Here is a 120,135-nt window from a genome sequence, read left to right on the forward strand (position 1 = left end):
CATAACATGACACAGTATAATGGGCAAAGGGACCAGCAGCAACCTAGAGAAAACAGAGCTATGCAGGAAGCCTGCTGTAACATAGGTGTAAGAGTTCCTTGGAGTAGCCTACACGTTCTAAGCAGCTCAGTTTGGGACCTAGACATCAAGTTCAGGGATGATCTTTCTCCTGACAAGCCTTTACAGTGTCCTTTTGACCACTCAGTACAGGTTGCAGACTGGTACCCCATACAGATTTCACCTAGATTTAGGAAAAAAGACAGTAGCCAAGAGGTGAGAGGTACTACATCTAACGGGCGATGTATGTATGGATAACCTTTTGGCCAGGCTTTGTCCTTGTGCACATGTGGAACTCAGCCTGTGCCTAATTCCATCTTCACTTAACCTGAGTCAATGGTTTAGCACTACTACAAGAAAAATGGTACCATATGGCCCCTCTCGACTTCAGCAAGCAGCAGTTGCATGAGCCAGAGGGAGAATCTGGCTATCGCATTCCCTGACAGCACGCCACAGCTCAGGGATGAGCTGCAGCTTTACTGCCTTACAGCCACACCGTATCTCCAGGATAAGTGCTACATGCTGCCTACAGTAGGAAACAACCATGCCCTGTCGTCAAGAGTTATGGTAAAGCTAAAATTAACAACAAACACATGGCACAGATGAATCCCTCCCTGCCTCTGCAGTTCCGTTCATGCTGCAGGGCTGGGAAGAGGGTGGGTGAAATTTACCTTCGGGTGCTGCAAAGTCCCATTTTCTCTATTCTCACAGAGAAAGACCATCTCCACAAACATCCACAACAAATTTGCTATAATTTCGGCTTACTCCAGATGTGGGGAATGAAAACCTACAGCCATGAATCAGGAAGAACAAAGAAACTGAACTGCAGACAACTGTGAAAGTAGGACTGCGGAGGGGCTGCGCTAGCTGTCTGGGAGCCGCAGACCACTGGAGGCATTCCTGCAACCTCTCACACCTGGGCAGGTTTTACACAGGATGTTGTTACTAGCTTTGATAACTATTCTGCTAAGAAGCTGGGTAAACAGGGAAGCATCAAAGGTGCCTTGAGCCGGCCAGCCGCACTGTGCTGCAGCACTACCTGCCTGAGCTGACGGTGGCTACTGTGCAGACATCCTAGGCTGTGGCAGCTCCGGATACCGTGAGGTGACTTCAGCAGAGAAAAATGCTCACTTCTTTCCAACAAACACAGGAGGAGGGATGTTCCAATGCACACGTCATCCCCCAGTCAGAGCCTGATAGAAAAAACAAGGCACCTACACAGGACATGGGCAGAGGCTGTTCGCAGCAGGCAGGGAGGAGCTGGGAACCCTCTGCACCCCAGCCCTTGTCACAACCAGGAGCTCTCACCAAAGAGCTTGAAGTTGTCACCTAGCCTAGCAAATTTTTCAAGGTTTGATTACCCAACATGAAATCTGACACATGCAAGTTAAAAAATATACTCTGGACACACTCAGCAGCAACATAATTGCATGAAGAGTTGGGCTTCGCCTTTTTGGGATAGGTATGAGGGATGCACCCACTGGGTAAGCTACCTGACCTGGGGAAACTTTCCCCACACAGAAGATCAGAAGAGATCACAGCTTGATTTAAAGTTGAAAGTGACAAACTGAGACAAGTGGGAAATGCTCAGGTAAACATTTTGAACTCCCTCCCCAGGCACAGCCTGTCCACAGCTGAAGCCCCAACACCTCGTGGCCGGGAGGGACCTGGTCCCGGCCAGCAGCACAGCCCTGGCTTGCAGGTACCCACACATGGGGCTGGAGCAGGTTAAACTAGGTGGGGAGGTGGGCCACAACACCACCTAATACAAGTCCCAGCTTAAGCAAAACAGGAGCAGAAAGCTCCTTGCCGTCACTATTAACCCTTATTGACATTGTCCCCAGCCTAGTTTTCCTCCTCACAGAACTATCATAAAAATGTCATCAGTAAAATCCTCAGGCTGAGATACCTACATGCCAACTTGACAAGATCTCTATCACTTCTGTGCCCTCATGCTGCAGGAGGCCTTACTCAATTTACACGTTTGGTGCACAGAACTTACTTAGAAAATGGAAATTAGAAAATGGAAATTAGACATGAATTTCTGTTCAGTTAAAATGCAATGAAGCTCACATTCACTGAAAAGTTTTGTAGAAGCAAACTATGTTCAAGTTTCAGCTCCTGGAAAGAATACCTTCGCTCTGCCTGTTACTTAACAAGGCTGCGGCTTGCACAGAACAAAGCTGGTGGGAGAGGTCAAAGTCAGGAAAGGAGCTGCTGGGACCAGTTCCAGGCACAGCACTGCTGATCAGGAGCTGAGCTTTACCTGCCTGAAGGAATCTGTGCTGCCAGCAGGTCAGCAGGGCTTGGCATCTGCCTATTCCAGCCTGCTTAAATACATCGGCTGTTCTGTTTGGCTGGAAACTTTCCAAGGTTTCAGATGTAGAGTGAGGTGATGGGTGCGAGTTTGAAAAGACAGAAGGCTGTAGAAATGACTCTGGCAACACCCTCCCTGACTCTGTATTTTAGCAGCTATAAACTCAGCAAATCTCTGTGCTAGTAAATTAAACCCTGGCAGCTCCAGGTCAGCATCACAGAGCGGGTAATGTCATGGGAGCCAGTATCAGCTCTGATTAGCAGCTGCTGGAAACTGGAAGGCTTTTGTTACTGTTAAAGTAGATCCACCCAATCACGCAGTGAAAGCCTGAAGCTAGTACAGCAAATGCTTATTGCTTCATACAGTATGTGAAATTACTGCTCTGAACCATGAAATTACTGACACTATCTGCACAGAGTTCATCCTGCCTTGGCCACAGCCGGCGTGCCTCTGCATAACTTTCTTTTGTGCAGATATCTAACTCTGCCATGGAGCCTCGTGACGGCACAAGGCATATCACAGGGCTATTGTTCTCCACAGTGTTTTACTTACACTGACACTTGGTTTACAAATATTCATTCATTTCTCTGCTTCTTGATTTAGTGCATGGCAGTTCCAGGATGATTTACACTTCTCACTTGGCATTTATAGAAGGATCTTTTGCTACTGAGGCAACGAACTGGAAGACCAAATAGTTCTTGTGGGCTGCTCTATGGTCTGCACTGCTTTGGGTTGTTTTTTTTTTCTGATTCAGAGCTCAGCTGACTGCTCAAGCTTCATGCCCAAGTTGACAACCACAACTAGAAGCACAAGGGGACTTGCAAATAATTTCAACTGCATTACTGTCAAAATAAGAAAAAAGAAAAAGAAAATCCTGCTTCTAAAAGCACCTTGCTGTTATAGGAATTATCAAAGCAAAAGATGTACAGCTGTGGGTGAAGCAGAGCACCAGTGGAAATGACTGACTCTTGGAGGGGAAGTACATCAATAAGTATGTCAATAAAACCTCTTCCACATCCTACTCACCCTCCACTGCCGAACACGCATCCTATCACAGCTACATTTACATGGTGTATGTGGGTGCCGTGCCACACCTAGCTCCAGCTGCTCACCAACACCCCATGACAAGGCATTACTGTCCCTTCAGATCCACCAGCAAAGCAGGCTGGGTCTGCTCCCAGCCATCCTATTTCACCCCAAAGGGCCCAGGTCATCAAGGCCTTTCAGCTTAAAATGCTTACCTTGGCTCTTTTCACCTGACACATAGTGCAGCGTGAACACACAATTCAGACCGCTTGAGGAGTGGCAATTTCCAGCACAGTGGTAGCAGCAATCGGATGAAAACAGGGTGAGGCCAGCAAAAACCCAAGCTTGTATGACTGCTGGCAGGGAAGGACACACCACCGCATCCAGGGGCTGCCTCTGGCCAGGCAAAACCAACAGAAAGGCAAAGAAGTCATGCATACAGTGGGAACAACTTAGGCTCCTGAAGACCCTAGTTTCAGCCCATAAACATCTAATCCAAAAGTTCCAAAGCAACACCCAAAGCTCCCTGGTGATCCTGAGCATATTTCTTCTTGGAAAGGTGGTTCATGCGAAGCTGGGGGCGTTCAGCAAATCATTTACCTTCTGAGTCTTGGCTCCTTTATACAGGAAAGGGGAGCCACTGACACCCATGCAGTCTTCAAAGAAAAGAGTTAAGCCTTCTGAGATAACACTGGAGAGATAATCAATTAAATACTTGAGCTCCAAAGAATCTGTACAGCCAAGTTACAGTGACACTGAAAGCACCAGCAGTGCAGCCCAAATACGCTGAATTACCCAGCATGTCAGATCTGGAAACATCAGCTGCATGCAGGTCAAGCTGGAGAAACAATTCACTGCATTCTCCTGGCATCGCCTGTATGAGTCATTGCTAATATATGGCAGAAAAAGGTCATATATTACAGCTGTCTTCCTTGACATATTTAAAATGGGTTCATGATTAAATAGGGAGACTAGTCAAAAAGTTTCCAGGTGCACTTTTCTATTTTCTTAGATAATGGTCTATTTCCAGATTGAGCATGACTTTCTGGAAAAGGCATGACATTATATAACCACACTGGGTTATAAAGTCAACAGCTCCTTCCATGAGCACTACCCCCGCGTTATGCACTGACATCAAGCCCCTACTTGTACCACCTGCCCCGCTAAGGTGCCACAGTCCTTGGTGTCACCTTCCAACATGGAGGTTCTTTATCATTTCCAGAAGTATAAACAGGTTTGCTTGAATAAAAAGCATACACATAGGTAAGTATGATACAACACTTTAAAGAGAGCTATTCACTCAAGGAAAGCTGGAAATCACCTAAAAACCTCAGTGACCTTAAAAAAAAAAAAAAAAGTAACAAACTGATTGGAGGTTTAAATCACTGCAAGCAAAGTGACTCAAGGATGCTTTCAAAACATGGTGGGGAGGGTGGAACATACCTTCCTGTAAGGGCATCCAAGGACAACAATTTCAGAAAGTCATTTGCTGTAGGCTTCTCACACCTCCAGCTCATGAAGCATTTTAATTCTAAAATAACTATTCTGGCAAGCCCCATTTTCCCTGCCATGGCTGTAGTGAAAAGCCTAGTCCTTCACCAGGCAGTCAGGCCCAGGGAGGAGCTCAACACAAGGACAAACAGTGGAGCTCCTCTTCCAGCAGGACAGGAAGACTCTCAGACCATAAGAAATGCCTGTCCTGATCTAGCAAGACAAAACCCTGAAGACAGCTGGTCAAATACAGCACTGGCAACATGTAAACAGGATATTCTAATTTTGCTTTCTTCACCTCCCTATCCGCTGGGAAACAGTAACACTAAATGCTATACACACAGGCTCATTTCCTTCCTATGGATCCAACTGGAAAAGAAAAAAATAATCAGAAAATGACCATATCACCAACATCCACAGCAAGATGAGCGAGTCTTCTACAAACCTGGCCTGTCCCACTCGTTCGGCTGCTCTCCAACGCAGACCAAAGGCAGACAAGTAGCATTAACTTTTTGTGCCAGTCTCCTGGTTGCAATGATTCTTACCCGAAGACAACTCTGAGCTTTGCACAACCACGCTAGAACATGAGCTCAATTTCCAACATCAGTGACTTGCTCTCCAAGGCCAGACAGCACTGTTCAGACCCTTAGGAGTGAGCAAATTGCACTTCACTCAATAGCAACCTTTCCCCTGAAATGGGCAGTGTCGGTGCAGTAGATGAGGCCATGCTCCAGTAAGGGAATAAAACCAGCTTTACAGCTCAGTACCATATAAAAAAGAAGCTACACAATGTAAAGTACTGATGGTTAACTTTGTATTGGCATGATTACTGCTAGGTCAGGTATCAACTGTCTGGACTGCTTTGACTTTTTGCTGGATCAGGTATTGCCTGTTCTGGATCAGGTAACAGTCTGCTCTCCAGCAGCTGGCATGAACTTCAGGGTACGTGGTCTGTCTGGCTAATTCAACAGAAATGCGAACACACACGATCTACGTCCAGTTTAGCACTGCTAAATGATTCAGGAATGCACAAATATCACACTCAGTAATATCGCTCTTCCCCTGCTTTGTCCCTCACTGTCTCACTCATCTTGATGCAAAATGGGAGCAAAGTGGATATAAAAGGGCAGAAAATGGGAAGGAAGAACAGAGACGGTTTTCCCAGATGAAAAGAGCAGGGAAGTGGACATGGTTATAGCATTCAAGTAAATGCACACCTTGGTCTGTTTTCACCATCTGTTCTGTACCATCCCCCAGCTAGTGACAAACCGTCACCCAGAACTGCAAGATTGCAGGCCTAGAAACTCGCTTGGTTTTGCCACCACCCAACTTTTATGTTCGCATGGACAGACTGATGGGAGAAGTGCCTGGGCTCCTCTGCAAAAACTGGGCACAGAGGAAAAGAAGTACAAGCCACTGACCGTGTTATCTTAAAAAGGACGTGACAAAAGACAAACTCCAACTACAACATGGTTTTGGCATAACCTGCCCTTTTCACCACCTGCCCACTGCACCTGCAGCCAGAGCCTGGCCCACCATGTCTGCAGAGAAACCTGCAACTACTTACCGAAGTGCTAAGCTGCTTCTATTAAAGAACACATGTCCTGCAACAGCAGTTTGGCACAGAGACAGCTGATGTCAAAGTCTATTTGTTTGAGGGATGAGAGGAATTACCTTCAGAAAGGATCCTTGTGCAGGGCACTGGTGACCCAGTGCCTAGCGAGCACTGCCTTCACACAGCAGATGTGGGCAGCTGCCAGCCAGCCCTCGATGCTGGAGACCTGACCACACGTCACGGCAGGCCTGTTCCAAAACGAGCACTGAGCGCTCCCCCCACACTTACCCTACATCCTTTTATTAAGCCAAATTTTAGAATGAGGACTCCATTTCTCATGAAGCAGGATGTCAGGCATAACCAAGGCAAAGCAGTGAGCAAGGTGTGAGATTTCTCGACCATTCCCAACACACAGCAGAGCACCCCACTGCCCAGACAGCTCTCCTTTAGTGAGCAGTACATCAGCTCCACCGATAGCCACCAGATAGGAAAGAAGTTGTGGCTTCATTTGTAGCAACGCTTACAGAATCGCTACTAAAGAGCAGTGGAGCAAACACCTTTCAGGCAATTATTCATTAAAACTACTTAGAGAAAGCAAAAAATGCAAAAGCAAGGAAAGGATGAGCAGACAGGAAATACTGAAGGGCTAGAAAGGCAATTTTCCACTTTGTTAGTTTCAGTAGAAATCTCCAAATAAATGTGATCTTACAGAATTTATCAAACCTCCCCTCTCTGTTTTTGAAAGGTTACACAAAGTGGTGAAATGTTAGTTAACTATGTCTTAGAGGACAACAGAAATGTGTAATCCTCTCATAATTAAAACAATAATAAAGTCACCACTTAACTGATATGAGAAGGCTCTATTCATAGCAGCTAAAAGGAACATTCATTCCTCTTTACATCATCCCTTCAGTGTTATGTCTTGATAAAATTGTCAACAGCAGGTGAAATCACTAAAAATTGGAACCTGTGAAAAAGTTTCCTATCTGGTTTTAATTAAAATACTCAGCAAAACACAGAGGAGCAATAGAGAGTGGTAAGCCGTCTGCTTCAGCTGAGCTGTCTGTTCATCGTTACAGAGCAGGTGGAATTCCCATTGGTGCCGAGCACTTCCCTGCTATTAGAGCAGTGGTTCACATTAGTATCATGACAAAAAGAATAAAAGATAATTCACAGCTGATTATGATCAACACAGTAATTGTTGGCAGCCTTTTAAGTTGCAGAAGGGTCCACCTAAGAAGCAGGCACTATAAGCACTGCCGCTCAGACTGGCTGAGACCAGGCCAGTCATTCAGGACCAGCGCGATACTTGTCACTTGCTAAACACTGCAGCACAAACTAATGCAACTGTTCCCTTAATTTCAGGTAAGTCCTTTTGAAATCTTTCCTTTCACTGTAGCCACTAAGAAATACATTTGTAAACGTCCCCTTAAAAAATCCACAAAACTTTTTGAAAACTAGTAAAAAAATTAGCGTATTTGGTTTGGTTTTCTTATTGATTACTAGAGCCTTTGTTTCCAGATGAATCCAGCCTCTTCTGCGATTATATCCATACAAATAAGGGTAGCTTTTACTAAATCAATGAAGAGTCTCTCTACTGGGCTGTCTTTGTAAGGTTAAGAGCAAACAACAGTCATTGCTAAGCTGGTGCCTACACGTTCCCTGCTTCTCATACTGGTGCTTTTGAGAGATGGATTTTATTATTTTGGGAGAAGAGTTATTTGTCCAATGTACAGAAGTGATCATTGTTCAACCTCCATTAAGCAGATTCTGTTTCAATCTAGTATCATTGACAAAACATCTCATTTGTTGTCTACAGTAGCCAAGAAGAGATGTCTCCTCAAACCAAGCAAGAAAAACTATGCGATCAGTACAACTGGCTGTTCCCAATTGATTTTCATCTGATAGCTTTGATCCCTACGTTTCCTTACACCAACTGACACGCTGCAAAGATGCGCGGTGTGACATAACTGAGCAACTTACACCTTACCTGCCTCCCCCCTGCCCCCAAAACGAAAAAGCTATGTTCCTCTGTAGTACTAGTTTTAAATCTCAACCCTTTACTTGCTGAAACATAATACCCAAGCATCTACTAACAGAAGGACCTTCAGCTCAGACCTGAAATACTGGGTGTCTCCCAACCAATGATTTCTCTAGCAACTTCCTTCCCAGTACAATACTGAGAGCACTATTTGCTATTATTTCTAAATGACTTGACCCAAGAGCCCTTTGAGAAGAAAAAACTTGAAATGTTACTCCTGTTTAGAATTAAGCACATGGACTGTTCTCTGTTCACATCTACACTCCTGCCATCACAGAACAGCCTTATCTCACCTTTCCTCCCCCTGCAGGCAAGGAAGTCAGTTCCCTGGTGCTGAGATGCAGGATATAAACCAAACATTGGACTGTTGGGTACAAAACAGTCACGCTCGTGACTGTAACTACCATTGGTTAAGAACACTAAAAGTTCCCTGAATGCACACGCTTGTGAGCTGCTGTCACAGTGGGTACTCCCAGAGTGACTGTCCCTCTGAAAAGCTTTCCCCCAGCCCCAGTTCTACAGTTTTTCCTCTGGTTTCAAATACCATAGCAAAATTCACAGCAACCTTGAAGAACCAGAGCAGCTACCTCCTAGCCACAGCCTTTGGCCCATACAAGCCTTTTTGCAGGTTCAAAAGGGACAGAAGTTAAGGCAGGGTCAGCTTCCATGCAAAGGATCAGAAGAGAGTAGGGAAGTGCCATGACCATCAGGATCAGCTGGTGCATATTCTCACCCAGCTGCACAGGCTGGAAGCCCCCAGTGTGACACACAGCACTGCTGGGGAACAGAGAGGCTGGGCCCATGACTTCCCTGCTCTGCCCTGACCCACAGCAACAGTCTTCAGCAGCTCCTCAGCTCTTCTCCCCACCTGCAGAGCAGGGCTCGAAGTTCCCTGCACAGGCACACTGTGCGGACTGACCTAGTTGGAAATGAAAAGCCTTTAAGCCAAAACACTCATTATTCATGGGGTACTTTGTCCAAAAACTGAAAGAAACTCTGCTTCCCCCCAGACCTCGTGATGCACCCTTTCTCTGACCTCGCAATAATGTACCTCTAGGCTTCCCAATTCTGCCAGTCTTTAACCAAGAAAAACACCCAGCAATTTCAAAGGAAGCTCTGCTTGTGAAGGACTCCAAGACTTGGCCTAAGCTCAGGAGCTAGTTTTTTTTTTTTTCCCCCTTTCTCTTTCGCAAGCTACGGAAATAAATTGGACCCAAGCAAGGCAGGGTGGCCAGCTAGAGCGAGGCCACCACAGCATCCAGATGGGCCCAAGGTGCTCCTTCCCCCCGGTGTCATCCCCAGCAGGCAGGCGGGCAGAGCCCCTGCGAGGCAAGAGCAGCAGAGTGTGAGAGCAGCCTCACACGCTTGGCACCCCAGGAAGCTGCCTTGCAAGTCTGCACTTGGAGTATCTTCAAAGTATTTTCTTTGTGAGCAAATGCAAATTAGCCTCTGGGGATCACCTCTTTCTGGGCTGGTTCTTCACCAGCCTGAATTCCTCCCAGGTGTAGAGCACAGGCTGAGGAAATGTTTTCCTGAAGAAGTAATGTCTGTTTGCTCTTATACCCCATGTAAGGCTGTTACAGCCAAACCCAAACTACCTCTTCTCTTTTCTCCTATACCAAATAGGTCAGGGAGGTAGCAGGTGTTTGTGCATTTTGGTTGTTGTTTTTTGTTTCAAAACACCACCACCACAGCACAGTCTGGCACTCCCAGGTCCTTCCAGCCCACAACACAGTGGCTCTGTGAAGCTGTAGGGCTATGTAGGACCTGGTCAGTGAATTACCACATCACCACCCTGCCAGAAACTGCAGCAAGGGGCAAACCTTGCTTTGTGCATGACGGCTGCACAGGGCAGGTACAACTCTGAGCCCCAACAAGCACCAAACTTGCCAAGGATTTGATTTTTCTCCTCTCAATGGAGCAGTGACCCGTGTTGAAGATGTTGCTTGTTCTGGCGCCAGGAAGCCTTGTGCCACCCTTGTAGGCCTAGTGCAGGAATGCTCCTCCTCTAAGCTCAAATACAAAAATAACCATTGGAGAATCTCCTTCCAGGCCACACAAAGAGCAGAGCTTCTCTCAAACTGGTAGTGAAACAGTATTTGAATCCACACCTGATAGCCTCCAAAACATCAGAAAAAAAAACTAAGCATCAGTGAGCAGGACCACTATTTTGCTGCAAAAAAATGCAACCAAAGGAAAAGGGCACTAGTACCTGGAGCCCTAGCAGTTCATTTGCAGCTCACGCAGCATCAGGTTGCTTCACATGACCACCTGCAAGCCAGAGACCAGTGTCTCCCATGTCCATACACCCCATCAGCCATGCCCATGGCTATTCTGCTCTGTGCAACCTCTCCAGTGAAATGTGAAATCTGTTTTTCCATTGAACATTTAATTTTTCACCTTTTCATAGTGTTCCAGTGTTATTTCAGACTTCACATTTAGCACTGCTTACAAGAAATTCCTATCTAACACCAGTCTGTCCACAGTCAAACTACAACTCCCCTCGAGTACAACTGAAAAACCCCCCAATGTTTCGTAGACCAACTGCCAAAACACAGAACTGGTAAAAGGATTTAAAAAAAAAAAAAAAAAAAAAAAAAGGAAAAAGAGGATGGCTGGGCATAATAAAAACACACAAAAACACTAGGTGTGACATTCTGCTAGCAGTATGATGGTGTCCTGGCCATTAGGACAAAGTTACCCAGCTCCAAGTATTTGTTCAACAATACTTTAAATAAGCACTTCTGAGAAACTGTGCAACAAAAGGCCACACAAAGTCACCGCAGCAGCTGACAGAGGACAAACAGGGACAGCAGGGTAAGAGGACGCTCAGAGCCCCCACTCTTACGAGCGAGCAGGACTCGCTCTCCGCATCCTAGCCCCTACGTGCAGCTCAGCAGCACCATCTTACCCTGTCCGTGTGGGTTTGCCCTTGTTACGTAACAGCACTAGGAAAAACCAGGCGTCTCACGTATTTTTCAAAGTTAAGTCACTAAGGTCTGCACTGCCCCAGTGTTTTTTCACTGGAGCAAACAGATCACAATGGGAACCACTGCTGACTTACAGGGCTGCACCACAGAGGCTCACCCCGCTCTGGCCAGGAACAGGTAAACCAAGCCAACACACTTTCTAAGAATACCAGCTACTGACCTACACTTCAGAAAATTACATGCTTATTTCTCAAACCAGCTCAAAATCTGGACTCCAATACACTTGAATGTTGCGCAGCTCTGTTTTCTATTGAGTGTTTAGATCTGGGAAACATGGCTTTGATTAAAAATGGGCAACCCACCAATTACAGAGAATTTTCACATAACTGCTTGGCAAAAGAAGAGCTGCAGCAGCATTAGCCATTCATTAAAACTTGTCCTTTGCCTCTGAGGACTTAGGTGTTTCCCCCCAACTATCCCCAGATATTGGGATGCTGAGGGTTAATAGCATAGCAACTGCCACAGCGTGGAGAGAAACGCTGAGACCCAAGATTTTACCACTTACAGCTCTTTCTGCTTCCTGGTATAATCAGCAGTTCTGTAAGTCTCAGCTGATGTTGGGCTCCAATACTTTTTGCTGCCTTTTTCATTATTTTTTAAACATAAATACCGTTCTCTTGGAATTAATTTAACCCTGGAGAGGTGGGAAGAGTGACAGGTGAGTCAGTCCACAGGGACAGAATGGGCAGGGCAGCAGCACGCGGCTGCCTTAGCACGCCTCCTTTGAGTCAAGGAAACCACGGGTGAATGACAAAGTCTATTCACTATCACCCTGCTCAGAACCATGCCCCCCGTGATTATTTTCCAATCATTCAACATCTGGCCCAAACAAATGAATCTGAGCAGGAATTTCACACCAGGAACAAAGACACCAGAAAACAAAGATCCAGCACATGCATGATGCCAGGGAAACAGGATCAGGCCACAGCAGCAGAGACCTGTCCACTGCCTCAATTCAATCAGGCCAGCACTTGATTATAGTAAAATAAAATAAAAAATAAAATCACAATTCTCCCCAATAAAACCCCTATTTAATAAAGGTTTCCCACCAATCGCACCCTGTACATGTACAAAGTTTTGCAAAGGCCACGCAGAGATTCTGCACTCAAAATTTAACCTCGAATTAGCAGAGTTTAATTTGGGACATCCACAAACAGTCGCCTGGCCCTGTGTTTCAATCCAACACCACACCATCCTGACCCCACCGGGGACCTGCATTCAGAACTGGCCTTACCCAAAGCCCTGCAGACTGGAACCACTAGTACAGAGGTAACATTTGAGTGGACATTGCAGCAGAACCAGTGATCTGCTAGTCCTGGAGCTTTACTCGTGGGAACCCAGCTCCATGCAAAACATGTGCTTTGGGACAAGGCTGCCGCACAGGAGAAAGGTTTATGCAATGACCGCCAGAACGCAATGGTATTTCCCATGCCTGGGAGAGGCCACAGGGTCTCCGTGGACCACAAGAAATATGATCCAAGCGAGCCGGAGCAATGCAAAAGCATCTCAATCTGCACAACTGTCAAACTGAATTTAGGAATGGCTTCTCTTTTCTCTTTATTTTAACTTTGAATTTTTTTAATTTTTTCAAGTGGCCACATTAAAAGGCAGAAAACATCTTGTTTTCACTTTCCAGAAGTTGTGGTGTTGTAAGTGAAACTGTTCACCAATTAAACAAATGTTTGGATAGCCAGGAAACCATCTGAGAAGCCCCAGCAGTTCTTCCACAATAGCTGTCTACTTTTCACAAAAACTATAAATACGTTCTGAACAGAAACGCATCTTGTTTGGCCAAATTCTTAGAAAAGCAATGGTGTAAACCCAGGCCTGACCTTCAGTAACCCATTAAATGCCTTGCTATTGTTCACTGCACCCATTCCCTAGCTATTCTGTGATATGTGGTATTAATATTCTTTACATTTGAACACTACCTTCCCTGCCCTTCTCCCAGTATCTGTAAATACGTGTACTAACCCTCACAACAAACTGATGCTTCTGAGTGTTGCTGTCTGCAGTTAAAGGCGTTAGAACTAATCATCTCCCCCAGATATAGTCACAGCTATTTGTGTTGTTATTCCAACCAGGTCATATCCCTCTCCAAAGTCATTTGACTTCTCATCCCTGTAGTTTACTTATCTTCAGTACCAATTTCTCAAGTCAGTTCTTGCAGCCACCTTCACTCCAAATTTACTTTTCTTATGAAGTTAGAGCTCTGGGTGACCTCTCCAGGTTTGGGACTGGGGAATTACCTCTGCTTTTGCTGTGTGTGAAGCAACAACTTTGTGCTCAGAGGATCCTGAGGAGTTCTGTCACATGTGCACAGGAATTTCCTAAGCTGTGTACCTCAATAACCAAGCAGAACAGTCACACAGTGCCTTGCACCCCATCTCCCCCAGGACTTGGAGCTGATGTGGTTATGGTAGAAGAGGCTCAGGCTCCTGTGCAACCAGACCCCTTCTTCCAAGCCATGAGCTAGCTGCCACTGCTTGCCCCCTTCTCAGGGTTGAGAGGGTCAGGGATCACAGCCACACCAGGCAAGACAACAGCTAACCTGCACTTGTCAGAGCATGTGCACCATTGCAACCTGAGCTACACAGAGCTTTAAACACAACCATCTACAAGCTGTTGTACAAAACCTGCTGAGGGGAACTCTTCCAGGATCTCAGATTTGGAAATAGGTGCCACTAGCAATAAATCCTTGCCCCATTTGAGCCTTGCAGTGAAAGCCCCTACATGTTTTTTATGCACAGTAGTTCTCAGCTGAGCATTAAATGAGTGTTTGGGCTCGGCTGTGCTGTTTTGCTTTTTTTTCCCCTTAATGAGTCATAGGCCTTTTCTTAAAAGTTTGCTGGAATACATAAACGTGACATTAGGGATTTAGTAAAACCGCTCCAAGAAGCGAGGAATGAAGTTTCAGATGATGTGAAACTCTCCAGCTGGAAGAGATACACGGCACGCTTGGCCGTTTTGCTGTGCTCCTCTGTCTCACTGCGCAGCAACAAGGCCACACTGATAGGAAGTTAAAACAAACACGGTGAGGTTAATAGAAAGAGATAACGCACACCAGACTGGAAATATCCACTCTGATGTAGCAAGTGGGACAAAATCCACATCCAGAGATGAGATCCACACAGGCAAAGTGAAAAATCACAAAAATCCAACCAAAACCAGATGTTTATTGAATGATTATTAGCACGGCTGCTAATTTTAAGAACTACAGGCTGGTCCTGCTCCCAGATAAGGCAACAGGAATCCTACTGCCAGCCTTTGGAGCCATCACACCCTGGAAGAAGTCACTGAGCTGTGCCACATCCCAGCCCCAGGTACCACGGTCCTGTCAGGACTCGAACCTTGCAGGCTGTTGAACACAGTCCTCCAATATGAGCCTTTTTAAGCTCATAATAAAGCTTGCTGACACCATGCACATTCCTGTATTTCTTTCCTTTTTGCTGCTTCAGTTGTGCTTTACGTCATACATTCCCACCCCTGCCAGAGAAGAGGCACTTTGTGCAGGATGGGCATAAATCAAGCACCACATTGTGCTCCCAGCAACGCCCAGTTTCTCCAGCCACAAATTAAGAAGCGATTTTGGACACAGCTAATGCTGACAGCAGAAGTGCTCCACCTTGGCACGCTGCAAGACAAAACGTGTACTTCGAGGCACTGCAGGAGCAGCTGCACCCCCTCTCCAACCAGCAGCATGGGGGACAACAGAACAGGGTCCCACAGGATGCCAGCACCTTCACGCCGGTAGGAACAACCGCCCCAGTGCCTGGCTGGCAGCCAGCCCTCCCCTCACAGCACCAAAGGACACCGCAGATCACACCCTCTGCGAGTGCCTGAGCTCAGTCCAAAACAAAGGATATGCCCCCAGTGCTGCAGGGCTCTGCGCCCTGCCAAGGAAAACCTCAGACCACAACTCTGCCAGGACACCACGAAGCACTGCCCCGTGGTAGCTGTGATAGGCAGGAGGAAAAGCCCCCTTCCATTTTTGTAAATAATTTTTGGTTTTAGTAAAACTAAACTTTCTGGATTACTGCTGCTGATTTATTTTCTTTCCATTGCTGAACCACCCTTTTAAACATCTGAAAATGACTTTGCCAGACTTTTAGGTTTTAATCGTTTGAGTATTTGGAAAATTCACTTGCTTTGAAAGCCTTCTAAACATCCAACATGGCTACAACAGAGACATTTATGCCCTAGTTCATTAACCATGGATATTAACGATGCCCAAACAATGCCCAAGATAACAGACTGGTACCTCTGCTGCTGCCACCAAGTCAGCAGCAGGAGCACACAAGCACAACAGACATCCTCAAGGCCCACTTCAGAATTTCCTCTCCAGTGGAAAATTTCTCTCTGGTTGTATCACTTTTATGTTTAAAAGCATCAGCTTCACCTTACTACAGCTAGCTGTTTCTCCAAATTAGGGTCATTTTCCTATTCTCCAAAATACAATTTAGTTGATTCTGTGGCCACTCCTAATTCACCCACCATGGTGTACAAATCTCCAGTGCATGATTTGACACCAAACCAGGACACCCACACACACAATTCTTTGTAGAGGGTCAGGTACAGAGGCTAAGTAAACAACTGCCAATACCAGACAGGATTATTTTGACTTGGAATCCTTCTTCGGACATTTCCTTAACCCCTCTAAGAAGGCACACCTGACCATTTTGGGGGGCAGAACACAATATGGGATGACAAGGGTGTTAAAAGCCTGTTGTTACTTCTGGGAATTTGAGTGCCTCTTACTTGAGGAATGCAATAGGAACATCAGAGCTTGTGACAGAGCCCTAAAACCAGGCAGATATAACAATTCGTCGCTGCTTTGCACAGCAGCCCCATGGCTCTACAGTCACCAGCAGGGCAGCGGGCTCCAAACCAAAGCAAACTGGAACATGGGCTCCAATCAGCTCTTACCTTTCTATATCCTCTCTATCTCCTTTCTGTGAGGATATCGACTCTTCGCAACACGTGAGAAGTTTCTTCTTTGCATACATTTCAAACCTAAACAATCTCCTTTACTTCGGATCCAGAAAACTGTGTGTATTGCCCTGTGGCTCAAAACGAACCAGCTGTGATGTCCAGAGAGGTACGCAAACACGCATATTTCCTAAAGCATACGGTGACAGGGAAGGGTGACCATTAAGCCACACCATGGCAGCATATACACCTGCACAAATTCTACATGGTGCATCCAAACCTCTCAACGCAGAACTTATCTGTGGCAGTCCTAACAGAAGATGTGGCAGTTCTTCCAAGTCACCATCATCCCCTGCACCCAGTGCATTGATAACACCGACTAAATCAAAGATGAAAAGCACAAACAACGAAAACAAGCAAAAAACAAATAAGCCACCTTATTCAGAGTCACATTTTCTGCTACTGAAGGCAAGGAAGCATCATCCCAGCTCATTATGCATGCTTCCGTGCAAGGTATAGACACTCATCCTGCCACATATGGTTATTGGTACCCATGTTACAGACATTTAGTACATAAAACTGTACTGCCTGGTATCTTGGTGCAGGGCGAGCAACAGGAAGGGGACTCCTGGCAGTTTTGAGTCTCCAGGATGCTACTAATTTATAGGTACCTCAGCATCTCTCACTGCAGCTCTTCTTTCACCTTCCCCAGTGAAACATCTCTCCCCTCCAGCGGGGTATGAACTTGCTGTATCCTGCCTATCAAATGTGAAACACAAGAGGTGAGGTGGCAGTGACGGGGTGGGAAGCATCTGATGTGTAGCAGAGATTGAGAAAGGCACCTTCACACAGGGCACTGCGCAGAGGTGCAGACACCACTCATCTCTCTAGACTGCACAGAGAGAAGACAACTCACTCTCCCCACACCTACATAGTTTCACTGTACTTTTTCATCTTGTTTTTAGCCCCACATGGTAAGACAATTACTAAATTATTTCTTGCATGGGATCCCACCACACTGACCAATGTAAGCAGACAGCCCTCATTAGGTGATGGCTGCAGCACAGCAGGGGCTGCTAGGAACAAGCATCTGCTGCCTGTGCCCCTCTGTTGGCTCTCTTTCCATTTCTGACAACCCCAGCAGAGCCACAGGACAGAGATCTTGTCTGAAAACAATATCCCCATCAGTGTGACAGGGTGACATTTCCCTGCCCAGCAGATGACAAGTCACAGGTTTACAGTCAGTCCCAAAAGAATTGCTCTGACTTGGATGGGTACACCAGAATTCAGTTTTTGCCTTAAACTTTCTTTTTCAACACCTAGACATCAGCCTGGAGGTTTCTGCAAAGTAAATAGAATTTAAGCCAGCGCCTGAGCTGCTGACGTTCTAACACCCACGGACGTCCTGTTGACACCTCAGAATGCACATTCAATTTTAAACATCCCCAAAACACAGCTTTGGCAGTTTACCTCATTGCATACAAAGCCCATCTGAGAACAGTTATGGAATTGAGTGAAATTACTTTTTTATTGCTTCTGTTCTCAGCGTCTGCCAGTGAACTGAGCACACTTACTAAACCATCAGTACCTTGAGAGGGGATGGACAGGGGGTCTCCGAGGGTTTAGGATGAAGCAGTTTGGGAAGAGGTAGCTGTACCTGCTTCCCCTGCAACACGAGCACAAAAGCTCACAGTTCTACCAACTGTGGGCTGCTGCCAAAGAAACAGCCTCAGCCTCCCCATGCCCTTTGTCTTCACCCTTGGGTCAGCTCCAGCCATCTCATTCACCCCATCACAGCGGTGAATCTGGAGCAGCTCATGGATCCAGCCCAAAACAACCCTTCCTATCTCCTTCCTTTTTTGTAGGCTTTCTTTTCTCTGAGCTCAATGAGCACATGTGGCTGCAACATGCTGGTGGGAGCACTTGGAAGTGGCAGGGTGCTACTTCTCAGCTGTGCAACTGGGAGCAGGGCAGGCGCAAGGCACTTTTTGCAGCATTGCTGCTTTTGGTCAGACTAAACCAATTGTGTAATGAAGGTTTCCTTCTCTCTACAAATGCACTGAAGCCTGCCGGAAGGAAGAGCGGGATGGAGAAGGTGAGGCAGCAAAGCTCCCAGCACAGCACTGCTCAGAGCCAACTGCTAGCCCCCAGATCTGCTAGGACACACCACCCAGTTCCTCTCCAATGCTCAGATGCTGTATGTGCCCTGATCACAGGAGGACTTCAGCAGGTCCCCAAGGACAAAGCCAGCCCAACAGGGGTGCTCTGTCTGGGCAGTGTTACTGAAGGCCACTGGTTCTTGTCCCTTCTCTCTGGGTTCTTCTACTAACACTCCTGTGTTCTCACTTGGGGCAGACACCTGATCTCTAGTCACCTTGCCCATCTCATTCCGGAAGAGGGCAAGAGCAACGGCAGCAACAGCAGCTTCATCTTGTATTTATCTGCCCCAGACTACAGGCTCCTTCTGAAACGGAGCAGTAAGGTTTGGGAGAGCAGCCAGGACTGCCAGCACAAGCATGGTTAGGGGAACACCCAGACTGACCCACAAACAGAACGAATGCAGGGTACAGTTATTCTTCCTCCACACAGGACTGGTTAGTCACTTGACCTCGGATTCAAAATAACTCGCTGTCCAAATTTTGGAAGTTGTATTTGGACACAAGACAGAACGCAGTGGTCTGCAAACAGCACTGTGTGGAGTAGCCCTCACTTTGAATGGACAAAGTAAGAATCGCTGTATTCTTTCCTGGGGGCAGGGGGGTGCAGAGAACACAGTAAAATTACATCAGTGTCACCACGTGAACATTTATTCACCAGGCAGTTGAGCTCATCTAATTAAGGAGTATTAAACCATCTGCTCTGTTGACTATTGACTTAACATTTCTGTTCTCCATGGGCATCACAGGGCACTGCAATTGCTTTCAGAATGTGTCAGACACGAGTATGTGTGATGCTAGAAATGAATGCATTTCTGCTTGCTTCTTTTTACTAGCATTAAGAACCTCTCAGAAAAGTCAACCTAAATAACCTGCTCCTGTATGTGTCAATAAGCAGGCTTCTCCTCATGCGGGTCTTTCTCCTTGTCTCTGTCCCATCAGCCTGCAGTTGTACCAGACCAAACCTACATGCTCACCCAGCCAAAGCTTAGCATTCACTGATGATCTGGAACCAGAAATGCAGGATCAAGACCACTAAGAATTATGACCTACCCTTGATGACTTAGAGAAGTCAGCCCTTTTACAGTGCTCCAGTTTTCTGAATTTCATCTACTTCTAGGGTGCAAGCTATGGCAGCGACTCTTTCAGCTGCTACAACAAATACCTGCGGGGCTGCTGGTACATACGTTCCCCAGACATAAAGGCATAAGCTTACTGCCAATCCGACACGGGACACATCTGCCAAGGCTTATGGCATGCTGCAACATGTTGCGAGAGAATATACATGCAAGTAGTGACACTCACAACAGGTAAGTCCTTATAAATAAGAAAAACCCACCCGCACCACAGATTCCCGAGGCTGCTCCTGGAGCCCCTGATCACACCCAGCTTCCCTAGCCACTGGAAAAACCTCTCAGAGGGTCAGGACAGCTGTAAGGTATGTTTCTTACTCAAAATACCTTTTTGTTCTGTCTCTCACTGCACACCACTGATATTTTGAAAGTAACATTTCTTGGTGTTAGCACATAAATTAACCCCCCTCCACCCCCATGCAGCTTCTGAACATACTCATGAATGACCTGTTACTGACCCCAGTTATTGACCCCAGCTGGTGATGGGCCTGCCAGCACCTGAAGCCCCACACCAGGTGCAGCAGACAACCATCAGCTTTCATCTTGAGCCCTGCACAGGATGGAGGCATAGCGAGGCTGCCGCAGTAAGCTGGCACTGTATTCAGCCTCCTTTGTCCAGGCAAAAGAGCTTGTAAAAACAATACCACTGCAGTTCACAGAAAGGCTTTCCTAGTAGGAGAGGGCACCACTCGCTCAGCTACCTCAAGCGATCCGTCCAGGTCTGTCTCGCTACAAGCACACAAAGCCATGTAACTCCTCCATCCCACACAGAGCACACTCATGCTACACTGAAAGCAGCCTGAAACTTCAGTGTTGAAATCACAGACCAGAGGTAACATGTCCATCTCAAACAACACCTGTGTCACCCAGGGATCACACTATCAGCGCCCAGCCAGCACACAAAGACTGAGGTACCCGTCCCCTCAGAGGCTGTGGACTCGGCAGCTCCCGCACACAGGGCCACTGCTGGGAGCTGACAGACCCCAAGCCCCTCATCTTCCTGGGCCTTGTTCTCCCTCCTCTGACAGGAGCTACTCCCCCCAAAGCCCTCAGCCCCAGTTCAAGCTGCTCCCAAGGGCTGCCCAGGTCCAGCTGCCCTACCCAGCCACCACCTGGTTCGTCCCATCCCCAGAGCCTCTGAGGAACAGGGCAGTATTTGTGCGCTCCGGGATTATCTTTCAAAGGCCTTTTGGCCTTTTTCACCCAGTACAAAATAAAAGACACGGGAACTTCGACATGATTACAAAGCATATTCACATGTTTCAAGAAGTTGCTTTTGTTCTATGAAGAAGCACTGAAGATACCCAGATGACTACCAAAAAGCTGACACAACATCACCAAGGATGGACAGGTCTCTGCTCCCCCAGCCTCCCCTCACATGCCAGGGATGACACCAACCCCTACCAGACTCGTACACAGCACAGACCTGCAAGGCCTCACGGGCTAGAAACAATGCTGGGGATCCCACAAGCATTCTGAACTAGGACAACGTAACTGAATGAGGCACTAAAACTGCTTCACCAGCCAGGCTCATTGTCTCTAACAATTTAAACATTGCAGATGGCCTGAAAGTATGATTAAATACCACAGCCTCAGTGAGGCTGAACTTTATTGATGAAGGCAAATGAGCAAACCAGCATGAACCCCAACAGCTTCTGTAACACCACAGACAAGTCTCCTATCTGCATCTGGAAGGGGGAGAGTCACAAAGCCTAACAAACTGCGCAAGAAATAGAAGATAAAATGCCAGGTATGAGGCAAGGTACAAACACTTTTGACACCAGTTAGAGAGACAAAACCTGTGGCAAGCCACCTTTCTCTTGCTATGACCAGAGACTTCAGTGAGTAACTGGCCCAGAGCAGTTCTGGGCATCACACACCTTCCCCAGAGCTAAAACCACCCAGCTCCGGGCAGGCCCTACACACCATCACCTTCCAGCCCCTCGCCGCCTCCAGGCCCCACACCCTGCCTCCCCGAGCAGGTCACTCACCGAAGTACTCCTTCTTCATGTGCATCTCCAGCTCCTTCTCCAGCTCCAGCGTCAGCGCCTCCAGCCTCCTCTCTGCCTGGCTGGGGCCGCTCTCCCGGCTCGGCGTCACCTGGTAGGGGAGCTTGAACTTGGGAGCCGAGGCCGAGCCTTTGGTGGGGCTGTAGGCGTAGGGGGACGCGGCGTCGGGGCCGCCACCGCCAGCCGGGTGCTGCTGGTCGTGGCGCGGCGGGGACTGGGCATGGATCTTGTGGTAGCCGTCGGGCAGCTCAGGCACCACGCAGTCCTCCTGCAGGCCGGGCCCCAGCAGCGAGGAGCGGGGCGAGGGCAGCTGCAGCTCGGGGTAGGCGCTCATGGAGCCGCGGGAGCTCCGCGAGCTCTGGCTGGAGATGCTGGAGCGGGGGCTGACCACGGCAGCGCCCTGCACGCCGCGGCCCTCGGGGGGCCCGCAGAGGCTGGAGCGGGGGCTGGCCACGGCCAGGCTGGCGGCAGCGGCCCCGTCCAGCTCGGCGCCGCCCGGCGGGCCGTACCTGGAGTCCGAGTAGCTGGAACGGGGGCTGGTGGGGCACGAGTACTGGCTGGCGGTGCTGGAGCGGGGGCTGGCGTGGCGCTGGTCGTAGCCCATGCTGATGCCGCTGGTGCGGTTGCTGCTGGGCTTGCTGCCGCCGCCGTCGTAGCTGGTGAGGCTGGCGCGGGGGCTGGAGTGCTTGCTGGTGTCGCTGGCCGTGCTGGCGTAGCTGGAGCGGGGGCTTAGCGCCGCGCCGTCATACTGCACCAGGCTGCCGCGGGGGCTGCCGTACTTGTCCTGCCCGGGCACCACGAGGCTGGAGCGGGGGCTCGAGAACTTCTCGTAGGGCAGCGAGCACCCCGCGCCGCCCAGGCTGGAGCGGGGGCTGGAGAACTTGCCGTGCTCGGCGCCGGGGCCCGGCGAGGCGGCGGCTGCGGCAGGAGCAAGGCTGGCCCGGGGGCTGGCGGCTCCGTACTTGCCGTCGGGGCCCCCGGCCGCCCTCCCGCCGCCCTTGGCCACGTAGCCGCCGTCGTAGGCGCTGCCGGCGGCGTAGCGGTAGCCCTCGGCCGAGTAGCGCTTGCCCTTGTCGGGGAAGCCGCTGTAGCAGGGCAGCGCCACCTCGGAGCGGGTGCACAGCCCCTCCTCGCAGCACGGTGGCCCGGCGGCCGGCGGCGGCTCGGCGCGGCCGTTGGCGGCGCGGAGCGGGGCGGCGGGCGGGTAGGCTTTGCCGCAGGGGGCGGCGGGGAAGGGGAAGGCTTCGGCGGGCGGCGGCGGCGCGGCGGTGCCGTTCATCTTGCGGCCCCGCTGCTCCGCCGGCATGTGGGCGGCCAGCACCCGCTTGGTCTCCTCCAGGTCCGGGGGGAGCGGCGGGTCCCGGCGGCCGCCCCGGCCGTACGGTGCCTCCAGGCAGGGCTCGTAGAGGGACAGGTCTTCTAGGAGCTTAGTGGCCTTCAGTGCCATGTCCTCCTCGTACTTCTCCATGCTCGGCCGGAGCCCGGCGAAACTCTCTGCGAAGGCGCAGTCCAGAGCGGAAAAATATTAAAGAATAAATAAAATAACAAAACAAACAAACAAAAAAAAAGTAAAAACCCGCCCCCAAAAGAAAGCCTCTCGGCGGGGCACAGCCGGGGGGACGCGGCTCCTTCCCCGGCGGGCGGCCCGGGCTGCGAGCAGGCTGGGCGGCGATCACCTCGGCGGCATCCCGGCTCCGCGCGGCTCGGTGCGGCCGGGCTGCCCGGCGGCAGGCAGCGAGCGGAGGCGAGGAGCCCCTGTGTCACTTTCCAGCCTTAAATAAGTTGCTGGGTCCAGTCAATGGCGCGCTGCGCGGAGGAATTTGCGCTCGGCGGCTCCCTGCCCCCGCCGCCCCCGGCCGGCCGCCCCGCGGCGGGGCTGCGGCTCCAGCCCGCACCCCCGGGCGGGGGCGAAGGCGGCGGCCGGTCCGTGAGGGGCTTCGTGGGGCGGCCGGCGGGGCGCGGGGCGCGGCGAGGCAGGGACTCCTTTGTGTGGGGCAGGAATGCGAGGAAGGAGACTGGGCGCTGCGTCCCGCTGGAATGTAGTTAATGCCGGAGCCAAACAATGATTTGCACCGAGTCAGGCGGGGAGAGGGCGGCCGCGGGGCCGGCGGCTTCCCCTCAGCACGGCTCGCTCCCGAGCGCCGCTGCCCGGGGCTGTCACCGCCACGGGGCTCGGCCGAGGGGAGTCCCCGGCCCTGAGGGGGGGGGGATCTCGGTGCCGGGCGGGGGCGGCCGCGGCCCCGTTTCCCGCTCTCGGCCCTGACTGGAACTTTCGGCCGGGGCGCGCCCCCCGCGGGCAGGGGCTGAGGCGCGGCTGCTGCGAGCGGTTCCCACCTGTGCCGGAGCCCCGGTACCTGAGGGCTATTTGTACTTATTGGCTTCGTTTTTAAATACGTAAATAAATAAATGCAACACCGAGACGCGATGAACGCGCCGTGGCCCAAAGCAATCTGTGAATTGACATGCGCTTGAAAAAAGCGTGCTGCTGTTTGTGCAACATTGCAAAAGCTTTATCTGTTGATCCTGTAACAAACACTGCGCTGCTTGGCATTTACGTTGTATACACACAGCAGTCTGTCAGAAAACACCACCGAGCAGGCTGCTGAGCTGAGACCTCCGATGTGAAACAGTTAATTTTTTATAAGTACAACTCCTTGACGAGCTTCAGCATTGATCTCAGAAACACTGACACAGCTAGAGCAATAGGTACCTGAGCGGTTTCAATGCAATGAGAGAAATATGTTGCAAGTTTGTGCTGCAGGTGCTCTGTCCCTGCCAAGAACATTTTATCCTGTTATCATACCTAATTAAACATTAAAAGCAACTGTGTATTTGAAAATGTCCCCAGCTTTGGAGTGCAATCTGTTTGCATGTGTGGGATGGCAGGCAAAAAAAATCAAAAAAATATCTAACAAATCATCTAAATGTGTAAAACCAGCCCTGAAAAGCAAACCTGTTAGACATGGAAGAGGCTGTTCACTGTTGATGTGAACATATGTGTACAGATGCAACCCATCTTGGGAGTCAACCACTTTCCTGCTACATTTTCACATCTCCAGCGGTCTCATTACACTTTCTGCTGGTGTCACCATGTGCTTCCAGGTTACTTCCCAGAAGTTATGTCTCACCTCTGGTCTGCAGGTGCGCGATGGCTGAAAGCACCTCTTGCTGCAGCACATCCCGGCATGTACCGCCGGGGTTCCAAACAATACAGCACGGGCCCTGGGCGATAGCAGCAGAAGCCTCCCGGTGAAGGTGCCATGGCGCTGACCTGTATCACAGCAGCATTTCAGTTCTCCACCCCATTCAAGCCTTGTGCTTTCTGGTGAAGCTGTTGGCAAAGACACTGATGATGCTGTGGGCTGTGCAGTGTGGGCACGTACCCACCAAGAACAGAGGCTCCTTCTGCAGCATGTAGAGAAATCCCAATTAACTTGAGTGCTGAGCCAGGGACCCTTGCACAAAGTTCACTAAGGGCAGTGGGCATCTCATAGGCTGCTGCCTTCAAGCATGTGGGTGCTGAGCTCTTCTGCTTCTGGTTCCTGGGGCCTTTGCTAGGATGATCCATCTTCTGACTGGCTCTGGATTACTCACTGACAGTTTTTATTAGGTTGTCTTCTTGTGAATCTAGGAGAGGCTCGTGGACAACCTGGAAACTTAAGCCATCATAGCACCTATACAGAAAAGCTAATTTATTGTACTTCAAGTTTTTTTTGTTTTTTTTTTAACTTCTCAATGGTAGGTAACTCTATTATTAATGCAACAGGGTGTGTAGGGCATATCCTGAGGGGCTCTGCCTGTGTGCTCGCACAAGGAAGGATTTTGAGCAGGTTTTTAGGAGCCAAACATTGGGAACTGCAGAGCTGATGCTGTGTGAAGTCAGAAGCATAAGCTCAAGTGGAGGAGCTTGTTGTCCTCCTATAGCTCTATCTTCTGAGCCACAAATCAGCCCTTGTTCTGCCTTCAGCACAGTCTGATGCTGCTGCTGCCAGCAGGTTGCAAGTTCCTACAGTAAGCCTCTTGGTATGTAAGTAGTTAAAGCACGTGCTTTCTTTAGTATGAACTCATGGGAAAAACATAGTGGGGACTGAGAGAGTCTGGGGAATCTACGGAAATAGCCCTTTTTAATAAGCAATTTGGATCAAACGATAAAAATCACTTATGTTTACTGTTGAAAGCTTATGCTCAATACGTAAATCCTCAAAGCAAGGCCCAGTCAAGTCTGTTGCAGCCCTGGGCCAGAGTATTCCTGCACAGTGTTCCTGTCTCAGCCCTACAGCAGGGGCAATACTACAGACCCTCTCTTCTCCAGTAAATCGTACTCCTGTCATACACATAATGAACATAACATTTATCCACACTATAGCCACAGATGTAGCCCACATGGGTGAAATAAATATGTTTGCAGTGGTACATAACACACTCGAGTGCTGCTGCATTTCTCATAGAGGACCATATGTGCCGAGCTGTGCAAACAAGAAGTGTAGAGTTTAAACTGCTGTCACTATAATAAGTACCCCCATCATTCTCCTTACTATTATATAAAAGAAAAACCAAAGTACTACGCAATTACAGCTTGACAGTCCTGACATGTTTTTCTCCCCAATTTATTTTAAGTAAATTTGCTTACTATTAACAATCAGATGTAAATATATATATATTGCAAAAAGACTCATGCAACTAACAACATGAGCTATCCCAGAGTATTATAAAAGATGAACTCCATTTCTTAATTTGTTGTGGTAATCCTTGTGTCTGATTTTAAGTTATACCAGTAAAACAGATATTAAGGAAAGCCAGCTGCTTCTGTTAAATAAACTCCTTTGTTTAAGACTTAAAGGGAGCAAAAAAGCCAGGTGGAGTTATTGATCTGTGAATATCATCTGGCTGGGCCTCACAGGCAGTACACTTCTGTTTCTTCTAATTGCCAGTGCCTTCAAGAAACGCCGGCCAAACCAACAGGCAGGGAAAATTAATGGTCTGCTGGGGATTTTGTCTCCCTGAGTTGCAAACAGTTTATTACCAACAAAGCAGAGAATCTGTAGATATAGGAATTCACTGGTAAAACTTTGGGCCTATTGAAGACAATGGAAAAAATTCCACTGTTGCAGCATATCTTGTAACATATCTTTACTGTGACAATGTAGGAAGGATTTTGTTGTCTGACTCATCAATTTAACAAATTGAAGCTGCTATGCAGATTTGCATGTTGATTTGGGTGCTACCTGAGTTTTTGCAAATTCCCTCCTTCTCTCCCATAGTGAAAAAACAATGAAATCATACTCTGAAATCCACAAGGTAAGAAAGACTTACAATTACGCAGGTTACTGTTCGGTCTCAAGTTTTGAAATTGACTGGTTTCTTGGTGAAGTACGTAATGATTATTCTTTTCCTTTTTTTCTGTTCTGAGCCTGATTAAAAAGAAATACTTGTGAAGCTCATACAAAAATTACATTCAGTAATGTATTTATTCTGAGAGAAGGGAGTGAAGATTTTGTTTTCTTTGAAGTTGTAGTTGTGTTTTATATTGCTTTGTTTTGTTTGGGTCTTATATGTTAATTTGTATAGGGATAACTCGAAGTATAAGCAAGCTTGTTGGAATATGAAGTTTGGATGTTAATATACATTAATATTTGGGTGAATTGATTGCAAATAATGTTAATTAAGATTATTTAATTAACATTATTAACATTAAATAATGTTAATTAAGCAGTAGACTGCATAAATATTTTTACGCTCTGTCAGGATATGAATGAGAACATCAAAAAAACTTCATTGTTTTATTTTTAGGACAGTCACTGTACCTTATTATTATTATTTTTTTAATACTCATTCACAGATCACAGTTTTTGAAAATTGGAAGTACTGAATGTGTTTTAGAGCACCATCTTCTGGTAGACAGAACACAGTGTATTTGAATGGCTACCTGTGACTGCTAGACCCAACTATTTAAAGTATTTTTCACTAACACTACTCTGCAGGCTTATGGGTCATTTCTCACTCTAAATCTGCAATAAAACACTATTTAACATTTTTTACATTCTTCGTATTCATTGCAAATGCAGCTATTCACCATGCTGCACAAATATGACTTGGGACAGACCCTGTAAAATTCCAGTCACAACAGCCGCTTTGTGAACGTGCTATGTTAGACAGACAACATATGTCTAAACACTTAAGATTAATACACCATTTATGTATCTTATTTCTTTTATAGCTTCATCTTCCACTTCTCTTACTTATGTCTGCTTTTGGCATTCCTGGCCACAGCAGTTTATTCGCTCATAGCTGGGAGACTGCACACAGCCTTAGTCATACTTCCCTTGCAATCAGAAGACATAATCACTGTATATTCAAACACAATCTATTAGCTTAATAGCAGCTATTACATATGCATAAATACATAATTTAGTTGGCCAGTACAGTTAACAGTGCACCCACTTAATATGTTTAAGGAGTTCTTAGTTATGTAGATTCTTATTTCAGACTTGAAAATATAAAAAACAGACTTCACAGACCTAAAATTTATCTTGTGCTAAAAACAAAGTCCTGACAACAATACTGCAAACCATCATCCAGGAAAATAAATAAATAAATAAATATAAACAAAACAAACAAAAACCAGACTGCATTAACGCATTTAGTAAAGAAACAGGAGGACTGCATGAGGGGCAGACTGCTATACATGTCCCTCTGTTCTGCGCTGATGAAAAATACCAGGCTAACTGTATGTGCCTTTTTATACCACACCAAGAAACACAGAAGGCTATGAGCATTGACCTCCTGACCTGACAATACAAGGCACTCCAGCTATGGTGAAAGGGGACATTGAACATTTTCAACATTTGCTGAGAATACCAATTACGTTTACCTTGCATGATATTTTTTCTGTATAAGACGGTACAGAATAACACTTGTTAACTGAAAATAATAAACGTATTTGCAAGAACTAAGGAGCTGTTCCATAAGCAATGGAACTAACGAAGGCTGGTCTCATACAGGTCTGTATTCTGCATTCTTTGCATTCTCCAGCTTGTAACCTTTTCTCCAAATCCCCAATAATAATGCAGTACTGTCACCCCCCTTTGGCCTGTAGAGCTCAACCACTGCAACAGTCTCCAGAACTTACCTGAGCCCTAAGCCGTTACATGCAATACCTTCAGGTTCCTCCCATCATATTTACCTACATTCCTCAACAGACTTGTCAGTGTTCTTCTATCATTGGCACTCCTCTACAACACCTTTAATGCTCTTCCACGTCCACCTACATACAGCCTTCTCCCTGTCCCCTTGATAATATCCATAGCTCCTGGCAGCTTCCCAGGCTTCTAGTTAAGTATCTCAGCTGCCCTCTTCCCAGCACACTCCTGCTAACTCCAATCACTACTTAGATGGACAAAATGCAGCAGGTGTAAGTGCTGCACCTAAAGGCTAAGTGTTACCACAGAAGCACTTTTGTGGGTCTCTATGTCTAGAGCCACTTACTTGTAGAATTGCAGTAGCTTTGAGATCACTGATGGAGTTGCTTACTGTTTACAAGTAGCTTTGTATTTTGTTGGAGAGGACTGGTGGGGGAATTCCTTAAGTTTCTTTTCTTTAGGAAATCATACAGAAAATTTCTCATCTTTTTCATGTGAATGAAGCTGTAGGCTGATGACAGAGATAATGACAGGTATCTAAAACAGTAATTTCTTACTGTTAATATAAACAGTTATCACGCTATATCTAGGAGTACATTTATTTACTTGATCCCATACCTCCCTTATAGAAGAATCAAGGGTTCCAGATCACAGTATTAAATTACCTCTTCCCAATCCCTTTACCTGTAGGTATATACTCTGTAGGTATATAATCTTTTTGTTTAAGATGCTAACTCAGAAATAGTATCAAGCAAGCAGCAAATAGATGTCTGACTTGTGTAAGATTTGTTTATTACTTTCATCCTAGCTTCTGCTTTCCTCTAAGTTCAATATTTTAGATGCACACAATTGAAGACTTGTCCTTACAGCTGCAAAGAGAATAAATAAAACATCTCTATTTAAAGGGAAAGAAACAGAACAGGTGGGGGATTTATTTTCCTTAATTCAGTGTATGTTCAGTTTTCTAATCCAAATTTAGAGTTTTGGGACAGTGGAGAAAAAGCCTGAAGCAGTCAGTATTAGTGGTATATACTAACTCAATGCAGGCCTATTTTATCTTCTGGGATCTAATAAATGGCTAGCAAGAGGTCTTTGTTGTAAAGGTCACAACCTGAAATGGCACATCAATCTGCTTGCCAGTTGCCAGTCTATAGGCCAGGAAAGCATGAACATCTCTATTTTTTTTCCATGTAACTACTTACTACCCAGACTAAAGCAGTACAATCTCTTATCTTAAACATATCAACATGTAATTGCTTATATACCTAAATTCTATACTACCTTTCATGCTGCAAGCCAAATGATGATGCCTATTTTAAATTTCTCTGTGATTCTCTAAAACTTAACCTAATCATTGTCCTGCAATGGTACCCCCCATCCAATACACAAGCATCCCAAATACTTTAATTATCTGAATATTGTCAAATTATGCTGTAACAGTAGTAACTTAAGGAATACAAGCCAGTGAGACTGAATAAAACCCCTCACACCTTTATTTTTCACCCCCACATCTGTTGGTCTCATTGTAGAAATCTGCTTCATTTCAGATCATGTAACACTAAACTTCTAAGTCACAAACACACTCGAGTCAAACTAATGCGATAATTACCAGTATTATAGCTTTTGCTGTTAAATTAAACAAAAAGAGTTTGAAAACTAAACTACTGTATACAGATCTGTGCAAGCAAGGAAATTTCTCGGGTAGTGAGATAAGATCACATTCTTAAACATACTATACGTGCCAATAGCTTAGATAGAGCTTTGCCGTGTCATAATGAGAATCTCATCCTATTACATATATAACACGTCATCTGACAATTTAATAAAGCTTTTTTTTTTTATTTTTAGTAGAGCTTAAAAGTGAAAATGTCAGCCTTAATTATTGTAAAATGTCATCAGACATTAAATTCTAGTGCTTTGTTTACAGTGAGAACTATAAAATCTTCCCATTACAATGTTGTGAATTGTTTCTCTAACTCCTCTTATTTACGTCTTTACCTCTCAGTCTTCACTGATGCTGGCCAAGAAGAACTTACTCAAAAAGATTTAGTTTCATAGTAGAGTATTGTGTGTCCAAACAAGCCATTGCATATGACTATTACTACCTAAAAAAGAGATAAAACATTAATTGCATTATAGAATCATAGTTTTGTATCACATTGACAATCTAACACTAAAGAAAACCTGGCCTTTTACCAGATGGAATCAGATGCAGGAACCAAAACTTAGAAAAGGTGCTGGTTTTGGTTTTTACATTCTCTTTCTATATGGTTAGCATTGTTTAAAATTTGTCCAGTTTGCAAACTGCAACAGAATAAATCTTGTCTGCTCAATTTCTCCACTCTGTGAGGCTATCACTTATTTAGGAATAGAAGCAGTTCTGGTTCATTAACGCAAAGTTGAAACATGATTTCAGTGCAGTGACAGAAATGACAGATTAATGCATTCTACGAATCAACACTGATAGTACTGAGAGCTACCGAAGTAATTAAACAAATGCAGTAGGCTTTGAGATACTGTTCCTAAACATTGCACTTTTGCCCTAAGCACAAAATGTAATATACAAAAGACCAGTGCTTTTCTCTTTTTGAAGGCATGAGGTGCTGAAAGCATGTGTGTGGTGGTGCAAATGTTCCAACTGAAGAGGCCAATAATTGATTGTCCAAGAAAAAAAAACATTCACAAAAGTTTTATTAAAAAAATTCCCCTTTCACCTCAAACAAGTGAAGCTTAAGTTCTGTACTACTAGGTTATGTTTAGAAAAATGAAAATAGTACAGTAATTTTGAAGGCTATACATTGTAAAATCCCATAAATCAGCATAAACTCGGACTGTGCAAGCAAATATAGCAAGTATTTCAGATGTCATTTATTTGGTCCATCAGATGTACAGTATAGTAGTAGTATCTGAGTTTACAAAACATCAAATATAAATAACCTGAAACTGTAACAATACACAAAAAAATTGCTTCTTACATTGACATACCAGGCAGTACGAGCTGAAAAATTGGAGTAAATTAACAGTTTTACAGTAATGTACATAGTGCCGGTTGAAGTTTAAGAACACTGTTAAAACATGGCACTAATTTGCTTTAGTGAATTTGCTCCTTGTTCAGGATGTGAAAGATGTTTAGGACTGGACTAAAAATACCTTTCTTCAAGCAAAAATAAAAAATTTAGTTACTTAAATCTGGTCATCAAATGATGACCCTCTACTAAAACGGAGTACGATTTTTGTCCTATTGAATTATACCTAAAAGGTATTTACACAAAAATAACATGCTTTTTTCATGATTGTTTAAGCAAATACTTATCTGCAAGTATTTATAAACTATGTTTCTACTACATTTAATATATGGAATTCAACGTGGAAAAACTTCTAAAAGAGTCTATTGAGATGACAGCTTTATCATCAAGAGAAACAGACAACAAATTATTCAAGCCAATTGTTTGGTATTCCCTTGGAACGAAAACCTTAGAATTAGTCTAGTTCTGGACATTTTTCACATCCCAAAATAATATGCTGTTACTGCATTACATTATCTGAATCATTTTGTCAAAGGGCATTTGCATGTTCAGTCTAACGCTATAATTTCATCTTGCTCCTCTGCCTGCTCCATACGCACTCTCTTTGTACTGATGCACTCTTTGTCTTCTAATTTTCTCTTGCGGCTTTTATCTTCCATATCATCAACATTGCTTGAATGGCCTTCATCTTCAGAATCGATAATCAACAGATCATCTTGATCTGGAGCTGCAAAATACATGTTTTTAATTCCAACGGGTACTGTAAGGATCACCTGCCCTCAAACCAAACTGCATAGAAGATACATCTAAGACAACACATACATCTTGAAGCATTCTCTATCCGTACTTTCTCATTTAATTGCAAGAATATTTTAAATTTCTCTGACAACAGTCTAAAACAGGCTTTTCACACTGTCATTCCCTCTTCATTATAGGTATGGAAAATATTGCAGTAACTCAAAAGTATTCCCATATTTTGGGAGAATTCTTACATTAGCTAACACTAGTGCATTAGCACATTTTTTTTTTTTGCATGTACAGAATAGAAGAGTTGCGTGCTACCTGCAGAAGTCCTTGAGAAAAGAATCCTTAAAAACACAGTAAGCACATTTAATCTCTCCTGAAACAAGTAAGAAGCAAGTGGAAATGACTACATACTTCTATATGTATCTTAAATAGGACCATATGACAGGCAAACGAACATCATCCAAAAGCTTAAGACAGAATTACCGATATTTAACTTTATCTGTCACAACAATAAAACAGTACCATGTTTCCAGTACATTAGCTTTCACTGCTTAGATATCCTGTATTTAAGTTAAGCTATTTTGGGTATATTCAAAAGAACAGCCTATATTAAGAAAATGATGGTAGTTCCTCCTGGGTAGCAAATAGCCTACTGTTTTTGTATGTTTGTTTTTTTTGCCATCTCTTGCTCAAGAGGCAAAAAATAATAATTTTGTAAGCAAATTAATAAAGGTGTCTTCTTAAAATAACAAAATAAAACATGATCAAAGATATCCACAAAGTAACTTTTAATCTGTTGGGAGAAAACAATGAATTTGGTTGATTCTTCTCTATCAAGCAATAGGGTGCCCATCAGATAGAATGGGTCTAACTTTTTAAGTGACTTTTTAAAGTCACTATGCAAATGGTGTATGTTAAGCTGATCACCCCCCAGGTACCTGCAACTTAAATAATATAATTTCAAGGTCTTTTTAACAACCTTTGCATTTTTTTTAACCATTTACTATTATACATATACACAGAGGCAACTTATGTCTTTCTTTTCATGTTAGTCAAGTTAGTCATAAAAGTATTTTAATTAGACAGCCCTACTGACAGATTATTTTGTTTTATTTAAGATTGTTTATTGTGATTTACCTGTTGATGTTGAGGGTTGCGCTCCATCATCGCTACCATTGGTAATATTCTTAGATGTTGGTTCTGATGGTTTAGGGCCAACGTTTTCAGGGGTGTCACCAACAACTTCAAATTCTACGTCTTTTTCTAGGTCTTCGCTGCAGAAAAATCCATATGCTTTATAAACAGCCAGGTGAAAATAAAAACATATTTTTTCACAAACAAAATATGTCATTCAAATTACTAGAGCACTCTGCAATTACGAAAAAGTAAGAAAAATGCATTTTTTAAAAAAGGAAAAGCTGTACACCCCTCTATAATTTGTGCTTTGTCTATTCACAAACACTGTTCCACCCAGTGTTGTGCCTTAAAAATCTTAGGAAAAAATATTATTACCTACGCTTACTTTTCTTCAGTAATTTCACATTTCTATTCTCACTGAAATTACAAGGTGTTAATTTCCTGTATATATTTCTATATATATATATATATCCTATATTTCCATTTATATTACCTTTTTTTTTGTATACATACATCAATTATTAACTTCTCTTTGCATTGCCATACCTGAACACAGGTAGTCTGGCAGATGATCTACTACTCCAGCAGGTTTTTGGTTTTCAACAGTACTTTCTCACTTGTTAGCTGTTCCACAAGTAAATCTAGCTTTGCACTGTATTTTGATGTTGCCTAATGACCAAATTATTCAGATAAACTCTTAGCAATGACTGTTGTAATAAAATAACTATATCGATTCATTAAAAAATTCCTCTTTAACCTCTATATTTTAGCAACCTGATCTTTTAGCTGTATTTGCTAATTTAAAATTCTTAATTGGAAATTCCCTATGGAACCTTTCTACATATATACACAATAAAAAAAAAAATTCAGAATCATTACCTGTGAAGCACGTTGATTAACAGTGTATAATCCTGGAGGAAATCATCTGCTTGTAGTCGAGTGCCATTTCTAATTCCAAAGTCTGATAATTTCCTATGGTTATTTGCTAGAAAAACAGTGAAATACTGTGGTGTATAGAGCTATTTATATAAAGATTTTCTTTCATGTTAAGAAATGAGTACTACTCATGTCTAAAAAGCCTCAGTATTCATACCTTCTGTTTCTCCTTCTTCCGAAGAGATAAGGATAGTTCCTTTTCCATCATCTATTTGTACATCTGGTGCTACCATAGCAAATTTTTCTTTCACTATCTGAAAGGATGAATACAATTATTTAATCCATATCTGACTTGATAATACTCATAAAATAAATAACTTTGAATTATGCTGATTTTCCTATCCTGGCCCATGTTCAGGCATCTGCTAAAGCTGATACTTCTCATTCTCATTTAAAAAAATCTTTTTGCTGTCTGAAACCTGAAGATCTAGTCACAAAAAAGAATGTCTATGACACCTGTGGTCTCACCTTTGCAGGTTCAGATGATAGTCTGAAACTTCTTTTTTAAATACTTATATCATAAATTGACAGAATTACAAATCAGTTGTTACTACAGAACTGTAACATAGCTACTGAACTATTCAACTCAAACACATTTTTTTTCCTGTTAGTTATGAATAGGCTTTTAAAAGACCAAAAAATACAAAATACAAACATTCTTTCACATACATGAACACATATAAACAAGAAGCATACTGGTTAATCTAGCTTTTCTTGTAGATGAGAGAAATGCACGGAGCAGAGAAAATATTATTAGCTTACATTCAGTCAACATATATGGAACAAAAACCTAACTTCAGTACCATACAACATTAGTATCAAAACAAAAGCTGTAGCTAAGATTTAAAGTTTTACCTTGTCCTGGAGTGTTAACACAGTAACTTTGTGTACATTAAGTTTCACAGTCACTTCTGGCTTACTTGCACATACATAACAGTTAGGATTTGGTGGATCCAAAGCACAAGGAACCAATAGCTTCTTTTTGGGATTTGGCTGCTTGTTCAGGAAAATCTTGAAGACAGACAAGAATGAAACAAGTTATTCCATAAGTAACAGCACTCATAAAACCTGTTTTCTTACGGATTTGTTCTCTTAGTCTCATAGGTTGTCCTGTTCTCTAATCCTCTTTGACACGCCTGGTAAACAGGAGAAAGGAAGTATTACAGCTAGTCCACAATGACACCTGTGCTGACTGACTACCTACTGCCAAACAGATCTGTAACATCAGATATGTTTCAAGTGATGTCAGTCTGGTTGTCTCTCCAATCAAACAGCCAATTTTCATGAAATCAGAAGGAACTTAATGATCCTTGAGACTTCTGCTTTTCTATCTATTGCAGCTGAAGGTTCCTAGCACGTTCAGAATGTACTGAAGTAGCAATGAGTGATAGAGTCAAACTACACACTAGTAAAAGCAGGTTAAACATAACTTGAATAAATAGTGAGTAACAAGAAAGTAAAAGTATCATATTCCCACTTACCGTTCTACACTGATCTATTTTTCCTGATAAAATCTTCAAACCCTCCAGCACTATCAGACCAGCTATTACTGCATTAGTAGTAGCTATAGCTGGGATAATATTTCCTGCCATTGCTGCAAAATAAGCAAGAGTATGCAGATTTTTAACAGCAAATGAAAACTAGAAATTGAGATTATTATTTAAATAAAAACAATGTTATATTTTATTCTTACACTTAATATCAAATCTGCTCTTCATATTCATACTGAAAACATGCATCCTGAGGTTGGCAGCGGAAGTGACAAAATCCATTGCCGAAGGGTCATCCTGACAAGAAGTTAACATAAAAAGTATTTACAAATCAAATTACACATTGGGAAAAGTTTGCAACACATGGTACCAAAAACTACTACCTTAAAATCAAATATATATTTTTAAAAGATCCATACAATATTCCATTTCAAAGTTTATGTACTTCCTCTTTCAAACAGTATTTTTAGACAGAGCAGTAATACTTCAAACATGTATTTTAAAATTGTATTTAGTATTTTAATTTAATATATTATTTAGTATATTATTATTAATAAAATGCCTTGTATGTTCGAAATAATGTCTAAATACAAAACCTTACAAGGTTTTATGCTTGGTTTCAAAAGCTTTTTTTAAGAAAGTTTTTTTTTTTTTTTTAATAAATGTTGTAATATAATTTTACTATTTTGTCAACACCCTGTAGTTACGCACTGCTTTTTCCTTATGCCATTGACAACTGACTACAGGAAGATCACGGTCATGGTACTAAGGGAGACTTGATTTGCTTCGTTTTTCTCCAGCAAAACTTGTACTCAGAGCTAATGACTTCCAACTCAGCAGAACTCTAGCAACAAACGACTTTGTAAGAGCAAGTTTTAGAGGTAGCTAGAGCAAATGAAAAATGAACTGGCATTATTAAAATATTTTCAAAATGAAAATATTGCAACTGCTTCTGAATTTGTATGCTTTTTGAGGTTGGTGAAATGTTATTTTACATCACAATACTTAATACTCAAAGGAATACAATGCATATAAAGTATGTATATGCTTACTTATGGAGTTTACTTATGGAAAGTATTTTCAGCGATGTGTCAGCCATTTTTGTTCTTAGTAGTACTGTTCTGGAATTAAACTTAAGGAGTCCAACATTTGTTGCATGTATGTAGAATATAACTGTTTCTTATGAATTTGGTAAACTAACCTTATCCCATATAAGCTCTGCTCCATCGCCTTTCTCAGCCAGGTGAAGTCTCAGGGTTTCAACACTCTTTGAAAATAAGTGTGCATAGCTCTTGACATCGAGAACCTGCTGATCTTTCAAAACCGAGGAGGATTCATTTTGTTGGTCAGATATGTTTTTCTCTTCAAGAAAAGGAAAAAAAATAGTAAGATAAGGAATATTTAGAAATTCGACTAACGTTCTCCCAAAGAGCTAATGATTTGCTAATTCAGAAAAAAATAATTATTTTCTAAGTGAAGAATGGTGTTCTTAAACTACAGTTGCGCCAAGGTTAAAAAAAAAATCCACATTTTCTACTGTAACTAATAGCAATACTGTATCATATTAATAGATGTGCACAAGTTATAGCAAATGTGAATTTTCACCAGAAGTCAACTTTTAGACATAAATTCATCAGTGCGTGAGAGATAAAGTCTCTGGTATTTAAGTTTGTGAAATGCAAATTTTCTATGACTGATATCAAGTATCTGAAATAATTCAAAAACAATTTTTAGGAAAAAAAATCTATGTTGTGAAAAACTAAAAATCTCTAGGAGTCATAAAGAAGTAATATGCTAAGTATCAGTACTCAACTGTGACAGGGAGAAAATGTATGTCACCGCGATGCATTAAGAAACAGAATGTGTGACTTACAAATAGACACCATGAGGAGGAACAATTACCTTGATTTTGTACTTCAGCCCAGTCCAGAGGCACTGGAGGCTTTCTTTTCCTCCACAGCTTATCCATGGTCAGCAAATATCTAATGTCATCTTTGAAAAGCTAGAAAATATTAAAAAACATAAAATGTAAGAGGGAAAAAAGGTATTTTATTTTTACACCTTCACTGACACTGAATAATCAGCACTAGATTTCAGTTTTTGCTCTTCTCCTTGAAAATATTTTCAACCAAATATATAAAATCACATATTTTGTATTTTCAACCGCGCAGGAAAAAAACAAACACAGATATGAAAAACTTATTATTCCGTTTTCTAACATTTACTGCAGAAAGCAGACAGTTCTCATTAATTTGGGGGGGGGGGGGGGGGGGGATTACTACCTATCAACATGACATTCTATACTAGTTTCCTCTAATTATCATTTTTAGCAACTATTTAGAAGGAAAACTCCTAAAACAGTTTGTATTTTGTTATACCAGCATCTGATTATATACACAGCATGAATGATCGCTTTCTGGTCCTCAGACTGGTTCTGATTATGCCTACTAAAACTCCTACAGAATTCAACAGTTTACCTTCTCACATTAAAAGTAATTTGAATGATTTTTTTCCCCATACAACGTGGACAAGCCGTTGAAGTTGTCCACACAGACACAGATGGAATGCCATAAAACAACAAGACCAACACAACAGCAAAACTGGTGGAAGTCAACATAGTTGCATGACTGATGGCTAGTATTAAGTGTTCAAACTGGATTTTGACTTGACTTTAAAGCACCTCATACACTTCAAATAAAGACATTTATTGGGGGTAAAAAAGATACCTTAGTAAAAAGCTTAACTGGATCGTATCCAGTTGATTTAGCCCACTCCTTAGTTGAAACACGTTTAATCTCACCATCTTCATTGGATGCTCGTGCTCTGGCTTCTGCTTCTGCTGGCTCCCCTATTAATAAGGTATTAATAAAATAAATTATTAAAAAAAGAAAATCACATCCAAACATTTCCCTTAGTCAATAACCAAAATTATTCAGGGTCTATAAAATGGCATTAATCTGCACCAAAAACTACTTAGTATTTCATTGCCTAGTCTATTCTGTATTGTGAAGCTTTCTGCTACTTTTAATGCTTAGCCATCATCTTTATTATTCTGAGTGAGTTTGCTAATCGTGTCCGTTGAACAGTACTGGTTCTATCCCCAGTCTTAGAGACTTGTCTAATCAAGACTTATCTCTATCATTTACGTAGTTTATCCACTTCAGGATCTTATCCTTTTTTGCCCATGACATCTTAGCTCCTTTAGGTTCCTCATAGAAGAGTGCCCCCTGCAGATTCAAAACAGAGTAAACCAGATACACTTGTCCACAGATCTGCCAATGCCTCCCAAGCTTTGCCAGTTTGACCAGGGAGTGATAGTATCTTCCTGGCAGAAGGCCACAGCCTGTCTCAGCTTTGTACCCACCACAACTGACGCAGCTTCCCAGGCGGGGTTAACAGTTGTACTTGATGATCTTAGAGGTCTCTTCCAACTTAAATGATTCTATGCTTGTAATCAGCATTATAGCAACTGACAATTTGCTCGCTACAGATACAAGGCCTCTCGATAATATGCTCCCTACAGCTCAAACCTTCCTGATATCCTTCTTCAAGTAAGCAGCATTACGTCTGCTACCTTCATGTACTCCAGCAGTTGTTGATTAAAGTGAGTTTATATGCCACTATCTTAAGAGTTAGCTATTCATTCAGGACTTCATGTAGGAACAACCTGTTAGGTGAATGCTATCCGATAAACAGAAAATGTGAAGAATCCGAGGCAGATCTGAGCTCCTTCTCCCAAATCCACCACTCAAAAGGATCCAAAAGAAGAAGCTGCAAAGATGTTTACTCACCTTTACAGTAACTACAGTTACTGTCCATACAAAAAAATAAGGAATAGCTACAAAAACATCACTTGAAATGGGCATAATTCCTATGCAGATAAATGTGGAAGTGTTTCAAACTAGGAGAATTCTAACATGATCTCTCTGTTTTCAGTTTGGCAATTCCTCAGTTATGAGTGGAAAATGCAGAGTGACTACAAATATCACTCCGTTTTCAATCCTTGGTTCAGAAGGCAAGCCTCCCAGCTGCAGGGAAGGAATTACTCCATCAAAACCAAATATACTGCAAAAAAACGCTGCTCTGTGACGATCAGTAATACTTAATTTTCACATCAAATTCACTTTTAACTTCTTTGTGCACATGGAGAAGACAGCTTGCTCCAGAGGGAACAGGAATCTCTGAATATATATAAGTGCATTCATCTAAATCATTTATCACACACCTGGATGTATTAACTGGCATTTCATGACTACCAAGCATAATGACTGTGTTCCTCGCAGCTGCTCTACCCACACTCTCTCTGAAGAGAGCTAGTGCATGACAGTGACCTATCTAAGGTTGTATTAAAAGGTTTTGACAACAGCTGAAGTAATCACTTCATTAATGTTTTAGGCTGCCCACGAGGACTACAGTTCTGACTGCTGAAAACTATTAAAACACTGGCATTCTGAGAAGGCTTTTTTTTTTTGCACACTGGCCACACAAAGACCTCTGGTATACACAGTGCATTGAGTTAACTAAAAAAAACAAAACACCTTGAGCCTGCTTCAAGCTTTTAAGAAATGGTAGTATGAGGAAACTAAAGTATGTGTGGTGCACACAAATATCTGTGCTGTAAACACAACCTAAATTCATGTTGTCCATGGGCACTGTAAGTGGAATCCTCCTAGAAGAAAGTGGGGTTGAAATGTAACTTTACGAAATGGACAGAAGCGAGTAAATATGTGACATAAAACATTTTAGTAACAGGCTAAATTACCAGTTTATATCACACTTACAGGCAGCTTCAGGATCAGCTCTGTCAGGAGAGACTTCTTGATCAGCATCCTCTTCTCCAAACAACTGGCTATATTATAATTAAGAACAACAATAAGACACTAGATTTTCATCATGTCTGTTTAAAGACTGAAATATTTGCTATCTGACATTTACCCACTCTAGAATTCTTGCTATCAGAAAGCCACTTCATACATTGCTTTTTCAATTGTTGGAATTCATCACATGCAGACTTAACACTGACAATGCCAAAAGTCCAATATAAAAATTAATACAGCAAAACAGATCTATTTAACTAATTCAACAGTTCATCTCTTTCCATGATCCCTGCAACCTTTATCTCTGTTAATACAACTGTTACACTGAAAAACGTAACTTCCATACAAAAGCAAAGGATAAAGCATCCTCAGGATACACTGCTCTGACAAACTTTTCTGTCAGATTTTATGTGAGATCACAACAACCGCTGAGTACTAACTGACATGCTATCTTTATATTAAAAACAACAACAACAACAACAACAAAGAACTGGAGGTTTTCGCTATAATCCACATTAATTTTCAAATGAAGTGTGTCTTTTTTATTTCTTAATCTGTAGGTTTAGAAACTTACAAAAAGAGAGTGAGTCACAGTACCTATTTAAAAAAATAGAATAAAAAAGACAACTTACTTAAACAAATACTTGGCCCACACAATGCAATGGATAGGTTCCGATGGCGTATTTCGGATTGTGCAGCCTGGAAAAGTCTTCTGAGTTGGTTTAGGATGACATTCATAACATTCTGTCACTCCCTGGTGAAAAGTGAAATATTTACTTGTCACACTGCAAAGGCTACTGATAGTATATGCTATTATCAGATGAACTGTAACTTTATCTCAGAACACCCAACACCCTGTTGTCTAAAATAGCCAATGATTTAAACTTAGTGACAAGAGTAACATGGAACCTAACCTTCTTAATAACTGTTACTTGTCCAAGGTAGCCTGCAGTGCCACTCTCTATCAGAGGAACATCAGCAGCCAGGCACATCCTGTTCACATGGTTGCGGGCAGCTGCAAAGCAAGAGGTTTTAAAGAAAAAAAATGAATAATTAGAAAAAAAAGTTTGACTTCACCAAACACAAACTAGCCTCCTATGCAGACATTGACCCTGAATCTGCATTATTTTGCTATAGAGCACTATACCTTTTTTACAAAGCCAATTTTCCAATTAAAACAAAATATATTGACACTATTAAACATGGCAAACAACTGAATAAAGTTATATATGTATACACAACACACATCAGTTCCCATAAAGCAGTGACATAGCAGCCAATGTTTACTTACAAAGCACCTGTAAAAGCACTTACTACACTTTCAAGTTTCTAGTGAAGAACAAAAATATTAGTCAAACTACAGCTGGCTTAAGAGAATGGATGTTATTTAATTGACACTGCTCAAGTACTTATAGTATAACATGTTAAAGTTCTGTTCCTGTGAACAAGCAACAGTATTCTTATCTCCAATACAAAATCATAGTGAAAACTTCACCTCTGTTATCCAGAGCATTCATAACCAACGTAAACTGGCGGAAGAACTCTACGTTATAGTCAGGGCTACAGAAAAGAAAAACAATATGGCACATCAAAGTTGTTGGTTATTACGCCACAACAGAAACTACACATATGGAAAAGGCAGTATAAATTATACATACTATAAATTTACTGCTAGCCTTCAACAACCCCCTTTGTCTTCTGCCCATTCTAAAGCTGTGTAAATGCATGAATTTCATTCCACTGAAAGGAAGCTTTTCCAATTATTATTACTATGTCCAATGGAACAGGAAGACAATGGAAAAAGTGTTTATGCTGCTCTGACCTAATGAGTAAATTGGCTGAGCTCTGATCACTGACCTTAAAAACACCATCAGCTGAGGGTAAAATGCACATACTATAATTATCACAGCTCATCAGATTGTTCATAATTCATTATAGTTATATTTTATATATAATTTAATTATATCATAATTCAATTGGTTGTGATTGTGCCTCCATACCCTTAGGAGCCAAGATGAGAGAGTTTAAAATCTTGACACTTTAGTACCCTGACACTGTGTTTTTCTGACTTAAATAAGGCAATGGCAAAGATGACGGAGTAGCAAGGAAATAGGATTAAAGGTTCTACAGTTCCAGGAGAAGGATGCAACGAGCCAATGCTTCAGTGGCTAACAGCAGTATCAGAGCTAAAACCTCAATATTACAGAACATTACTTTTTTTGTTTTTTCCTTAAAAAGGGACAAATATGCATTTAAATGTGGGAAATACGGCTAATGCAAATCTACATGATCTCATACTTTACTAATTTGTTATGGAACACAAAGACTAGATTCTAACAGTTTAGGGGATAATAATATCATATGAGTGATATAAATATTACTTGGTTATCTATATACACACAAAGGACCTTTTTTTTCTTAAATCATGGACTCAACATTCACATTTCTTTTAACCTAATTATTGCTCATTAGGACATCCTTACAGTGTAGAAATTTATGTAGTAAATGTTGGTAATAATGTGCAAATTACATACAAGCAAACAGCTACAAATATCAGAGCTTAAGAAAACTCATGCAAAATTCACTCCTCCTACTCAGGTGCATGGTAGCCTCTTATTTACAGCAATTTCTTCTTATTGCAGAAGCTTTGTAAAGTATCTTAAGGCACATCATTGCAGCATTGAAATAACAGTACTTGAAAGTCAAGACGTGTAATTAGAGCTTAAAAAACAAACATACTTCATGATGCTATCATGGTAAGCTATAATATTAGCTTCTGGAGAAAACTGTAACACGCTTTCCTTGGCAACCTAGGAATAAAAACAAAACAAAACAAAAACACCACTTATTATTTCTTCCATCTTTCTAAAGAGACGCAATACCTGTTGAGTATTGAGTAAATTGACTACCTTACAGATTTTAATACTTTTAAATGCAATGTTATAGACAGCCATGAGCAACCAACTAAAACTTACCTCTTAACAGCATAAGCAAAATTGACATGTTTCTAACAATGTCAATAAAAATAACACTGAATAAGTTAAGACTTGAGCTTTGACTCTTTCCTCACCTGTGATTTCGATCTTCCAACATGCTTCTTTTGAAACAAAAACTGCCTGTTGAGATTGCTGACATCAATAGTATCCAAATCAATCTATAAACACAGAAAAGGCGGCCATTTCACTTTGACAGATATAAAAGGAACAAAATTAATAATAGATTTTGAAGCAAACATGATAGGATCTATAAAGTTTATGCATTAGGTCCTTTTCAGACCTGCATACAGTTATTACATCTGCACTACAGCAACTATAAAGGCACAATGATCAATTATTCATTTGCAAGAATCCATTCATTTTAAATAATTATTAACAATGGGATCATCTCAAAAATTAAGAGCTTTATGACAACAAACTTTCTTCAGAAAGAGTCCTTAGTATACGGCACACAAAATTTTGAGATACGCAGGCTATTTAATAGAAAGTCAATAAGTGACTCCCCTATTTACTGTTGGATGAAGATTGTAGTGATAATTCATCAGGAGCACAGCGTACACACTCAGGAAATACTTCAGGATTCAGTCAGGCCCCACATGGGACTAGTCACCATGAACAGAGCACTACACCGTGCTTCCCCAGGGTCCGGGAAAGGCTACCCAGCACCCTAATTAGCACTTCTCCTTCGTGTTTGAACACGGCTTTGAGCAACTCTTTGAAAGAGTAAACTGAGAGCTGCACTGTCATCTAATTCATATACTGCGGGGCAAGCTTTTATGATTGGACACCGGGACCCACTGCTTAAGTGCATATTAAAAAATTATGAAGTTCACTTAAAAAAAAAATAATCCAGTCATGCAATCAAGATGTTTAAAAAACAGACACAATTCATGAAGCACAACCTGAAAGTACGCCATGACCTTAATTCCCCTAAGAGCCATGTTTCTATTCATTAATATACTCACGTGAACATCCTAATTGCAAACATCTTTGCCCCCCCACCACAAGAATTAAGATTTATTCATTTCTTTGTTGCCACTATTTTTCCTTTATACTCATGCTACTCTTCTCATGCCCCTAACATTTTTAAATAGCAGGGGGGAGGGAGACAATCCCTGAGCCTCAGCAGCATTTCCCCAGCTCCCTTGGCAATGCCGACACCCTCAGCGCCGTGACACCTTCAGCTCTGTGGTGTACAGAGAGCCAGAGCGTGCAGCGGAGGTGTAAGCACGACCTGCTGAGGGGCTTCTCATTGGCTTTTCGTTTTAGGCACCAAACTCAAGTAATGAAAAAAGGTATGCACACACTTCTCATTAAGGACCCTCTACAGCAAGATCCAACTTCCAAGATTAAACTTCCTGCTGTCTGAAGGAAGTACTTTTAATTTAAGGATTAAAAACTAATGTATTAAGCTGCAATAGCCAAAGAGTTTTATTTTAAAAATACATAAAAGCACCTGTGGATACCTAGCGAACAGAACATACACACTTTCAGAAATGCTTTATGAGGTACAGGGTGTTTATTACCTATAGGATCTCCATAACCAACTGCATCTCCTAACTAAAACAATATTTGCCTGAAAACACACTTCTACCACCTTTCCTTTCTTGTAAGGCACAGTCAGAACACTTGCACAGTCCAAAGCCATGAAGTTCGGGAACTTGAAGTGAAACTGATTAAGTGCATAATTCTGTTAAAACATCCGCTCCCCAGAAAGCCTTTATTTAGCACTTTAACTGGAGAAGATAACAAGTCACTTAAGCTACAGCTGAAAACTGATCTCGAGCAATACTGCCAAGACCAAGAAAGCAAAGGAAGTTCTTCTCCAAGACAATACTTGAGACCACCACACACAACCAAAACTACAATTTAGCTAAGAATGATCAGAATCTGACAGTTCTTGCATTAAAACAACTTTGAACTTTTGTAACTCCCCTTTCTTAAGTTAGAAGGAAAATACCTCAGAATTTCAGAGGAATACATAATTGTGTTCTCAATTTAGACTTGGATTTTGACTAATTTAATTTTGTTCTTGATTCATGAGAAGAAAGACACTGTGATTCAACAAAGTGTACTTAATAATGTTACATGTTTCTGGTGTTCAAAATTGTATTAGTTTTAGTATTAATGTTATGTTAAAAAAAAAAAAAACTTTCAGTTTACTTACAAAAAAAAAAGCATTTTCACAGTTTTTGAGTTTATTGGTCTGTAAAAATCAAGGAAAATTCCCAGCAATACCATGAATGCTGACAAAAGCAATTTCTTCTACTGATATCAATTTTCCTCTGCACACAATTCTATTTTTGCTCTCACCTTGTCTTTTGCCCATCCACTCCACGTTATCAAAACGTTACTCTCTTGCATAAAACACTGCCAGTAATATTTTTAAATTAAGATGGCCCTGATCCAACATATACTTAACTTAATGGAATCCAACCAAGTCAGACTTGAAAGACAACCCCAAAAAATCAAACTAAAATAAGGGAAACAATAAGCATGCCCCCAATGAGATTTATGCTTAATGACTAACTGGAAAATCAGGAGATACTAAACTCTATTTCAGTGGACTGCAGGAGCACACAAATGACACAGTAAGGGGCGTTAAGTAAGGAGGGGAAAAAAACTGCAGAAACCGCAGGCTTCTGCTCTCCTTCATAGGTTTTGTCCACTCATATGTTAAGATTTGATAGGCTTTCACTGGTGGATTCAAATCAAAGGGCAGTGAGGAATTACACTTTAGCATATCATATAAAGCTTAAACAAAAAGAGATTTCAGTGGAAAGGCCTGAGTTATATGGTAACAGTGCAAAACTGTAGCTGGACTCCTCTGCCTGCTGATACAGTTCTAGAGAAAAGCTGTTTCTAATGAGCGCTGCTCAACAAGTCTTAATGCAGAAACAAACTTCTTACAACCTGCCACTAAAGTGGCTCCTGGCAAAGCGCTGGAAAGTAAAAACGTATTCGACCAAACAGGATTGTGCTCAATTTGTCCTCCCCTGACTTCATAACATGAAGTCACGAAAACGCTTTTCATGACTGCAATAAGGGGCTGGTAAGGAGGTCATTTCGTTGCCATCCCCTCGGCTCTGTCCTTCCTACCCCCGCAGATTACCATCGGGAAGCAAAAGCGAAAGCAGCAGCAGCCCGCGGGCAGCTCTCACGGCGGGTTCCCGGGGCTGACAGCTTTACGGTCGGCTCCCCAAAACGCAGCCCCCCCTTGGCGCCTGCCGCCGCCAGGCCGTTACCCCCGGCACCAGCAGGGGCCGCGCTGAGGAGAGCCGAGCCCCAGCCCGGGGGGTGCCCGCGGGGACAGGGGGGCGCCCGCAGGCCGCGGCCCTTTGTGCCGGGCCCGGCCCCCGGCGGCGCTGGCGGGCCGCGGCAGTTTGAAAGCACGCCGACAATGCGGCGGGGCCCGCGCCCCCCTCCCGCCCCTCGCGCCACACGGCGGCCCCGCGCCTCCCGCCCCTCACCACCCCCCCGGCCCGCACCACGTCGATGTTGCCGAAGCCGGTGAGCACCAGGTCCTTGAGCAGCTCGCAGCCGATGCCCCCGGCTCCCACCACCAAGAGCCGCGCCTGGGCCACGGCCTCGGCCAGCTCGCGGCCCAGCGGGCCGGCCACCGGCGCGGACATGGCGGCGGGGGAACGGCGGCGGCGACGGGCGGGCTCGGCTCGGCGCGGCGGGGCTCGGCGCGGCTCTCCTCAGCCGGGCCGCACTCCGCACAGCGAGCCCGGCGCGCACCAGAGCGCCTCCCGCCCGGCCCCGCAGCGCCCCCCGGCGGCGGGAGGGCCCCGGCCCGCCCCCACGGGCGGCAGCGGGCGCCGCAGCTCGGGCGGGGCTGGGCGGGAAGCGCGGGTTCGAGACCCGCTCCCGCCGCTCGGGGCAGCGCCGCGGGGAGGCAAAGTTTGTGTGCGGGCAGCTCCCCCAGCCCTCTCAGGCACCTGCCACGGCGGGAAAAGCACACGCCTGGCACCCACGGGGAGCTCAGGCACTTTCTAGAACTATAACGTAACAGTTTTTAACCTAAGTTAACCAACTCACCTCTGAATGCTGACATGGTAAGCTACGAGTCATCTCTAGAAATGCAGTTTTGCAAAACATTTCATTATTTTAACTCCCTCCCCCTCTTACTTTCTTAAGACTTCAGTAGATTAATTTATGCTGTGGCATTCAGCCTGTACAAAAAGCTTTAAGGACACTTACTTAAATTACTCCTCCATTAAGTCAATTAAAATACTGCAATTTAGCTTAAACCAACAGGGAGTTCACAGAAGAATTTAGACTGTTAACTAAAGCAGTGTGATCAGCTTGCAAGCACTACAACGGCAGTAACACAGCAGGTGCTGTACCATTCTGTACCCACAAGAACAGAAGTGCTAACAGAAGTTTTCACTTTCTCCATCCCAAGTAACTGTCAGAGCTCATCTAGCTCTGCAAATGTAATATCCTTCAGCGGAAAAACATACAGAAAAGCTTCATCACAGGACGACCGTAGTTACACCAAGGCCCTCTCAGCCACTGCCCACTGAGTTTCCAATCTGTCATCAATACAAATAAAGCAGATTTGTTTTTTAAATACTTAGATTAAGCTTCTCATTGCTGCTAGTTTCTAAAAACTGGATCCCATTAGAATGATCAATGCAAAGTATAACAACAGAGTGCAGTTAGGCAACCTTTCTCCTTTACATTCTTCCTGTGTTTAAAAGTTTCCATGTTTAAAAGTGTAACTAGAATCCTGAAACAACCTCTACACTTCTATTTGCACACGTAAACAAAGTAAGCAAGTTTTCTGTTGCCACATTTTAGAGGCACCTTGACTTGTAGGTTATTCTAGAAAATAAGCACCATGACATCAAATCAATTTCACTTTACACCACATTTGAGGAAAACGCTGTTGCATAATTACGTACTTTCAGCTGCAGAAAAAAAAAAAAAAAAAAAGAATAAAAGAGACTTTCCATCTCCGCAAAGAAACAATTTATTTAAATAATTTCTGATCAGGGTCTTCTTGTACAAAAAGAAATTCTTCAAGAGGGGTTTGATGATTTAGTGGCCAACAGCTTTTCTCACATGTATAAACTATAACAGTCCCAAATTCCACTGACAGATCTAAAAACAAAACAATAAAGGGATGTCATGTATTAGAAAAATTACTTAGAGGCTATTGGATATTACCGTAGTTCAATCTCCCAAACAAAAAGTATTTTCTCATATTCAGTCTCCTACAGACATGGCATTTTTTAATTTAAAAGATTTTTATCAAGATCTTAGCAAGCTGGCTGAGAATTTTCAAGGAGCTTCTTACATGTCTGCAATTTGACAATATTTATTATTTTCCAAGGCTTCATTTAAAAGGTAGCAATTACTCCCAAAGTCATGGAATTATCTATATTGTTGTTATGACAATTCACTGGGGAGGAAATGAAGCTGAAATCCATGAATCCCCATAAACCAGAGTTACATCATTTGCTTAATGGAACCTATAATGGAAACATGTATAATCCATATGGACATATCTAGCTGTTTGTAACCTGTATAATCCTATGACCACTGTAGTTGGGCTTGTCAGCGCCTATAGCTAGCAAGAAACGATCCAAGTTACAGTTCACTGAACTTTACCAACAAGGTGACTGTTTCCAATATTCATTTAGCTAAGTCAAAAGCCAATAACCTGAATTGCTCTGGAGCATGCTGACCAGTGCCGGCATAAGTTGAAATTCAAATATTCTTTTGCTTCCGCAGTTACTGCAGGCTGGAATACCTTCGTTAAAGTTGGCTGGAGGACAAGTTATGAATAAAGGCTGACCACCCCAGGAGTATCTTAAGAGAAGAAAGGAAAAAAAGAAACATTTATTTTTTTACCTAGATTTCATAGGAAAATACACAAACATTATTAGGAGCCAGAATCATTGCTTAAGCTTCAGATGAGTCATTCAACAAAAATTAAAGATGTAAAGTTGGACCTTCAAAGGAAACACCTGGAAAGTCTTAACAAAAGAGCTGGATTTAAAGGAGACAAATGCTTTAAATTGACACCTCCAAAATACACTGTACCTGACTCAATTAAACAAACTAGAGCTCAACAGGGATCCGGAAGCCCAGGAAAAATGGGGTTTGAACATTTGTGTCGGGCACCTATTGCATATATTCACAATGACCTTGAAGGGAAAAGGAAGGGCTACGTAAAGTCTGTAACTAGCGATACTCATAGGGGTCACTGGATGCAGAGTTTTGGAAAAATGGAAAACTCAGAGAGCTTAATACTGCAAAGTGATAGATCCAGTGGAAAAAAAAAAAAAAAAAGTTGTCTGAAAACATTACTTGCATTCTCTATCAGTAATTTTTCTGTATAGTCTTTGACAGTTAATTAATGGAAGTTTCTAATATTTCTCATGTGCATAACCAGCCCTTCAGACTTTACCTCCTCATCAAAATGGTACCAGTTAATTCCACCTGGTTCTGGAAACCTGATAAACAAAGGTCGTGTCACTAAACTGAGACAGCTTGACCAGATGGGTTGCAGCAGACTCTCTGGAATAAAGTTGTTAAAGACAAATACTTTGTATGATCCATGAAAATTACTGTTATTATCTCATACTACAAATAAGTTGATTTGAACTCTGATATTCACATTTTATTTTTCATTCACAATTCCTCTTTTTGGAAAGAAGTTTTTCTGAGGCTTAATCTGCTTTTGTTCTAGGAAAGTAATCTCTTTACAAGAAATGAAGTCTACACAGTCACGAGGGGTAATCGTAAGCTGCAAATGAACTCAGGCTTTAAAATGAGGAATTTCTTACTTCAGTAACATTGCAGAGACTGAGACATAAGACATAAGCAGTAACAATTAGAAAACTTTAGAGGAGAGAGCCTTGGAAGTATATCACAGCACACCACTGTGCATTACACTTCCACCTCAGAACTTTCTCTTGAAAACCTCTACACCTGGATTTCAGTAAGTCTTTAAAGACAGCATGGGTCTGCTCTCATCAGGTCTTAAGTTGAAGAAGGTCTCCTACAGACAGATCTGGGGGCTCTGATTATGCTTTGCCTCTCATCCACTTAATACTTTGTCCTGAAAGTCCAACCAGGGACTGAAGTCTTACCACTCAGGCACGGTAATAGCACTCTCAGCAAATTTTTCAATTAAGAAAAATAAATAAATATTTCCAGTCAAATAATTTATTTTGATTTACTAACAGTCCATATCTATGCTCTATATCTCCCTGTTACAAGCAGCTGATCAACGTACCTTAAAATCTGTTCATGACAGACAGATATTTTTTTCATAAATTTATGGAACATGTGGTCCCCACTTTTGACTTCACTCTTCTCATATTTTTCTTTATCACCTTCAGCTGCAAAACTGTGAGAACAATAAATGAAACAAAAAATCCAATGCAGTACAACATGCATGCTTCAAATAAGCAGTGGTTACTATACATTCACGTTAAAATAAATACACTAAAAAAATATACATATTAAATTACAGGCAGTTACTTTCTCAGCTTGCAGCTGAACATCCTGCTTCTAGTTCTTTGGCATCTCTTACTGAATGTTTCAAACCACTACATCTAATTCAATTCTACCAGATACCCACTTAAACCTAAAAAAATAATTCCTTTAGTAACTGCTCAGCAGTTGTCTAGTTTTCTTAATTATAAATTTAAAAGGAGTGTAATTTAAGCATAATCAAAGTTCTATGATTCCATCAACATTAAAAAAAAATAATCAACAGAACACAACAACTAAAACCCATTCTATGCATACTCTGCAATTGACAGTAGCTTTAGTTATCAAAAAATTCAGCATTGTTGACAATTCAGGGAAAGTCACTGTAGACATTAATACAATTAAAAAAGGATGGTCTGGATATTAAGTTAAAATTGAAAATATTTTCAGTAGCTACATCCAAAAACTGTTTTTCAAACTTCTTCATCAAAAACTCCATGAGTCTACCTGATACCATCATCCCAGTCTCTAGTTAAAATTCTCAAGTAGCTAAGCTCTTAAAAATGCAACTGGAATAAGAAAAGCTTTAGCCTTCGCTTTCAGCATGAAATTCAAACCTGCGCGCACCTTTCTGACATCAAATGCTCCAAATCAACACCCTCTCTCTGCTGATACTCCTTCCATAGCTCATCTGCATGATCTGTATCAAGGAAACCAGCATAGTCTTCCTCATCCACAACACTAATGTAATAGGGATGGAACACAGGAGCTGAAGTGGCTGTTACCATATCCTCCCTGACTGGAAGATCCATATCCAGGGAACCTGACACATCTGTAGCTTCAGACAGGCAAAGCTGTTCGAACTGGGATGCACACTCCGCTTCTCTGGATGAGGAGCTGCTCGTCACTTCTTTTAAGCCAAGCAGCTGAAGGGCACATGCAGGAGATTCTGCTCCATCACAGACTCCCCAGTCATCTGCCTCATCACACCAGTCCTTCGCAGAAAAGTTAGATTCTTGTTTCTGGGTAGGGGGAAGAAAAAAAAGAAGAGAAACACTTTCAACAGCTACCTAATACACTCCAAATACAGATTTACTAATGTAACAGATAAGAGAGGTAAAACCTTACCCTAATGCTTAGTATTTTTTGCCCATTACCCCCAGAATACCAGGTACCAGCATACCCATCATGCTTCTCACAGCAGCACACTTATGGCAAAAAAAAAACAAAACAAAAAAAAAAAAAACTAGAGAAATGGGGCAAGAGTTAATTCATGTTTTGCATGGGCTTGCATTGCCATATCTAGATTGTTGGCACAACTGACAGTAGCTGGTTTGGAAATATTTAACTGAACCAGTTACTGCACCACAGCAAGCTCAAAGAATAGATACAGATGAAACCTAAAGCAGCACAGTCCTTTAAAGTACAGTTGAAAAACAGTGTTTAGGTAGATTCAGTCATTATGATATTAAATATCAATTTTAACCATATAACTGGATTGCAACCTCCACTTTAAAACTACTCTAACATAAATCACAAGTAAAAAATCAATCTTGTCGTACGCAGCATATAGTGCTCGCTGTACCAAGGAGCCTGTGACTGTGATGACTTCTCCATGTGACTCAAAACCAGCACGTGGCACAATTTCTACTGGGCAGCTATGGCTGCTTAAACAAGCACACATAGATATGAAGCTCACCCGACTTAACTACTTTTTTATTTGAAATCCTCCTGTACTTCATACAAGCAGACAAGAAAGTGGCTTGCTGGTTGTACCTGCTTTAAACTGCAACCTCGTGCCTCCTTTTCCTGAGTCTGCAAGCACTGGGAGCGCAGCACTTTCCAGCTTCAGCGTGGCACATGGAAAGAAAAGAGAAGGGCGTTGAAGCAGCAGAGCCGCTGACCAGGGGGGTGTTTCCGAGCCGCCAGCACAGCGCATCCCGCTCCCTCCTCACCTGCGGGGCTGCCCCCAGCAGCCCGTGCCGGGGCAGGCGAAGACGTTGGCGAGGCGGTGGCAGGGCAGGCCCCGCAGCGGGCAGTACACCTGCACCAGGTGCGCCAGGGCAGCACCGCACGCCCCACAGCGGGGCTCGGCCGGGCGCAGGGCAGGCAGCGCGTCCTGCAAGCCAACACCGCACGCACCGTTGGAGGACGCCCGCGGGGGCTCCGCCGGAGCCGCGGCCGTGCCGCCCCACAGCTCCGGCTCGGGGCAGAGCCCTCCCTCCCCACCTCCCTCCCTCCCCGGCCGTACCGCGGAGCCGCCCAGCTTGTTGGTGGCCCAGGCCGGGGCCTCCCGGCACGGCCCGGCCATGGGGGCGTCGCGAAGCCCCAGCAGCACGGGACGCCTCTCCTCCGCCATGGCACCGCAGCGCAGCCCCGCGCTGAGGGGAGCTCCCACACGCATGCGCGGGCCCGGCGGGAGGGGACGGGAGGGGGCGCGCGCTGCTTGCGGCCGCCATCTCAAGCCGCTGGGGTGGGTTCCTGTCAGGGGATCCTGTCAATGGGCGCTCAGCTCCGATGAGAGGGCGGTGAGCCCTCGGAAGGAGGGATAAAGGGCCCAAAGTCACACCGCCCTTGCAGCCCCCAGAATCAGGTCCAGCAAAGAAAGCTGAAAAATCCAGGCTGGGGGACTTTAAGTAAAAAACAGGGCTCGTTTGTGGCTTTTTGAGTGGCACATAACCACAGCATATACACAGTAGTGCTGAAGAACAGCCAGTCTTGTACTAGATTACATGCACTTTTTTACACCCACATCCAAACAGGCCATTTGTTTTAGTATAAAGGAAATCCTCCTTCAGATAGACATTACATGAGCTAAAATTACCTGAGGTAATATCAAGCAATTACAACATTTTGAAGTTACACAGACGCTTTTACTCAATCATAAACAAATTTGCAATATAATTATTTTTTTACTCAATCACAAGCAGACATTAGCAACATAATTTACTTCAGGCTTTTAAAGTTTTTAAATACCTTGACTACTTTAAATCAAAATTTTATAAAACACACCTATTATGTATTCCCTACCTGTTTCTGGGTTCTGGCACTGCTTCCATATCCCAAGCACTGGTTTATTTATAATGTGGAGTTAAATCTGTGGGGAAAGAAACAGGAAGATTTATGTTAGTCTTAGTCTAAATAAGGACATAGGCATGTGTGCAAAACTGCTGTGAAGCTTACTGCCCTGATAGCCAAGATGCTGTAACGATTAGTCCTTACTATGGCAAAAGAAAATAATTTTTTAAAATCAGACAAGGCCTTGTTTCAGCTGAATAAAAAAGTAATTCAAGGAAAAGGTACTCAAGTGTCAGGTTTAGGCTACTGTAACTAATCCTTTATATATTTTATGTATCAGCAAACACTGCTGTCACAACTAGGTAATCTCTACAGAAATGGTTTGTGTTATTACAGGTTAATCCTAAGAAACCTTGTAACCACCCCTAACCAACCTTTTCCTGAAATCGCTGCTGCGCAGCGCAACCTTTTGGGTGAGTTATCTTAATCCACTTCAGTGCCAGACCAGATAGCTCTGCTCTGCTGCTTCACATGCTCAGTTTTAAAGGGTGTCACATGCCCTTTATTATTCCCCTGCTTTGGGGCAGTAGGATCGAGGTAACCAGCCTGCTCTCACACAGACGCTGTGTAGCCATGGGCAGCACTGCTGCCAACAGACCTCATGCAAATGGATAAGAGAGCCCTTATAAGCTGCTGCTTTACCATATTACATGTACATTTGTACCCTGAACTCAGCAGTTGGTGTCTGTGTGCAGACCGTCCACGCTCTGCAGCTTTGCCTCCTAAGCAAAGTACCAAATTCAGACTTGGGCAGCCTGAAACCAAAGGCTACCTTGCTGCACAGAGTAGCTTGGGCTGCCATCTCACTCACTGGACAGCTGAGAAATGACAAATTTACAAAAATTAGAGAAGTCTCTGTCATTTTCCCAGCCTGCTCCTCTATTGCATACAGCACTTTGTGCATAAGACAGCCAACCATGCAGCTAGGCAGGCCTCAGGCAGTGCAGACTGGAGAGGGAGGTATCCCAAGGCCAAACCCATCAGTCCCACGCTGTCCTGACTGCTCCTGGGAAGAAAGAGCCCTCACAGTTCCCAGTTTGCACTTTCAGAAAAATTATTTGTTTAGACCTCCTAGTGGCTTTCACAATACCATTTTTGAATTAGCCTTTATAAGTTAGGTGAAAGAAAAGGAAGTTCCAAAAAATCAAAAGTAACATTTATTAAGAACAATTTACAAAACAGGAAAGCAGGTAGAGATTTTGTCTTCCTGTGTGAGATGCCTAGGCCATACACTCCACAGCTGTTTTCTGGTGGATGCTCTGCTCCTTACAAGCTATTTCCACATAAAGAAAGTGGAAAGAGGCTGTATGAATGACAACTAAAGACACTTCTGAAAGAAGAGTGGAATGAACATACAACATATTATGACACTTAAGACATATTCAGTATACATAATTTATAATGGATTTCAATATATTTGCCAATTTTCCCCTCTCATTCCCCCTTCCCACAGGAGTATTATTCAGTTTTGATATCCACTGAGTAGATAGCATTGGCTCAGTCTGCAAGATTGCATTTATTTATTTATTTATTTATTTATTTATTTATTTTTTCCCTGCTTACTTCATTAGTGATTTATTAGTGATTTTTAGTCCCACAACCATTCTACATTTCCCTTGAATCTCTCCTTTCACTGTGATCATGACAACAAATTACATACTAGTGAGTTAGTAAGTGATTATTAAACTCTACATTCTGACAAACTAATGTTTGACTTTACTTCAGGTTTTAAAAGGAAGCTGTATCCTCTGCAACTCTTATAAATCTGTGTGTTTTCTTCTTCTGTCACTCATTATTTGTTCTGTAAGCTGCATCCAAAACTCGATTTTACGTTCTTTCAATTTCTTCGCTGCCTTTTGTATTAGGTCTATTTCCAGATATCGTTCATCCAGATCATATTGAGGCCAATGTACCAAGCCTTCTCCATTGGGATTTCTGAAAACAATATAATGAGAAGTTAACTTTCCAGTTGCCTATCTATTGTGCTCAGACTTCTCAGGCTGAGATCATTTCAGAAAACTAACAGGAGCTCAGATTATGTAATTCTAGTACCAGAATAGTTGGATATTTTTATCAAAATGTTCATAATTGGCATAGCCAACATTAATATTTCCCATTACTTTGGGACCTAAACCTCCACTGCTCGTGGATTTTTATTTTGTTTTGTTTGATTTGCAGGTTCTTTAAAAGTTTTTTTTTTCATGCAGTCATTAAGAATAGAAATTATTTGCTTCAATACTTAAATTCCACCAAATGTACAGGAACTACCAGACAAATATTGCCATTATGTTTCAGGCTGCACAGACAAAACTTGAGCTGTAATTAGTGTTTTGATTCTCACCCATTTCTAGCAAAGTTAGTCCAATATTTCATAACAGTTCTGCTAAGTTTTGCTTCTTCTTCTGTAGCATTCCCTGCAAGTGAGAGATGAAATAGCAACATTAAAAAAAATAATAAAAAATATTAGTTAAATCAATTCCAATAGACTGTAATCAGTTCTGTAGCAGGGGGTGAGGAGGCTGGACTAGATGATCTTTAAGGGTCCCTTCCAACTCAAACCACTCAATGATTTTACTCTTTACTCTGGGCTGTGGGAGTTTTACATGAGCAGAGCTCTAGGACAGAACAGCAGATGAATGACTTCATTAGAAGTAACTACTACTGAAGACAGAAAATGCTTATTTTGATTCCAATATTTCTAAAATATATTATATTCTGAAAGGTAAGTACAATTAATAACAATGATGTTTTAGAAATAATTATTTAGCAAGCATGGATACATCACCAGCTAAGAATGGCTTTCCAAAGACAAAGGCAATCTCATCTGTATGATCTGCTTTTACAAACTCCGGTACAACACCTGCTGCTGAGCTTGGTCGATGCTGGAATTCATAAAAGTAGACAGGGTTGCCAGCATCTAGTAGAAAATAAAATTAAAGAGAAGAGTGCTAGTGTTGAAAATGCCTGTCATCAAAGATGATAAATTTTCACCACAAGCTATTTTGATAAAATGAAAACACTATCAGTTCTTTTGATACTGAAGTGTGATACACACTGTCCACATATACATCCAAGGATGTAATTCTACATTTCTTCTAATCGATGCTGAATTAGAGACTCACCTCTGTGGTGTCTAGCCACTTCAATGGCTGAAAAAACAAACAAAGAATCTGCTATTGAATCAAGAAGGCCATCTCGCACCTGAGCACGGTTCTCTGCAGCCCCTATGTATTCATTGTATACTAGATCAACAACGTCAGAAGTAGCACCCTGAAATGAATAATAAATATACTTTTTATAATGACTATGAATATTAAAAGGAGTAACAGCATTAACTGGGCATGCTACCTGCATGTCTATGGCTAAACCCCAAACGTTACCTTCTTTCAGAGAAAATCCCCAACTGTGCCAGAGTGCATCTCCAAGTTCAGAATTGGGAGTTACACCATTACCAGGTATAGATGTTCTTAGGGGAAAGAGGCTTGCAAGATCACAAAGGATGCCTTCAAGCATCTTTAGATAGATATTAGTCAGTGATGCTGATAGATAATGGTAGTCTGTTCTCCCTTCTATGGAAATAACTCTCTTAAGAGAAAAGAAATCCAGAAGGATTTCATAAAATTCATTTATTGCTGCAGATGGCCATCATTTACTCCCTTTCAGAACAAGCCCGTGCTCTGCCTTTGCAAGTTCATGATACAAATCTGTGGCTCTGAATGACCTATTGCAAGTACTGTCTATGTTTATCAAGTCCTTAATTCTTACTTACTAATCTGCAATTTTCTATATTTAGTAGCTTCAGGAGAGCTCAAACAAGCCAGAAAACTGAGAACTTTGCAAATTACAGGGAAGGAAAACCTCAGGTGCCTAAATGTAGGTCTCAGTGCAAATTTAAACATCTCAGGGTATCCTTTCTAGTCTCCATCTGCTGCTTCATAAAGGCCCGTATGTTCTACAGGTCTTGAGTCATACCTGCCAGTACCATACATAGCTTAGATAACCCAGGGTATCCAGAATGTCACAAGAGACCTATGCTTAGCTAACTGCATTACTTCTGGATTTCCACAGAACTCCTTTTAAAAAAGATGGGGTGTTTAGGATGGAAATTTAGAACATTTTCTGTGTTTATCAGTCACTAGCAACAACAGGAATACACCATCTGTGCTGTCTGTTTGGGAATTATTGTCCCAAGTTAGGAAGCTGTCAAAAAGAACAGTCTACTTTTAAATATATCCCTCCAGCAGTATTAATATAGAACCAGCCCAGTGAAGAAGGAGCACTGAGTTATTCTGGAAATGGTCTCTTACCTTAAACGATAATGCTAACATGCTCTGTAACACTTGACGTGCAACATCTTTCTCCAGACCTTCTGTAACATCAGGAAATTTCATCATCTGCATGACAAAGAAGCTATATGTTTATTAGGAAATCTTATATTAACAAAATTATATATGAATAAAACCATTATGTGTCTCTTACTGTAGGAAGTACCCATCCAAATTCACAATTATTTACTCCTATTATATATGGGACTGCATTGATCACTTTTTCAGATAGTAATTGCCTGGGACTCTTAGGAAAAAATACGCCATCCAGAGATGCACTGATGAACATGGGAGGCTGGAGAAAAACAAACAAACAAACAAAAGCTTCAATAGTACATTATTTTTTTCTTCTAGAAAAAAATCTTAACATTTTTACTATAGATGCAAAGCAAAAGAAATTAAGTGCCAAGTGAAAATATAAGAAGTAATAGTATTCAAGCTCTCTCTTAATTTTCCTCATCAGATTTTCTGCACCAGACAGAAAATTTGTGAAGATTAGCATTGTATTTTGAATATCCATGAAGTGTAGGTGATATCCAATTTACGCTTCTTCTTAGGTAGTTCAATCCCAGTATGAATGTGTGGAGCAGTGAGGGAAGAACTAACTTCTGTGTTGAAACTGCAAATGAACAGGGAAGCCAGTAGAGTGACAAGAAATGTTGAGTAGGACATAATATATGGTATCAATTAATGCTCAAATTCTCCAGGAAAACTTTTACGTTTCAATACGCTCTTTTCCTTCCCTTGGTAGAGCATGACAGCAAACACAAGTAGCTCAAAGCCCATGCAGAATTAAAGGGAAGTAACCTGTTCACATTTTTCAGATGAGGTATAGCATAGCTGCAATGTTGTCGTATCCTGAAAAGGTCAAGAAAGAGTCAGATGTTACATTACACTGAAGTTCTCCTAATATTACAATACACATGCATCATACTCTGTTATGACAAAATTTGAAATGTCATTTGAATGCAAGTAGTATAATTTCACCTACCATTTTTAGAGTTATCTGTTCTATCTCTGCCTCAGTTTTTTCTCTTAAGCACTCAACCAATGCAGCTGAACTGGATTTTTCACAGCCAGCTGCAGTAGCAATTCTCTGCAATTAATAAAAAGAACAATCATGTTTTAATTTACTGATTATCCATAGGCTTCCCACAGAAGGCTCTTCTGTGTCATTGAATCTGAGAGTCCAGTGTGTGGTGGTCTACATTTCTCAGAAAGGATGAGCACAGCCAGATACTTTTCAGCTGCAAATGCAGAGAATAGGAAGCTCTCATAACCCTTCATGTTGTGGGCTGAGCAGAAAGACAAAACATACTCTTCAAAACATTTTCATACAGCACCAGACCAAGGTTCTGGTAAATATCATGCTGGGCTGAGAAGGCAGAATAGCATAAAGGAGCTCAAGTGATCCATATTCAGAATACAGACATGTAGATGATAACAAAGAGCATGCTACACCTTTCTTAATGATGTATAGTTTTGGGGGGTAACATTATTTCTCAGTTGTCATTAGAGATACAGAATTCATCACAATATTGCCTTTAATACAACCCAGATTAACAAAAAGAGGTTTCTTGAGATTTTTTTCTTGCAGCTGAAAAAATTGGGTTGAAGTGAGCTCTTCTATTTAATTATAAACAAATTGAATAAAGTCTTGTTTCTTTGAGCACAACAGGTATCAAACGGGAGGAAAAGACAACAGTAGTCAGAATCTGGTGGCATTTTCCAGCCAAAAATTACAGCTCAACTTTTTCTAAAGACATTACATGTTACAGTATTTCTTTACATTTCACACTTGCTCCCTGCTTTCTGTCTCTGCTTCCTCAGTCTTCTACTTTCACTCAGACATCTGTGGATATTTGCGTATTTTGAAAGCAAAGACTCATTAAATATGTATTATCTGCACACACAAATACTATCTCTAGTGACTGTGATTGCAGTTTCACAAGAAAAAGGCCTAGAGCTGCTTTTTCGAATAAACCATTTATGGCATGCAAAAATATCAGGAAAAAAAAAAAAAGAAAAAAAAAAAAAGAAAAAAAAGATACCCACCTGTGCTTGCTCCTCAGGCTGGTCAGTGAACAAAATCCTGACCGCAGTACCACTCTCTGAAATGGCCTTATGGAACAAGCCCTTTGCCAGAGGAGATAAGATCTGAAAAAAGGCAAGAACAAGCATTACAAGAATTACATTCTGACCACTGACTTAGAATTTCAGTATCAGGAAATGCCTTTTAAAATATTTTGAAAACAAATGTCATAAGATTGTTATTCTGTAAACTCTGACCATAATTCAGCTATGCAAAAGTCTTTGGCAGTAATATCAGGGATAAGGAGTTCATGCCTGCCTCTTCAACTTCCATAGCACCTTGCTTCCAGGACTTCATGGAACTAAACTGCAAGCCAGATATGGAACAGATAACTATTTCAAGGATAGTCTGGCTGTGCTGCAGAAAGGGAATAAACAACTATTAGAATGTAGGAGGTTAGCAAACGGAAATTACTGCTGAAGTGCATTCATCACTAAACCCCAGGCTCTCTGTGTGATCTGTAGCAAATTGTGAGAGACTGGAAAAGAAGAATCTCTTAATCAATATGCTCAGTGTTGGTGTAAAAAATCTGCATCATCACTGAGTCATAAAATGCAAGTCTAGTTCACATATCATGACTACTCACCTGGGTTACTTTGCACAAGTGACTGTTGCAGCATACAGGAAATGGGCAACAGGGCTTCCTCTCAGAGAACTTTTCTCAAAAGGATACATTTTGCAAAAGCCAAAAACCCCAGAATTCAAATTAGGAGATGATGAATCTTGGGTCTAAACTACAAGAGTTGTATATGAAAAGAACCTTTTCAACAATCAGAAGCTGCACTGATATCACATTGTATTATAGACCAAGGTGATGTGTGGTTTACTATAAAGCTCTACTTTTTTCTCTCACTGATTTTTCATTAAGGTACTAAGAATGAATGTGGACAGTTTTGTTTTTGTTTTTTGTTTTGTTTTGTTTTCCTTAATTAATTAAAATTCATGACCTGTGAACTTACAAGAGCAGAAACACTGATTCCTCCTGCAGATTCTCCAACAATGGTGACAGATCCTGGATCTCCTCTAAAATGTATGATATTTTCCTGAATCCACTGGAGAGCTGCTACTTGGTCCAAATACCCCCAGTTACCACGAGCATGCTTGTCACCAGTGCTAGAAAGAAAGAATATGTTTAAATGCTTGATTTCAGAAAAAAGATAGAGATAAATACAATCTGAAGTATAAGAAATCAGCTGTAAAAGAACATCTCTACATAACTTAAAAAGAAATGGCTGAGATCAGACTATCAGGCAAGACCAGATTTTGAAGCAGATTTGGGAGTTGTAAGGTGTTCCCAACTTGCATGTGTAATATAGATACATCTAATAAGGTACATCTAATCTATTTGCATAAGCAAGTATTCTACATGTCTTGTCACAAAGGATTTGCACATATAATTTTGGAAATCACTTAGCAAAAACTGGGATAGATTATCTTACCTAAAATATCCAACAATACCTAATCTGTACTGAATTGTTACAACTACCACATTGTCAAAGGCTGCTAATGCTGAGCCATCATATGATGAAGCTGCTCCAAAAACTAATCCACCTCCATGGATCCATACAAAGACCTGGAAAGAAAAAAGCAGAAACAATTCAGCACAGGTAAGAGCTCCAGTGATATAAACTAAATATAGTATTTTGTGGTTTCACTCCCGAGTCTTCCAGATTAAATTTCACAGACAGTAGAAGTCTTTCGAATTGGAGGGTAACAGCCTTATAACAGACATTGATTTCATTAAATACTTAAATTAAACCAGTGCCCTGGGACTTTTCACAGTTTTTTTTAGATGAAATCAAACATTACTTATGTAAAGTGTCAGTAAGATTTTACTTGTAAAATAGGATTTTTATTTTTTTTTTTTTTGTATCTGCTAAAGCTCAATTAAATATTTAATGGTGCAAAGTGTGTAATTGGATCATCATTAGAGAACTGCACCTGTAAGTCTCCATATAGTACAGGTTGTAGATCTGCTGTAAAATTATTATAATCCTTAGGAAGCTTTTAGAAGTTTCAAGTTCAGGCTCAATTTGTTCCATCAAGTCACAGAAGCAATAAAGTTTTCTAGAGGTTTTACAGTGATTTTGCTTACAGGCAGCTTCTCCTGTTTTTCTGTAGAAACAGGTGTATATACATTCAGATATAAGCAATCTTCAGACATTTGGAGACGAACTTTTTCTTTTCTATTAGTAATAGCATCTGAAAAATACTGTCCTGTTACTTTGTCCTGTAGACACCTGAATATAAGGAAAAAAAAAAGCAACAGAAATAACTAAAACCTCAATAGTACAAAGCGTAGCTTTTATGTACTTTAGGTATAAATCAGAAACCAATCTCTAGTAAATTTCTAGATTGCTGGAAACAGAAAACACAAAATGTTTTTTCACCATTAATATATTTTCTTCCATTGACTTGGCATTAGTAAGCTCTGTAAAAAGGAGTCACGGACTACAGCAGTACACAGTGACAGGCAGATTTAATTTTGCATGTTTCGAAATATAACAGAAATATACCTGCAAATGGATATGGCTATAAATTACTTAAATGAAAATGCGTAGTAATTATTTTACATCTGCAAAAGTTTTTTGTATTGCAATTATAGATATTAGGCTTGAGCCACTCCAAGAAGGGTGCTAGTACAAGTGGAATAAGGTATTTATAATATAGTCTAGAACTGGTCTGTTTCTTAGATGTTCTATTAAGCATGTGATTCATTGAGCATTCTTTTTGTCCAATATTTTATTCCAGCATTTCCTCAGCTTCTTTCTGTTTCTGTTCCAAAGTTACACAGTTTATAAACATTATTATGTAATGGCCAAATGCTCCCAAAATAGAACATTATTGATCAAGTGATGATCCATATTAGTTCATTGCTGATGCCCATTGGACAGCACTTTTTACTAAAAAGAGCAGCATATAAAGGTATCTTTAGAAATGCATTCATTGTAACAATTGCAGGTGGTAGTGAGATGACACTAAGAAATTTATCTTTATGGATTTTGACCATCTTGCGTATCAGTGTCCTTGAACTGCATGTAATATAAAATGATGAAAAAGATAAATGTTTTTCTCATTGTCTTACATTGGTGGGTAGGAAGCAGCATCTCTGACACCGTTCCATGGCTCAGGTGGCTGGGGTTCAGAAAACCTTAATGGTCCAACAGGAGGCTTAGCAAAAGGAAGTCCCAGAAAGACATTTACACTCCTCTCAGCTGCATTTACTTTGACTTGGTACCCTCGGACACTCCCATAGTTGGTCACCACTTCTGGTTGTTCTGCTTTTTGTCCTGGGGGATGTGTACACGAAATTCAGATAACTGGTAATTGAAAATTTTCTAAGAAATTTAGCTACCTAAATATATATCATTTTTTCAAACATAAGTCTTCAACAAACTCTATCAGTATAGATGACATCATTTCAGCCTTCATTCTGATTGTGTTTGTATGTATAATCTCCCTCAGGTGTATCATATATATTTTCTTACTATGCACACACATTAGTAATTGTGTGTAGATCGTAATCCATTTGATCCAAGTTGTTAAAAGTCCAGTAGACTGCTGTCATTAAGAAAAAGCATTTCCTTTTTAAGAAAGAGATCTGTGAATGCACAATATATATTTGGGACTCTTGATAGTAGATACAGACAAAAGAAAAAAACTTCTAATATACCTAAAAATAGTCTGGCATATACAAATGGTGTAAACATTTAGGTAAGATTTATTTTAATATCACAGTGAAAATTCTCAGTATCTAATTAAAAACATGGCACATTTTGGTCTTCTCTGACAGAGCAGACAAAATTTTGCAAGAGGAATTTAATTTTACTAGTTGCAAAAACAACAACAACAAAGACAAATACCTGAAAATAGATCACAAAGAAGAAATGAAGAACTATTTGCTATTCAGACCTAATTTCTCTGCAGCAAGGTTGGGCACCCAGGTCCTCAGATAAGGCTGGGATTCCCATAGGTAGTCTCCTTCCAGGAGGGAACAGTGAAAAACAATTCTGAAGCTTACCAGTAGCTACAAGTGCTGTAATCCCAGCAGTGAGAATTAAGGACAGCAGCGTGTTCTTTTCAGTTGCCATTTTGCATGCTAGTCACACATTTACCTCCTCGGTGTATTGCCTTTAATACTCTGTGAAGTATAACTGTTACGCAAGACAAACACTGATTAGTTAAAGCATTTCTCAAGCTGTGAAACCAAGCCAACTGTGGCCAGCCTGAGCTGCTGCCCTGACTGTAAACCACTCCCTCCAAGGGGAGTGCACAGCAGTTTGTCTGTATATGGGAACAGCGAGACCTATATGCAGAATGTCTCCACAAGTTTCATACTAGCTGCTCACGGCTTCTTATAAATCTTATTCACAGAATATCAGGCCTCAACTAGTTGCTTTAAAATACATTGTAAATAGTCCTCATAACATCAGGAGATTCTTCCTGCTACATTAACACTACCACCTTTGACAAATTAGGACTTAATCTCCCACTACACACTGAAGAAACCAGGAAAACTACCCTATTGTTTTATTACATTTCCTTCATTTTAGTATGTAATTGCCTCGTTTCAATATATGTAACACATAGCATATACACAAAGATCAAAATCCAAAACAATAATCCTGAAAAAGTGCCATTGCTGAAGTCAAAATTGGAAGATTTTTCATCTCACAAAGGGATATTTTTTTGACAAAAGCAATACTAGAAAAATCTCAGCTTTTCCTGCAGGGTGGATACTCCACCTACCACTCAGTCCTGTGCATTCAGGAATGTTTGTCTTTTATCTCAAAATAAGAGAGTTTTGTAACACTAGAGAGAGGCTTTCTCAACTATTGTAGCATGTGAGCAATATTAAAGGATTTGGGTAGTAACCACACATTTAATCCCTATGAAGAAATAAGGAGCATTTAGAGACTTCCGTGTGAACTCATGTCTGTCACCCAGGCATGATATGAAAAAAGAGGCAAGAGATAGATGAATAGAAATAAAAGAAATTATCAGTAAAAGAGATTATCTACTATGTAACTAGCTGGTTGTTTTTGTTCTCTGTTTCCCTGCTTTTCTTTTTTTTTTTTTTTCTTTTTTCTTTTTTCTTTTTTTCTTTTTTTTTTTTGGCAAGAGTCAGTAGCTTTTGTTCCAGAAAGCCTGTTTTGTAATTCTATGGCATCACAATTCTCAGTTGTCTGAGATAGCATTTCTAAACATTATCTTAGTGCCACACCTTTGTTTCAGCTACGTGTGCCCTAAGACCCACAGTCATTACATTAGTTGAGCACGTATGTTAAGCATATAGTGGTCCTGAGTGCTCAGGCTGCATTCATGCACTCTGAAGAGATGCTTCACTCTAGACTCTAAGCATGTCTGCACAGGTGTGATTTACAGCACGTGTAGGTAAATCCAGGCAACTTTAAACTGGACTGCTTGGGATGCAAACTATTGGCAGCTTGTTTCAGATGTGTATATTCAATGCAGACTGATTATCTTAAGCATTTACTCCATGATCAGAAGACTTTTGCCCTCTGTACTATAGCAGCTCTGTGATGCAGCCACTACACTGTTAATGCCAATGCTAGATGGCTTATCAGCTGTTTTGGAATGTATGGTTAGTGCAAGAATACACTGGCAAATGGGATAACACATTTGAGCTTCTAAGTAAATAATGTGGTCAGTAACTTCATTGTAGAATTTTTATGGTTTTATAAATGTCCTTTGAGGGTCTTTTTTTTTTTTCATTTTTTTTTTTTTTTCTGTATTGTTTCTCAAGAGTAAAGTTCATGCCACCAAAACTGGGCTGACATTAGTCTGTACTGTTATGAACGTAAAGTCCGTATTGTATTGATCCACGTATGCACTGTTAAAGGCAATGAATGGAAACAGGCACCTATATTGCAAGTAATGGACTTCAGCATAAACTACCTCCTACCTTATTTGTGTGATAAAGGTTTCCTGGAAGCGAAGGGCAGGAGTACTCTGTAGTAGTAAACTCTGCTCTCCTGTTTGCCTGGTTGAATACTGTTGCAAATTCTCTCAGAATGTCCTTGGACTGCTTTGGTTCCTAGCACGGGTAAACTGTTTCTGTGCAAGGTGAAACTACAAGAATCCCTGCTTGTAACATTTGGTTTCCATCCTGAAGAGCATGCGTGCCTCAGCTACTTGTAACCCACAAACTACAGGAGGAGTCCATTGCTACAAAGCCAAACACAGTGCTGAAACAAACCTTACGAATTTCCATAAATAATTTATTTTCTATCTCCTGCTCTTTCTGGTTTTCTAAAACTCTGCCCTTTACAATTTGCTTTCCCTTTATTTTCACTCTTCATTTACTCTTTTTTACCAAGCTTTACTCTTCAATCTTTCATTGTTCTACTCACTTTTTCTTGCTCAAGTACCCATTTTACAATATGTCTCAGCTCATATCCCATCCACGGTCCCAGAGATGTACAACTTGAAGGCCAAAGGTAGCAGACATCCAGAAATTACTACCAGTGCAAAATGCTATCTGTGAACTGTGATGACCTGATTTACATGACAAAATAAACAAATGGGATTTTAGATCTTTACCGCCTTTTGCTACAGACCTTTGTATAGAACTACAAACAGGACATATCTCTGCAAATGTGGAAATCCTTACTCGATACAGACTAAATTTGGGGAATCTGGAGACAGTACTACGTACCTGGCAAGTGGAATTTCTGAATTCTGCTTTGCATTTAATTTTAAGAAAGAACATTTTGCAGCTTATCCTCAACCAGTGAGCAATGCGCACATCAGGGACCAAGCCAGAAAAATCCTGCCATGTGATGACATTTGCCTCTTTATACATGAATGCATGCATTGCTACCTGTCCTGATTTCAATAACAGAAAAAATAGAGACAAATGCCACATTTATAAGCCCATTAAAAAACAAAACAAAACAAAACAAAACAAAAAAACTCACAAATACATTTTACTTCAAGTATGTAGGGTAGAAATGTTCAAACATGCATTTAAAACAGTTTATTTTTATTTTTTTAAAACTCATCCCCTGATGAAGACTAAATGAAGATGGAGCATGTAAAACAGAGCTACAGCCTATGAAGCTAGTGCTTTGACAGCTGTAACACTGTCTCTTTAGCACATGGTAATCTCTCACCAGGATATTTCTGGGATGGGACAGATTTTCAGAGCACTCATCCCCTAAGCAGATAGGAATAAAATCTCTTCACATTTTCCAGTGCAAGTTATTTTAGTGCTGTGCCTGTATGTAAAAAGTCAATTCTCCTGCACATCTCTGCATGCAGAGTACAACACAAGCATATATTCTGTACATATACATACAATGCTGCCTGTTTTTCTCCTTTTAAAGGGAAAGGTACAGCCCCTCAGGGGAACTATGTGTACAATAAAAATCTTTCAAGACTACTTTGAGATTATATTCCCTTCACAAAACACTTTACCTAAAACAAAGGACAATGGACAGATGCTTATTACCAGGAATTCTCACTTGCCAAAACAGCAGTTACACTAACAGTCTAACCTGATCTCCTGAGTTCTGACTGGCAACAGAACATGGGCAGAAAGACATAGGAAACCCCACCCTATTTATTCCAATAAAGTCATTCAGAAAGAAGGGATGTCCAGGTAGTTACTGTAAGACATGACTACACTAGCTGGGAACAATCTTAAATTATTCCAGAGATGAAGATTAAAGAAAGAGTGGAGTAGGGTGGGCAAACGTGTGGACATCCCTGTAGGATCTACAGTGCTGCATAATGCTGCTGGGAGGTAGCAGTATGGTCAGGAATACGGCTGGGATAGCTGGAGCAGCCTCTGGGTCAGACATAGGAAGCAACATGACATAGCATAGAAGATCTTTGCAACACTGAAATGATGTGTTAAGACTTGTTCTTGGCAGTCCATGAGCATATCAGCTGGTAAGAGCACTGGAATAATTCTGGTAAATGAATCTCTCTCCAATGCTAGTAATGAAGCCTGTGACCTGTTCAGAGAACCTGGAACTGACTGGAGGCACAGAGAACAGCCTGGTGCACAATCTAAAGAACCAAGGAAAAGACAGAAAGCTTACACTTTATGTTACCACAGCTGATCCTTCTAACATAGTTATTGCTAAATTTATAAGGAAAACAATGGAGGTAGTAGAGATAATTTTTCTCTTTTCTAACATTTGAGAGGAGTCTTAATTCCAGCACTGCACTACTGTAACAGACTATGTATCACAACAGTCAGAAATAAACTATCTCAGTTGTAAAACCGATTTATAGAGGAGTACTTATTTAGTTTCATTTTTTTCTTCACAGAGGACATTTCTGTATGTGAATCAGACCAAAACTTTTGTAACACCACTGATACACTCGACGTAACAAAGACAGTTTTACTTGCAAATCAGGACTTTATTGATTTAACTTTATTAAAACAAGTTTCTGCTACATTCCATCTTCAATCATGGCAAAGCTATAGGAAAACCTGAGCAGCAGGGAAATCTGGTAACTACATTTAATAAGTGAGGCTTCTGTTATGGACATGAACCCAGGAAAAATTAAAGGATCACAAAGTGGAAATAGGCCCATTGGAATTATTACAGTGAATAATCATAAATATGACAACTGTGAAGAAAACGTAAAAGGAATGAACACATTATCTTATCCTCAAAAATATTTTAAGTAATTTCTTTTGGTATCCTAGTAGTATGCCTATTATGTGTGTTTAAACTATAAATTATAACTCTGAATTAACCTTCCTGTTTTCCATTCTTTTGTTATTTGTCCATTCAAACATAATCTTTTTCCAAAAGTCTACCCTCTTTTCCTTCAACTTTCTAGCTTTCTTTTGTTTTAAGTTTATCTGCAAGTATTCTTCATTTAGGTTATAAGATGGCCATTCAACCAAACCTTCCCCATTAGGATCTCTGTAAACAATAAGAAAGAAAGAGTGAATACCCTCTCCAATCCACTGGGGAATTTAATCACAGCAATTAAGAATGAAACAACAACACAACTGATTCACTATGGAGTCAGTACAAAGTAGCTAAATTACTTTTGTAATGAATCTGTCATGAATCTAATTCTCACCCATTTTGAGCAAAGTTAGCCCAGTACTTCATTAGCGTTTTGCTAAGGTTTTTTTCTTCCTCTGTAGCTTCATCTGAGAAACAAAATGTAAAACAGTTATTATAGATGGCAAAAATCAAAACCATGTTGCTACTTAAGCAGCATTTCAGTCTGAATATGTTGGTCTTGACTAAACTTCCTGATTGCAACAAAAGCACCACACCTGAAATGTATTAGTAATCCAGCAATCATCAGGAGATTTCAGCACTTTTTATGAATGAGATCAGCATTATTACCCTTATTCTACAAATAGGGGAGTTTAGATAAAGGAAATAAAGCAATTTGTCTGTACCCTTCCAGGAAACCAGAAGCATAACTGGAAAAAAAATGAATCCATCTCTTCCGAGTACCATTACAACTCAAGAAATGGGCCACATGGTTTAGTTTCATAGATCTCATCCTAGAGTAGTGGGACTGAAATTTCATGTTATTTAAAGCGTGACTAGGCAAGGTTTCTGCATTCTGATCCAAAAGGATGTCATTCCATGTCTCGATATTTTAAGAATATTAATCTAAAAGTACTTACTCATATGTCTTTTCCTATCGATTCTGTGAAAGCAAGTTTAGTTACTGTGTTTAATGTTAAATACAACTCAACATATCATGAAAAATATTTGATATTTTAATGTTTTCAGTGAAGCTGGGCAAATAGAAAAATAAGTGTATAGTTTTCTCTAGTATGGGAATTCATAAGTAATAAACAGACACAAAATACAAGCAAAATCAAAAAGCTCTAGTAACAAATTAATGAATACTTTTTACAACATAGCTGGGTTGCTCCAAAGTTCAGTGGAGTCAAAGGAAATACTTTCATTTATGTGGACTTTGGAAAAGACTATGAACTACAGCGAAAATAGCAAAAAATAAAAGCAGAAAAATAAATGGTGAATTCCATTTAAAATATTTTTGTGTTTCTTTTTCAAAATAAGAAAGTCTGTATTGTGAGAAAGAAAAGACTCCATTCTGAGTATTATTGTTTTAGACATATGCAGTTAAAGGAAAGTGCTGGATTTGCCACATTCTTAAGGACATGGCATTTTTTATTTAACTGTTCAGTGATTAGCACATTCATTTGGCCTGTGGCAACATGGAATTATTCCTGAAGGAACCAGAGTCCACATTTCTAAAATCCTAAAAGAATGCTCAAATTGTTAAAACAAATGTAATTTTGGGAGTACACCCTTAATCCTTCCTCAACGGACCAGTTTCATGTTGGATAAAACGATTAAAGGTTAATGAGTCATGGTAGAAAACAGTCTTTAACCGAACTATTGTATTTTCATATGGAAGTGAAACACTGGAGTCCCAGCCTTGCTCTAATCAATGCAAGCTGGAACACTCTGCAAATAGATCATACCCCATTCTCTGGGTCCTGACAGGCAGTCGGATTTCATGGGAAATTTCCAGAGTACCTTGCTAATTCCCTGCCAGCTAAATTGATCTTTCCCTTGTTTTGTTTTTCAACCAAAACTATTTGGCAAATTCACAAACAGTGCTGGTATAATGACAGAAAAATTGCTAGAAAACATCATTATTTGCTAAATTGTTTACAGCATACATAACTTCTTGTGGTCCAGAAACAACGGTCTGTATGTGATAAAGAATGGTGAAGACAGTAAACTAACGTTAAACAAAATCAGACAGGAAAAAGGGTTATACTTTGGTCTCATTACTAATATGTGTGCTTTAGTCTGATTGAAATGGAAGTAGCAATGCCAAATAATGTCAGTATTATGTGAGTAATTTATAAATGAACAATGATGTTCCATTCCTTACCGTATAGGCCTATATCACCTGCCAGATATGGTCCTCCAAAGACAAAGCCAACTTCATCTCCATGATCGGCTTTCACATACTCTGGTTTAATATCCCTGTATGCAGTGGGCCGATGCTGATATTCAAAGAAGTAAGTAGGAGCTCCAGACTCTAGAATATGTAACACTTAGAGAATTAGAGGAGAGGTGCATAAATTACATCTCACATTGGCTGCTTAAAATATTCTTTTCAATACGCCCAAAGCTTTATAGGTGACCTGGCACATTTCTAAATGTAACATTACACTCAAACATGTATTTTTACTTTTAATTCAAAATGAAGAATGCACACTTAAATACCCTAAAATCTCGACTACAGAGCTGCTGATTTCCCATGTAGCTGTGGGCCAAAAAACAATCCTGGTTCCTTTGTTTTTTATTTTTTTTAATTATTTTTTAGGCCTGTGTACTTCACTTAGAAACCATGCACCTGTGTTATCATGCTCTGCTCTCAATATATTGTGAGTATGAACACAAGTCCAAAACACTAGTACAAAGGTAAAGCTGTCACTTGCTTGCCATGGTCCTGCACACCTAAATCACTCTTTACCCTCAAAGTTCCCTGTAGGAATTTCAAGAAGGGCGGCCTACACAACAGGATTTTCTTCTATATTGTTTAATCTAGCATGCAGAAAGAGGTTTGAATGTATTGTTTTAAGACTGCTCACTAGCTAGAATTCACTAGCTCACCCTTGTGATAATTTAACGCTTTAATGGATGGCATGACAAATCCTACATCCCCCAGCAAGTCGAGAAATTGGTCCCGTAGCTCAGCAGGATCATCTGTGTTTCCCAGATACTCATCCATTATCATAGGCAATAACTCTGCTGGTAAATCCTAAGAGAAAAAGGTGGAACAAGAAACAACCAGAAAAAAAAAAAATCAATCTAAAAATGTCATCTTTTAAACTTCAGAGATTCTGAAAAGGCATAAGAATGCAGGGTAGCACCCACATTGATGGGAAAGTATGATGGCAAATAAAACCTGTTTAGACTTTTTGTGAAACAAAACAAAACAACACAACAAAACTCAGGTCAACTTTACAACAGATTTATATTATATTTATATTATTGAAACTCTGTAGGAAGCAATGAAGTTCCAGAAGCTTGGAATTTCCTCCATCTTGATAATGCCTTTGGAATCTCTTTTCTTCAGAAGAGAAGAGAGAGGAATAACAAAAGCAAGTTCAGTCCCTGGAAGCTGTGTTGACTATTCTGGTCCAACCTTTAACTTAGCACTGCCAAGTCCACTGTTAAGTCATGTCACTAAGCACTACATCTATGCAATTTTGAAGACCTCTAGGGATGGTGATTCCACTAGTTCCCTGGGCAGCCTGTTCCAATACTTCACAGCCCTTTCAGTGAAGAAGTTTTTCCAAATATCCAAACTAAAACTCCCCTGGCACAACTTAAGGCCATTTCCTCATGCCTTATCACTTAGTGCTTAGGAGAAGAGAATGATCCGCACCTCACCGTAGCCTCCTTTACCTTTACTCCACAGGTAATGGTGCAGTGTGACAAGGTCTCCCCTGAGCTTCTTTTTCTGTAAGTTAATCAAACCCAGCTCCCTCAGCTGCTCCTCATAATACTTGCTCTCTAGACCCTTAACCAGCTTTGTTGCCCTTCTCTGGACATGCTCCAGCACCTTGATGTGTGACCTTCTTGTAGAGAGGTGCCCAAAACTGAACAAATGATTCTATGGTTCTATTAGAGTACAGAGCAAGACCAACAGCATCTCTAAACCTAGCTTAGGTTGTTAGCGTTACAATTTACTGCTTGAATGATACATTTCAAAACAAGGAGTGCAAAGTATTTTAGAAAACTATTTAAAAAGCTACATTTAATTTATTGAAAAATCTTGCTTGGAAACCCATCTGCCAGGCAATTAGACATCAAATTCTGTAGGATTAAGGGTACTATTGCTGTAATCCTACAAACAAATACATAATGTAAAAACATTGGTTTTGAGGTCTAGAAGAAAAAAACATGTTTCCCAAAAACTAGGTCTGACTCAATCCTATTTCTGATTAGCTCCATACAGTGCAGTCCTGTCAACTTTGCTGGGACTCTCCTCAAAGTATAAGATTACCCTAGTAAGCCCTAGTAAGATATGGCTCAGCCAGGAAATTAGAGAATACAAAATTTCACAAATCTGGTATACGAATTAAAAAGAGGTTTTACATCTTAATTTGGATTAGTACAACAATTCTTACCATCATTGGTAGTAGAAACTCTAATGTTGAAGTGATTGATTTTTTATCTTTGACATCTTTCAAACCTGGTATTGGTGACGTCTGCAAAGAAAAAAATAATGTTATGGCAGCCACTCAACTTCTCCGAAGTTTTCAATATTGAAACAATTTTACTCCAGTTTATTATTACTGCTGGTGGTGATTTTTGAAGCATCATATTATGAAGAAAAATCACAAATCCACCCCTTGCAGTTTGCAGCACTGCATAGCAACTGCTCTCTTGGAGTCACCCATGGAATTTGTGTGCAAAAGAATTTATGCACTGAGAGTGGGTTGGACACCCACGCTAACCCTATTCTTTGTTCCCATCTGAGATTTTCAGCCAATCGATCTTTCTAAATGCTAACAAGGAACACAGGGTCAATAAAATAACCAGCAGTCATCAGAGTTCAGGACATATGGGGTAAGCTGCTTACAGTGATCACTGTAGCATTTTAAATGTACTGTGTATCAATCTTTTATATTGTGTGTTTGTTGTGGGGTAAATAATTATTTTTATTTTTCTATGAGGAATAAACTCTTGACCGCTGCATTATTTTTCCTTTCTATGCCTAGACAATTTTAGGAAGAGAAAAAACTGTATAATATTGAAGATCCAAGGATGTTCATATAGTTCAGCTTGCAGGATGGAGCCTGTCTCACTGTTTTGTGACCAGCTGGTTCTGGGTCACTACAGAATCATAACTCAAGCAAAATTGACTTTGTATATATTTTCAACAATGCATACATAAAAGGTGTCCTACCAGCGAACACCTCACCTACTCTTCTCAGAGTTGCCTGCATCTGTTAATACAAACATTCCAAAAAATGAAGAATAGACATTAAATTACAGATCTAATGTTCCAGCCAAATTCATTGTTGGTGACTCCTATCATCAGTGGGACCATATTAAACTCCTTTCCAGTCAAGATCTCTTCAGGCAACTTATGAAGGAATACTCCATCCAAAACTAAGGGTAGAAGCTGGATTTCCTGAATGAGCAGAAAAAAAAAAAAAAAAAAAAATTACTTGTCAGTAGTGTTTTCCTTTTTCCTTCAAAACACGTAATAAAACATCCATGTTTAATGTTCCAAATGCAAAAAAGAACTTTCAGAAATCTAGGTATATACAGCCACTGTAACATACATTTAGAGTTTTGCACAAGAGTATGAAATGCTAGCCTGGTTTTAGCACGTTAAGAAGCAATTTAATCATTTCCTGATCCTGTTCCGTTTCCAACTCTCATTGAAACATGTGCTCAAGTCTTGCTCACAACTTTACAAGTGCTTCATTAAAAATTATGAAAAAATACTCTGTGAAATTATTTGAATATATAGGGTGTACTTTAACAAAAATTCAGAAAAATAAACTTTGGAACAGGCTAACTATTAACTCCATTCAGAAGATGAACTAAAGTTTTGCAAATGGGCCATTAAAAAAATCTGTTTCACCTACCGTACTGTTAGAGACAATATCCATTGCTTCTTGGTTCCTCAGGCAGTTTATGAGTGAAAGTGAACTACTAGTCTCACACTTAAATATACTTGCAATTTTCTGAAAGTTATTAACAAAGACAAGAACTGTTAGCCATGAGGTAGTCTTTGAGTAATTTATATGCATAAAATTATTACACACAGTACTATTAGCAGCTTTAAATAAAGCCTAGTTTAGGTGAGATTGATAGATCTTGAAGTACTTTATTTTACTAGAAATACTATAGTTAGATCATGAAGTCAAATCACTCCTGCGTACTTCTCTTTTGCTATATTTTCATTCATTGTTCTATAACAAACCTTGCTCTTGAGATAATACTAAGTTGTGAAATAAATCAAATAAGAAAATTCAAAGAATCAGCTTGTGGTTTTGACATTATTACTGACTACCACTTCAGGAAGAGAAATACAAAGATACTTTTACAGAGGAATTTAATTTACAGGCTTTTTATTGTTGTTTTGATGGTCTTTATTTGAAGTAAAAGCACTCCATAAAAGACCATAACTGAATAAAAATTGAGTACGTCTTCTGGATTCTAATTAAACTTCCCATAATAAATTCCACAGTCACTGTATAAGTGACAGTATGCACGAAAATGGGTATATGCCTAGCTGGGCATGTGTGTAATTGAAAATACTTAAATCTACCTACAGACACTATAATCACATAACTGTGCAATCTATTTCTAACACCAAATGTCCATGGTAGGATTGAAAATAAATGGACTATTTGAATTAAAAACTTACTTAGTGCTAAACTATGTATCTATACATATGCCTTGAAAACAAATTTAAATAAACTTTTATGCACAATATGCAATCATATTTTCCTCTTTTTCTTGTAAGAAAAGAATCGGATATAAGAAATATTTTATGTTACAAAGACTTTAAAATGCAAAAATGAGCCTACCTTAAGATGTGTTGAAATAAGTGAATTTTTATTAGGGGGGATTAGAATTCCACTCTCTGATATTGCTTTATGAAAGAGACCTTTAGACAAAGGAGACATAATCTGCCAAAAAGGGAAGAACAGAAAATATTTATACTAAATAATAGTCCTTATCCCATGCCTTTTTGCTCAACTAGATTGATGCATTCAGTAGGGAAATAAATACTTTTATATGCTTATAGGAAAAGTGTCCAGACTTAGAGCAATGTGCCACTGATCTTATTTTCAAAAACTGGATTAAGCATTAAATGTTACACTAGTTGAGTTTACTACCGAAATTTTTTTAAGCCTTTACTTTTTAGTATACCCATTGCATGCTTACATGTCCATAAATAGAGCAAGATCCTGCAGATACACCAAAGAGTGTAACAGATCCTGGATCTCCACCAAAGTGTTCAATATTTTCTTGGATCCAACGAAGAGCTGCTACTTGATCCAAAAGTCCCCAGTTCCCACGAGCATGTTGATCACCAGTACTGAAAGAAAAGCAGTATAAGCTAACTTCTCAGGAAAAGTAATAGTTCTTCTAATACCAGACAATATTAACCCTTCCAATTTACAGTTTGTGCAAAGTGCCCTATTTGGCCAAGGAAAGATCTGTATTTACTGATCCTTCATAGCCCTTCATAGCCAGATCTAAGACCCACTTACTTACTGACTTCTATTGTTCATCCATGCACAGATGGATATCTGGCCTTTACATTATATGAATTTCTGTTTTATGCACCAATGGACAGAGTTAACGGCAAAATGGAAAAACCCTACAGAGAACCAAATAAATCCAACTATGATTTGGTAGTAGGTTGTAATCAAATGGCAATGCAAATGGCAGTTAAGGACTACATTCTTAATGACCTCATGTCTGGATTTCAGTTAAATACATACTTAAACCACTGTACCAGTGGGAAGCTGGTGTACAATTTCAGTCGATCTAGAAAACAAGATTATCCATGCTTTACACAAGATAGTGTTTAGTAAAAAGTGAATCAGGTCATCTTACCAGAAGAATCCAAGCAGTCCAAGTCTGTACTGAATTATTACTACCACAACATTCTCATAGGCTGATAGTGCAGAACCATCATACCTAGAAGCACCACCAAATACAAAATTGCCTCCATGGATCCATACCATTACCTTCAAGAGAAAAGGGTAATACATTCTTTTATAAATTGCTTGGCAGATTTCATTTGAAAAGGGGAGACAACATCAGAGAATTAGGAACTTCTAACCTCTGAAAGTCAATGGGAACTGAATTTTAAGTTGGTGGACTGTGAATTTTGTATAATTACTAATGGAGAATAATATTTTCAAAAGCAATTAAGCAATTTAGGAGACATGATTAGATGCAAACTTTGTACAATGCAAGTTTGCACAATGGGTTTACATACTGGTAATTTGTCCTTCTTGTCTGAACCAGCAGGGCTGTAAACATTTAGATACAAACAGTCCTCAGAAGTTCGGAATGGAATGTGTTTTTCTCGATAATTTTTTTCAGCTTTTTTCAACATGGTCAGATCTTGAGGACATCTTTACAAAAGAAAGAAAGTGTGACTATTAGTAATAAAACTGCAATACCAATGATGTAACAATGATAAACAAAACACATTTTCTTTATCAGACTGAATTTCCACATGGTGCTTCAACTGTGTGTTATTTATATACAGTTAGAGGTGTCAACTGTAAAAGCATAGCTCTGTACTTTTACTTTAAAAGATTAATTAATTCAGAATAGTATAACAAGAAAACTGGATCTCCAAATAAAGGATTTTACCAGGTATTCTTTATACTTCCTAGTTCCACAGGTCTTACAAAATATTTCACTACCAGTCAATCCAAGTGCCTTACTTAAAATCAGGTATTTGTACGCTAATAAACACAATGCTGACAAACACAAGCAAGTCTTATATATAAATGAACTGAAGGGGTCTCACAGTGGTGGGTAGGAAGTTGCATCTCTCAGATCATTCCAGGGTTCAGGTGGTTCAGGTGGGGAAAACCTCAAGGATCCAACTGGTGCTTTTGCAAAAGGAATCCCAAGGAAAACGTTTACAAGTCTATCCGTCCCCTTCACGTTCGCTTGTTTTCCTCTGAGCCGTCCATGCGCAATAGTCACTTCTGGTTCAGCACCCTTCTGTCCTAGATTACACATAAGAAAAATAATTAAGTTGCATCTTCATAGCTATCAGATAGATTTTTCAGTGAAGCGTTTTTTTACCAGCTCATATATTTAGAAGATTTCAGCTTGTTCAATTTTGTTCAAGTTTTGTGCAGTAACAGAGACCCCTTGCCAAACACTTCCATAACTGGCTCCACTTACGACAACTGGAGCTAGGCAGGACAGTTTATTCACTGTGCAACATTATAAATCTTAAAAACAATTTCAGAGAAAGCCGTAACTGTCAAAATCATTAACATCTTCTATTTACCATCCAATAGAAGATTTTCAAAATAGTTTAGGTAATTCAGAAATGTTCTGATTTCTACTATTTAAGAAATGAGGCCTTTCATTATTTTCATAAAACCATCTCAGAAATGGTTTCCTCCCACAAAAATAGCCACTTTTGCATTGAGATTATTAGGATACTTTTGATTGCTAACACAAGTATGAGAAATGTACTGACTTTGAAAACTACTACCCTGTAACTTGCTAATGCAGTTGCTTCCCCATCAGCAGTTACAAAAGATTTTGTATCTCACCTTCTATTCCACAAGTGATGAATGTTATACTACAAACCAAAATATAAAGCAAAGAAATCTGGCTTTGAGGAGACATTTTTTTCCGTACTTGCGTTCCAGATATTTTTCCTGTTTTTACACGGAAGATAATAGAACAAAGGTCCCTGAGGACTGCCCTCTTGGTAGGGAGTGCAGCTAAATTCCCTTCCAAACATACACTGCATTAAGCACTTTCAGAGCTGTAATTGAATGAAATGTAAATACAATCCCTTAGTGTAACTTACCTAATTGCTACCCGATCATGATCATGAATGATCTGAAAATAACAGTGCAAGAGAATTCAGAGCTATGTGCCATTTCTTATATTTCTTATATAGTTCCTAAGTCTCTGTGTTGTGCAAGTTGTGGAGATGTGTTACAATTTCTCACAAATTTCACTTGGAACTGTGCAAACACGCATTGCAGAACATACCTTGCCTCTTATTTTTAATACTTCCCTTAAGTCTTTCTGGAAAATTCTTTCTGTTGCAGTAATTTTTGTTCCAGTTCAATCTGAAAATGAAAAAAATATAAGTAGGAGGTGAGGTCTATATTAAAGAAAGGAAAATGAGATTCCTTCTAGGTGAATGGCTTTCTGACACACAAAATCCCATTTTCCCAAGCTTCTGCTAACACAAGATATCTTTTAATTTAAAATCCAGATTTCCACCCCTTGTCTTCATCTCAATGATTAAATATTGAAATAACTCTCAGAAAATGACTTCACAGTGTAAATCAGAGTTAGCACTGTCTATTATCTGATATAAATGACTTATCCTCTTATCACCTTTTGGTTCAAATTCAGTCACTCAATTTGTATACAGAATACAAAGTTAACACTTACCTGGTCTAATGCAGATGCCCAAAATGAGAAGTCTACATACTGTATTGGGTCACTAAAACCTCCAAAGAATGGGCTAGAAAACTTCCTCTTATGACCTTTCACTGTAAAAATGACCAAATCAAAAGGCAAAAGCAGGCAGTGGGATTCTATCAGCTTAAATGAACTCTGAGTGAGTCCCAAATTAACAACTCTTACTCACCTCAGCAGTGTGGACCAGCATTTTCTTACTATTTTCCTCTCCTTTTTCAGTCAACAAATGCAGTATCAGATGTATTAGCAATTAAATACATTGCTATTTAATTTATAGTGATTTACATTGATTAAATCTGCTGAAGAACAAATGAGCACAAAGGAAAAGAGAAAAAAATGTCCATATTCAATTTTATTATAGTACGCTGAATTGAAAGGACTCTCAACAACAGCAACAATACCAACACAGAGAGAAAAATGTGTTCTTTCTAAACCTGACAGTCTAGCTAACCAGCTAGCTGAGCTGTCAGAATAAAACGTGCTGTACAGACACTGGTGGTAACTGAAAAGTTCCTGGTATTCAGCCACACAGCCTGTTAGTGACAGGTGTCAAATGGCTGCCAAAGAAGTTAAGACACCTATGCCAGCATCTATTACATGAATATCTTTATTAGTAACACAGGATCCAAGCTTTTATTTCTGCTAGCCATTGGGGAAGCCACCTCCGGCAGCCCGAGGTGTTTTACTATCGATAACTACGACCTGATGCAGGCAGCAAGGTGTCACCTGAGCAACAACAATAAAAACCTACACATTACTTGTTTTGTGAGGAGAAATCAGACATACAGCAGAGAGGCTGAAACAGCCGATGTACTACAGCGGGTTCACAGCGCGCTAACCCCGTTCCGAGGGCTGTGCGCGGCCCTCTTGCCCACACGAGGGCGCTCCCGCACAGGCAGCGGGGCCGCTCCGCTCCCCTCAGCGCGGCTCCGCCCGCCCGGTGCGGCGGCAAAGGGCGGCCGGGCTTCTTCCGCCACCTCCCGCCATGGTGGGCCCGGCCGGCGGGGCGCCGCTGGAGAACGCCAACCCCCTCATCTACCGCCGCTCCGGGGAGCGGCCCGTGACGGCGAGGGAGGAGGACGACGAGCTGCCCGACTCCATTGACGACCGGGAGATCTTCGATATCCTGACGGGAGGGCCGGGCTGGGCCGGGGCCGGGCAGGGCAGGGCAGGATCAGAGACAGAGACAGGACACAGGACGGTGCCCTTTCCTTAACCTGACACATCTCATCCGCTCCATTAACGATCCCGAGCACCCCCTCACCCTGGAGGAGCTGAATGTTGTTGAGCAAGTTCGAGTTAAAGTGAGGTTTCTTGTTCTCTTTTGCTTTGTTTCTGGTTGTGTGTTTGTGTGGGGATGTTTTGGTTGTTTTGTTTTGTGCCATGAGAATAGGTTTATTATTAGCTGACTACTGCATTTAAACACAGTCTTGAAAGCAGTGAAGAACCCACGCGCAGCAAAGCACAGCTTTGAGCTGTGTTGCACACAACGTGCCTCCAGCTAGCTGGGGTGAAGGCAGCGAGCTTTGCACACAGGAATTATTTGCTTGCTTTCCAACAGGTGAACGATGCCGAGAGCACCGTGGCAGTGGAGTTCACCCCTACAATTCCCCACTGCAGCATGGCAACGTTAATCGGCCTGTCCATCAAAGTAAAATTGATCAGATCTCTGCCCGAGAGATTTAAGGTGAGTAATGAAATCACTCTGGAAAGCACAAGGGAAGAATGTGGTTTAAAAGGCAGCTAGCTAACTTACAGCATAAAATAACCAGAGCTTTTTTCTTTCATATTATGGGGGAGGGAAACACTCTAGGAGTTGGGGAAGGAACTAAACTGAAAAATGGGTGCAGAGTTCCAGTTCTGTAATGGCCATGTCACAGGTGAGTGGGGTTATACTGGGAAGGTACCTGCTGGCCTCTACAGCATGGCATGGGAGGAGGGAGATCTTGATGATTCTTGATTTTAGACCTGGTTTTATGCTGTGATGTAGAGTATCTGGCATTAGCATGAATGTCTTTTTTGTTTTGTTTTGTTATTGCTGTATTTTCTGTATTAAATTGTTTTACTTTGAACTTCCAATGTTTTGTTAACTGAACTCCCTTTTCTTTCTTGATGCTTTTTGAGATGGATGTTCATATAACACCAGGAACACATGCCTCTGAACATGCAGGTAAACTTTTAAGTGTTATCTTTTGTGGTTTTCTTTTATTAATCTTGAAAATTAGAGAGAAAGTAAGTTTTTCCACCTGCAGAGCAACAGTTTAGTATCTGGGACTTTACATGCACCAAGCCCCTTCTAGGGGATGTTACAGAACAGGCATGTGTAATAATGAAATTTAGAAATGTTTTTTACTTTACTTTAAATCTCCTTGGACAGCCTGTGCTCTCATGTAGTTACTGATTTGTTTGGAGGGCTCAGAAAAAGGGGCAAGGCTGGGGTAAATTTCTTCTCCTGTTGAATCTATACATGTACAGCTCTCTGCTGATGAATTATAAATAACTTGCTGGATTAATTTGTGGTAATATGGTAGCTTTGACTTCAGACCACAACTCCGTGGTGTCTCCAGAATTAGTAGTCTGAGTTACCATAGCAATGGTGCGATTATGTTGCAATGTAAAATGCTTTTAAAAAGGTACTCTATACCAATGTTTTGACCATTTTTGGGGGGTGTTTTTTCTGCACAGTTAATAAACAGCTTGCTGATAAAGAACGTGTAGCAGCTGCTTTGGAAAACTCTCATTTACTGGAAGTGGTGAATCAGTGTCTGTCTGCCCGATCTTAATTGCCTGATCAGGAAATCACCAGTATATCCTGCTGTGTTTAACGGATTTTGTATATAAGTGGTGATGCTAGTATTTCACTATACATGTATCTATGAGCAAAATAAAATCACTTGGATTTTCTTAAATAAATGTTTAATTATTTCTACAAAAAATAGTATGGGGGAAACTAGCTTGTAGGCAGCTACAAAAACATAGTGTAAATCGGGTTTTCAAGTTTATTAGTTACTGCACTGGTAGGATTTTTTTTTTTTTTTGGACGTTCTTTACAACCTGTTTTTAACAGGTATCTCACTATCCAAAGATGATTAAACTTCATTTTAGGAACCAATTTTGCATACTGGATTTCACAAGTCCACCGAGCTTATTAGCAGTTAAAAATTTTTATACTCATATGATTGTTTCTGGACTGCTAATATAATTTTTGCCTCATACATCAGGATTTTAACAAGTTCACGTATGCAATGTTGTAAAGCATCTGTAGCAATAAATGTAAATGATTCTAAATCATCTGCTTGTGTTTTTATTATCTCATCCTGGACTAGACAAATAGGAAGGGCTCTAGGTCTGTTTAAAATGTGATTTACTTTTTCTTACTCATTACTTGTGGTAGCAAATACCTTTATTTTTGAGTACCAATATTTTTGAATTTTTGTTTTGGATTTGGTTTGATTTGTTTTTTTTTCACCTCGCACTCCCTTACACCTGACAGGAGGGAGTCATTCCTATTTTTCAGTATGGACAGTCCAGCTATTCAATGCTGAAAGTCTTTCCTGGTAAAGTTCCAGCTAAATCAGAAGCTTTGCTTTAAACACACTCAGATTTAGCATTAATACCTAGCCTATGCTTCCCTTTCTGTTCTGGGAGACATGAGGCTTACTAAACTGTTGTCTTTTGGTAGAAACTGACAATATAGAAATTCATTAAGATAGAATTCCATTATTAATTAAAACTTCTGTAATAGTTGTTTCTAACCTGGTCCGTGGGGAAATATAACAGCCTTTACCAATCCTGCATTTTGGTGCAAACATGCAATACTACGTATCAATTATTTAGTATCTTCATCATCATCAATTATCTAAAGAGCAACTAGTAAACTTTTTTTTTTAAAAAAAAAAAAAAAACACGTGTGATGGTAATACTTTACATTTCAGTATTTTCTCTTGGAGGATCTTGGATGCTATTTTAAAAAGGGTAAACCTTATGAACATTATGTAAACCAAAGCCTGATAGAGCAGGCTAGTCAGTGTTGAGCAGCTGAGGAAACTGAGGCAGTGGTGATTCAAGTACAATGGAGAAAGTCACACAGCAAAAAATAACAGAAATAAATCCATATCTTCCAGTTTTAGAAGTGACTCACCCAGTTTGCACAGGGCCTCTACAGAAGGCCAACTCTGCAGCAGCTTTAATCTGATCATTTGGCTTAGCATCCTTTGAATGATCAGCACTTCCTTGGACGTTTGAATGAAACTGTAAATAAAGACAATATGTAGTATTAATATTGGAAAGCAAACAGAACATAAACAAGACCAAACAAACAAGCAGAAACAGATCAACAAAGCATATTGCCTGCATGCATTGCCATGGTTGAAGTTGCCTTTGCACCACAAATGAAACCTTCATTGGTGCACCGTTGGTGCACCATTTGCATTTCAACCATGGCAATGCATGCAGGCAATGCAAAGGCAATATGCTTTGTTGATCTGTTTCTGCTTGTTTGTTTGGTCTTGTTTATGTTCTGTTTGTTTGTTTTTAACAGAAAATGAATGCCTCCCTCCCAGATTTTGGGGAGGACAGAAATGCAACTGTGTATGTTTGAGGGGAATAGAAGGACAAGTAAGCTGCATACAGATTGCTTCAGCCTGCGTGTCAAAGAGAAGGAATCAGTAAATTATGTTTTATTGCATCTCTATTGCTTAGCCTTCACCACTACATAATAATAATATTAAATAATTTATTGGGATGTTAGCATTTGCCTCACAAGCCACGTTATACACAATAACTAACCCTAGGGGTGCACTTTTCACCACTTACCTTTTCAGAGAAGCAATGGTATGTGGTTGTTTATAGTACATAGTTGCTGAGTGACTTTCCAGTAAAGGGACTCTACTGTGGAGTATCAAAAAGTCTGACATCTGCTACTTAAGAATGGAGAGGTCCATAGCTTTGGATCTGGCATGTTTCTTTAAATGACGTGGATGTTAAATTTATGAGATGATAACAACAGAAAGGACAAACCCGTTACTTTGCCTGAGATCACAGCTCTTCCTGTAGGGGGCTCCCTCAGCTTGAATTCTTGCTGAATGATAATGCACTGCCAGTTTCAGCAAAAATCTTCCATTCTCCGGTTTTAATGATCATTAGCTGGCTCCTGTTATATGGAGAATAAGTGGGAGAGAAAACATTAATCTGTTACAAGTATTTTTTTTCTGACTTCTCCCCCCCCCCAAAAAAAAACAAACCAAACCAAAAAAAACTATCCCTAAATTTAGTCTCTGGAATGCTTTGTAATGAGACACATTCCATCAGCAAATATGACCCTTTAGAGCAGCTGTGTTGAATACAAACAGCCTCATTCAAATCCAGGAAAAATGCCAGAAGCAGACATGTGTTTCACATTCCTAAGCTCTAGGCAGAGTCCTCCAGGAGTGGCTGAATGGCACATGTTACTCCACATGTTACTCTCAATCTGCAAACACTGTGACGAGAGCTCCCTAGGGCCGCTGGCTGTGTTGTGCACTAGAGTAACCTGCTGTGTGTTTGAGCCAGCAGACCGACACAGTTCGTGCATCTTGGGCTCTGCCACTCTGCATGTACTCGGGCCTGCACACACAGTCCTGCTCCCTGGGAGGAAGCAAGACTTTCTAGCTGCTCTCATACTGTCACTGCTGTCTGGTACCAGCTATCCAAAACATCTGAAGACTCTTCATCCCCTAGTTTCATTATGAGCAGCTAGAAAGCATTTCAGCAGCTTTGTATCCAGAGATACAACTGAACTGTCTGTAGAAGTGACAGGAAGAACTTTGCACTTAAGTGGACAATATTTCCCCTGTTCCTTGCATAGAGCAATGTGTACTACACACTGGGAACAGTTAATTAAAAAAATAAAATGTTATTTTGGTCTTCCAGTCATGTTCAAGATTGATGTGTTTACATCAATAAAGTGCTTTGATAAGAATCTCCCCCTGGAACACTGAATTATAAACTACATGTTTTACACTTTTTAATAGCTGTTAAAAACATTTCCCTTTAGCCTGTCAAGCAGATAACTTTACCACTTTCCTCTCCCTTATGAAATGCAGTTTGGTGTAAATACAGACTGAACTAGTGGCCGACTCAACTTTTTTCCTTAAACAAAAGTAATGTTTATAGCAAAATCTTTCAAATGTTACTATGGAAAATATCAACAAAGAGAAAAAAAAAATGGAGAAATTGAGGCTATTACCTGTGTATCTAATTCTGCTGATGTGCCTCGCAACCATTTGCCAGCAACATAAAACCCTTTTTCCTTCCATGAGATGCTGAAAATATGAACCACTTTTACCAAACGTGCAAACATGCAAGCCCTCATTTGTTCAGTGCAGTTCAGTTGTTGCAGAATATATATGCTGCCAAGTTCTATAACTTTCTCATATACTTTTTTTATCTGTTCATGTACTTCTTACTTCATGTCTTACCTGTAAAGAACTTTGCATCCTGTGGCAGGTTATCTCCATTGTTTATTTTGTGGATGAAAGGAACAGCCCTGTCTGCAATGGTAAAGACATCCTGTTTGTTTGGACGGTTGGAAACTCTGCTGTCCCAGCTTCATTCCACACACTCATCAGGGTCACTGAGTAATTTGCCAGTTGTCTCATCCATTTTGGTGCTTTTCAGCATCTTACTGCAGCACACACAAGATTCAGATGCCAAAGCTGTGTGCTTTAGAGGTTACCTGTCCCTGGCTCCTGCCTTAAGCTCAGCTCCATGCACAGGGTTGGAGGGAGAGAACAAGGCAGAAGATAATTTCCATTGTGTCTGTGGAATAAATATAGCATGGGAATCGGGAGCAGCTGCTGCCCTGGAGCTTTGGGAGGAAAACAGAACGATAAGAAAATGGCAGGGTCATGCAACACCTCACTGTGCTACCCATATCTGGGGATGCCCCTTGCCTCAGGCTGTGGCAACATGAAGATCCATGAGTTTCTAGAGCTGCTTGCTGGAAGCTGTGACCTCCCACTTGGAGGGGAACTGAGTTAGCTTCCATGACTTCATGCTAGGCATCTCCCACCCTTCTGTGTCCTGTGTGGTGGTAATGTCAGGTAGGGTGATACGGCAGTGTGAAACAAGCTATGAGCTTCACCCTGGATTTCTCTTCCCTCTACCCTCTCTTTCCGGGCCGTTACACAGCCCATCCCAAGTGCCCTCACACTGCAGCAGGTAACAGGAAAGCCTTTGCTGTCCCATTGTAGATAAATCCATGCCCCTTCCTCACAAACAGCAGCAGGAGAAAAGAGCAGCAAGGGCACAAGTATCTATGTAAAACTAATGCTTTAATTTGACAAAGGGAGATGCACACTTTGCCATAGCTACAGTGGCCAAAGAGAGTATGGACAGCAGCTGTGCCCACACTGGGCCAAGCAGGAAGACCCAAGCAACAAGTCTTCCCAGACTGCCAAACTCTCTCATCTGGATATGATTCTCTCTGTTATTTTCATGTAGCTTTGGGATGATGGTTTATCACAGCACTTTTTTTCCTGATCTACCCAAATAAGTTTCATCTGGGTTCCCATCTGATGTGTCACACGTCTTTGACCAAAATAACCTCAGTACATTGTCAGCAATTTGCTTAACCCCAGGATGCCTGGCAGCTTTATTTCTCTACACTTTTGCTAATGGAAGAGTTGGCACATGCTCTGTCTAAGGACTGTGAAGGTACCTAAGCAGCAGTATTTGTTTTTGTCACTTTGACAAATAAATCATCCACGTAGTCTGAAACACTTGCAGGGAAAACCAGTAAATGCCAACATATCCAATTTTCTCCTGTTTTAATAGAACAAAACTAGTTTTACTACCAAAAATCTGAAAATAAACAGTTTTATTAACATTGCAGCCAACTTTTTTAAGAACAAAATTATTTCTGAGGTGGACAGAAGATAATGATTAAGAATGAGTCACATAAATTGTTTCTGTGCAAGTTTGTACTGACTTATTTTCATAGCAATATATTTTGGACTTTTTTTTTTAAGACCTAAGTCAATAATGAAAAAACTTGTCAAATTCTAATTTATGAATGATTCTTACTATTGACGAAAATTGATTAGGAGCTTGAAATAGGATCTGTTATTTAAAAAACTTCTTCCCTTTCCCTTCAAACTCACCATTCTGGGTCTGATCCTGCAAACCGACAGCTTTAATTGAGATTATACTCTGGATTATATTTTTAGTGTATAACTGATGAAGTCTTGTCATATACTTATTTTTGTTGGCAGGAAGAATATTGGACCATCCCTAGCAAAAAAAAAATGAGAGTTCATTTTATTTTGCAAACAAGAAGTGAACATTTTATTAGCTTTAACCTCCATCTTTACAGCTTTATTTCAAACGCATATGCCATTTGCATGCACACATTTCAGTTCATCTATAGTCTAAGCGTTTAGCTCCACAGATATACTCAAGCAGTTAATAGGTCATACAATTAATAATTTTCTTTTTTTTTTTTTCTCTCAATAAACAAACACTACATCTTAGATGCAGACTGTATACACACTAGTATATCACACTAGTTTAATACTTGCAACATATTCTAGTAATTTTTAAAACTGCAGAAACTTTGTTATGTACATTCATAACTTTGTTATGAACGTTATGAAGATGGCATGCCTTCTCCTGACACCCAATCTTTATCCTCTTAAAAGTTGCTTGAGTCTTTCACTGGCTGCAAATAAGTTGTGTCTTTTTTGGCTTGCATGCCTAACTGGGCAATCCCTGTTACACCACAAAGAATGACAAGATGAGAGAGACAACATCGTATGAATTGTGGCTCAGTCCAGCTGGGGAGAATGGAAATGATCCCACAGAACAGGCTCTGGAATACACAAATAAAATAACATGCCAAAGAGAGGAAATGCATACATGAAAGCTGCCAAGACTGTGATGTAATGTCTCGCCGATCAGATACATTGAGGTCTGTACCAGAAAAAATATGTGCCACAAAAACTGCAATGTACAGATCATGTTCTTTCACAGACGTGGACAATTTGAGAGGGACCTCCCTGCTCCATGGAGAATGTTTTCCTGGCACTCGCTGGATCTCGTGCCACTGCTTTGTATGACCTGTCCCAGCCATGCAGGCTGCACTGCTGCACTCAGATTTGCACAAGATTTGACAGCTCTGCAAGTAAATAAAATTACTGTAGAGACAAATTGTCAAATTAGCGTGATGTAGAAAAAGAAAAACAGCAGAAATTGGAAACAGGATAGCTGAAAGTGATGTCCACTTGCCACATGAGATGTGATAATGGATTGTGGTGGTGCTCAGGTTAGCCTTACCCCAGTAGATGGTGCTACGATTTCACATGGGTCAGTGGCTGTCCTGAGACCCTGCCAGCACAAACCCCCCTGAGAAACAGGGGGCAAATGTCTTTATCCAGAACCTGAGTTCCTGCTGCCACAACACAGCAGAAACTGTCTTGGCACCTCCTGAGTCCTCTGTGAACCTGTCAGATGGGGAGCTACTCAGCCCGCTTCTCTGCCTGGGGTACAAAGGCATCCAGTGCCTGTGCTGTACCCGTTAGTCCAGATCAATTTTTTGGTTTTCACTCAGCTGAATCTGTTCAGACTCATAAAATCAGTGTGCACCATTCACAAGCACTCTGTCACTACATACAGTGATGGACTGTACATATAATGGGATGCCTTTTCCACTTAAAAAATCTCTTTTTCAATGCTGACACAATTTCCGCTGAACTGAGAAACAATTTATTTCAGCTGACTTGGTAATTATTGAAGCATTCCATTTTAATTAGAATGATAGTTAATGAAATCTGCCATAAAATCATTTGTGGCTTTCAGCTTTTGTAAATCAAATTACAAATATGTAATAAATACAGAAAAACAAATAAGTACGTTATATGATGCCTTGTTATTTTCTTTCAGCGCTCATCAAGGGAAGCCTATATACCGATATGACTTGACGATGACAGGATAACAGACTCATTTCTCCAATGAACAGTTTTCTTCTTATAAGGCAAAAAGCACTGCATCTGTATGAGATCATCTAGAAAAGCCCTCCTCCCTGAAAAAATACTATATTCTTTTTTTGTTGCCTAGCTACGTGCTGCTGTTACCTTAGAAGGCTGTAGACTCATCTGAATGATTCTGGTGGTGCTGATGTGCTTGAGCAGAGGAGTAATGCAAATATATAGCCCTTTCTTTGGTAGAGATTATGAAAGGATTATGCAGAGGGCAGGGTGAGTGTGAAAAGAAAGAGCCTTTGAAGAAATGCAATTTACTGTATTCATCATATTCTTTTTGACATTAACGCTGAATAAAGAGCGTTTCTCCCTCACAGCCCTGGGCGCATGAGCAGGCAGTGAAATCACAGACTGATGCTTTTGACGTAAGACTCTGATGACAAGGAAGTGTTTGCCTGGTTAATGTTAATTATTGCTCTGAGTAAGTGTAGAGAAAGGGAAAGACTGTCAAGGCCTGATTCTGATCTCATTTCCAAAACTGTAAACCAGGAAAAATGCCATGAAAGGCAGAAAAATTGCTGCATTTCATTACCACCAGAGAATATGATGATTACTGAGTCCTTCTTTGAATATAGGTAGATTTGATGACTTGGAAAATTAAGAAAGACAATTTTAAATGCCTAAGGCCCAAAGATTTACTTTGTAATATGCCTGTCAAAGAAATCTCCGACAGGGAGCTCTGCCCCCAAGCATGAGATATGCAGAGATTGAGAGCATGGGCAATAATTCCCTGGCACTTCCCCCATGTGATCAGCAGCTCAGCACACCGCTGCATCTCCAAAGATCTGAGGACATGGTATTCACTAGATGTGGTACTGAAGTATTGATTCTGTGAGTAATAAGATGAATGGGAAAAAAAAAAATAATCTTCTTCACTGCAACTGGTTTGGGTGTAGAATATTCTTGATGAAAGAACATCACTTGGGATGTGTCATTTCCTTTATAAAATAATGTTTTTCATGTCTGTAGTGTCCTATAACCCTCTTTATATAGGGTACACATTTTGTATCATTCTGTTCTCAGTCTACATTTGCGCTTGTTGTCTGTAGTTTCTCATGAACCTGGATCTTGATCATCTTATACTTTTTGGAGAGAAACTGGTAGATAATGAATCGTATCAGTATTATTACATTCTTATTTGAGAATGAAATCAGAAAGAATTTTGATAAGTTAAAGTGAAAATAATGAAGTCCATACGATTCCAGTATATCTCTACAATGAGAATTTTGGAGGTCTTCATCAGAATATCATAAATAGCAGCAGAGGCAAAGCAGGAAATGAGACATTTTCAAGAAGCAGAGGTGCCTATTACTGTTGTTACGCAAATGTGGAATTTGCCAAACTCAGCACATTCCAGCCAGACAAATTCTGAGTTTCTCCTGGAACAGTTGCTAGCATCTCTCACACCCAAATGCCTAAATATCTTACATGAATGATTCCATGACATCACTCACCACAGGAGAAGACAACCATAAATTCAGCACTGGGTTATAGAGAAGTGTAAAGCCTTTCTAATTCAAATCTGTAAGTCTCCCTCATGAGTGTCAGTTTTTGTTTCAGCTTCAAGCTTTTTTATTTCTTGAAATGAAAGGGAAATAGCGTTTTCCCTACATGGGAAAAAAGATCAGACTTCATCACCTAAAGCAAAAGGACAGTTATGTTTCAATTCTGGTCACCATCACTCACTATCAGGAGCCTTATATAAGATGTAGCTATTCTAAGCATTGTAAATGCACATTTGGACTCAAAACTAAAGTTCTCTGTGTAAGAAAGATAGATTTAAAAATCCCTGTCCTTTTCCCTTATCTAATACACAGAAGAGGGCAGCACAGTTAAAGTTTTATACTTTATATGTCACTAACATTATAAATTGCACTTCTGCCTTACCTCTGCCTTTCCTCAGTGACAGATCTACATGCCTCTTAGTGCTGCAAGCATGTTGTTTATTTCCTTAGAGGACCATAGGCCTGCTCCTAGTTTTGGGTTTCCATTGCAAGGAAATTTCCTTGTTCACCTGTCATATTCATGGAAGCATCTGTAACACAACGATTTAACTGTGAATATTTATTACTTAGATATAATCCAGATTTTCAGTCCCCTTATTTCCAAATCTTCTTTCCTTTGATATCTCTGTAATGTGTTGAAACATAACCAATGCCTCATCACTGACACACTCTGCTGTGCTCCTGGCACCCTCACTGTAATCTCTTGCTGCAGAGAAGTTTTCCCTTACAGCTATGTTTTTCCTTCTGCAACTTTCTGCAACATTTCTGCATTACTAAGTGGAAGATGCCTGCTAACAGGCAACTCCGGAAGACCATGCTCTGCAGACATATGGAAGAAATGGGCTCTGCAGGTTGCCAAGCGTAGCTTTAGTCTGTTTTCTACCCAGCTTCCTGGCTATTAAATATTAGTTCCTCACTAAAAGAGAATTGCAGTAGGCCCATGAAAATGTTACCCACTGCTTAGTTGACAAAGAGTAAGTGGTTGATAGAATTCTCAGGACTAAAAAACAAAGCAGAAAGCATCTCTCCTCACTACAAAAGTCCATGCTCACCTGCAATTTGAATAACCTGTGTTTCTTGTCCCATGACTTCTAAAAATGTATTAGAAATAGAAAATATACAGAGAAGAGCAAGTAGGGATTGTTTTCATGCAATGAATGACTGAATATACAAGGTTCCTCAGCTGAGATAAAATTTCTGAATTAAGCTATAAAATCATTACATGTATGAAGATGAGGGAAAACTTATTTTCTGCATCGCTATACAGTAACTGAGGGTGTTGCAGGGTATCAAAAACCTACATGAATTAAAAGGCAATTAGAAAAGTATGTAGAAAAAAATACATCAAGGGCCTCTGAACAAAAGGAATAGTTTTAGCCTGGCAGGAGTACAGGGGGAGTTTTAGCTGTGTTTATCATGTTCTTATTGTCTATTCTTCTTCAGATATCCGCTACTGACAGCTGCTGGAAACTGAATATAAATTGAATCTGACCCAGTACAACTCCCTTAATTTGTTATTGTAAATAGATTCATTCCTCTTGCCAAGAGCTACTGCTGGTAAACCATAAATCTTACATTGCAATTTGCTCCCTTACCACTATGTACTTCTCAGCAGGACAGCCAGCCAGCCGTTTACTTTGCCCACTCTTTACACCAACTGTCTGTTGCAATGTGTAAATTCAGAAGCTTTTTCATGGTATCAGACTTCTAGACATGTCTTGTAAAGGGCCTCTGAAATCCACACTAAGGAGTACACATCCCACAGGAATTGTAACAGGATATTTGGCATTCCACTCATGGATGGACGATGTGTGTCACACACACACGTTGACCATGACAAATTTAATACTGAAAAAGAGGAATTGGGGGTGATAAAATAAAATAATTATGGAAATATCTTAGGTCATGTTCTGATTTTACTCCAAACTTGAAATTCAATAGGAGCAAACAGCTGATCAGCTATACTACGTGCTATTGAGTGCGTTCACTAGTGACTGGGGAAACTAAGGTGGTACCCAAATTCTGACTCTTGTAGCTGTAGAATGGTATAGCACAAGTGGTTATGGTATTGGTAAGAAATAAAACTGAATCCAAGAAACTAAAATCAGTGCAAATTTGAAGTTAAGATTCAGACAGAATGATCTCCCCCAGTACATAGTAACACGATAGTTAACTAATAGTGTTTGGTGCACTCTGTCAAAAAGAAGCTGTGGAACTGCACAGGCAAAAACGAAATTAGATATCCCACTTGTGCAACTTCTTTTTTTTCAGAGGAGTGATTCACTTAGCCCAGCTGGCCATGAGGTTTATCAAGTACTGGAAGCTTTTGAGATTACTCAAAGCAGTGAGAAATTCAGAGTAGCAGGAAGATGAAGCACATTTCCAATTATTCTTATGCCGAGTTATTTTTTGCACTCTTTTACAAGAGTTTCAGAAAGAGGCATTTGCTTTATGTTGCAAGCAACAGATTTAAAATTTACCTATTCTATACTATACCTGAAAAATTCAAACGGTACCACGTTATTTTGCAGTGCCTACCAGTGAGCTTCAGAGTTTCTGGTCTGGAGCTGAGAAGAAACAGTAACTGTGAAAGGAAACAACTTATGATTAATTTTGTAGATATAATAACAGTTTAATTCAGTTTCTGTTTGCATTTCCCCCTTGACACTATAAGTGAGCTTTCTACACTATGTCAATTTCTATTTCCTCCAAAGCTCGTATTTCTCACATCTCATTGCTGCAGCCCCAATTCCTGGCTATCACTACTCAGTCAAAAATATCAGCTGTGTTAAATGCAAGAGTAATTATGAGAACAAGCATGGCTCCTTGGCCAAAGAGGTGTGCTGCCCTGCCTTGGGAATGTCCAAATGCATGTTCAGCATGGATGTGACATTCATTGGGACTTCAGACAGAGGAACTAATGCTTCACCACTGCTAGTCATATGTACAGTTCAAAGTGTGGCCTACTTTTATGCCACTATATCATAACTGTAAGATAATGTGGTATACCATATGTACACATGAAAAGGTCTAATACATATATGCATACAGCCCCAAAGCTGAACTGCTTAGCCTATACATGTTCAGCGCATGCTAGTATATGTAAAATCACAGGACTGTGGAGAGGAGGGCTTGAGACCATATTTTCACTATACTAAAAAATGTAGGGTAAGGAAAAAGTGTTTTGTCCATTTTTCCTGCAACTGTTTCTATCTTGCTTTAATTAAAAATAAAATATATATATATTTTTAAAAAATCTACTGCTGCTTCTGTCTCTTCTCCCACTGGCCTTAGTCTGTCAGTTCTGTAATTAAAATAATAATAAATAACACTGCTATTTTTTTTTTTTAGTCCAGGTATTTGGGAGGTAGCCAAACTCAGGCTTCTGCAGGAGTAATGCTTCATGTAACTTGGCAAGAACAGACCTTTGTGGATTCTCCACAGTTATTGTAGAAATAACTTCACCCACATAATGTCTGAATAATTAGACTCGAGGCAGTGCAGATGAGCTGAAAAGTAAGAAGAGGAGAAATGCATGACTTCCAATGTAGAGCCAAGCTGAGAACAATATTTTCTTCCAAACCTCATGCTGCTAATCCAGTCTTTGGGCTGTTCATAATATTTCTATTATTCCCAACCAAAAGTGAAACAAGTCCAATGTATGACAGTAACTACAACAAAAACTGGAATTCAGCGGTAATATTAATTTGATGAAAAAAGTATTAATGCTATTTAAAATATGACATCTGACCTTGAACAAACACTGATGAGATAGAATCACATACAGTTAATTCTAACCCCAAATTCTGCTTTTCCATCTGAACAGTCAAAGGGGAGGGGAGCTGGGTGTTAGGTTATACGTGCTTAGTCATTTAGACCATGAAATGCACTCTGCACCTAATATAGCAAAAAGAAACTCCAAGCACAAGCTTTATTACCCCAGTAATAAATAACTGGAACAACAGGATCAGACTGCATGTTTTACATTTTCCATACGATGAAAAGTACTGAGGCCAATAGAGTGCATTAAAAGTGAACATTGCCACTTCTCAAAAGCTAGAGAAAAATTGAATGGGATAAAAAAGAGAAAAAGAAGAAGAATGAGATAACAAAGGAAACAAAAAAAATAAACGGGACATGCTACAACTGTAAAATACAAAGAAAAGGTACTTTAAGTGAAAGGCAATTGAAATAAGGAAAATGAAAATCATACAAGGATGAAATGAAACCAAAAGAAATAAAATGATATCAATTTTTAGAGAGCTTTGTGCTCAGTTCCCCATAATATAGGACATCAATGTTCCTTTCCTTGTGAGTGCCAGACTAAATTCTTCTATGAGAACTGCAGGACACACACCACAGATGCTGGGTAGCCAAAGTAAAAGTGAAGCTTTAGGACTGATTCATAAATGGGAGGTTCCAGTGGTTCCTCCAGGATCCCAGAACACCCTGACAATTAGAATGTAGTTGACCTGGGTACCTGGGACCAAGTGTTTCTGGCCTCAGCAGAATTTGCTTGTTACTTTCATTAAACCTTATTCCCTCCCCTCAGGATTCCCAAGGATCTGGATAGACAGCAGCCTCTGACTGCAGCTCTGCTGCTGGTTATATGACATAGCTGCTGCAGGGAACAGTCACCTGGACTGCTCAGGAGCCACCTGGAACTCAAGAACTGCAGATGGTACTACTGCTACACTGATAACCCTGATTCAGTGCGCTTCCAATCTACCATGTGGGCTGGCGTGGACTTTTACCTTCAGCATTGATGGACTCCAGGTCTGGCTGTATGTAAAATGGAAAGAAATTATAAAATTTCCTGTTTCCATTTCAATACATAAGGAACAGTAAATTAGGCTTACTAAAAATATTAAGTACTATATGTGACAGAAGCACTCAATTAAAATACATCTTAGACCAGTAGCAGCTAGAATGATGCAAAATAAGAGCAGAAAGACAAGACATTAAAATTTCTTTTACATAGAAATAAATTACAGTTAACATATATTAGAAGCACAATCAAGTAGAAGTGGAAATAGAGGGCAGCTGAGATAGAACAGGGTCTGAAAACCCTTCAGAGAAACTAAGATCAGCATTTCAGGCCTGTGTGGCCTCATGCATCCCACTGAAATCATTATATGCCACAGTAATGTATACATGAATATATGGTAATAATAGCAAACAGAATTACACAGTATGTGAAGAAGCATGTTGTATGTCTCAAGTGATTAACCTGAACTATCTGTTAATTCTTCCCAACTTCACAAAATAGCTGGATCTATGAAGATCAAGGGAGATAAACCAGCTACGTGACCCCTGTAATCTCCCCCCTCTCTGGTTCCAGGCAGAGATCCCACGGCAGATGAGAACAGACCTCACTGCCTTGGCATAGCGCTTCTCCAAACAACTTGTGGCCCTCCCTCTAGGAACAAGTGAGGCCCCAGGGACCTAATCCAAGGCCATCTCACTTTCCACTAAAGGACAACTTGCAGAGAACCCAGCGCCAGATTCCGAGTAGTATCCTGTAACCCTGCTGGTATTCTGTAAGCAATAATTCATTAGTTGTACCTGGGTGCTGGCACAAAACAAGTGTTTGCCACACAGTCCTGTACGATTTCTATTATTTTTTTTGTTATTATTATTATTTTCAGCCTCTTTTCCTACTGAAAAGCTGTTCTCTTCAAGTCTGTGTTCAGCATTTTTATATATGTCTTTCTTGTTATTTTTTGGCTCATGAGGGCTCTATCTTGCATTTACATCATTAAAATATTCACAATGTTCATCAGCAAAAGACCTGGAATTAAAAAAAAAAAGGCATTTTAAAAATCCTGTCACTGAAAATCCCATTTTTAGTTTGGTTTCAATCAGTAATGCTACATGTGGCATAAAAGCAGCACAGTATCTTTAGTTCTGATGCTTCCCAGATTTCCCTTCTTCCACACAGTAAAGAATTAAAAATACCTCCACTTTATAATTCGTCTTCTAAAATTTGACCATGACACACAGTAAAATTAGCAGGAAAGACAGGTCCAAAAAACTCATAAAATCAGAGTATTTTTGGGCGAGGATTTTAGGTAGAAACATCCAAATTTATAAAGTTAACTGAAGAAAAAACAATTCTGAAAGTATATTTACCCACTTGACTGTATATAAATATAGATTAATCAAGGTGGCTTGGTAGATTCCAGTTTATCCAAATTAAGTAACCCTGGTGAATTTCAAATGCTAACCATAACTTGTTTAAATATGATTTAAAATGTTAACCAGCGCTCTATAATTCTATTCATTTAACTGAAGCACTCAGTTCTCTTAACCACCAAGCTCTGGCTATCTAAACTGACACGGCTATTTTGGTTCCTGCTTTGTGAGACAGGCAGAGAGAACTCGCTGCAAGCACTTGGTGATCTTTAACTGCCACACTGACACTTCAAACTGCAGTTATCAGGGCAGAGGGGCCAAACCCACCCCAGAACATGGACTGCAGCATTAGCTTCTGAAAATTAAGTATTCACTCGAATTCATAGGAGAAAGAAATCCATTCCCTGTGGTCAGCCCCTTTACAGTATTTTCCATATTTATCTTTGTCACAGTTAATTAGACTCAGAAATTTAACATGTTATAAGATAAAGATGCTTCTGAGCCAGTGTGCTGTATTTTGTTGGCTGCGCAACTGCACAGCCCAGCCCCACAGATTCCTTGCTTTCCTTTACCTTATTCCCTGTGTCTACATCTTAATCTCCATCAGCTCCCTATTTCTTGCCTTCTTTAGCCTTGTTTCAGCAGCTGATTTACAAACCCTTAACCTCATTAATTTGATGACAGTGGTCCCTCCACAAGGTCACGGGGATTTCCCCACAGTGACCAGGCTGTAATCTTTTGGGAGCAGGAGCCAGGGTTATTTTGGCTGTGAAATGTCTAACATGTTTGGGTTGCTAGGTAAATAATAACCGGTATGTGTGATGCTGGGGTGAGCCATTCGGGACACAAGTATAGTTATCTGGTTAGTCGTTTCTTCACTTGATCACACGGTAATGACTGTGACACTTAAGAGATAAAACTTTCACTGTCTCACTTAGCTGCTCAGGTGAAATAAAGGGAAGAATTTGACCTTTGTGTTTTGCGTCGCCCTCTGAAACCGTTAGCCCCGCATGCAGCAAGACCTGTACTGCACCTAGAAGGGGCGCTCTTCCCATCCCCTGCCCCTGAGCGTTAAGTAACGCCAGCAGGGTGCCGTGCAAACACTGCCAATTTGCAGATGTTTCCCTTCTGCTGCTGTAGGCAGCAGAACCGCTCCTGAGCGATGCCACGGAGCGTGAGGAGCTGAGGAAAGCCGCCTGGCAGGGCTCACGGCCAGCCCCGTTAGCAATTTCATAGGATCACAGACTGATTACAATTGGAAAAGACCTCCAAGATCATCCCCCCCCACCCCCCAAAAAAAAACCCCCACTGCACGCGGTGCAGCCTCAGGAACGGGGAGTCGGGAGAGATGGGGGGGGGGGAGGGGGAACACGACACCCGGGGCACACCTGCCCCCCCTCACAGCGCGGCCCTCCAGGGCTGGCATCTCCCACCCCCAGCCGCCTCCGCATCTCTCCAGCTCCGCTGGGGCTCCGTGCCGAGCCGTGCCGAGCGGCGCGGAGCCGCCGTGGGCGGGCGAGGCAGCCCCCGGGCGCGCTGCGAGGGAGCCGCGCGTCACGGGGGGGCCGGGCCGGGCCGGGCCATAAATAGCGGCGAGGCGGCGGCAGCGCCAGCAGTGAGCTGTGGCAGCGGGGAAGCCCGGCTCTCTTCTCTCTCCCTCAGGAGCACGTCGAGGGACGAGCGGGGCGGCTCCTCTCAGCAACCCGGCGCCCCCATGACCCTGAACCGCGGCGCCAAGCTCCGCTCGCTGGAGAAGCGGCGCGGCAGCATGCCCTTCGCGGCGCACCAGCACCTGCACCGGCGCAGCATGCCGGTGGACGAGCGGGACCTGCGGGCCGCCCTGCCGCACGACGATCTCTCCGGCCTGGTGCGCTGCACCTCGTACAGCCCCGGCGAGGCGCACCGGGAGAGCTGGGCCTCCGACTCCTCCGACTCCGTCATCTCCTCGGGCAGCGACTCGGACGGCCGGCTCTACAAGGTGATCCTGCTGGGCGAGCACGGCGTCGGCAAGACCAGCCTGGCCCGCATCTTCGGCGGCGTCGAGGACTGCGCGGAGGCGGAGGAGGCCGGTAAGGGCGCGGGGCCCCGCCGGGGCCGGGGGTGCGGGGTGCCCGGGGAGCGGCCGCTCGCCGCGGTGCCGCCCGTTTCCCCAACGCTGTTTTTTCCCCCTCCAGGCAACACGTACGACAGATCAATCGTGGTCGACGGGGAAGAAGCGTCTCTGGTCGTGTTCGATATCTGGGAGCAGGTACGGAGCGACTGAACGTGTTCTTTCCTTGCGGGCTGCGCGGGGCTTCGTTCGAAACGGCCGTGTCCTGTTTGCTGTCACACCTTAACGTTCCTACAAAGCGGCGTTACAAAATCAGAGTGCATGCTGCTTTATTCTCTTGCAATCAATTTGTTGTTGTAGCTAGACAGGCAATTAAAAAACCTGCACAGGCTCAGACAGCGAATCCCTTAATGCTTGCAGTAAGCAGCAGTTTACATTGGCAGCCCAGGAAATTTGTGCAAAACGAGAGATTAACAATCTGAGCAGTGCAGACCCGATACAATTTCTGGAAACACGATGATTTTGTTGTGTAATATATTTTAAATGAGAAAATCTTAAGAGACATTCTGGGAGGTTGCTTACTTTTGCTGCCTCTTTATAATAAAGCTAAGAAGAGTATCTTTAAGATCTTTATAGTATCTAAATAATTAAGTAGTGTTGAATAGCCTTTCCAATGCAATAAATCTGTTTCTCACTCTTTGTTTTAGGATGATAGCCAATGGCTTCAGAACCACTGTATGAAAATGGGAGATGCCTATATTATTGTATACTCAGTGACTGACAAAGTTAGTTTTGAAAAGGCCTCTGAACTAAGGATCCAGCTACGAAGAGCAAGGCAAACGGAAGACATTCCTATTATTCTCGTGGGCAATAAGAGCGACCTGGTCAGGTCCCGGGAAGTCTCAGTTGATGGTAAGAGTTACTGTTGATTTATACAATACTGTCTAAATTAGTAGCAGAGGATCATGATCAATAGAACTGGTCCAGGTTTGATGGGGAAAAAAAAAAGTGATTGGAGGCACCCCAGAGAAATCAAGCCAGCTGGTTCACACAGAGGGGGGTCTATTTCCACAAACAGCAGTGGAGACGGCATTGGGGGGAAGATCTGTGACTGCATAGAGCTATGTGCTGAACTGCACTGCAAGAGACAATGCTTCATCTTTGGCACATTGCTGTGTGTAGGGTTGAGCTGGATGTTAAGCATGCAGCAGCACTTGCTAGTCTTGAGCTTTGACAGCCTGAGCTATGGTTTTTTAAGGGACAGGAGTGTCACATCAGAGCAGTCTATGAAAATGGTGATCCCACAGCAACTGAACAATTTTTTTTTTAATTATTATTTTTTTTGGAAGAGATTCCATCACATTTGTGGTGAGCTTGTGGAAGGATCAGGCTCACACAAAGTCTTGCATGTGTTCCACAGCTGAGGCCAGTGAGAACTTTCTCAGTTAGTTCCAGGGTGCATTTCTATAACTAGAGTACAGATGATGATGAACCTTTTATTGCTGTCTGGTTATGGCATGATTCCTGTGTTAAATGCATGTACAGGGAATTGACTGCAGTTGATCAGGAGATTATCATTCTTTTCAGGCTTGTGGCAGTGCATGACACCATCCTAGAGGTGTCCTTATTTTGCTCAGGTTTAAAGCTTTGCTGTTATTCACCACAAGGTGAACATGGAAACTTGCACTGCAGCAATGTTCCAGAGTTGCATGCTTACCTCTAGAACACTGGGAACAGAGCATCATCTATTTTGAAGGCAGTCCTAATCAAATCCAGTGGTCTACAGCTTCATGACCTCCAATGTAATCTGTTCAATGACCTTTTGGATTGCCAGCTTCAACTGTAGCTAGTATGGAAAACTCACTTCCTACAGCAAGGCTGAGGTGCACAATTGCTCAACAACTTCCAGAAGAAATAGGAACTAGTTTCTGTACCTCACAATCTTTCCTATTAGACAGCAAGCATGTATCCAAGTACCTCTCTTATATCAGCTTTAGATCTTAAATGAGACTGGGCTGGTCTGCCTGTAGGACTACTAGTGTCTTATATTCAGTACCACTGATCATGTGAGATTTTTGACCACACTACAGCAAAACAATAAGTGCAAAAATACATTCTTCCTACTATGTAACCAAGTTCTTCTGTGATGTTGAAGGGACTTTAAGTCAAACGTGTTTTTTTTTTTCTTTCTTGCCACCTTATATTAAAGAGAAAATGTCAGTCTCCACTCATCTCTCTTTTTCTCTTTCCATCCAGAGGGACGGGCCTGTGCCGTTGTGTTTGACTGCAAGTTCATTGAGACCTCAGCTGCTCTTCATCATAATGTCAAAGATCTATTTGAAGGTATTGTTCGGCAAATTAGACTTCGCAAAGACAGTAAAGAAGACAATGCTAGAAGGATGGCCAACACAAAAAGAAGAGAAAGCATAGGCAAAAAGGCCAAGCGATTCCTTGGGAGAATTGTGGCAAAGAACAATAAGAAGATGGCTTTCAAAGCAAAATCAAAGTCTTGCCATGACTTATCTGTGCTTTAGAAGCTTTCAGCGAGGCCAGATATCGCACGTGGGAGGCGAACAAGCATTTGACTGTTGAAGTGTATGGATGATCCTCATGGTGATAACAAGAATGAGTTATCATTGAGACTCTCGTTAATGCCTTAAGGTGCACAAGCAAGTCCAGAACTTACATTACGATGTCTACTTCATTGATAAATGGCTAAAGTTTCAATATATACAAGTAAATGAACTAACTTTAAATAAGTGGCTTGACATGCCCACACTTTCATTATGTACATATATTATATATCCTCTTGTCCTGTGGATAACAGAGATGCAAAGATAAGAAAAGATGATGATGATAAGTATCACCATAGACTTGTCTCGTTTGCAGAGCAAAACTTAAATTTGTACGCAGGCTCGTACACTCTTTTTAGTATAAAGCAAGCAAAGATAAATCTTTTTAAACTTAAATATGGGGTGGGGGGAGTAGAACCACACTAGAATGGGAGTAAAACAAATTTATATATATAGTTAAATACAGAACAGATGTCATTTTATGAAGTTAATTTGCACTTCCATTAACTGTTATTCAATTAATTTGTTACTTGTTTACATGCAGATTTTATAATAAAGTATTATTTCCTGTTATAATAAACTGTGCTTTTCTCATAGTTTGGAAAAGACTGAGAGCAATATTTTGATATTGACCTTCTTTCAACTGTGCAGAACATTATATACAGACTTCAACTGAGCTACATGTGACAGTTCCCGAATGAGATGAATCGGGCATACTCTGTATCCAGTTCTCCAGTAGACAGTTTAAGTAAATCCTGCTTTCATGAATGCCTTACTACAATAGCTCATATCAGGAAGTAGTACCTTAATGTTACTGTTCATCTTCAACCTGGTTCTCTTGGCAGCTCCAGCAGAAACAGACCTCTAAATAATGCCTATAGTTAGACAGATTTGTTTCCACACTGATTAATTGAAACCTGTAGAGTTCAACTTTTCACATCTTCTCTGTATGACAGCCACTGAACAAATGTGTTTCTTTTGTTGGTGGTGGTAGTGCCTGTTTGTAGGTTTTGATTTTTCTTTTCTGGGAGAAGTATAATTTTATTGTCTACTCATAAGCCTGTAAATAACTTTAAATGGCTTGAAAAAGTTCAAACTAGCATGGCAAGGCTGTTTGAAAGAGCTACAGGCTCCAGCTATGGTGTGTTCTGGCCTTCAGTGTTATTACAGTTTTTTTGTTCATTTTATTGTGTTATAACTAATGTGTTCCCATGATTTTTTTTTACCTTTTTGCTACTCATCAAACACATGCCTCAGTAGTCATGCCTCAGTAAATAATTTGGGCTGGCTGCATATGCCATAGTTCCTCTACATAGGATACGTTATTTTTAAATTCTTCCATAAATTAAACTATACATTCTGGCTTTTTCTGCCCAGGGCTGAGTCCAGTTATTTAGAGAGATTGTTCTCACTGTTTTGGAGATCTGTATGTGATTTTATAGCTGACCTTTCCCATATAGCAGAAAAAGTGCATCAGGGGTTACACCTTACAACGCTTCCCTGAGCTTGAACAAACAACTCTCCATGAGGTTAGCCCAGTCTTTGGGCACTCATCAGGGAACAGTTAGTAGTGTGAGAAATGGTATCTGTTTTGTATATCTCTGCTTTGGGTCTGCAGAATTACTGTCTCCTAACCAGTTGTTGGTGCAGCTGTTAAGTTTAGCATATGTTGCTGCTAACAGGTCATACAGGTTTTCTTATGAAGAGAGGTTTATTTTGTGTCCTGGGTGAAGTCTAAAGTAAGTAACTCTGTGCTGCTGCCAAAACTTACATTTACCTGATAATACATTTCAATTGGATTTGCCTTTTGTCACCAGCTTTGCTTCCTGGCAAACTACTATGGCAAACCATTCCTGGAATGTGTAACCACTGTCAAGAGCATGACACTAAATGTCTATTTACATCAAAGTTTTTAATTGTCAAGAGCTAAGAAATTACCGTAGTCCTGAAAACCCAAAAGCAAAATTGTCTAAATTCATGTGTATAAATCTGGCACATAGCTATTTATGCTTATATTAAAGTTACCAACAAAACTAGACGTTGCTCCCTGTGTGCTTGCAAAGCTTTTGCCTTTTGGTTGTCCTGTGCTTTCAGAATGACTGGGAGAGGACTGACACTTGATTGACCAGCAAGATTTAATTCTGCCCATGACAAATACAAGGAATGTGATGCAAACCCAGAGTCTAAGATAAGGCTTTTCACAAAGTGCAAAGTGTTACAAGGATGTGTTGCTCTCAATGCCGCAACATGGCTGCGTGACCTTTTCAAGGTCATGGTTAACAGCTGTACTTTTTCACATACTCTGACCTACAAAGCAGACATTTTACTGTGTTTGTGAATTCAGAAGACTAGGTTAGGACAACTCTAAAGAATAAAAAATATTCCCAAGGTGTTCTAGTTCATTGGTAGTTGTTACCATAAACTGTGGAAAATAATTTGTGTTTTACAAGTATGTCATATGGGTCACTGTGAGACAATAAACTGTAAATCCCTCAAAAGAAGCTTAGACTCATCTATACTGTGTTCTACTGGTTAATATTATATAATAAAACACATATTCAAGTATTCATACTTATTTTTTCATTTGTTTTCACAATAATCAACATAATTCAGCCATCATTCATCAATAGGGGGAGGATTCATTGTTACTGAAGCTTTGATAGTAACCTTCTCTAGACCAGTACCATATTCTACGTTACAGAAGTATTACCATGAATGCTATTTTGCAGAGATTTTGTAGCTCCTGGATAACTTTCTATCCAGAAAAATATTAATTTCTTGGATGTTATTTACCAGAATTTCCAAGCATATATTTTAACGGTACATATGTGACAGTAACAGACATCTATCTGTCAAGTGCCTCCAAAAATCAACATTCTTCAAAAAGTTATTTGTACCTTCAAGCATTTGAAGGTCACCTATAGGTTTTTGTAATTTGACAAGTTTTATGGGAAATGATACTCAGATTCTTTCCACTGATGGTGGTGAATCTATGTCATGTGAAAAATATCAGGAGCCCCAGGCAACGTTATTTTCTCTCATTATTACCGGAGCAGAGTGCTAAAGGTTATAGTGGTGTGAGTTTTCTTATTTTTTGCCAATATACATCAGTTTTAATTCGTAAGGACAGTTCATACCATCATTTAATCTTTATTGCCTTCACTGCTACTGCCAGCTGAAGTTCCTGTTACTGCTAATTGTGGGGGTGGATTTTGTGTTGGCACAAGTCCATTTGGAACAGCTCTAATTATCATCATCTACAATGGAAGGACATCTCCATTTATGCGTGACACATATGTTAGGTAAACAAATCAAAGACTCCTCTGCTTGCTATTGCTAAACTAGATCCTGTAAATTCCTCATGGTATGAAAAATGTGAAGAAAATCATTCCTCCATCTGCCAAAAATGCAAAGCGTAAAGTCAAGTCCTATAAATATAGATGAAATGTTAACTGCCGGGGGAAGACTTAGCATCACCAAAAATGTAGTTTAACTCAGATGTATTTTCTCAAAATAGGGCTACAAAAACAGGCCAGGATCTACATAGTAACATTGCATAACATGACTGTTCTTTACTGAAGAGGAAAGCATAACGAGTTGACAGTGATTAAGAATTCAGTGTTTGATAAAAGATTGCTAAGAGGTAGTCTAAGAAAAGTGGGCTAATACTAATGCTGAATTATTCTTTAATTCTCTTAGTTTTGTTTGGGGACAATGTACAGATTAATTGCAAGTACATGAGAGAGACCTCTCTAAATCTGCATATGCAGTCAAAGGTGATGTTTGTGCATTCCAGGACTGCCATTTAATTTATATATATGAACTCTAGCATTACAATGGACAATTTGACTCCCTCTTTAAATGAAGGAACACCTGAACTCCAACACTACTTAAGTTATTCATGTCTAAATTTGAAATTGTAAATTATGTCAACTGCCTTTGTGCTCTATGACATGGATATTGAATAGAGAAGCAAAAGATTTAAACAAATAAACGAAGTACCCAGCATTTACCTTCACATAAGACTTCTCTAATGCACTGTTCAAAATCCAATGGGGAACAGCATTGTTTAACCTAAAATTGTACTCAGGATTCCAGTACTAGAAGGTAGGAAGCAGGCCAAAGAATTTACTTCAACACCAAGTCCTTCATCAGCAATTATCTTGATATTAATACTAATTATGTATCATGAAAATGTTCTGGCAAAGGGGTAAAATGGTCAGTGTATGTTCTAAAGACCCCCCCTTCCTCTTGTTCTCTCCTTTCTTTCCCATTTCTTTTTCTATTTAAAAATGTGCTATCTGAATGAATCACTGAAAACCAATTAGGAGCCTACCGAGTTGCGTTTGTTTTTTTTTTTTTTTTAAATTACCTACCGTATTTGTCACAGGAGCTGAAGATGATATTAATCTGAATAAAAATTTAGCAAGTTCAGAAACTGAGATCATCAGAATACATTTGAAAACATCAGTTTTCTCATCCTCCTAAAATAATTTTTTCTAAGGCCCACAACAAGGGCTAGAGAAAGGACGGGTTTAGAGAGCCAGCATAGAATTAAAAGTTGCTTCTACTCAGACCAGAATAGAGAACCTGTAAAAAGCTTTCTGGCAGTAAGTTCCACTTTCATCAGCCTCTTTGTGGTAGCATAAATAATTACACTTGTTAGGCTTGCAGTGCCACTGAAGGTTGTGACCCTTGCTTTGGGAATGACAGTTCTCAGTTCACTAGATGCCTTGGCAAAAGAATCATAATCTTTTCACCCCTAGAATGGATTGTTGTAATGCATTATGCTTAACAAAGAGCTTTCAGGAGCTCCATGTAGTAGGAAATATAGCCATGTTAATGATGTTGGCTAGGTCACAATGATCACATCACTTCTGGGCTCTGGCCTGGATTTCTGTAATTTTCTAGGTGAACTGATGGTCTAGAAAAGCTGTAAATACTATTGGACATAACTAATGCTGACACTGCTTCACTTTCTACATGTTTCTTGGCTGGCTACAAAGCTTGCTGCAATCATTATAAAGTTAACCACGTTTCCTGATTTTGGGCTACTTGACAAGAACTATCTTTGTATTTCTAATTGCAGCTACCTTGTTATGACAACTATTTGGGCAGCAACAATTTAGTGCATTTGACACTGCAAAAGTACCTGCAAGAGATCATGCCCTGTTCATTACTCTTGCAGATCAAGGACACAAAAAGCCTAATACCACAGAAATACATCTTAACTGAATTACAATATACAGTAAATTTTAAAGCCATGCCAACTTGAATCTGCTCCCATTCACTATAGGCCTTCCCTTTGAATTTCTGGAGGAGTGTTCACCCACCAACCTTCTTCAACTAAAAGAACATAACATAACTCCTTTTGGACATGGGCCAGGTGCTGAAAAACTTTCTCACAGATTTTTCAGTTATAGGTACCTTGTTTGTAGAGCTCCTTTGTCACACACATTTCATGTCAACTTGAATTTTATCTTTCTGACCTCCACTGCTACACATTGTCACCCTTGCAGCAGTGGCTCAGCAGTACACTGGGAACGTCTGCTGCTGCTTGAATTACTGAAAAACATCAGCTGTCAACAGTCGTAACATGAACCTGGTCCCCCAGCTCACTGCTTTACATAATACAGTCTAGATAAAAATGGCAGATTTTGCTGCACATAAGTCCCTGATTAAGACAGCACAGCAAATTAAATTACTCTCTCCTTGAATGTCAGGGGTACTGTTGCACTTGCAAGGCAAAAGGGAATGGAAGATTTTTAGCTAATCTGTTCATGGGGGAAAAAAAAAGAAAAAAGAAAAAACTGATGCAATATGACAGCCGCCTCTCATTTTTACCCTACAGTCACTCTTTTTGATGGAAATCTCTGAGGGTATAGAGCATAGTCGTGTATGCTCTTCTTCCCTCTGACTATCCCTAGAGCTCTTGGATCTCTATTCTTCCTATCTGGTCCCATATGGAAAATATTTTTAAAAGTCTGACACATGAGATTTCACAGAAAGCAAGGTAGGTGAAAGTTATGAGCAATGGAAAAGTTCCCAAGGACTTTAAAAACACCATGAAAAACACAATGAAAAACATTTTATTCAACAAATTAACATTTCTATGCAGGGTTTACAACACACACTCCACAACACTGTGGGTAGGTCAAGTAAAAAAAAAAAAAAGAAAATTTGGTTATAAAAACAAAGAACTCACTAGCCTTTATCAATATTATTTTCCGTGTTTATCTTGATACTCTGCAGCAGATCTAAAGTCACAGTCTGTAACACACTGCAAACAAGTAGATAAAACAAAAACTACAAGATCAGGCTGTTTTCATTCTATTTTTTTTAAATTGTTACCAATGTAAGCTTTTACTTGTAACACAAGTACAGACACTAAATTCATATGATAAATATACAACTGGTGCACCTATGTGCAACCATTACCTGCAGAACTAGCTTTATTTCCTTGTCTTACACAGTAATTCAGAAGAAAGTACCAAAAATTTGTTATAGCATAGAGTGAAATAAGCATGAAAATAAAGCAGCAGACAACACTGCACAAGTGAATAATGCCTCCTGCAGATCTCTTATTCACCTTCTATTTTTTCAAGATACCAGAGAGCTAATGTATCCATGCATGTCTGCACAACTTTTATTCAAAAGCAGAGCTAGTCAAATATCAGAGCAAAACATTGGACAGCCAAGTCCTCAAAAACTGAGATGCAGGGTGTAAATGTGCAATGTACTTTCTATCTGCCCATAGATTTCATTAGCTGCATGTGCAAATCTTTTTAGATAAGTTTCAAGAGTTCTGGAGACAGCACATCTTATATTCTAAAATCATCCTCAAAAATAAAAAAATGTTAAGAGCTTTGTAATGAATTTTATACTCAGCCTTCATCAGATGAGTTGTAAATTAAATTATTAGTTAACTTCTAGAAATCCTGACTTAGTAATTGGTTCACTTTTAATTATAAGGTAATTAGCCAGCATTGCCTTATTATTTCATCCCCAAAGTAATGTTCTGCTCTTCAAGAAAAAGGTGGAGGTAAGGAGCAATTTAGTTTTAATCAGAGAAATTGGGAGTTGCTTGAATTTCTCCTCTCCTGATGGCTTGGACTGTGACCCCTTATGCTCACACTGCTCTCTCTTACCTGTCACCCCCTTACCATGGGTAAGGGGGTCTCCAGCCTTTGAAGCGAGCCCTGGAGCAATAAGAATCTCACATGGTCCTCAGCTTTTTAATTTCTCATTGAAAGACTGTGCTTAAACATCTGCTAACACAGTTTTGATTTTGGGACTATGATGCAAAGCAGATGTCAAGCCTAAAAGAACAAACCACTGACAAATTTTGATGGCAGTTTGTATGCTTGGAATATTGTAAAGGCAAATTAGTATTCTGGGTGTTGACCTCATGTCTTTCTTGACTGGACAAAGATTTCTAATATTCTCCTCTATACTAAATGTCAGTATTTTGTAGGCTCATTTTAAAGAGTTTTTGAAGCACTCAGGCATACTACACTTTTATTTTAAGCTGGAAAGGTTATGTTTAGTAGCAAGTATCAAATATAATTATATCTATAAAACCAATCTTTTTTTTTTTTAAAAAAAAAAAAAGGATTTTTTACTTTGTGTATTATACAGAGACTGATTCTACATTGGCATTCACATAAATCACACAAAGGACTAAGCAAGAAGGGAAGTGTTCAAACGACATCTATATGCAACTTGCTATTTCCATTCCAGGGGGTGACCTCCAGTGTTTATGGAGCAAATCACATCTGACCTCCCTTCAGTCCCTGCTGAAACTGCAGCTGGGGGACGGAGTGGATAAACACTTCATAGAAGAACTGCAGGTCCAGATGCAGCAGGGACTTCTGGATCACCTGTGCTTCACAAACCCTACAGCCACAACAACATACGTAAATGCAGAGGCTTGAGGGATGAAGCACAGACAGGGTAGGGAAATAGAAATAAAACAAGGCTGGCTCTGAGCTGCTTCAAGAAGAAATTACATCCTGGAGATTGCTGTCTTCAGCAAGGATTTGTGCTTGAAGACCGCCAAGTAAAAGGTCTCTAAGCTGTCCAAGCACAAGTTTGTTCTTCCATGCAATGCTCAGTGGGAAACTTCCTGCATCACAAGACACCACCTCCTCCCTTCCTCTCCTCCCCCTCCAAGAAAAGGCTATTTTTAATTCACTGATTGTAAAGCTTACTTGCCCAACAGCAGGATAGAGGTTTAATTAAAACTCCAACTGCCACTAACATAATCCATAGAAATCCTGCCCATTTCAGGGAATAAACCCCTGCTGAAGTTGGTTAACTAAAAGTGATGCAGTTTAGGCAGTTATCTGTACAAGTCCTTGAATTCAACTGTATCTGTGCGAGAAAAGCTGCCAAAACCATTCAAATCTGTAATACATGTTATATGACATTGAAATTGGCTTATTAAGGTAAGTTGGTAATAATGGATGAAAAACAGTAAATGCATTTTAATATGTGATTCTCTTACCCTTATCCTTTACACAAGGATGAACAGAAAAAAAAAAAAAAAAAAAAAAACACAGCTGGAACTCCTAATACTACTTACTCACATCCCTATCAGTATGGCAGAGAAGGTAGAGCACCACCATTGCTAAATGTACACACCTCTGTAACACTGGATTCAACTGAACACTACTTGTGCAAATAATGTTATTGAGATCACAGGATAAATCCTGCTCTTTTCTGGAGAGTCAGCGGATTTAGGCCCTGTTTTTGGAAACACTAACGCATGCTTTATGTCAACAGAGCACACTGGATAAATAAGATGGAATAAATATTTAAAAGACTATTTGTTTGGAATTGTATTCTAGCTATACTACTGGGAAAACAAAAATAGAATTTGGCATTGTATGAGTGTCTGTCATCTCATGAAAATGTATGTTATGTTTGCACAATCAGACATTCTGAATATGAAATAATGAAAGGGCAATTTCCATGCAACACAGTCACATCTTGGCAAAAAATACGAACAAGCACCGGATAGTTCTCTGGACAGATCAAAAGCAAAGCCAAAAAATTCTTCCAGCATGATTTATTTTACTTCGAGGAAAAAAAAAAAAAAAAGAGGGATTACACATTAATCACTAATAAATTAGATCCTGTTGTTTTGGAATGTTCCTAGCACTCACAGTTGATCAGTTAAAGATGACAAGAAATCATTAAAATAATAAACTAAATTGTAACATGGACAGAGAAGTCTTTACAGAACAACCTAGAACTAAAAATCAGCTTTCCAAAAAAAGAGAATACAATTCTACCACATCACTCTAATTCTAAATCATGCAATTTTACCAAAGGACTTTTACTTAATTCCCTTTGGAATAGGAATGGTTATGTGGGAACCTCACTTCCACTAAAAAAGAATAAGTCAAGCTTTGGAGGTAGAGGAAGAAGTTAAAAATGTGAAGTATATAAAATCCAAAAGCTCAAATAAAATATATTTCTTAAAAATCATATAACCTTGAATCTTGGCTCATGAAATTGTGATAAAGTTTAAGACTGCAGTAGGTGTGGAAAGTATCCCTATTAGATCCATACGAGATTCCATAACTTTGCAGCACAGCACTATGTACTTTCCCTACGTCAAGCTTGGGTTACAGTGATAAGCTGTCCCCTTTTTTCTAAAAAAAAACAAAAAACAAAACAAAAAAAAAACAAAACAAAAAACAAAACAAAACAAAAAAAAAAAACAAGCTTTTTCTTGGCGTCTTAGATGTTGAGTTATTAAAAAAGCAGATAGATTTGATACAACATAATGCCACCTTATCAGAGGTCTGTCTTCTGAATGCTCACATGTGCTTTTTTTTTTTTTTTTTTTTTTTTTTCCCCCCCTGAAACATCAGGTACCATTCCTACATGCTTGCAGTACAGGAGAAGAGACCAAATTTTGTCTCAGGAATTTTTAGGCCCCAGAAAGCAAAACATTTTCAAATGCCCACTACTTGAATGGATGGAACACAGATGAAACATGGATGTTGTATGTTTTGCATTTGTCCTTCTTAATTCAGAGATATTTCAATTTAGATAAACAACTGAATCTTCCAACATGGATGGAACTGGATCTAGCTTCCATAATCACTTTATGAGATTCCTTTTTAATCCCTCTGCACCTCCCCATGATTCCTAGTGGAAACAGCGTTTTGGGGGTTTGTCCTACGGCTGGGAATAAGAAAAAAGAATTCCTCCAATAATGATGTGGTGAAAAATGGTTTCCTGTCAAGCTCTGGTAGCAAATAAAATGGGTTAAATGGTAACCCTGGTGAATCTGTTAGGAGTTTTCCTGTAGATCTGACCGTAGCCAAGATTTATATCTCCTTTCTCATTAAAGATATTATAATGTGAAGAAACACACAGAAGGAAATATTTCAAAACTTTTAAAGTAGATTTTTGTAAATAAAAAGCAATTTATGCATAGAACAAAATGAAAAAACTTGTTACATTTTACACAAGAATGTTCTGACAGATTGATGGATTCAGACAGAAATTAAGTGAACCCAGTAAAGATTTCCTGATTATTTTTGTTTCCAACATCTTGAATATTTGAATGACTAAATACAAAACTATGCTTCTATGTCTGGAAGGCAATTAACAACAAAACTGAGGAAAAATCTTTCATTATATTTGATTAAAAATAGAGCAGAGGTCAGTCCTGTAAACGATGTAAAATGCTCCTGCCACAGGAGCATTTTTGCACTGAAGAGCCTAATTATGTGGTTTTGTTGCTGAAGAGCATTATGGAGTTCAAAGGAACAACACAAATTTAAGAAATAAACAAATGGCTGGGATTTGGAGAGCCGACCTTCTTCAAGTTACTCTTCACCCCACCTCTGCCAGTAAGTGGACGCAGCTCACACAGCTCAAGCCACTGTGGAAGGTGCAGTTCAGACCAGATCACGACAACCCTCATGGGAGAGGGACCATTGGATCTGAGAACATTTTGAAGATCCACAACAGAATTGCACAACATTTCTATCTAGCACAATTCTAAATGTTTTAGGATTAGAGCCTTCCTGTACAAGCTGATGTGTATAAAGAATAACTCCGAACTAGAACAGATTACTTTAATAAAGACAACTTTAATTGCGTTCCTACCCTGACAGACTGACATTGAGACATGCTTAATGCTACTGGGATAAAATTCCCAGAAACATGCAAGTATGTATTTGCAAAGCCACTGCTCTGATGTCTCATTTTGGTGTTGGTGGTCCTCTCCTGTATTACTCTTCTTTTTGGATAAACCAATATTTTTCCTCAGAATACTGTATTTTATATACTTCAGGATAATGCTGATAGATTAAAATACTGTCTAGTTCCTGCATACAGACAGGAGAAATCATGCTTATTATCTGCTGTTGGATTTCATTGTCTTATGTCATGTGAACGGTCAATTAAGTTTAGTCAATTGTTTTAATTTAGTTCATAACAGGGATGCAATTAAGCCGATTCTCTGACACTGAGCTAGACAGCAGGCATAGCTGGCTTCAAAAATTATTCTTCCATATATCATTATTTTATCATTCACCTTTCAGTAAAAATAAGCATTTTCAACTCTAATCATCCTCTTGATCTCTTCAAAAATAGTATTTGTAGCAATTATCAAAAATAAAGAAAAATTATTACTTCCACTTTTCTAATATAAATTATTTCACCTGAAATCTTTATCTTTCATGGAAATACTTAAATATCAGACTTCAGTTATCTTGCTTGTGCCTACAGAACTATGATCAGCTTATGGCTGATAACTATCATCATGATATGTCTGAAATGTTACAATAACTATTTGCAATAGCACCAAGAGCATTAGCAAGCTCATTCTCCTATTTAAAGAATGTGTTAGCTACAGTTCCTTCTAAGTACCCCAGATACCAATATTTAAGACTACTGAAGGTTTGACTGCCTTAAAACATTAACATGGGTTCTGTAATTAAAATTCCAAGTCTTCAAAAGCAACAATGATTTTTTAAACCGTAAATAAAAGAATTTAGACACCATGGCAGGTTAGAGTTAAGCCTTTTCAAAACAAGTCTCTCCTTTACCCCTTCTCTTGACTTAAGGGCTGGAAAATAAAACTGAGCATACTTACTACTGAAATGTGTCAAGGCTGTGTGAAGCAATACTTTCCTGAACTAAATTAGCCTAGCACAGTAGGATGCCTATTACCAGCTGAGTAAAACAGTATCTGATAGTATTATGTGAGGCAACAAGCAGTTTTATATACTCTAAGTGGTATTCAGTAATACAATCTATCTATATAGATTACAATCTAGCTATACCTCTAACCTAAAAAACAGGTCATCCGCAAGGGTTGTCCCTTTCTAAACCATTATAGAAAGATGTTGTGTTGTTTTTGTTTGTTTGTTTTAAAAAGTGTACATGTCCATGTTCCCTGTCCCCTCTTCCTCCTCCCCCCTGAGTTTTCCTTTAAATTCTTCTGCTACAGAACTTCAGATAAAGATGAAAGTCTTTTCTGGTACTAGGGGAATACAGATAGAGTCTCTTTATTTCTTGCTTAGGTGTTGCATATCGCTCGGTCATTTATTATTTCATGTAGGTAAATACACATTTAAATCACATTTTATCATATTAATTGTATCTTACTCTGATAATTTTGAAGAAAGTTATTTCTAAGCAAATCGGAAGATTAGAATTAAGTTTCCTATGCTATGTTATTTCTTCTATTGCATTTCAGAATGTCTAAAACATTAACTCTGGCTACTGATGATTTCCTTTGCCATGCCTGAAAATAGATGAATTGCTTCTAATAACTCGTGGCACCTATGTTAGGAAACCATAAACTCCATGTTGTAGGACCCCATATACCAAATATAGTTACAAAATAAAAGCCCCTGGTAAGAAAAATATTAGATATGGTCTCTGTTTACTCACAGGATAAAAAAAATTAAGTTTCAAAATATTTATAGAATTAGTATTAACATAAGGAAATAAGCTTTTAGTTTTAAATAAAAAAAAGTTTTGAGTTTTAAGCACAGGATTGTGATCCTAGCTACCTTCCATTCTAAATATGGAATGTCCCTTTCTATAAAAAAATAGGCTATTCTATTACTGGGCATTAAGATACTTAAGATAATTTTTTGGATATGATCTCAGTTCACAATGTTGAAACACCCAGTTAAGCTAAGTTTCTAAAGGCATGCTTGACTATGAGCCATCATCCTCCTAAGTAGTTTTCTTATTCACGTGCTTAAAACTGGATACCTACTTAAAAAAGTGGGTGACTCATGACCTAAATCGAGAGTTACCATATTTAATCAAACTTACATTGCTGTGAGATCAGACTGAAATATACGGAGTCCAAAACTTTACTTCTCTCACCTTTTTAATTTTTTATGCAGACTGAGTATCAAGCACTTCAATCAGACAACTCCACTGATGTGTCTGCTGCACTTAGATAAAGGTACAATGCGAAGGAGGCCTGGGTGTATTGTACATCACACTAATGAAACCTCTGGTGCTATTTGTGCAGGTTATGGAGGTCTCTTCATACCCCATTTCCATCCATACTAGGAAATGGCAATGTTACAGCTACAACTCCTAACAACCTGTTTGACTTCAGTAACTGTCTCCTGCTAGAGGAACAAATACAGTCAGTTATTCTCCTTCTCAGTCATAAGCACCATCTGCCATTTAATAGGTGCTTCAGCAACTCATTAGTTTGTACTTAAATTGACTTTGAACAGAACACTGCCATTTTATTGCTGCTGTGCTTCGCATCACCAGCTAGGACCCTTAGAGTCAATACTGATCATGTCAGTATCTTTGAAAACAGTTCCCAGGCTTGTGCAACCAGCACTGGAACTTTATTTTCAATCTCAGAATCCTATTCCTCACCTGATGCTTTCTGAATTCTTGAGCATGTAACATGGTCCAAGTATGACCGTACAATTTTTCAGAGTACTATTTCAAATATTTGCAAAGGAATTTAAAAATGTTTTTTGTGTGCTAAAAATCTGTTTAGAATATATATTTGCCCAAGTGCATGTGCAGAGTCAAGTTCTGTGCACTGAAATGGGTATGAAATGCATGTGGAAAAGTTGCTTAGAAGAGTTCCAGTAATATTTTCTGAGTAACTTTTCAAAGTGTCCACTAAGCAACAAATTAAATGCCATTTTGATGCCAATTAATCTTTGTAAAATAACTTCCAGATGCATTTATTTCTGCATAAGTTCTAGTTATTGAATATAGGCTAAATCATTAAGTCTATATTGCTTAAAAAACAGCTGTAAAGTTCTTACAACTAATGTTCAACTTGTCCAAGTCTTTCAAAACAGAAATTTATGCACCCCTTTTCTTTGTTTGTAATGTGCTTGCTTGTCATGTCAGAGCTTAAGCACTATACTCAGAGATCAGTGACTGGAAAGACTAAGCAGCCTTGATCTTACAGGGACTACTTGAGCAGGTGTTGACAAGCGAATGTCTGGGAAAAATAATTAGCATTATTTGCTACTTCAAGAAGTGAAGATAAGTTAATTATTCACTGAAGGCTAAGCTTTATCAACTAGTATAACCCTACCAAAAGTCGAAAATTAAAAAATATAGATTCATCTCAGTTCGTGGGCAAGTAGGACATGGCTGTAAGTTTTAAGCCGTATATGACCTATACACCTTGTCTTCTATCCTTCCAGATATGATAAATGCTCCCACATGCTGGCTAATCACAGCTACGAAGTTTGAAAGGAAAACACGGGCTTGCCTGTGTCATGGTGAGGAATTCATAGGTACCTTTATTTCCTGAACCCCTCTACATAACATATAAGAATCGGAGGGTCAGAGGGAGTTAACCTATATACCTCAGTTTATTTCTTTCTCCTGCATTTTAAATTGAAAACCTAAACATCATATACTCTTTATTAGTAACAATTAATAGAGGTTTTCCTACAGCTCCAGTGACATCAAGTGTACTATAAAACATTTTTAAAATAGGTAATTGCAAAAGTTAAAGGTGATTATCCAGAATTAAATGCTGTAACCATAGCAGTAATGAAAGATGAAAATGACCACATGCCAGTGTTGGTTAAGATTGTCTTCTCTGAAATTCTTACCAAACAGAAGAAGCTAAGATTAACCTCTCCAAAAATTCTATATTCTTTTGTCTCCTGCAGTCAAAGGCTTTACAAATCATGTGTTAATCTTTGTAAACTTAACCAAACATTTCCTTAAAAAAATCCAGTTTATGCAAGTTAGAGTGTTTATACTAAACATTTCAGAAATTATCTCCCCCAGAAGACTAGAACTGAATATCTAAAGAACAAGTATAAAATGCCTTCCCTCCACAAAGATAATCACAACCATACACGTGGAAAGGAGAAATAACATGCCTTACTCTTTGGGATTCAGGCATTCTTTTAATTTGCCATTTGGCATTATGAGCACAGTAAACAAAGAGAGAAAATATAGAAACCATGTGACTGCTTGTTCCATAGCCTTTTGCACGCTGCTGCTGTAGAGTAGCTTTCAGATGTCAGTACAAAGCTGCCTGCTCACTGATGCTCAGTAAGAAATGTCAGGAAAGAGATAAGCAGGCTAAAAGTAGACTATTTTAGAAACATGGACTGTTCTATCATTAGTTCTATAGATAAACTTCTGGACATATTTTTGAACAGCAAATGTTATTGCCTAACCAAAGTCAGAAGGAGACAGTATTTTAATACAAAAGTAGGGGTGATTTCAGGACCTTCCTTTAACCTCGTCAAACCACTGTTTTAAGCTGCTTGTATATTTTTAAATCTATGGTAAAATTACTGCGCTGTCAGAAAAATGGGATGAATAGTTCCTGAAGATTTAATCTTAAAGGTCAGGAATAGAAAGTGACTTATCTTCAGGTAAGCATTAAGATGTCATGGAACAGAAAATAAGGGCCAAACTCTTGACAATTCTCAGTTTTGCAACAGAAGGAATTGTTCTGAAATTTCTTAACCAGGACTTCTTAGGTTATCTGAATAAATGCTTTCTGATCACTGTTTCAGGATACAAGCTCTAATGCTTTAAATGGTATGCAAAGGGCATGGCACTTAGCTCTGGGGAACATTCTGAAAAGTTAAAAATATTTGCCCAGCCTCACAGCGAAAAGTCTACTAAGTTAGTTCTATAGCTGCTCAGGACTATTAATATCGAAGAGGTACTAAATTAGGTGCAGCCCCCACCATATTTTACTTTTCAATTGGTTCTACAATGCAGGAGAATGTGTGAGGACCAGAAAGGAAAAGTGGCTTTAGACCACTTTATATAACACAGTATGGACACCAAAGATCACAGTGGTGACAGACAATAGAACACGCAGTTTTCTTGAGGTGATTCTGTAAAGGCACATTCAATCTACAGTTGACCATTACCTGCAAACATATTGAAATGTTCTTTCACAATATACTTCTATAACACTTTAACATATTTTTAGAAGTCTTCTTAGTCATATCTAAATGCACCCCAGTGATTTAATTTAGACCACAATTAATTTTCCTCTCCCCTACACAGGGAGTACAAACAGTATAAAAAGCTCCTAAATGAAACAGGAAATGTTTTAATGCTAGCACAGATGTCAGCCAGTCATGATGCAAGACAAAAATCAGCAAAGAATGTGACCTATTGGGTACTCTTTTCTTGTCACATTGCTATAAATCATGAGTAACTCCATTGAACTCTGGCTTCTTTTACCAAAGAAAATGAGAAGCCAGAGAATAAGATCCTTGATTAATCTGGAGAAGTTTTGCTCCATCTGAAATACTTAGTTACCTTCAACGTCATCATTTCCTCAATAGATTCATTTGGCTTGCACGGGTCATACCGCTTTGCGTTACTCTCAGAAGGTGGCATTTAATAGCAATATTCTTTGCATTGTAGGTGTTACAAAGGGTTTTCTGTGCATTTCCATGTTTGTAAGAGGCAAAAGTTATTTCACACCAGAGCAGCAGCATAATTCATAGAGTGAGAGCTAAATGAGTTTTAATGGGTACTTGTCATTTGCTCCAATTTATAACAAAAACTCTTGAGAGCAAAGGAAAAATAAGTGGAGAAATGTAGTGCTACGGACCATAGTGCTAGATTACTGACATTTAACATAATGGTGCTTCCTCAGTGCTATTTTCCCAATACTATTACTGCTCCGAACATTAACGCTTGAATGCCCTGTTCCTACTTTTATATTAATGAAATTGCTTTGTATTGAGTTAGATGGACTCCTCAGCATGATCTCAGCAGACATTGCTGGACCTCTACTTTATCTTGCTCAGCAGAGGCAATGTTTTAGACCAGGTAATTAGCAGGTTCTTCAGGATTCCCCTGCATGTCAAATCAGATCATCCTGATAACACTATTCAATTAGCATTTAGCAAATGCTACCAGATTACATATGCTACTAAACAAATTATCCACTACATTTAGAAAATCCTCAAACTGGCATACGAACTGGAGCAGAGTTTGGCTGTTTGGACCATAAAGACATCTACCTCCAGTGTAGAATACAGAAGCTGTTTGTCAGCTGTTTAATGCACTTGCTAAAATCAAACCTGGAGGGACCACTTACTTCAAAGTATGTTTTATTTTGAAAGATTATGCAAAGCTATTAAAATATTGAAAAAGAATGAACATTGTTCACATCAGGGAAATTCACTGGGTTAAACCATCAAGGCCATTGTCCCTTTAAGCACTATATCCATCCATTGTCTACCTCACACTCTT

At 40.4% G+C, this 120,135-nt stretch overlaps 7 protein-coding genes across 9 annotated transcripts in view; 2 read left to right on the top strand and 5 right to left on the bottom strand.

Moving 5' to 3' along the window:
• Window positions 1-24,520, bottom strand: part of WTIP (WT1 interacting protein) — a 78,900-nt gene extending 54,380 nt beyond the window's left edge. Inside the window, exon 1 of one of the 2 annotated variants that reach the window (XM_035336742.1) lies at window positions 21,687-24,505. In XM_035336742.1, coding sequence (XP_035192633.1) covers window positions 21,687-23,172 — 1,486 coding nt within the window. In that variant the 5' untranslated portion in view covers window positions 23,173-24,505. Of the gene's footprint in view, window positions 1-21,686 lie in introns of both variants that reach the window. The other variant, XM_035336743.1, reaches the window with a different exon arrangement.
• A 6,987-nt stretch (window positions 24,521-31,507) lies between these two features.
• On the bottom strand, window positions 31,508-47,753 carry UBA2 (ubiquitin like modifier activating enzyme 2). The gene is made up of 17 exons (XM_035336526.1): window positions 47,481-47,753; window positions 44,067-44,150; window positions 43,736-43,806; window positions 42,492-42,556; window positions 41,911-42,011; window positions 41,629-41,750; window positions 40,961-41,028; window positions 38,906-39,027; window positions 38,082-38,181; window positions 37,381-37,541; window positions 36,383-36,476; window positions 36,171-36,283; window positions 35,545-35,700; window positions 34,847-34,943; window positions 34,633-34,738; window positions 33,754-33,890; window positions 31,508-32,596 (listed from the first exon to the last, which is right to left on the bottom strand). The coding sequence occupies exons 1-17, from the start codon at window positions 47,622-47,624 to the stop codon at window positions 32,418-32,420; spliced, it is 1,920 nt and encodes a 639-aa protein (XP_035192417.1). The 5' UTR covers window positions 47,625-47,753; the 3' UTR covers window positions 31,508-32,417.
• A 1,198-nt stretch (window positions 47,754-48,951) lies between these two features.
• On the bottom strand, window positions 48,952-53,854 carry PDCD2L (programmed cell death 2 like). Its single transcript, XM_035336531.1, has 7 exons — window positions 53,696-53,854; window positions 53,400-53,563; window positions 53,221-53,290; window positions 52,072-52,466; window positions 51,245-51,358; window positions 49,664-49,812; window positions 48,952-49,101 (listed from the first exon to the last, which is right to left on the bottom strand). The coding sequence occupies exons 1-7, from the start codon at window positions 53,846-53,848 to the stop codon at window positions 48,971-48,973; spliced, it is 1,176 nt and encodes a 391-aa protein (XP_035192422.1). The 5' UTR covers window positions 53,849-53,854; the 3' UTR covers window positions 48,952-48,970.
• A 2,223-nt stretch (window positions 53,855-56,077) lies between these two features.
• Window positions 56,078-65,142, bottom strand: LOC118172549 (fatty acyl-CoA hydrolase precursor, medium chain). 2 transcript variants are annotated; one of them, XM_035336528.1, is made up of 14 exons: window positions 64,961-65,142; window positions 64,025-64,229; window positions 63,035-63,179; window positions 62,379-62,512; window positions 61,899-62,052; window positions 60,903-61,004; window positions 59,839-59,943; window positions 59,655-59,705; window positions 59,002-59,142; window positions 58,830-58,916; window positions 57,645-57,792; window positions 57,308-57,439; window positions 56,864-56,936; window positions 56,078-56,457 (listed from the first exon to the last, which is right to left on the bottom strand). In XM_035336528.1, exons 1-14 carry the CDS (start codon window positions 65,028-65,030, stop codon window positions 56,280-56,282), a joined length of 1,725 nt encoding a protein of 574 aa, XP_035192419.1. In that variant the 5' UTR covers window positions 65,031-65,142; the 3' UTR covers window positions 56,078-56,279. The 2 variants fall into 2 exon arrangements, with proteins under 2 accessions (XP_035192419.1, XP_035192420.1); XM_035336529.1 differs by lacking the exon at window positions 59,655-59,705 and having other exon boundaries at window positions 64,961-65,141.
• Window positions 65,143-69,312: 4,170 nt separating this feature from the next.
• On the bottom strand, window positions 69,313-79,310 carry LOC118172550 (fatty acyl-CoA hydrolase precursor, medium chain-like). Its single transcript, XM_035336530.1, has 13 exons — window positions 79,235-79,310; window positions 78,469-78,673; window positions 77,926-78,064; window positions 77,538-77,671; window positions 76,860-77,013; window positions 76,499-76,600; window positions 75,551-75,649; window positions 74,947-75,087; window positions 74,078-74,158; window positions 72,555-72,702; window positions 71,827-71,976; window positions 70,012-70,084; window positions 69,313-69,848 (listed from the first exon to the last, which is right to left on the bottom strand). Exons 1-13 carry the CDS (start codon window positions 79,308-79,310, stop codon window positions 69,659-69,661), a joined length of 1,692 nt encoding a protein of 563 aa, XP_035192421.1. The 3' UTR covers window positions 69,313-69,658.
• A 1,737-nt stretch (window positions 79,311-81,047) lies between these two features.
• Window positions 81,048-83,417, top strand: CIAO2B (cytosolic iron-sulfur assembly component 2B). The gene is made up of 5 exons (XM_035336532.1): window positions 81,048-81,247; window positions 81,351-81,430; window positions 81,688-81,813; window positions 82,251-82,296; window positions 82,812-83,417. Exons 1-5 carry the CDS (start codon window positions 81,112-81,114, stop codon window positions 82,907-82,909), a joined length of 486 nt encoding a protein of 161 aa, XP_035192423.1. The 5' UTR covers window positions 81,048-81,111; the 3' UTR covers window positions 82,910-83,417.
• A 15,963-nt stretch (window positions 83,418-99,380) lies between these two features.
• Window positions 99,381-103,001, top strand: RRAD (RRAD, Ras related glycolysis inhibitor and calcium channel regulator). Its single transcript, XM_035336791.1, has 4 exons — window positions 99,381-99,851; window positions 99,957-100,030; window positions 100,540-100,744; window positions 102,089-103,001. Exons 1-4 carry the CDS (start codon window positions 99,497-99,499, stop codon window positions 102,364-102,366), a joined length of 912 nt encoding a protein of 303 aa, XP_035192682.1. The 5' UTR covers window positions 99,381-99,496; the 3' UTR covers window positions 102,367-103,001.
• The last annotated feature ends 17,134 nt before the right edge of the window (window positions 103,002-120,135 follow it).

The sequence above is a fragment of the Oxyura jamaicensis genome, chromosome 11 (assembly GCF_011077185.1).
Source record: "Oxyura jamaicensis isolate SHBP4307 breed ruddy duck chromosome 11, BPBGC_Ojam_1.0, whole genome shotgun sequence".
Classification (NCBI taxonomy): Eukaryota; Metazoa; Chordata; class Aves; order Anseriformes; family Anatidae; genus Oxyura; species Oxyura jamaicensis.

Coding starts and splice junctions, on each gene's coding strand:
- LOC118172549 (XM_035336528.1), bottom strand. CDS start 65,030: ATGGCAACTGAAAAGAACACGCTGCTGTCCTTAATTCTCACTGCTGGG. Junction 57,793..58,829: donor TGTTAGCATTATCGTTTAAG/GTAAGAGACCAT, acceptor TATTCATTTCAG/GGTGCTACTTCTGACGTTGT. Junction 57,440..57,644: donor AGTGGCTAGACACCACAGAG/GTGAGTCTCTAA, acceptor ATTTTCTACTAG/ATGCTGGCAACCCTGTCTAC.
- RRAD (XM_035336791.1), top strand. CDS start 99,497: ATGACCCTGAACCGCGGCGCCAAGCTCCGCTCGCTGGAGAAGCGGCGC. Junction 99,852..99,956: donor CGCGGAGGCGGAGGAGGCCG/GTAAGGGCGCGG, acceptor TTCCCCCTCCAG/GCAACACGTACGACAGATCA. Junction 100,031..100,539: donor TGTTCGATATCTGGGAGCAG/GTACGGAGCGAC, acceptor TCTTTGTTTTAG/GATGATAGCCAATGGCTTCA.
- LOC118172550 (XM_035336530.1), bottom strand. CDS start 79,310: ATGTCTCCTCAAAGCCAGATTTCTTTGCTTTATATTTTGGTTTGTAGT. Junction 75,650..76,498: donor TTATTTCAACACATCTTAAG/GTAGGCTCATTT, acceptor AATAACTTTCAG/AAAATTGCAAGTATATTTAA. Junction 72,703..74,077: donor AGTTTCTACTACCAATGATG/GTAAGAATTGTT, acceptor TTTTTCTCTTAG/GATTTACCAGCAGAGTTATT.
- CIAO2B (XM_035336532.1), top strand. CDS start 81,112: ATGGTGGGCCCGGCCGGCGGGGCGCCGCTGGAGAACGCCAACCCCCTC. Junction 81,814..82,250: donor CTCTGCCCGAGAGATTTAAG/GTGAGTAATGAA, acceptor ATGCTTTTTGAG/ATGGATGTTCATATAACACC. Junction 82,297..82,811: donor ACATGCCTCTGAACATGCAG/GTAAACTTTTAA, acceptor TTTTCTGCACAG/TTAATAAACAGCTTGCTGAT.
- PDCD2L (XM_035336531.1), bottom strand. CDS start 53,848: ATGCGTGTGGGAGCTCCCCTCAGCGCGGGGCTGCGCTGCGGTGCCATG. Junction 52,467..53,220: donor GAGGTTGCAGTTTAAAGCAG/GTACAACCAGCA, acceptor CCCCCTACCCAG/AAACAAGAATCTAACTTTTC. Junction 49,813..51,244: donor TGTCATGAACAGATTTTAAG/GTACGTTGATCA, acceptor TCTTCTCTTAAG/ATACTCCTGGGGTGGTCAGC.
- UBA2 (XM_035336526.1), bottom strand. CDS start 47,624: ATGTCCGCGCCGGTGGCCGGCCCGCTGGGCCGCGAGCTGGCCGAGGCC. Junction 43,807..44,066: donor TTGGAAGATCGAAATCACAG/GTGAGGAAAGAG, acceptor TTTTATTCCTAG/GTTGCCAAGGAAAGCGTGTT. Junction 36,284..36,382: donor GAGCAGATTTGATATTAAGT/GTAAGAATAAAA, acceptor CTTATTTTGCAG/CAATGGCAGGAAATATTATC.